Raw genomic sequence first — 144,179 nt, forward strand, 5'->3', positions numbered from 1 at the left:
CAGCGGCCCAGAAAATAAGGCCATGAAAATACCTGATAGTTATATAAAGGCATTGAAAATAAAGTTGCAAATAGAAGGTAGAACCAACATGTTTAACTTCCTGATAGATGCTGATAATAAAAGTTAAATCGATCTCATTAAACTTTAGCACAAGCTTAACATGGTTCTCTAGAATACAATCATCTCTCTGTTGTGTTTATTTACCAACCATTCAAAACAACAACTTCATCCTTTGTTATTACAAAAAAATAAATAATAATAATTCCCAACAGGGCTATATTTGGTCAAATTGACCACTTTAGTTGTTCTTTCACATTTTATATTGCTGGGACGTTCTCCCCAAAAAGGTAACAAAACAAGGGGTTGTAATTGTAAACAGAATAGCTGATTAAGCAAAAATAAAAGGCAACTAGGTAGGAAGCCAAAACGCATTCTCCACCTTTTCCTTGTCATAATAAATGTGGCTAAATGATTCAAAAATATTTTTTTACTTCATAAGGCCACACATAGAACTTGACCCCTGAGATTCCATTCCACAAAAACTCTTAAGTGTTAAACTAATCTGTTATGGGACAGATTTAAGGCTAAATGTACGGTATGATGCAATGAAACAATAACGTTGCTCTTCACATACTCAGTGAGAAAGCATCCCACTGGGCACACTATGTCATTTCAACGTGGATAATTGGGTAATATTTGGTTGAGACATTGATCAATGAGATTTCAACCTTTTATTCATCCACTCAAAACAAAGTCAGCCAGAAGTTTGTTGAATTCCCAATGTGTTATCACTATACTTTCAACCATGTAAAGAGCACAACCAAATACCAATGGAAAAACAATGTCCCATTTTTATTTAGTTGTTACACAAATGTCTATCAATGCGCTTTCAACCATTTATAAGCACAGCAATGTTCAAGTGGCAATACAATGTCAGATATTTTTTTTATTTATACAACCAAATAATGTGATATCATGGTGCTTCTTCTAATAGCAAAACCAAATGACCCGGCCATCCAGGATCTCTATACCAGGCGGTGTCAGAGGAAGGCCCTAAAAATTGTCACAGACTACAGTCACCCAAGTCATAGACTGTTCTCTCTGCTACCACATGGCAAGCGGTACCGATGCACCAAGTCTGGAACCAACAGGACCATGAACCCCCAAGACACAAGACTGCTAAATAGTTAGTTAAATAGTTAGTTAAATAGTTAGTTCAATAATTAGTTAAATAGTTAGTTAAATAGTTTGTTAAATAATTTGTTAAATAGTTAGTTAAATAGTTAGTTAAATAATTTGTTAAATTGTTAACCGAACCATCTGCATTGACCCTTTTTTGCACTAACTCTCTTGGACTGACTCTATGCTAAAAACACACTGGACTCTACCCACACATACACTGACACCCCAAGACACACACACACAAACACGCATACTGACATCACACACTCGCTCACAACATATGCTGCTGCTACTGTCTATTATCTATCCCGTTGTTTGGTCACTTTACCCCTACCTACAGTATACTGCTGTTACTGTCTATTGTCAATCCTTTACCCCTACCTACAGTATACTGCTGCTACTGTCTATTATTTATCATGTTGTCTAGTCACTTTACCCCTACCTACAGTATACTGCTGTTACTGTCTATTGTCGATCCTTTACCCCTACCTACAGTATACTGCTGTTACTGTCTATTATCTATCATGTTGTCTTGTCACTTTACCCCTACCTACAGTATACTGCTGCTACTGTCTATTATCTATCCTGTTGTCTAGTCACTTTACCACTACCTATATGTACATACAGTGGCAAGAAAAAGTATGTGAACCCTTTGGAATTACCTGGATTTCTGCATAAATTGGTCATCAAATTTGATCTGATCTTCATCTAAGTCACAACAATAGACAAACACAGTGTGCTTAAACTAATAACACACAAACTATTGTATTTTTCTTGACTATATTGAATACATCATTAAAACATTCACAGTGTATGTTGGGAAAAGTATGTGAACCCCTAGGCTAATGACCTCTCCAAAAGCTAATTGGAGTCAGGAGTCAGCTAATTTGGAGTCCAATCAATGAGACGAGATTGGAGATGTTGGTTAGAGCTGCCCTGCCCTATAAAAAACACTCAGAAAATTTGAGTTTTTTATTTGCAAGAAGCATTGCCTGATGTGAACCATGCCTCAAACAAAAGAGATCTCAGAAGACCTAAGATTAAGAATTGTTGACTTATATTTAGCTGGAAAGGGTTACAAAAGTATCTCTAAAAGCCTTGATGTTCATCAGTCCACGGTAAGACAAATGATCTATAAATGGAGAAAGTTCAGCACTGTTGCTACTCTCCCTAGGAGTGGCCGTACTGCAAAGATGACTGCAAGAGCACAGTGCAGAATGCTCATTGAGGTTAAGAAGAATCCTAGTGTCAGCTAACGACTTACAGAAATCTCTGGAACATGCTAACATCTCTGACGAGTCTACAATATGTAAAACACTAAACAAGAATGGTGTTCATGGGAGGACACCACGGAAGAAGACACTGCTGTCCAAAAAAACGTCTGAAGTTCGCAAAAGAGCACCTGGATGTTCCACAGCACTACTGGCAAAATATTCTGTGGACAGATGAAACTAAAGTTGAATTGTTTGGAAGAAACAGACAACAATATGTGTGGAGATAAAAAGGCACAGAACACCAACATCAAAACCTTATCCCAACTGTAAAGTATGGTGGAGGGAGCATCATGGTTTGGGTCTGCTTTGCTGCCTCAGGGCCTGGACAGCTTGCTATCATCGACGGGAAAATGAATTCCCAAGTTTATCAAGACATTTTGCAGGAGAATGTAAGGCTATCTGTCCGTGAATTGAAGCTCAACAGAAGTTGGGTAACGCAACAGGACAACGACCCAAAACAGCTGTACAGTGTTTTCCTCAGACACATTGGTGTGCCTGGCTACCGGGTTAAGTGGGCAGTGTGTCAAGAAGCAGTGCAGCTTGGCAAAGTCGTGTTTCGGGGGAAGCATGGCTCTCGACCTTCACCTCTTTCGAGTCCGTACGGGAGTTGCAGCAATGGGACAAGACTGTAACTACCAATTGGGAAAAAGGGGTAAGTACACAACAAATAGAACATATACAATGTATTTTCTAAAATAATTATAAAGGACATGGTGCAAAGTGATCAATAGCGTTTGAGATTCTGACAGATTTATTAAATTATTACAGCAAATGTGAAGATCTCCACAGACCTGCGACCTCTGCGACCTTTAATGTGCTCTCTATGATTACATAAAAATAAATGTATAGTTACAGAAACCTCAATGTGTCCATGGATGTGTTACTAATTTTATTGATGGTTGAAGATATCCCTCTAGTGGTGTGGGGGCTGTGCTTTGGCAAAGTGGGTGGGGTTATATCCTTCCTGTTTGGCCCTGTCCGGGGGTGTCCTCTGATGGGGCCACAGTGTCTCCTGACCCCTCCTGTCTCAGCCTCCATTATTTATGCTGCAGTAGTTTGTGTCGGGGGGCTAGGGTCAGTTTGTTATATCTGGAGTACTTCTCCTGTCCTATTCGGTGTCCTGTGTGCGTTCTCTAATTCTCTCCTTCTCTCTCTCTTCTCTTTCTCTCTCTCAGAGGACCTGAGCCCTAGGACCATGCCCCAGGACTACCTGACATGATTACTCCTTGCTGTCCCCAGTCCATCTGACCGTGCTGCTGCTCCAGTTCCAACTGTTCTGCCTTATTATTATACGACCATGCTGGTCATTTATGAACATTTGAACATCTTGGCCATGTTCTGTTATAATCTCCACCCGGCACAGCCAGAAGAGGACTGGCCACCCCACATAGCCTGGTTCCTCTCTAGGTTTCTTCCTAGGTTTTGGCCTTTCTAGGGAGTTTTTCCTAGCCACCGTGCTTCTACACCTGCATTGCTTGCTGTTTGGGGTTTTAGGCTGGGTTTCTGTACAGCACTTTGAGATATCAGCTGATGTACGAAGGGCTATATAAATACATTTGATTTGATTTTAAAGGTTGAATAAATACTGTTACATTAGTTTGTAAGGTTTGTATCCACTTTATTTCAAAAGTGATATTGAAATGCATTCGGTTGTCAACACAACCAAATGTCAACATTTAAAGGATGCTTGGGGATAGTTCCGTCTGTGCCATTGATTTGGCTGGCGTTTAATTCCAGTTTGTCTACAAATTAGGATTCACGTCTCCATCGCCACCAAAAATATCATTACATCGGAAATCCACCTGAGCTTGAAACCCTTGGCCTATAGTATTGTTTATTTTCAGTTCTGGATTGAATTCAAACAATTGTAATTGATGACTTTGCAACTAGGCCTAAATCGCATCAATGATGATCAATAAAGTATGGTCACATTTCCTTTGCTCTGTATATTCCTACCCTTTGGAATGAATTCGATATCAACAGTGAATCTATTCAGTTTTTAAGCGGAGATCTTTCAACAATTATTCACATGATAGCACATTGGTAATAGTCAGTGACAAATATCATAGCTGGGCTTGGTTAAAACCCTGGATGGGAGACCAAAGGATAGCTTTAGATACAGTTGAAGTCGGAAGTTTACATACACTTAGGTTGGAGTCATTAAAACTTGTTTTTCAACCACTCCACAAATATCTTGTTAACAAACTATAGTTTTGGCAAGTCGGTTAGGACATCTACTTTGTGCATGACACAAGTCGTTTCTCCAACAATTGTTTACAGACAGATTATTTCACTTATAATTCACTGTATCACAATTCCAGTGTGTCAGAAGTTTACATACACTAAGTTGACTGTGCCTTTAAACAGCTTGGAAAATTCCAGAAAATTGTCATGGCTTTAGAAGCTTCTGATAGGCTAATTGACATAATTTGAGTCAATTGGAGGTATACCTGTGGATGTATTTCAAGGCCTACCTTCAAACTCAGTGCCTCTTTGGCTGACATCATGGGGAAATCAGCCAAGACCTCAGAAAATAAAATTGTAGACCTCCACAAGTCTGGTTCATCCTTGGGAGCAATTTCCAAATGCCTGAAGGTACCAAGTTCACCTGTACAAACAATAGTACGCAAGTATAAACACCATGGGACCACGCAGCTGTCATACCTCCCAGGAAGGAGACGCGTTCTGTCTCCTAGAGATGAACGTACTTTGGTGCGAAAAGTGCAAATCAATCCCAGAACAACAGCTAAGGACCTTGTGAAGATGCTGGAAGAAACAGGTTCAAAAATATCTATTTCCACAAAACGAGTACTATCTCGACATAACTTGAAAGGCTGCTCACCAAGGAAGAAGCCACTGCTCCAAAACCGCCATGAAAAAGCCAGACTACGGTTTGCAACTGCACATGGGGACAAAGATCGTACTTTTTGGAGAAATGTCCTCTGGTCTGATGAAACAAATATGGAACTGTTTGGCCATAATGAACATCGTTATGTTCACAGGGTTCAATTCTTGGACCGACTCTCTTCTCTGTATACATCAATGAGGTCGCTCTTGCTGCTGGTGAGTCTCTGATCCACCTCCACGCAGACAACACCATTCTGTATACTTCTGGCCCTTCTTTGGACACTGTGTTAACTAACCTCCAGACGAGCTTCAATGCCATACAACTCTCCTTCCGTGGCCTCCAATTGCTCTTAAATACAAGTAAAACTAAATGCATGCTCCTCAACCGATCGCTACCTGCACCTACCCGCCTGTCCAACATCACTACTCTGGACGGCTCTGACTTAGAATACGTAGACAACTACAAATACTTAGGTGTCTGGTTAGACTGTAAACTCTCCTTCCAGACCCATATCAAACATCTCCAATCCAAAGTTAAATCTAGAATTGGCTTCCTATTTCGCAACAAAGCATCCTTCACTCATGCTGCCAAACATACCCTTGTAAAACTGACCATCCTACCAATCCTCAACTTTGGCGATGTCATTTACAAAATAGCCTCCAATACCCTACTCAACAAATTGGATGCAGTCTATCACAGTGCAATCCGTTTTGTCACCAAAGCCCCATATACTACCCACCATTGCGACCTGTACGCTCTCGTTGGCTGGCCCTCGCTTCATACTCGTCGCCAAACCCACTGGCTCCATGTCATCTACAAGACCCTGCTAGGTAAAGTCCCCCTTATCTCAGCTCGCTGGTCACCATAGCATCTCCCACCTGTAGCACACGCTCCAGCAGGTATATCTCTCTAGTCACCCCCAAAACCAATTCTTTCTTTGGCCGCCTCTCCTTCCAGTTCTCTGCTGAAACTCTGAAACTGGAAACACTTATTACTGCACCTGTACATAGCCCACCTATAATTTAGCCCAAACAACTACCTCTTTCCCTACTGTATTTAATTAATTTATTTATTTTGCTCCTTTGCACCCCATTATTTTTATTTCTACTTTGCACATTCTTCCACTGCAAATCTACAATTCCAGTGTTTTACTTGCTATATTGTATTTACTTTGCCACCATGGCCTTTTTTTGCCTTTACCTCCCTTATGTCACCTCATTTGCTCACATCGTATTTAGACTTGTTTATACTGTATTATTGACTGTATGTTTGTTTTACTCCATGTGTAACTCTGTGTCGTTGTATGTGTCGAACTGCTATGCTTTATCTTGGCCAGGTCGCAATTGTAAATGAGAACTTGTTCTCAACTTGCCTACCTGGTTAAATAAAGGTGTTCTCAACTTGCCTACCTGGTTAAATAAAGGTGTTCTCAACTTGCCTACCTGGTTAAATAAAGGTGTTCTCAACTTGCCTACCTGGTTAAATAAAGGTGTTCTCAACTTGCCTACCTGGTTAAATAAAGGTGTTCTCAACTAGCCTACCTGGTTAAATAAAGGTGTTCTCAACTGGCCTACCTGGTTAAATAAAGGTGTTCTCAACTAGTCTACCTGGTTAAATAAAGGTGTTCTCAACTTGCCTACCTGGTTAATTAAAGGTGAAATAAATAAATAAATAAAAATGTTTGGAGGTAAAAGGGGGATGCTTGCGAGCCGAAGAACACCATCCCAACCGTGAAGCACGGGGGTGGCAGCATCATGTTGTGGGGGTGCTTTGCTGCAGGAGGGACTGGTGCACTTCACAAAATAGATGGCATCATGAGGCATGGAAATTATGTGTATGTATTGAGCAACATCTCAAGACATCAGTCAGGAAGTTAAAGCTTGGTCGCAAATGGGTCTTCCAAATGCACATGACCCCAAGCATACTTCCAAAGTTGTAGCAAAATGGCTTAAGGACAAAGTCAAGGTATTGGAGTGGTCATCACAAAGCCCTGACCTCAATCCTATAGAAAATGTGTGGGCAGAACTGAAAAAGCATGTGCGAGCAAGGAGGCCTACAAACCTGACTCAGTTACACCAGCTCTGTCAGGAGGAATGGGCCAAAATTCACCCAACTCATTGTGGAAAGCTTGTGGAAGGCTTCCCGAAACATTTTACCCAAGTTTATCAATTTAAAGGTAATGCTACCAAATACTAATTGAGTTTTTGTAAACTTCTGACCAACTGGGATTGTGATGAAAGAGTTCAAGATTTGCAAAGATGTGTCTTAGAGAGAGTTGACTGAACTGCGTTAATCAAGCACCTCCACTATGCTATTTTGTTATAGAATAATAATATAGTAGACACTTTTAACGTTTTACCTACAGGTTCTCCCAGGAATCAAAAACACTATCCTGGCAAGAGCCACGCTCTACCAACTGAGCTACAGAGAACCATAGCTTTAAGAAGCCTCCCCACAGCTGGATTTTTCATGTTGGAAAGACACAGTACACACACAGCTCACACACTGTATACAAGACAGACAGACAGACCGTAAGATCAGTACTTTGACCCACTGTTCTTTGGCATCATATCAGAAAATGGAGACTGAAATGGACTAGTGTCCTCTCTCTTTCTGCAGGCAGACAGGTAGGCAGGCAGGCAGACAGACACTCTGTACACGTCTAACTGACTTGGCAGACATAGTCCCACTTTTCCCCTCCTAGCTCCAACCAAAATCAGCCTGTTGTTTATCTAAAAACTGTCACCAGGGAATGGATCTTGGCGAAGACGACCTCTCAGTCCAGATTTAGCCGGGACTGTTACCATGTACTGTATATTGGGTTTTTTGTGTTGTGGTTTTCATGCCCCTGAGCTTCCAACCTGCACACTGATTTTTATTTATCTGAATTGTTGTTTATCACTTTCTGTGGTGCAAATAAGTTCAACAAAACTAAACTACCACAGTGGTTACACAGGAAGATCTGTACCCCAGTCTAAATATTTAGTGGACGTTTCAAACAGACGGTGAATTAATTAGACGCTGGGTGGGTTACTATGAAAAGCAACTTGATTCAGTGGGAGCCAGGTGAGCTATGGCAGACTAACTACTGCAATCCACATGGTCCTTTTCTGAATTCTCAGAGCGGGATGGGACTCCTGTCAGATTTTTGGCATAAAACACAGCCAACCTTTTGTCTCAGTATGTTTCTCTCTCTTTCTGTCTCTTTAAATTAAGGATTGGGCCTTTTTACTGGTGCTTCTTTTACGATCCAGTGTCAAGGCCAGGAAACCACGGTAACTGACTGTGGAGCAGAAGAGATAACACAGAGAGGAGGAGAGAGAACACTGGGTTGAGGAGGAGGAGGGAGAGAGAGAGAGAGAACACCGGGTGGAGGAAGAGAGAGAGAGAAAGAAAAAACAGGTGGAGGAGGGGAGAGAGAGAGGACACCAGGTGGAGGAGAGAGAGAGAACACCAGGTGGAGGAGAGAGAGAGAACACCAGGTGGAGGGAGAGAACACCAGGTGGAGAGAGAGAGAGAACACCAGGTGGAGGAGAGAGAGAGAACACCAGGTGGAGAGAGAGAGAGAGAACACCAGGTGGAGGAGAGAGAGAGAACACCAGGTGGAGGAGAGAGAGAGAGAACACCAGGTGGAGGAGAGAGAGAGAACACCAGGTGGGGAGAGAGAGAGAACACCAGGTGGAGGAGAGAGAGAGAACACCAGGTGGAGGAGAGAGAACACCAAGTGGAGGAGAGAGAGAGAACACATCCAGGTGGAGAGAGAGAGGACTTGCACCAGACCACAGCACACCCAGCCACATCCACATCAGCCACATCCACACCCCCACCCCAATCAATCAACACCCCCCCACGTCAACCATGCCCACACCCCATTTAGGCCCCCTCAGATCAGACCTATGCCCCTCCTGCCCACCCCATGCACCCCACCCCCGCAAAGAGGGCCTCAACATGGAAGTCACACACACGCCCAGGCAGTGAGCGGGCAAACAGGCCCAACCCCCACTCTTACACTAGCCCAAGCCAATGGCATGTACCAGATGCTCAGCAGGCTCTGCTCACACTTACTGGTCTGAGGCCAAACCACACGACCAACAACATTGGACACTTTATGGAAAGCAAACCATTCACTATATCATCCTGGAATATCCAAGGCCTGAGGTCATCTGCCTTTGGCCTAAAGAGCAGGAACCCGGACTTCACCAAAGAAATAGGTAATACAGACATTGTCATCCTGCAAGAAACCTGGTATAGAGGAGACGGACCCACTGGTTGCCCTCTAGGTTACAGAGAGCTGGTAGTCCCATCCACCAAACTATCAGGTGTTTAACAGGGAAGGGACTCAGGGGGTATGCTAATTTGGTATAGAGCAGACCTAACTCACTCCATTAAATTAATCAAAACAGGAACATTTTACATTTGGCAAGAAATTCAAAAGGAAATGATCTTAACAGAGAAAAATGTCCTGTGTGCTACCTATATCCCCCCACTAGAATCCCCATACTTTAATGAAAACAGCTTCTCCATCCTGGAGGGGGAAATCAGTCATTTCCAGGCCCAGGGACATGTACTAGTCTGTGGCGACCTAAATGCCAGAACCGGACAAGAACCTGACACCCTCAGCTCACAGGGGGACAAACACCTGCCTGCAGGTGACAGACAGCATTCCCTCCCCCATATGCCCCCCTAGGCACAACTATGACAACATAACCAACAAAAACGGGTCACAACTCCTGCAGCTCTGTCGCACGCTGGGTATGTACATAGTCAATGGTAGGCTTCGAGGGGACTCCAATGGTACACCTATAGCTCATCTCTTGGCAGTAGTACTGTAGACTATTTTTTCACTGACCTCAACCCAGAGTCTCTCAGAGCGTTCATGGTCAGCCCACTGACACCCCTATCAGACCACAGCAAAATCACAGTCTACTTGAACAGAGCAATACTCAATCATGAGGCATCAAAGCCAAAGGAACTGAGTAATATTAAGAAATGCTATAGATGGAAGGAATGCAGTTTGGAAACATACCAAAAAACAATTAGGCAACAACAAATGCAATCCCTTTTAGACAATTTCCTGGGAAAAACGTTCCACTGAATAGTGAAGGTGTAACCTTGGCAGTAGAAAATCTTAACAGTATATTTGACCTCCCAGCTTCCCTATCAAATCTAAAAATCTCAAATAGAAAACCGAAGAAAATGAACAACAATGACAAATGGTTTGATGAAGAATGCAAAAATCTAAGAAAGAAATTGAGAAACCTGTCCAACCAAAAACATAGAGACCTACGTCTACGCCTTCACTATGGTGAATCACTAAAACAATACAGAAATACACAACGGAAAAAGAAGGAACAGGACGTCAATAAATTCATAAAAAATCCTACAATGTGATTTTCTGGAATTTCTCTTCTCATTTTGTCTGTCATAGTTGAAGTGTACCTATGATGAAAATTACAGGCCTCTCTCATCTTTTAAGTGGGAGAACATGCACAATTGGTGGCTGACTAAATACTTTTTTGACCCACTGTATCAATTGTACAAACAGACTGCTTTGTATACATTCAAATTGGTTGTGCGTGTGTGTGTTCCCATTGGAACAAGCTAGTTTGGGAGCGCCTCCGGTAGTAGTGTTAGCGTCAGAGCAATGAGTGATAAAATCCAGATTTAGTCCGTATGGCCAAACGGTACTATTTCTGTCGGTCAATATTAACTTCTAGAGCAGAGAGCCAGTAAGGTTAGAAATGAAGTATTTTGTCCGCATACTGCGCTAAACCAGTGTGGACTGACTACAGGCATATCCGTATTATGTACCATGTCGCTCCGGTCAACATAACGCTAGCAAAGTATGGCGAATAGTTTAATGTGAGACATCACTAGTAAACCCACCCTTTCCAGGGTAAAGGGGACCCTATTTTGTGCTTGGAAGTGACATTTCTGAACAAAGTAGGGTTAGCTTGCACGAGATGCTAAGCAAACAAAAGCGGGGGACATTTTTCACTTCCTGTGTTCCGTTTAAATTCCTCCGCACTTTGTACTTCCGATTGATTTCAGCATTCTGCATCACTGGTGGTGAAGAACCGCAAGTACATCTCTTAAAAGGAGTGGTGGAAATCCAAATGTGGATCACATTAAAATAATCCAGCAATCTCAATTGATTGGGTCTCATTCAATTTATTTATTTAAGTTGTCGGACATACCTTTCTAGGTTCTTCCAATTAAATGAGACACCTTAAACTTAGCAATAGTAACTTAGATGAACCAACTTCCCAGGTTAATTTAAAGTTTAATTCCCAGATAGCCTATCCAGGTATGATCTATCGACCCCTCCACCACTATCAACCCTCCACCACTATCAACCCTCCACCACTATCAACCCCTCCACCACTATCGACCCTCCACCACTATCGACCCTCCACCACTATCGACCCTCCACCACTATCGACCCTCCACCACTATCGACCCTCCACCACTATCGACCCTCCACCACTATCGACCCTCCACCACTATCGACCCCTCCACCACTATCGACCCCCCCACCACTATCGACCTCCCACCACTATCTACCCCCCACCACTATCGACCCTCCACCACTATCAACCCTCCACCACTATCAACCCCTCCACCACTATCAACCCTCCACCACTATCAACCCCTCCACCACTATCAACCCTCCACCACTATCAACCCCTCCACCACTATCAACCCCTCCACCACTATCAATCCCTCCACCACTATCAACCCCTCCACCACTATCAACCCTCCACCACTATCAACACCTCCACCACTATCAACCCTCCACCACTATCGACCCTCCACCACTATCAACACCTCCACCACTATCAACACCTCCACCACTATCCACCCCTCCAACACTATCGACCCCTCCACCACTATCCACCCCTCCACCACTATTGATCCCTCCACCACTATCCACCCCTCCACCACTATTGATCCCTCCACCACTATCCATCCCTCCACCACTATTGATCCCTCCACCACTATAGACCCCTCCACCACTATAGACCCCTCCACCACTATCCACCACCCCTCCACCACTATCGACCCCTCCACCACTATAGACCCCTCCACCACTATAGACCCCTCCACCACTATTGATCCCTCCACCACTATAGACCCCTCCACCACTATTGATCCCTCCACCACTATCGACCCCTCCACCACTATCGACCCCTCCACCAGTGTGGGTTTTGTCCTTGCAAGGTTGACCCCTCCACCCTCCACCAGTGTGTCTGGGAACTCTTTTTTTTATTCCATCACACAGCCTTCTTACTGTATAAGAAAGAATTACCATAACAGTGACTCACAAATATGTACAGTATGGTATGGGTTGGTACAGTGCCTTCAGAAAGTATTCGGCCCCCTTGACTTATTCCACATTTTGTTGTGTTACAACATGAATTCAAACGGATTCAACATATCTTTTCTCACCCATCTACACACAATAGCCCATAATGACAAAGTCATAATGTGTTTTTAGACATCTTTGCACATTTATTGAAAATTAAATACAGAACTATCTCATTCACATAAGTATCACACTTCTGAGTCAATACTTTGTAGAAGCAACTTTGGAAGCGATTACATCTGTGAGTCTTTCTGGGTAAAAGCCTCTAAGAGTTTTCCCACAACTGGATTGTGCAACATTTGCCCATTATTTTTTTCACAATTCTTTCAGATTGGTTGTTGATCATTTGCGCGACAACTATTTTCAAGTCTTGCAATAGATTATCAAGTAGATTTAAGTCAAAACTAACTGTAACTCAGCCACTCAGGATAATTCACTATCTTCTTGGTCACTCAGGATAATTCACTGTCTTCTTGGCCACTCAGGATAATTCACTATCTTCTTGGCCACTCAGGATAATTCACTATCTTCTTGGTAAGCAACTCCAGTGTAGATTTGTACTTGTGTTTTAGGTTATTGTTAATTCATCTCCCAGTGTCTGGTGAAAAGCAGACTGAACCAGGTTTTGCTCTAGATTTTTGCCTGTGCTTAGTTCCATTCCATTTTTTTATCCTAAAAAACTCCCAGTCATTAACGATTACAAGCATACCCATAACATGATGAAGCCACCACTATGCTTGAAAATATGAAGAGTAGTACTCAGTCATGTGTTGTATTTGCCCCAAACATACAGTGCCTTGCGAAAGTATTCGGCCCCCTTGAACTTTGCGACCTTTTGCCACATTTCAGGCTTCAAACATAAAGATATAAAACTGTATTTTTTGTGAAGAATCAACAACAAGTGGGACACAATCATGAAGTGGAACGACATTTATTGGATATTTCAAACTTTTTTAACAAATCAAAAACTGAAAAATTGGGCGTGCAAAATACTTTCGCAAGGCACTGTAACATTTTGTATTCAGGACAAAAAGTGAATTGCTTTGCCAATTTTTTTTGCAGTATTACTTTAGTGGCTTATGGCAAACAGGATGCATGTTTTGGAATATTCTGTTCAGGCTTCCTTCTTTTCACTTTGTCAATTAGGTTAATATTGTGGAGTAACTACAATGTTGTTGATCCATCCTCAGTTCTCCTATCACAGCCATTAAACTAACTGTTTTAAAGTCACCATTGGCCTCATGGTGAAATCCCTGAGAGGTTTACTTCCTCTCCGGCAACTGAGTCAGGAAGGACGCCTGTATCTTTGTAGTGACTGGGTGTATTGATACACCATCCAAAGTGGAATTAATAACGTCACCATGTTCAAATGGATATTCAGTGTCTGCTTTTTTAAATTTTCACCCCTCTACCAATAAGTGCCCTTCTTTGCGAGGCATTGGAAAACCTCCCTAAACCTCCCTGGTCTTTGTGGTTGAACCTGTTGAACCTGTGCTTGAAATGAATTTCTCGACTGAGGGACCTTACAGATAATTGTATGTGTGGAGTACAGAGATTAGGTAGTCATTCAAAAATCATGTTAAACACTATTATTGCACAGAAAGTTAGTCTACACAATTTATGTGACTTGTTAAGCACATTTTCGATCCTGTACGTATTTAGGCTTGCCATTACAAAGGGGTTGAATACTTATTGACTGAAGAAATTTCAGCTTTTCATTATTTATTAATTTGTAAAACATTCTTACAACAAAATTCCACTTTGACATTATGGGGTATTGTGTGTAGATCAGTAACACATCTCCATTTAATCCATTTTAGATTCAGGCTGTAACACAACAGAATGTGGAAAAAGTAAAGGAGTGTTAATACTTTCTGAAGGCACTGTACTAGCTTACTGACACACACACACACACACACACACACACACACGTACAGCGTGACAGTTGTAAAATCATACTGCAATTTTCCACTCATAAGTCTCTTGCACAGATGTATTCCTTTAGTCTCAGAATGTTCTGTCTTTCCCCAAGGAACACAATCTCCTGTTCTCTCTCTGTGTGTGTGTGACCATAATCACTACACCATCTCCTCCTCCATGAACATCCACTCCCTCTCACTCTCCTAATAAATTATTTTCTGATAGGTAAGTCCAGAACCACAGAGACAGACATTACGTTCTTGTTCCAGAACCACAGAGACAGACGTTACGTTCTTGTTCCAGAACCACAGAGACAGACGTTACGTTCTTGTTCCAGAACCACAGAGACAGACGTTACGTTCTTGTTCCAGAACCACAGAGACAGACGTTACGTTCTTGTTCCAGAACCACAGAGACAGACGTCACATTCTTGTTCCAGAACCACAGAGACAGACATTACATTCTTGTTCCAGAACCACAGAGACAGACGTTACATTCTTGTTCCAGAACCACAGAGACAGACATTACATTCTTGTTCCAGAACCACAGAGACAGACAGTACGTTCTTGTTCCAGAACCACAGAGACAGACATTACGTTCTTGTTCCAGAACCACAGAGACAGACATTACGTTCTTGTTCCAGAACCACAGAGACAGACATTATGTTTTTAGTCCAGAGCCACAGAGACAGACATTATGTTCTTCGTTGTCTGATGTCAACATCTCCCACGAGGACGAAGCCTGTGATCACACACAATATAATGAGAGCAGCACACACGCACACACACACGGTTAGCACTAGCAGTCTGCTAACTGGGTTTTGTTTGTCCTGGCAAGGTTGATATTAGCGTAGGATTTTGAATACCGAAACATTTTCCATTGGCTTAGATCAGTGTTTCTCAACCTTAAAATAAACTCTGACACTTTTACATCGATGGGAAAGTTTGAAATGCTGAATAATGTCAGTCACCCTTGTTGGGTTAATGAGATATGTTGAATAATGTCAGTCACCCTTGTCGGGTTAATGAGATATGTTGAATAATGTCAGTCACCCTTGTCGGGTTAATGAGATATGTTGAATAATGTCAGTCACCCTTGTCGGGTTAATGAGACATGTTGAATAATGTCAGTCACCCTTGTCGGGTTAATGAGATATGTTGAATAATGTCAGTCACCCTTGTCGGTTTAATGAGATATGTTGAATAATGTCAGTCACCCTTGTCGGGTTAATGAGATATGTTGAATAATGTCAGTCACCCTTGTCGGTTTAATGAGATATGTTGAATAATGTCAGTCACCCTTGTCGGTTTAATGAGATATGTTGAATAATGTCAGTCACCCTTGTTGGGTTAATGAGATATGTTGAATAATGTCAGTCACCCTTGTCGGCTTAATTAGATAATAAACAGAAAGACTGGCTTATCTTCATAAATGAGAACAAGGTTAACATTGCATTATGTTCAATGACTTATCACGGCAGTGTGAGGTCACGACAACAGAAATGATGTGGCTACCTGCCTGTCATCCTGTGTGGCTCTTTCCATCATCAGCAGAATGCCATGAGTCAGAGGGATCCACAGTCTCTCCATGTATGAGTAGTCTCCCTCCTCCACACAGAGAGAGAGAAAGAGACAGAGACAGAGAGAGAGACAGAGACAGAGAGAGAGACAGGGAAAGAGAGAAAGAGAGAAAGAGAGAGAGAAAGAGAGAGACCGAGTGAGAGAGAGAGAGACCGAGTGAGAGAGAGAGACAGAAAGACAGAGAGAAAGACAGAGAGAGAAACAGCGAGAGAAAGCGAGACAGAGAGACAGAAAGACAGAGAGAGAAAGAGAGAGAGACAGAGAGAAACACACAGAAATAAAAACCCATCAACTGAGATTGGAGTAGGAACTATATCATGAAGTATGAGTGAAATCATTTATAAAAATTGTATAAACGGTCAGGATGTAGGCCACGGTAATCTATGGCCAACATAACTGTCATACTCATACTTGTACCCGTGGGGGTACATAGACATTCCATAGGGGGTACTTAACCTTTCCATAGGGGGTACTTAACCTTTCCATAGGGGGTACTTAGCCTTTCCATCAGGGGTACTTAGCCTTTCCATCAGGGGTACTTAGCCTTTCCATCAGGGGTACTTAGCCTTTCCATAAGGGGAACTTAGCCTTTCCATAGGGGGAACTTAGCCTTTCCATAGGGGGAACTTAGCCTTTCCATAGGGGGAACTTAGCCTTTCCATAGGGGGAACTTAGCCTTTCCATAGGGGGAACTTAGCCTTTCCATAGGGGGAACTTGGCAAAACCCATTAGAACACAGGCCTACTGAGGGGGTATTTCTGGGGTACTCCGAACAGAGCAAAATGGGATTGGGGTACAGTTGAGAATCACTGTTTTAACCTTATCCTTACACTATTGCAACCAATGTCTCCTCCAGTATTACAGGTGCTGTGTGTGGAGGCTGAACACCCTCATATCTCCCAGTCGCTCCCATCCCTCTTCCTCACCTCCCACCTCCTGGTCCCTGCCATACAGGTGGGTGCTGCTTGCGGAGGCTGAACGCCCTCATATCTCCCAGTCGCTCCCATCCCTCTTCCTCACCTCCCACCTCCTGGTCCCTGTCATACAGGTGGGGGCTGCTTGCGGAGGCTGAACACCCTAATTTCTCCCAGTCGCTCCCATCCCTCTTCCTCGCCTCCCACCTCCTGGTCCCTGTCATACAGGTGGGGGCTGCTTGCGGAGGCTGAACGCCCTCTTATCTCCCAGGCTGAAGGAGGCGATTATGGGCTGGGTGACCAACGTGGCCTCGTCGTCACTGTGCCAGACTATGCTGTGCTTGCTGTTCCTGTACAGGTTACCAGTGATGGAAAAAGTACTCAATTGTCCTACTTGAGTAAAAGTAAAGGTACCTTCATAGAAAGCTACTCAAGTAAAAGTGAAAGTCACCCGGTAAAATCCTACTTGAGTAAAAGTCTAAAAGTATTTGGTTTTAAATATACTTAAGTATCAAAAGTAAATGGAATTGCTAAAATGTACTTAAGCATCAAAAAGTAAAAGTATAAATCATTTCAAATTCCTTATATTAAGCACACTTAGTTCTTTTGTTATGTCTTTGTTTTAGTATGGTCAGGGCTTGAGTTGGGTGGGTTGTCTATGTTCGTTTTTCTATGTTGTGTTTTGTGTTTGGCCTGGCATGGTTCTCAATCAGAGGCAGGTGTCGTTAGTTGTCTCTGATTGAGAATCATACTTAGGTAGCCTTTTCCCACCTGTGTTTCGTGGGTGATTGTTTTCTGTTATGTGTATGTCACCGTACAGAACTGTTTCGTTTCGTTCTCCTTTGTTATTTTGTTTAGTGTTCTCTGTTTAATAAATAATATGATAAACACTTACCACGCTGCGCTTTGGTCCGATCCTTGCTACTCCTCCTCAGACGAAGAGGAGGAAAGCCGTTACAGAATCACCCACCAAAAAAGGACCAAGCAGTGTGGTATCGGGCAGCAGCAAAAATCTCTGGACTCCTGGACATAGGAGATTTTAGACGGCAAGGGACCCTGGGCACAGGCTGGGGAATATCGCCGCCCCAGGGAAGAGCTGGAGGCAGCCAAAGCAGAGCGGCAGCATTTTGAGGAGTTGGCACGGCAGCGCAACAGAGACGAGAGGCAGCCACAAAAATGTATTGGGGGGCACACGGGGAGTGTGGCTAAGTCAGGAAGGAGACCTGAGCCAACTCCCCGTGCTTACCGTGGAGAGAGGTGGACCGGGCAGGCACTGTGTTATGCTGTGAGGCGCACGGTGTCCCCTGTGCGCAGGCATAGCCCTGTGCGTTACATCGCAGTGCCTCGCATCGGCCGGGCTAGAGTGGGCATAGAGCCAGGTGCCATGAAGCCGGCTCAGCGCATCTGGTCTCCAGTGCATCTCCTCGGGCCGGGGTACATGGCACCAGCCCTACGCACGGTGTCCCCGGTTCGCCAGCACAGCCCAGTGCGGTCTGTTCCACCTCGCCGCACTGGACTGGCTACGGGGAGTATCCAGCCAGGTAGGGTTGTGCAGGCTCGGTGCTCGAGACCTCCAGTGTGCCTCCACGATCCGGTCTATCCGGTGCCTCCTCCATGCACCAGACCTCCGGTGGCAGCCCCACACACCAGGCTGTCTCTCCGTCTCCTCCCTCCTCCCTGTCCTGAGCTGCCAGAGTCGCCCGTCTGTCCTGAGCTGCCAGAGTCACCCGTCTGTCCTGAGCTGCCAGAGTCGCCCGTCTGTCCTGAGCTGCCAGAGTCGCCCGTCTGTCCTGAGCTGCCAGAGTCGCCCGTCTGTCCTGAGCTGCCAGAGTCGCCCGTCTGTCCTGAGCTGCCAGAGTCGCCCGTCTGTCCTGAGCTGCCAGAGCCGCCCATCAGTCAGGAGCTGCCAGAGCCGCCCGCCAGTCAGGTGCTGCCAGAGCCGCCCGTCAGTCAGGAGCTGCCAGAGCCGCCCGTCAGTCAGGAGCTGCCAGAGCCGCCCGCCAGTCAGGAGCTGCCAGAGCCGCCCGTCAGTCAGGAGCTGCCAGAGCCATCTGTCAGCCAGGAGCTGCCAGAATCGCCCGTCACTCCGGCGCTGTCGGAGTCGCCCTTCACTCCGGTGCTGCCGGAATCTCCCGTCCATTCGGGACCCGTTGCTAGGGTCCCAAGTCCGAGGTTGGCGGCGAGGGTCGCCGCTCGAAAGGCGCCACGGAGGCGGGTTAAGAAGCGGGTAAAGACTGTGATGGAGTGGGGTCCACGTCCCGCGCCAGAGCCGCCACCGCGGACAGACACCCACCCAGACCCTCCACTATAGGTTTAGGTTTTGCAGCCGGAGTCCGCACCTTTGGGGGGGAGGTACTGTCACGTTCTGACCTTAGTTTTTTTGTTATGTCTTTGTTTTAGGTTGGTCAGGGCGTGAGTTGGGGTGGGTTGTCTATGTTCGTTTTTCTATGTTGTGTTTTGTGTTTGGCCTGGTATGGTTCTCAATCAGAGGCAGGTGTCGTTAGTTGTCTCTGATTGAGAATCATACTTAGGCAGCCTTTTCCCACCTGTGTTTGGTGGGTGATTATTTCCTGTTTTGTTGTTTGTGTCACCATTCAGGACTGTTTGGGTTTTCGTTTTCATTCACTTTATTATTTTTCTATTTTGTCGTGTTCAGTGATTATTAAAGTATCATGGACACTTACCACGCTGCGTATTGGTCCGATCCTTGCTACTCCTCCTCAGACGAAGAGGAGGAAATCCGTTACACAATTAAAAAAATTGACACGCTCCAACACTCATAATTTAAAAACAAAGCATTTGTGTTTAGTGAGTCCTCCAGATCAGAGGCAGTAGGGATGACCAGGGATGTCCTCTGTTTAGTGAGTCCTCCAGATCAGAGGCAGTAGGGATGACCAGGGATGTTCTCTTGATAAGTGTTTGAATTGGACCATTTTCCTGTCAAAATGTAACGAGTACTTTTGGGTGTCAAAGAAAATGTATGGAGTAAAAAGCATATTATTTTCTTTAGGAATGTAGTGAAGTAAAAGTACAGATACCCCCAAAAACGACTTAAGTAAAAAATACTTTAAAGTACTTTAGACCACTGTAGGTTACACAGCAGAGAATTGAAGCGGTGGTCGCTCGCCTTCTCTACGGCGGAGTGCAGGGTGACCAGCAACAGGTGCCACTGATGGAGGGAAGGATGGAGGTAGAGACAGAAGACAGGTGAATAGAGGGAGGTTATGTACTGTGGATAGATGGTTTTGAACTCATGTTAGATGTTTATATGTTTATATGCATTCAACACCATAGTACCATCCAAGCTCGTCATCAAGCTCGAGACCCTGGGTCTCGACCCCGCCCTGTGCAACTGGGTACTGGACTTCCTGATGGGCCGCCCCCAGGTGGTGAGGGTAGGCAACAACATCTCCACCCCGCTGATCCTCAACACTGGGGCCCCACAAGGGTGCGTTCTGAGCCCTCTCCTGTACTCCCTGTTCACCCACGACTGCGTGGCCACGCACGCCTCCAACTCAATCATCAAGTTTGCGGACGACACAACAGTGGTAGGCTTGATTACCAACAACGACAAGACGGCCTACAGGGAGGAGGTGAGGGCCCTCGGAGTGTGGTGTCAGGAAAATAACCTCACACTCAACGTCAACAAAACTAAGGAGATGATTGTGGACTTCAGGAAACAGCAGAGGGAACACCCCCTATCCACATCGATGGAACAGTAGTGGAGAGGGTAGCAAGTTTTAAGTTCCTCGGCATACACATCACAGACAAACTGAATTGGTCCACTCACACAGACAGCATCGTGAAGAAGGCGCAGCAGCGCCTCTTCAACCTCAGGAGGCTGAAGAAATTCGGCTTGTCACCAAAAGCACTCACAAACATCTACAGATGCACAATCGAGAGCATCCTGGCGGGCTGTATCACCGCCTGGTATGGCAACTGCTCCGCCCACAACCGTAAGGCTCTCCAGAGGGTAGTGAGGTCTGCACAACGCATCACCGGGGGCAAACTACCTGCCCTCCAGGACACCTAAACCACCCGATGTTACAGGAAGGCCATAAAGATCATCAAGGACATCAACCACCCGAGCCACTGCCTGTTCACCCCGCTATCATCCAGAAGGCGAGGTCAGTACAGGTGCATCAAAGCTGGGACCGAGAGACTGAAAAACAGCTTCTATCTCAAGGCCATCAGACTGTTAAACAGCCACCACTAACATTGAGTGGCTGCTGCCACACTGACACTGACACTGACTCAACTCCAGCCACTTTAATAATGGGAATTGATGCGAAATGATGTAAATATATCACTAGCCACTTTAAACAATGCTACCTTATATAATGTTACTTACCCTACATTATTCATCTCATATGCATACGTATATTCTGTACTCTATATCATCGACTGCATCCTTATGTAATACATGTATCACTAGCCACTTTAACTATGCCACTTTGTTTACATACTCATCTCATATGTATATACTGTACTCGATACCATCTACTGTATCTTGCCTATGCTGCTCTGTACCATCACTCATTCATATATCCTTATGTACATATTCTTTATCCCCTTACACTGTGTATAAGACAGTAGTTTTGGAATTGTTAGTTAGATTACTTGTTGGTTATTACTGCATTGTCGAACTAGAAGCACAAGCATTTCGCTACACTCGCATTAACATCTGCTAACCATGTGTATGTGACAAATAAAATTTGATTTGATTGTACTTTTTACCCCCCACTATGTTTACAGTATTATTGATAACTTAGCATTTGTCAGGGAGGTCGTAGGGTCAGGGTCAGTCTGTAGATCAGCTGTTGTGTTAGCAGTACTGGTGTACACATTGGCAGAGAAAAGGAGGAAAATATGGGAACAAGAAATGGGTAGAATGAGGGAGAGCGGAAGAAAGAGAATCTGGGAGAAGGGTGAGAGACAGATAAAGTGCTTTGTGGTTGAGACGCAGTGCTCATTCAATTCAGTTCAATTCAATTCAACTTTCCCCTCATGAGTCAGAGGTTCGTATATCAGACCTGTGCGTTGGTGTCCATAGTAGAGCGGGCGTACGTGTAAGGCACTTCTCCATACCAGCAGGGTAACCACCTTTAACACTTCTCTATACCAGCAGGGTAACCACCTTTAACACTTCTCTATACCAGCAGGGTAACCACCTTTAACACTTCTCTATACCAGCAGGGTAACCACCTTTAACACTTCTCTATACCAGCAGGGTAACCACCTTTAACACTTCTCTATACCAGCAGGTTAACCTGGGCTCCTCATAAGCCTCACCTGTAACACAGAAACAGTGCAGTCCCACTACAATAACCTGTTCTTGGATAGCCTAGTGATATAAGCACATCTTCTGAAGATACACAGGTGCACACATACCCACAACCACTTACGGTAGTACACAGTCACACACACACACACACATTGCACACGCACAGACACACACACAGCTGCTTCAATAGAGCTAGGCAGCCAGGGACAAGTACACAGTATTTATATTGCTACTGTACTGTATTTGGGTCAGGGGTATTTGACAAAGACGAGAGATTACGACAAGTTGGAGCTCTGGCAAGAATCAGAATAATATAGTCTAGTTATATAAAACCACCAACGTGTTTATTTTCAGGTCCCGATGACTTAACTGTAATGGTGATGTGTACTTGTAATATATTTAGTATTTATAGCTATATTTTGTTTTGCTTTTACTGTTGAAAAGCGATATCCCAAGTATAAATACAGCAAAGTACACACACTAACGTGAATTTTTTTTATAAATTGGGAGCAAAATATATATAGAGATTTTTTTACACAACTGCAAACTTCAAGGAGTTGGTCTGACAGGAATCCCTGATGGCATCGCCCCCCCCCCCACACACACACACAATAGAGAACAAAAAGTACAAAAATCATCATTATTGTCATCATCGTTATTAACATCCATATTTGGTAGTGTGTGGGCTGGGTAATGTGGTCAGTATGTGTGTGGGCTTTGTTTCACTCCAAGGGCGACACTTTCACGGTGCCATCAAAATGTTTCTACCAAATGTGGGAAACCTGCAACTCCAAGGTAATCTTTATAAAAAACCCTGCAACTCCAAGGTAATCTTTATAAAAAACCCTGCAACTCCAAGGTAATCTTTATAAAAAACCCTGCAACTCCAAGGTAATCTTTATAAAAAACCCTGCAACTCCAAGGTAATCTTTATAAAAAACCCTGCAACTCCAAGGTAATCTTTATAAAAAACCCTGCTTCATTTCTCCTTTCTATAGATGCAGGGCACTAATTAGATTTCTCAAAGAGCTCCATTTGGGCATTTTATTAAAGAAAACAATCCCTGAAGCCAAAATGTCATTCCACTGACCCCTGAGTTTAGACTTCACAGTACACACATCAGACCCAAAGCAAATATTTACACACAATTTCATTTATTACAGCTCAAAACAAAACCTTCAACTGTACCCATAAAAAGATGATATCGGGACAAAGTGTCAACAGAACTCTACTTAGTCATAGGCTCTCGTCCATATAGCACCCTATTCCCTTTACAATGAGCGCACTACTTTGGACCAGGACCAATGAGCTCTGGTCAAAAGTAGTGTACTTAATAGGGTGCAATTTGGAACACTATTTATAGTCTCGCTTGAGTAGGAAAAATTGAGTCAACACACAGCAAGGCTATATAGGTGTGTGTGTGTGCACATAGTGTGTGTGTGTGTGTGTGTGTGTGCACATAGTGTGTGTGTGCGTGTGAGTGTGCACATAGTGTATGCGTGTGTGTGCATGAACATGTGTGTGTGAGTGTGTGTGTGTGAGTGTGTGAACATAGTGTGTGTGTGTGTGAGCACAGTGTGTGTGTGTGTGTGTGTGTGTGCGTGTGAGAGTGTGCACATTGTGTATGTGTGTGCATACACATAGTGTGAGTGTGTGTGTGCACATAGTGTGTGTGTGTGTGTGTGCGTGCACATGTGTGTGTGTGTGTGTGTGCACATAGTGTGTGTGTGTGTGTGTGTGCACATGTGTGTGTGTGTGCACATAGTGTGTGTGTGTGTGTGTGTGTGTGTGCACATAGTGTGTGTGTGTGTGTGTGCACATAGTGTGTGTGTGTGTGTGCACATAGTGTGTGTGTGTGTGCACATAGTGTGTGTGTGTGTGTGTGTGTAGTGTGTGTGTGTGTGTGTGTGTGTGTGTGTGCACATAGTGTGTGTGAGTGTGTGTGTGTGTGTGCGTGCACATAGCGTGTGTGTGTGTGTGTGTGTGTGTGCGTGCACATAGCGTGTGTGTGTGTGTGTGTGTGTGCACTAGTTGTGCCCCTCCCCCATTGCCTCTAGATGTCTCATTTGACTCCATGTGAGGGGATGTGGCCTGGCGGCCATGTTTTTCCTGCAAATGTTTGTTTGGCCTTAATGCTTTTTAGTCATGAGCTCCTTCCTGTTGTTGTCCTCGCCCGTTCTCAGGTCTGTTTAATGCTGGTCCGACCAATCTGATTCCACCCTTCAAGATTGAATCAATCACGTGGACTGGGATATGTTCAGGATAGCCTCAGACAACAACATTGATGTATACGTTGAATCGGTGAGCGAGTTTATTAGCAAGTGCATCGGTAAGGTTGTACCCATGATGACTATTAAAACCTTCCCCAACCAGAAACCATGGATTGATGGCAGCATTCGCACAAAACTGGAAGCGCGAACCACTGCTTTTAATCATGGCAATGCGACCGGAAACATGACCGAATACAAACAGTGTAGCTATTCCCTCCGCAAAGCAATCAAACAAGCTAAGCGTCAGTATAGAGACAAAGTAGAGTCGCAATTCAACAGCGCAGACACGAGAAGGATGTGGCAGGGTCTACAGTCAATCACGAATTACAAAAATAGAAAACCAGCCCCGTCGCGGACACTGACGTCTTGCAAACTAAACACCTTCTTTGCTCGCTTTGAGGACAATACAGTGCCACTGACACGGCCCGCTACCAAAACCTGCGGGCTCTCCTTCACCGCAGCCAACATGAGTAAAACATTTAAACGTGTTAACCCTCGGAAGGCTGCAGGCCCAGAAGGCATCCCCAGCTGCGTCTTCAGAGCATGCGCAGACCAGCTGACTGCTGTGTTTACAGACATTTTCAATCAATCCTTATCCCAGTCTGTTGTTCCCACATGTTTCAAGAGGGCCGCCATTGTTCCTGTTCCCAAGAAAGATAAGGTAACTGAGCTAAACGACTATCGCCCCGTAGCACTCAATTCCGCCATGAAGTGCTTTGAGAGACTAGTCAAGGATCATATCTCCTTCACCCTACCTGTCACCCTAGACCCACTCCAATTTGCTTACCGCCCCAATAGGTCCACAGATTACGCAATCGCAATCACACTGCACACTGTCCTAACCCGTCTGGACAAGAGGAATACCTACGTAAGAATGCTGTTCATCGATTACAGCTCAGCATTTAACACCATAGTACCCTCCAAACTCGTCATTAAGCTCGTCATTAAACCCTGGGTCTCGACCCCGCCCTGTGCAACTGAATCCTGCACTTTCTGACAGGCCACCCCCAGGTGGTGAGGGTAGGAAACAACATCTCCACCCCGCCAATCCACAACACTGGGGCCCCACAAGGGTGCGTTCTCGGCCCTCTCCTGTGCTCCCTGTTCACCCATGACTGCGTGGCCATGCACGCCTCCAACTCAATCATCAAGTTTGCAGACGACACTACAGTGGTAGGCTTGATTACCAACAATGACGAGACGGCCTACAGGGAGGAGGTAAGGGCCCTCGGAGTGTGGTGTCAGGAAAATAACCTCAAACTCAATGTCAACAAAACAAAGGAGATGATAGTGGACTACAGAAAACAGCAAAAGGAGCACCCCCTGTCCACATCGACGGGACAGCAGTGGAGAAGGTGAAAAGTGTTAAGTTCCTCGGCGTACACATCACGGACAACATGAAATGGTCCACCCACACAGACAGTGGTGAAGAAGGCGCAACAGCGCCTCTTCAACCTCAGGAGGCTGAAGAAATGTGGCTTGTCACCGAAAACACTCACAAACTTTTACAGATGCACAATCAAGAGCATCCTGTTGGGCTGCATCACTGCCTGGTATGGCAACTGTTCCACCCACAACCGTAAGGCTCTCCAGAGGGTAGTAAAGGTCTGCACAACGCATCACCGGGGGCAAACTACCTGCCCTCCAGGACACCTACACCACCTGATGTCACAGGAAGACCAAAAAGATCATCAAGGACAACAACCACCCGAGCCACTGCCTGTTCACCACGCTATCATCCAGAAGGCGAGGTCAGTAAAGGTGCATCAATGCTGGGACCCGGAGACTGAAAAACTTATATCTCAAGGCCATCATAACATTGAGTGGCTGCTGCCAACATACTGACTCAAATCTCTGGCCACTTTAATAATAACAAATTGGGTGTAATAAATGTATCACCAGCCACTTTAAACAATGCCACTTTATATAATGTTTACATACCCTACATTACTCATCTCAGATGTACATACTGTACCCTATACCATCTACTGCAACTTGTCTATGCCGCGCGGCCATCGCTCATCCATCTATTTATATGTACATAATTCTTATTCATTCCTTTACACGTGTGTGTATAAGGTAGTTGTGAAATTGTTAGATTACTTGTCAGATATTACTGCACGGTCGGAACAAGAAGCATAAGCATTTCGCTACACTCACATTAACATCCGCTAACCAAGTGTATGTGACCAATAACATTTGATTTGATACGGTGTCTCTCTGAATGATGAAACGTGGATTGATCCAGATCCACTGAGAGAGACAGATGGGGAAATCTGATGCAACGTCATTTATGGCTGGGTTCCAATTAGACTTAAATGGTCTTTCCTTGTCTCTTTTCCTTCCGTGACCACTCGTTTGAGAACACCCGTCCAGATCGATAAAGGCTATCTATCTAGGTACAATGGCGGAAGTGGAACCCTATCTAGTCCTACCGTTTTGTGCTCACAAAGGGAAGGAAACAAATAAAGGTGGCTAGCTTCGGGAATAGGAAGGGTTATTCGAGATCGAATCCTGGGTCAGCCGTACAGGTATGGTCTCCATGACAATAACATTCCAATGCCAACATAGGAAGGGTTATTCGAGATCGAATCCTGGGTCAGCCGTACAGGTATGGTCTCCATGACAATAACAGTCCAATGCCAACATGGCACCCATTCCATAAACAGTTTGCTCACCTCTGTAGGCTATATGAATGGCTGCATGTTGTAACACTTAGAGGCATGACTATCATGACTGTTGATATACCCTGTCTGTAAGTTGGTCTTCTGAGACCAGGGCAGCTCTGCTAGCAGTTTACTGAAGGTCCAGTCAGCCTCCTCTGATGGTAGCAACCCAGGGATCAGCCTCAGTCTGGGGGGAGTGATCAGCCTCAGTCTGGGGGGAGTAGAGGATTGCAGTTTAAACGGGTAGAAGGCAGATCGTTGAAGGGGCAAGCAGTTTAAACGGGTAGAAGGCAGATCGTTGAAGGGGCAAGCAGTTTAAACGGGTAGAAGGCAGATCGTTGAAGGGGCAAGCAGTTTAAACGGGTAGAAGGCAGATCGTTGAAGGGGCAAGCAGTTTAAACAGGTAGAAGGCAGATCGTTGAAGGGGTAGAAGGCAGATCGTTGAAGGGGGTAGAAGGCAGATCGTTGAAGGGGAAAGCAGTTTAAATGGGTAGAAGGCAGATCGTTGAAGGGGAAAGCAGTTTAAACGGGTAGAAGGCAGATCGTTGAAGGGGAAAGCAGTTTAAACAGGTAGAAGGCAGATCGTTGAAGGGGTAGAAGGCAGATCGTTGAAGGGGGAATCAGTTTAAACGGGTAGAAGGCAGATCGTTGAAGGGTAAAGCAGTTTAAACAGGTAGAAGGCAGATCGTTGAAGGGTAAAGCAGTTTAAACAGGTAGAAGGCAGATCGTTGAAGGGTAAAGCAGTTTAAACAGGTAGAAGGCAGATCGTTGAAGGGTAAAGCAGTTTAAACAGGTAGAAGGCAGATCGTTGAAGGGGAAAGCAGTTTAAACGGGTAGAAGGCAGATCGTTGAAGGGGAAAGCAGTTTAAACGGGTAGAAGGCAGATCGTTGAAAGGGGGCAGAAGGCAGATCGTTGAAGGGGTAGAAGGCAGATCGTTGAAGGGGCAAGCAGTTTAAACGGGTAGAAGGCAGATCGTTGAAGGGGAAAGCAGTTTAAACGGGTAGAAGGCAGATCGTTGAAGGGGAAAGCAGTTTAAACGGGTAGAAGGCAGATCGTTGAAGGGGTAGAAGGCAGATCGTTGAAGGGGCAAGCAGTTTAAACGGGTAGAAGGCAGATCGTTGAAGGGGTAGAAGGCAGATCGTTGAAGGGTAAAGCAGTTTAAACAGGTAGAAGGCAGATCGTTGAAGGGGAAAGCAGTTTAAACGGGTAGAAGGCAGATCGTTGAAGGGGAAAGCAGTTTAAACAGGTAGAAGGCAGATCGTTGAAGGGTAAAGCAGTTTAAACGGGTAGAATGCAGATCGTTGAAGGGGGTAGAAGGCAGATCGTTGAAGGGGGTAGAAGGCAGATCGTTGAAGGGTAAAGCAGTTTAAACAGGTAGAAGGCAGATCGTTGAAGGGGAAAGCAGTTTAAACGGGTAGAATGCAGATCGTTGAAGGGTAAAGCAGTTTAAACAGGTAGAAGGCAGATCGTTGAAGGGTAAAGCAGTTTAAACGGGTAGAAGGCAGATCGTTGAAGGGGAAAGCAGTTTAAACGGGTAGAAGGCAGTGCGATCGTTGAAGGGGGTAGAAGGCAGATCGTTGAAGGGGGTAGAAGGCAGATCGTTGAAGGGGCAAGCAGTTTAAACGGGTAGAAGGCAGATCGTTGAAGGGGAAAGCAGTTTAAACGGGTAGAAGGCAGATCGTTGAAGGGGAAAGCAGTTTAAACGGGTAGAAGGCAGATCGTTGAAGGGGGTAGAAGGCAGATCGTTGAAGGGGCAAGCAGTTTAAACGGGTAGAAGGCAGATCGTTGAAGGGGGTAGAAGGCAGATCGTTGAAGGGTAAAGCAGTTTAAACAGGTAGAAGGCAGATCGTTGAAGGGGAAAGCAGTTTAAACGGGTAGAAGGCAGATCGTTGAAGGGTAAAGCAGTTTAAACAGGTAGAAGGCAGATCGTTGAAGGGTAAAGCAGTTTAAACGGGTAGAAGGCAGATCGTTGAAGGGTAAAGCAGTTTAAACAGGTAGAAGGCAGATCGTTGAAGGGGGTAGAAGGCAGATCGTTGAAGGGGGTAGAAGGCAGATTTGGATGTCATTTCTATTGGACCTCCTTATGCATTAGATTAGATTTTTCTTTTCAATTCCATTTAACAGATGCTTATCTCCAAAGCAAGGGCACGCATTTTGGTATTGTGATCAGATTTGGGCTCAATTTGGAATTTCTGAATCTAATTCAATTCAAACAATGAATTTGAATTAGCCACACCTCACAGGAAGCATAATTTGAATTGAAGGAAGTAGAATTTAATTTGAAGCAATTCAACTGAGTGGTGAAAAATGAAAGCCTCATTCATTTGACAAATCTTTTGTTAAAATGATATGCTACTTATTCATACAAAGAATACACATACAATTTCAAATATTAATTTGATAATAACTCAAAGATGTCACACAGTATTTTTCTTTGTCATGAGATGGGCCATTATTTGTCATGAAATAGCCATTACTAGCCAGGTACCACCCAGTTACTCAACCCTGCACCTTAGAGGCTGCAGCCCTATGTACATAGACATGGAATCACTGGTCACTTTAATAATGGAACACTAGACACTTTAATAATGTTTACATACTGCTTTACTCATTTCATATGTACAGTTGAAGTCGGAAGTTTACATACACTTAGGTTGCAGTCATTAAAACTTGTTTTTCAACCACTCCACAAATTTCCTGTTAACAAACTATAGTTTGGGCAAGTAGGTTAGGACATCTACTTCGTGCATGACAAAAGTCATTTTTCCAACAATTGTTTACAGGCAGATTATTTCACTTATAATTCACTGTATCACAATTCCAGTGTGTCAGAAGTTTACATACACTAAGTTGACTGTGCCTTTAAACAGCTTGGAAAATTCCAGAAAATTATGTCATGGCTTTAGAAGCTTCTGATAGGCTAATTGACATCATTTGAGTCAACTGGAGGTGTACCTGTGGATGTATTTCAAGGCCTTCAAACTCAGTGCCTCTTTCCTTGACATCATGGGAAAATGAAAAAAAATCAGCCAAGACCTCAGAAAATAGAATTGTAGACATCCACAAGTCTGGTTCATCCTTGGGAGCAATTTCCAAATGCCTGAAGGTACCAAGTTCACCTGTACAAACAATAGTACGCAAGTATAAACCCCATGGGACCACGCAGCTGTCATACCTCTCAGGAAGGAGACGCGTTCTGTCTCCTAGAGATGAACGTACTTTGGTGCGAAAAGTGCAAATCAATCCCAGAACAACAGCTAAGGACCTTGTGAAGATGCTGGAAGAAACAGTTAAAAAAATATCTATATCCACAATAAAACGAGTACTATCTTGACATAACCTGAAAGGCCGCTCAGCAAGGAAGAAGCCACTGCTCCAAAACCGCCATGAAAAAGCCTGACTACGGTTTGCAACTGCACATGGGGACAAAGATCGTACTTTTTGGAGAAATGTCCTCTGGTCTGATGAAACAAAAATAGAACTGTTTGGCCATTATGACCATCGTTATGTTTGGAGGAAAAAAGGGGAGGCTTGCAAGCCGAAGAACACCATCCCAACCATGAAGCACGGGGGTGGCAGCATCATGTTGTGGGGGTGATTTGCTGCAGGAGGGACTGGTGCACTTCACAAAATAGATGGAATCATGAGGCATGGAAATTATGTGTATGTATTGAGCAACATCTCAAGACATCAGTCAGGAAGTTAAAGCTTGGTCACAAATGGGTCTTCCAAATGGACAATGACCCCAAACATACTTCCAAAGTTGTGGCAAAATGGCTTAAGGACAATAGTCAAGGTATTGGAGTGGTAATCACAAAGCCCTGACCTCAATCCTACAGAAAATTTGTGGGCATCACTGAAAAAGCATGTGCGAGCAAGGAGGCCTACAAACCTGACTCAGTTACACCAGCTATGTCAGGAGGAATGGGCCAAAATTCACCCAACTCATTCTGGAAAGCTTGTGGAAGGCTACCTGAAACGTTTGACCCAAGTCAAACAATTTAAAGGCAATGCTACCAAATACAAATTGAATGTATATAAACTTCTGACCCCCTGGGAATGTGAATAAATAAATAAAAGCTTAACTAAATCATTCTCTATACTATTATTCTGATATTTCACATTATTAAAATGAAGTGGTGATCCTAACTGACCTAAGACAGGGAATTTTTACTAGGATTAAATGTCAGGAATTGTGAAATACTGAGTTAAATGTATTTGGCTAAGGTGTATGTAAACTTCCGACTTCACCTGTATATACTATCTATATTTTAGTTAATGCCACTCCGACGTTGCTCATCCTAATATTTATATAATTTTTTAAATTCCATTATTTTACTTTTAGATGTGTGTATTGTTAGATACTACTGCACTGTTGGAGCTAGAAACACAAGCATTTCGCTACACCGGGAATAACATCTGATAAATATGTGTAAGTGACCAATACAATTTGATTTGTATGTTAGATTCACTTCCATACTGCAGTGTTTGATCTAATGCATTCTGGGAAATGTACTTTTTCTGATATTTAAAAACATTAAGAGAATTATGAATTATTACAGACAACCCACAACATGATCTTAAAGTATTTCCAGACCACTATAATTATTTAAAATGTAGTTTTTTTTATTTGAGTTGTACACATAAAAATGTTTCAGCCTTATGCTACATATGATTGGTAACCATATGATGTCAAAATAAACATTACTATGGGGATGTGTAGAATAAATAATCCATTATAATTGTATTGAATTTCATTAAATTAAAATTCTACTTCCTTTATTTGAAGTTAAATTCAACTGGGGTGAGGCCAATTGAAACCCGAACGAACCCTGATTGTGACCCTTGTAGGAATTAAACCCAGGGCTCATTTCCACAAAGCATCTCTGAGTAGGAGTGCTGATCTAGCATCTGTCCTTATAATATTTTTCGTTATGATTTAAAAAGACAAACTGATTCTAGATCAGCATTCATCTGAGATGCTTTGTGGATATGGGCTCTGCAACACAGGACCACTCAGTTTACAACTCACCTGGACACTCCTGATGGGCCATGGCTGATCTTCTTGTGTAAAGAGTAGTTTTTTTAAACTTCCATTTGACATAGTAGTCAAACGATCAGTTAGTGATTTTTCATTTTGGATTGTTTTAATGATATGGGTGAGAAGAGAGTTGTTCGATCCCAGTAACTCACTCTATCACCTTCTCTGTAGGGATATCTCTAAATGGCTGAGCACTGGCGAGAGAAATAGAAGATCGGAGAGGAGAGAGAGAAAGACACCTTATACTCAAGAACTTCCTTCTTTTGGAAAACATCTATTACTAATAGGATTAAGTCAAATACTTCTTTATTTTTACCTTAGAAGGCTGTTGATTTTTATTTTATTTAATCTCACCTTTATTTAACCAGGTAGGCCAGTTGAGAACAAGTTCTCATTTACAACTGCGACCTGGCCAAGATAAAGCAAAGCAGTGCGACAAAAACAACAACACAGAGTTACACATGGGATAAACAAAAGAACAAATCTGTATACAGTGTGTGCAAATCAAGTAAGGAGGTAAGGCAATAAATACTGGCCAAGTAGTTACAATTTTGCAATTTACACTGGAGTGATACATGTGCAGACGAGGATGTGCAAGTAGAAATACTGGTGTGCAAAAGAACAGAAAAACGAAAACAAATATGGGGATGAGGTGTGTACATACCCCAGCTGCACAGTACTGTCTTTTATCGATGGCGGTTATGATATCGTTTTGGACCTTGAGCGCGGCTGAGGTGCACCCGTGACCAGCTCGGAAACCAGATTGCATAGCGGAGAAGGTACGGTGGGATTCTAAATGGTCAGTAATCTGTTTGTTCACTTGGCTTTCGAAGACTTTAGAAAGGCAAGGCAGGATGGATATAGGTCTGTAACAGTTTGGGTCTAGAGTGTCTCCCCCTTTGAAGAGAGGGATGACCACGGTCGCTTTCCAATCTTTAGGAATCTCAGACGATACGAAAGAGAGGTTGAACAGACTAGTAATAGGAGTTGCAACAATGACGGTGAATCATTTTAGGAAGAGAGGGTCCAGATTGTCTAGCCCAGCTGATTTGTAGGGATCCAGATTTTGCAGCGCTTTCAAAACATCAGCCATCTGGATTTGGGTGAGGGAGAAGTGGTGGGGGGGGGGTCTTGGGCCAGTCGCTGCGGGGGGTGCAGAGCTGTTGGCCGGGGTTGGGGAAGCCAGGTGGAAAGTGTGGCCAGCATAGAGAAATGCTTATTGAAATTCTCGATTATCGTGGATTTATCAGAGGTGACACTGTTTCCTAGTCTCAGTGTAGTAGGCAGCTGGGAGGAGGTACTCTTATTTTCCATGGACTTTACAGTCTCCCAAAAACCTTTTGGGACATTAGTGCTACAGGACGCAAATTTCTGTTTGAAAAATCTAGCCTTCGCTTTCCTAACTGACTGTGTGTATTGTTTCCTGACTTCCCTGAAAAGTTGCATATCGTGGGGACCATTCGATGCTAGTGCAGTACGCCACAGGATGTTTTTGTGCTGGTCAAGGGCAGTCAAGTCTGGAGTGAACCAAGGACTATATCTGTTCTTAGTTCTACATTTTTTGAAAGGAGCATACTTATTTAAGTTAGTGAGGAAAGCACTTTTAAAGAACAACCAGGCATCCTCTACTGACGGGATGAGGTCAATGTCCTTCCAGGATACCCGGGCCAGGTCAATTAGAAAGGCCTACTCGCATAAGTGTTTTAGGGAGCGTTTGACAGTGATGAGGGTGGTTGTTTGATCACGGACCCATAACGGACACAGGTAATGAGGCAGTGATCGCTGAGATCCTGGTTGAAAACAGCAGAGGTGTATTTAGAGGGCAAGTTGGTCACGATGATATCTATGATATCTAGGGTGCCCATGTTTACGGATTTGGGGTTGTACCTGGTAGGTTACTTGATCATTTGTGTGAGATTGTGGGCGTCTAGCTTAGATTGTAGGACGGCCGGGGTGTTAAGCATATCCCAATTTAGGTCACCTAGCAGTACGAACTCTGACGATAGATGGGGGGCAATCAATTCACATATGGTGTCCAGGGCCCAGCTGGGAGCTGAGTGGGGTCTATAGCTAGAGGCAAAAGTGAGAGACTTATTTCTGGAGAGATGGATCACAGACAGCAGAAGCTCTAACTTTTTTGGCATAGACCTGGATAGTATGACAGAACTCTGCCGGCTATCTCTGCAGTAGATTGCAATTCCGCCCCTTTTAGCAGTTCTGTCTTGACGGAAAATTATGTAATTGGGGATGGAAATGTCAGAATTTTTGGTGGCCTTCCTAAGCCAGGATTCAGACACGGCTAGGACATCAGGGTTGGTTAGAGGGTGCTAAAGTAGTGAATAAAGCAAACTTAGGGATGAGGCTTCTGATGTTAACATGCATGAAACCAAGGCTTTTACGGTTGCAGAAGTCAACAAATGAGAGCGCCTGGGGATATGCAGGGCCTGGGTTAATCTCCACATCACCCAAGGAACAGAGGAGTAGGATGAGGGTACGGCTAAAGGCTATAAGAACTGGTCGTCTTGTGCTTTGGGAACAGAGAATAAAAGGAGCAGATTTCTGGGCGTGGTAGGATAGATTCAGGGCATAGTGTAGAGACAAGGGTATGGTAGGGTGTGAGTACAGGGGGGGTAAACCTAGGCATTGAGTGACGATGAGAAAGGTTGATGCTAAAACATCTGCTGTTCCACTCCCCTCGCTGCAGGTGGTGGATTGGCACTTGGTTTCACAACACTGCTGGTGGGAACTGCTCCTACCAAAGAAAATGTATAATTATGCCTCCATATGACTATTTAAAAACAATCATATGACCATGGATAGAACTTCCATTAACAGTTGAAGAGTTGGGCTTGTATTCACAAAGTGTCTCAGAACAGAAGTGCTGATCTAGGATCTGCCCCCACCCTGTCAAAATAATAATATTAATTATGATTATTCTATTCTGAAAGGTAAAACTGATCCTAGAGCAGACTATTTGAAACATTTTGTGAATATGGGCCCTGGTTTAATTTAGTTAGTGTGGCAGGGACCTGTTGAACGTGTTTATTTGGGGCATTGGTTTGGCCCACGAACCCTGGAATGCTGACGTTTATCACCTCTGGTTGAGTATCACGATTAGAGGTCCCAAGAGGGTTGAAACCAGTCTGAAACAAGCAGTCACTTTTTAGCTTGCATATACCCCCACCCAGAGGTCAACTTTGGGTAACAACATCAAACTGCAAGTTCTCTGAAGCTAGCAAGCCGGTTGTATTTAAATGTATTTGGACAGACAAGAACACAGTTTAGAATAAAAATGCATTGTATAAATTGCATTATTTTATCAGCTACCTACAAGTTAACTAGCTAGGACTTAGTAGGAAAAAACAAATATTTTTTTTAACTAAAAATAGACCACAGCCTGTCGCTTCCAATGGGAACAAGCAAAGAGGTGGGCAGAGCAAAGCACAAGCTAGCGAGATCCTATTGGCGCGTTCTAATAAATATTTGCATATTTCAGTTAGGGAACGCCTACTCTGTGAAGCGCGTGTGCAATAATTCAATTTGCCTTAGCACTCCTAAACAACGCAATTAAAAAAAAAAAAACTTTGGCAAAGGGTAGAGTTTAAAAAAAAAAACGTTGTATAGTCTGTTCAGCACATATTCTAGTTTTGGGAACAGAACACTGTATTGAGATCAAATGTTTCATTGATGAGAATATGTGCAGAATTTCGGCCAAAATCCATCTCCTTCCATCTTCTCCCACTGTCCGCCAATGGGCTTCGTCGTGTAAACGCCAAGCGGATGCTTCACATTTACACGTCCAGTGAAATATCTGTCTCATTGTTATATCTGTGACACAAATAGCATGGTGGCTAGTTAGCATGTTTAGCTAGCTACTTAGCTACTAACTTACAGCTTGATTAATATGTATCACTCGATTCGAACATGGTCTATGAAGGTCTCCAAACATATTTTGGATAAATTAAATATAACTTCCTTGCTTGTTTGTTACTTACCAAATGTATTAGAGAAAAGTAAACGCTGGCTAGCTAAATAACAGCTCTGTCATGTGTGACTTGAAATAAGTCCCCCTGGAACATCAACTAAATTCATGGTTCCTATGTACTTATTTTGCAGTCCTCAACAGTCCAACAATTTTACAGTGTAGTCCCAAAATAATATTATCTATTTAAAGCCATAAATGTTATATCATATATAACAAATAGTCAGAATGTGACATTGTGAGGCTCTCTCGGTTTGGTTCATATGTCCATCAAATATGTCTCTATTCTGTCCACAGAGCTCAGGTATCACTGAGCTCTTTGACTTTGATGGGAGGTTACCAAGAACTGGATGGTCACTCTGACAGAGCTCTAGAGTTTCTCTGTGGAGATTGGAGAACCTTCCAGAAGGACAACCATCTCTGCAGCACTTCACCAATCAGGCCTTTGTCTTAGAGTGGCCAGACGGAAGCTACTCCTTAGTAAAAGGCATATAACAGCCCACTTGGAGTTTGCCAAAAGGCACCTAAAGACTGTGGGGATGTTTTTCAGTGGCAGGGACTGGGAGACTGGTCCAGAATGAGGCATAGATGAATGGAGCAAAGTACAGAGATCCTTGATGCTCAGGACCTCAGACTGGCGCAAAGGTTCACCTTCCACCAGGACAACTACCCTAAGCACACAGCCAAGACAACGCAAGAGTGGCTTCGGGACAAGCCTCAGAATGTCCTTGAGTGGCCCAGCCAGAGCCCGGACTTGAAGCTGATCAAACATCTCTGGAGAGACCTGAAAATAGCTGTGCAGCAACGCTTCACTTCTCATCCTTCAGCTCATTTTTCTTTATCAATAGTAATGTTTCCCTCTCCTCTCCTGTCTCATTCCCTCTCCTCTCCCCTCTCTCATTACCCTCGCCTCTTCCCTCTCCCTCATTCCCTCGCCTCTCCCTCTCTCATTTCCTCGCCTCGCCTCTTCCCTCTGTCATTACCTTCGCCTCGCCTCTCCCCTCTCTCATTCCCTCTCCTCTCCTCTCCCCTCTCTCATTCCCTCTCCTCTCCTCCTCCCCTCTCTCATTACCCTCGCCTCTTCCCTCTCCTCTCTCCTCACTCCTTCCCTTGCCTCGCCTCTTCCCGCTCCCTCATTCCCTCGCCTCTCCCCTCTCTCATTTCCTCGCCTCGCCTCTTCCCTCTGTCATTACCTCGCCTCGCCTCTTCCCTCTCTCATTCCCTCGCCTCGCCTCTCCCCTCTCTCATTTCCTCGCCTCGCCTCTTCCCTCTCTCATTTCCTCACCTCCCCTCTCTCATTCCCTCTCCTCTTCCCTCTATCATTCCCTCTCCTCTCCCCTCTCTCATTCCCTCTCCTCTCCCCTCTCTCATTCCCTTGCCTCGCCTCTTCCCTCTCCCCGCCTCTCCCCTCCCGCCTCTTCCCTCTCCCCTCTCCCCGCCTCTTCCCTTTCCCCTCTCCCCGCCTCCTCCCTTTCCCTCTCCCCGCCCTTCCCTTCCTCTCTCTCATTCCCTCGCCTCGCCTCTCCCCTCTCTCATTTCCTCGCCTCGCCTCTTCCCTCTCTCATTTCCTCACCTCGCCTCTCCCTGTCTCATTCCCTCTCCTCTTCCCTCTCTCATTCCCTCTCCTCTCCTCTCCCCTCTCTCATTCCCTCTCCTCTCCCCTCTCTCATTCCCTCTCCTCTCCCCTCTCTCATTCCCTCGCCTCTCCCTCTCCTCTCCCCTCTCTCATTTCCTCGCCTCTCATTCCCTCTTCCCTCTCCCATTCCCTCGCCTCTTCCCTCCCCTTTCGCCACTTCCCTCCCCCTCTCGCTCTCCTCTCTTTCCTCTCTTTCCCCACTCGCTCTCCTCTCTCCCCCTCTCCCTCTCTTTCCCCACTCGCTCTCCTCTCCCCCCTCAATTCAATTCAATTCAAGGGGCTTTATTGGCATGGGAAACATGTTAACATTGCCAAGCAAGTGAGGTAGATAATATACAAAAGTGAAATAAACAATAAAAATGAACAGTAAACATTACACATACAGAAGTTTCAAACGAATAAAGACATTACAAATGTAATATTATATGTATATATACAGTGTTGTAACGATATACAAATGGTTAAAGTACAAAAGGGAAAATAAATAATCATAACTATGGGTTGTATTTACAATGGTGTTTGTTCTTCACTGGTTGACCATTTTTTTTGTGTCAACAGGTCAGAAATCTTGCTGCTGTGATGGCACACTGTGGTATTTCACCCAGTAGATATGGGAGTTTTTCAAAATTGGGTTTGTTTTCGAATTCTTTGTGGATCTGTCACGTTCTGAACTTAGTTCTTTTGTTATGTGTTTGTTTTAGTTTGGTCAGGGCGTGAGTTGGGTGGGTTGTCTATGGTCCTTTTTCTATGTTGTGTTTTGTGTTTGGCCTGGTATGGTTCTCAATCAGAGGCAGGTGTCGTTAGTTGTCTCTGATTGAGAATCATACTTAGGTAGCCTTTTTCCACTTGTGTTTTATGGGTGATTATTTTCCCTTTCAGTGTTTGCACCATTCGGGAATGTTTCGGTTTTAATTTTGATTCTCTTGTTCTTTTGTATTTTGTATTCAGTCTCATTAAATTATACTATGGAAACATACCACGCTGCATTTTGTTCCTACTACTCTTCCTCTACTCCTCCTCCTTGTCTCTAATATGGTCATACATTGGGCAGGAGGTTAGGAAGTGCAGCTCAGTTTCCACCTCATTTTGTGGGCAGTGAGCACATAGCCTGTCTTCTCTTGAGAGCCAGGTCTGCCTACGGCGACTTTTCTCAATAGCAAGACTTTGCTCACTGAGTCTGTACATAGTTAAAGCTTTCCTTAAGTTTGGGTCAGTCACAGTGGCCAGGTATTCTGCCACTGTGTACTCTCTGTTTAGGGCCAAACAGCGTTCTAGTTTGCTCTGTTTTTTTGTTAATTCTTTCCAATGTGTCAAGTAATTATCTTTTTGTTTCCTCATCATTAGCGGGTATCGGCCTAATTCTGCTCTGCATGCATTATTTGGTGTTCTACGTTGTACACGGAGGATATTTTTACAGAATTCTGCAAAATTCTCTCTCCCTTCTCCTTCCCCCTCTTTCTCCTCTTCCACCCCCTCTCTCTCTTCTCCTTCCCCTCTCTTTCTCTCCTCTCTTCTCCCCCTCCCTCCTCTCTTCCACCCCCTCTCTCTTCTCGTTCCCCTCTCTTTCTCTCCTCTCTTGCCTCCCCTCCTCTCTCTTGCCCCCCCCTCCTCTCTCTTGCACCCCTTCCTCTCTCTTGCCCCCTCCTCTCTCTTGCCTCCCTCCCTCCTCTCTTGCCTCCCCTCCTCTCTTGCCCCCCCCCCCCCCCCTCTCTCTTGCCTCCCTTCCTGCCTCCCTCCCCTCTCTTGCCTCCCCTCTCTCTTGCCCCCTCCTCTCTCTTGCCTCCCCTCTCTCTTGCCTCCCTCCCTCCTCTCTTGCCTCCCCTCCTCCTCTCTTGCCTCCTCTCCTCTCTCTTGCCCCCCCCTCCTCTCTCTTGCCTCCCTCCCTCCCTCCCTCCCTCCTCTCTTGCCTCCCCTCCTCCTCTCTTGCCCCCCCTCCTCTCTCTTGCCTCCTCTTGCCCCCCCTCTCTCTTGCCTCCCTCCCTCCTCTCTTGCCTCCCCCCTCTCTCTGCCTTCCCTCCTCTCTTGCCTCCCCTCCTCTCTCTTGCCTGCCCCCTCCTCTCTCTTGCCTCCCTCCTCTCTCTTGCCTCCCCTCCCTCCTCTTGCCTCCCTCCCTCCTCTCTCTTGCCCCCCCCTCCTCTCTCTTGCCTCCCCTCCTCTCTCTTGTGCCCCCTCCTCTCTCTTGCCTCCCCCCTCCTCTCTCTTGCCTCCCCCCCCCGTGCCCCCTCTCTCTTGCCTCCCCCTCCCCCTCTCTCTTGCCTCCCCTCCTCTCTCTTGCCTCCCCTCTCTCTTGCTCTGATGTCTTTGTGCCAGGTTATGCGCTCTATCTTCCTCTAACCTCATCTTCCTCTCTTTTTTGTCAAGCTGTTCTCTTTGACTTTTATTCTGACATTGATTCGACTTTCTCTCCTCTGCTCCCTCTCCGTCTCAGCCTTTTCTCATTTTCCTCTATTTTTCACTTTCCTCAGATCATCTGGCCCTCTGCTTCTCTCTAATGCTCCTCCTCTAATTCATCCTCCTGTTCTCACTTCCCCCTGAGCCTCCAGACTTCTCTCTTTCTTTGACCTGAAGTCCAAAACTGACTTCCTCTCACCTGATGGGTTGAATGATGGAATTGATTAAACCCCATATTTCTGTCCATGGCCTAAACCAGTAACATAATAGCAGTATACTGTAGGCTGTCTACAATTATTAGTTATCAATGTTTTCCTTTGTCTGTATACTGCAATTTTTAGTTGCAAATGTGTACAAGATGAAATATAAGTAAATAAGTCTGCCTATAGGCCTACAAAAAAATATATAGAAAACAATAAAATATATTAAGGGTCCAGTCACCTCTTCTGTTGCTCCTGCAACACAGCAGCCATTTTGAGTCCAGTAGCTCTTCTCTCTGAGGTTGCTCCCTGATAAAGGAACTCCTGCCGCAGCTCACTGAAGCGGGCCTCAATGCAGGCCTGAATCAGTTTGTCCTACATCCTATGGAGCTGCTTAAGTATGAAAGCCATAGAGATCCAATTAAATTACTAGAGAAGCTATGTCATAAACCTTCAAAGTGCCATATTGGGGTGAAAATAGCAGCCATCTTGGTCAAAGAGAAATCCAGGAATGGTGTAGTTGGAATGAATGACAGTAGAGCTTTTACTGATGTGGGAAAATAAAAGTCAAGTGCCATGTGATGTATCAGAAAGTGTGTAATGTAATTATAGTCAACCTATTATCATATAATTCTAAATACAGTTTAAACAGCTTTTTCACCAATTTTCTGTATAAATAGACTCTAAAATATATGTAAACAGACCATAATTTATTTTTATTTTTTTGGGAAATCTGTGAGGGCTATTATATGATGCAATATCAGTACCTGCATTCATAACTTGTCGTATCATCAACTGATTTCAGCCTCTGTATAACTGTCGATTGATTTGATTGAAAAGATGCAGTCAATCAAATGTACTTATAAAGCCCTTCTTACATCAGCTGATGTCACAAAGTGCTGTACAGAAACCCAGCATAAAACCCCAAACAGCAAGCAATGCAGGTGTAGAAGCACGGTGGCTAGGAAAAACTCCCTAGAAAGGCCAAAAGCTAGGATGAAACCTAGAGAGGAACCAGGCTATGAGGTGTGGCCAGTCCTCCTCTGGCTGTGCCGTTCCAGCTTTTCAATGGATTGTTGGCAAATTCACAGTTCATTTGAAAAAGGAATGGAATCATTCCTCTAAAACTGGCTGGCAAGCTAGCTAACACACACACAGTGTAGATACTGTTTTAAAACAAGGAATGTGAAGAATGTATCTTATCACAGCACTGGCAAGCCTTGGTTGACCAACTCCCTGACTAACATGGCTGATCTTAGGACCTTCATAAGAAAGCTTGTGTTCATTCTAGTATTCAAATTCCTAATTCTATGATGAACACCTTGTTCTCCTCACTCATCCTGGATGGAGTGAACACAGGAGAACATACAGCAAACATTTATTCTCCACTAGAGAAATGAACAGTAGAATCATACATACAGGATCTGCTTACATACAGGACCCTAGCTTAGTTAGATTCCAAGCGTCATTGATAAAATCGCAGTTATATGAGCTTAAATGGGACAACTGAACATGTTATTTACCCGGGGTCGTGTTCAGCAGCATGTTATTTACCTGGGGTCGTGTTCAGCAGCATGTTATTTACCCGGGGTCGTGTTCAGCAGCATGTTATTTACCTGGGTCGTGTTCAGCAGCATGTTATTTACCTGGGTCGTGTTCAGCAGCATGTTATTTACCTGGGTCGTGTTCAGCAGCATGTTATTTACCTGGGGTCGTGTTCAGCAGCATGTTATTTACCCGGGGTCGTGTTCAGCAGCATGTTATTTACCCGGGGTCGTGTTCAGCAGCATGTTATTTACCCGGGGTCGTGTTCAGCAGCATGTTATTTACCTGGGTCGTATTCAGCAGCATGTTATTTACCTGGGTCGTGTTCAGCAGCATGTTATTTACCTGGGGTCGTGTTCAGCAGCATGTTATTTACCTGGGGTCGTGTTCAGCAGCATGTTATTTACCTGGGGTCGTGTTCAGCAGCATGTTATTTACCTGGGTCGTATTCAGCAGCATGTTATTTACCTGGGGTCGTGTTCAGCAGCATGTTATTTACCTGGGTCGTGTTCAGCAGCATGTTATTTACCTGGGGTCGTGTTCAGCAGCATGTTATTTACCTGGGGTCGTGTTCAGCAGCATGTTATTTACCTGGGTCGTGTTCAGCAGCATGTTATTTACCTGGGGTCGTGTTCAGCAGCATGTTATTTACCTGGGTCGTATTCAGCAGCATGTTATTTACCTGGGGTCGTGTTCAGCAGCATGTTATTTACCTGGGGTCGTGTTCAGCAGCATGTTATTTACCTGGGGTCGTGTTCAGCAGGATAAAAATAAATGAAAATTAGTCTCTCTTGGACAAGTTCAGGTTGCACCTGTCTGTTGCACGTGTTTTTCTTTTTTTTACAACTGAACATGACCCTGAATGGAAAAGGCTCAGACATTCCAGTGGACCATTAGTTGTACATTTACGTTTAGGCGAGGGGCTAAAGTCATGGCTACTAGGGTTGGGTTGGCGTTTAACCTAGAACTACATTGTTTTGAATAAATATATCATTTATTTTCTCTATAGAGCTTTGAAATAAGTAACGAAAAACACTATAAACCTATTATTATTATTATTGTTGTTCCCTCAGGAAACTGCCTTTATGACATCACATGCTATATGTTCTATTTAGAAAACTCAAATTGCCATGGTAGTCTGTTTCCATGTCATGACCCCTCTGTGACATCACCCACTGTTAGCAGTAGGCCTATGTTAACGGATATTTTTATCTCCTATTTAACCAATGGCATTATCATTCCAACCTACTATAAAACAGTGTAGTACAAATGTAGGCTACAATACATAGGCTATACATTATTGATCCTCACCCTGCCACCCAATCCTGCTTCTTCAAACTAAATGAGCTTTTACCAATTTTAGTAGCGTGCCTAACATACTTGGAAAACCTACTTTGAAATGTCTTCTACCCAGCAGCTGCTTTGAACTTGAAAAAAATCTAAATACAACATTTAAAGTGTTGGTCCCATGTTTCATGAGCTGAAATAAAAGATCCCAGAAATATTCTATATGAACAAAAAGCATCGCTCAGATTTTGTGCACAAATTTGTTTAGATCCCTTTAGTGAGCATTTCTCCTTTGCCAAGATAACCCATCCACCTGACATGTGTGGCATATCCAGAAGCTGATTAAAAAGCATGATTGTTACACAGGTGCACCTTGTGCTGGGGACAATAAATGGCCACTAAAATGTTCAGTTTTGTCACACAACATAATGCCACAGATGTCTTAAGTTGAGGGAGCACTCAATTGGCATGCTGACTGCAAGAATGTCTACCAGAGTGGTTGCCAGAGAATTGAATGTCAATTTCTCTACCATAAGCCACCTTCATCATTTTAGAGAATTTGGCAGTACGTCCAACCAGCCTCACAACCGCAAACCACGTGTAGATCTGTATTACCAGTCGTGTGAAATCCATAGATTAGGACCTAATGAATTTCTCAATCGAAGTATTTCCGCATAAGAAATCTTCAAAATTGTTGCATTAATATTTTTGTTCAGTAGAATAGGTGGAAAGCCATGTGAATGCTTTGAAATGTCTCCGATTAGACCTTCCAAGCTAAATCATTCAACCCAGTAAGATCTAGGTATTCCTCACACAACTAGACACAATGAAACATAAGCTCATATAATGTTAGTGGCAGGTGTTTCATTCAATGTGTCCCTTCTTTAACGTTAAAAAGTTATTTACAGCAAAAAGTTCAAACTCATATCAGTTTTATCCAATTATTTCATTTCCGTGTAAAGGTCTCAAATGAAACACAGTAAGAAGCAATAAAGTAAACTATTTAAATATCCAGAGAAGTAGCCACTTATCATTCGTCTTGATATAGTCGCTGGTCATTCCACATGCAGACAGCTGTTGCTTAGTCTCTGGTCATTCCGCATGCAGACAGCTGTTGCTTAGTCTCTGGTCATTCCACATGCAGACAGCTGTTGCTTAGTCTCTGGTCATTCCACATGCAGACAGCTGTTGCTTAGTCTCTGGTCATTCCGCATGCAGACAGCTGTTGCCTAGTCTCTGGTCATTCCGCATGCAGACAGCTGTTGCCTAGTCTCTGGTCATTCCACATGCAGACAGCTGTTGCTTAGTCTCTGGTCATTCCACATGCAGACAGCTGTTGCTTAGTCTCTGGTCAATTCCACATGCAGACAGCTGTTGCTTAGTCTCTAGTCATGCCGCATGCAGACAGCTGTTGCTTAGTCTCTGGTCATTCCACATGCAGACAGCTGTTGCTTAGTCTCTGGTCATTCCGCATGCAGACAGCTGTTGCTTAGTCTCTGGTCATTCCGCATGCAGACAGCTGTTGCCTAGTCTCTGGTCATTCCACATGCAGACAGCTGTTGCTTAGTCTCTGGTCATTCCACATGCAGACAGCTGTTGCTTAGTCTCTGGTCATTCCACATGCAGACAGCTGTTGCTTAGTCTCTGGTCATTCCACATGCAGACAGCTGTTGCTTAGTCTCTAGTCATGCCGCATGCAGACAGCTGTTGCTTAGTCTCTGGTCATTCCACATGCAGACAGCTGTTGGTTGTTGTTCTTGGAACTCTATGACAATGGTGGATTACTGGTTGTGACATCATAAAGTGATAAGAGAGAGTCTTGGCCCCAAAATCTTAGTAAAGATGGAGGCTGGGAGGGGGAACACATTGGTTGTGCCCCCAAACAGTACACTGTTTCCTATAGTACACTACTTTTGAGTAGTGCACTAAGGGAACAGGGTGCCATTTGGAATGAATCTTACCACAAAGGAACACCGGAGAACAGCATACGCCATGTTATTATAAACTTCTTCTTTTTTTTAAACACACAAGGAATATAAACTTAACATTTGAATCCCTTTTAAAACAGCATTGTACATGTTCATTAATAATATCCAGAAATCATACAAAAAGTTGGAGTGAAACTACAGAGCACATTGCACAGTATTTTTTAAAGTTATAAAATCATAGAAAAGTTCTGAATATTATACAGGTGCAAAGTAGCAGGAGTTCATGGCAATTCACTGCTCAACATCCCTGATCATGTAAAACTGGGGGAGTTTCACACGGAAAACTTTTCTAAAAAAGGCACCACGGTTAAAGTCTGAACAAGGCATACAGAGAGCCAAGGCCCTCACAGACCAAACCCCCATACAAACACAGTCAGAAAGAGTTGTGCTCGTTGTACAAAGAAGCAATCTTGCACAATATAATACATACAATCGTTGGTATCTGCAATACAATGTATGAGCTGTAAGCCAACAGCGTGTACGGTCAGCTTTTCAACTATTAGTGTCACTCGTCCAGATCTCCATACAAGGACTTCAATGTGCCAGAGTCCCTCTTGTTGGGCCAAAACCAACATGAACTGGATGAGAAAGAGAGAAAAGAATGTACTTTTGTTTCCCTCCATCAAATCCATAAAACAATCTTACAAGATTGTGGTTGGACAACTTAAAACCAGGAAACAAAACAAAGACAAAAAAACAACCACACACAAAAAAGCCAACAACGCAGCTCATGTCAAGACAAGACAAACGGAGGCTGGAGAGAGTTTCTTACATGGGCTAAGGTCTGAACCGTGTACAAGCCATCAACTGACTATCCGGGTTCTTGATTCCTCCCTCTGGAAGCTCATTGGAAGGGGTTCGAGGGGTGGGACCTTTGAGCCTGTCCTCCAATGAGCTTAGAGAGGTGTTAAGGAAATTAGGAATCAAGGACAGGAGGGATTAAGATTATCACTTGTACACTTTTCAGCCACAGCGTATAAACACAACTTCGTAAAGTGCCTGAAGATCTAGCTTGCTTTTACATACAAAAATATATTTGAGATTCTTATCACCAATTCATTTTTGATACATAGAAAAATAACTATTCCCTGTGCTGAGAACAAAGACCTTTTCCTTTCATTTATTTTGTTCCTGCCACTGTGGCCAGTTACCACTTCATTCAGAGAGACTTGCTAAAGTTACATCATTATGGACTCCGTGACACACAAAAATTCAACAACATTATCTAATGCAGCTTTGCCCAACCCTCTAATCAGGCTTCCCCGGACATTTCACATGCTTTTAACCCTAAAATGGCACACCTGACACCATTAGTCAACTAATGGAATCAGGTGTGCCAGTTTATGGCTAAAACGAAACAATGTGAAACGTCTGGGGGGCTGATCAAGACAGACAGTCCAGGGTAGTTGAATGGTAGTTCTATGGTCAGCTTCTAGTCTGCATTCGTTGCTATGGAGTTGGTTTTACTCGCTCTTCAGCAGGTCACTCTTTCCGTTGCTCTGGTTGGCCAGTTCCCTCAGCTTCCTCCTCTTCAGGTATCCGGTGCGTTGGGCTCGGTTCATCCTGGCCCCGAAGTAGATGACCAAGTTAATAGGCACCAGGACAGTGGTCAGCCAGCCCTGAAGACAACAGAGGACCAGGTTAATAGACACCAGGACAGTGGTCAGCCAGCCCTGAAGACAACAGAGGACCAGGTTAATAGACACCAGGACAGTGGTCAGCCAGCCCTGAAGACAACAGAGGACCAGGTTAATAGCCACCAGGACAGTGGTCAGCCAGCCATGAAGACAACAGAGGACCAGGTTAATAGCCACCAGGACAGTGGTCAGCCAGCCCTGAAGACAACAGAGGACCAGGTTAATAGACACCAGGACAGTGGTCAGCCAGCCCTGAAGACAACAGAGGACCAGGTTAATAGACACCAGGACAGTGGTCAGCCAGCCCTGAAGACAACAGAGGACCAGGTTAATAGCCACCAGGACAGTGGTCAGCCAGCCCTGAAGACAACAGAGGACCAGGTTAATAGACACCAGGACAGTGGTCAGCCAGCCCTGAAGACAACAGAGGACCAGGTTAATAGACACCAGGACAGTGGTCAGCCAGCCCTGAAGACAACAGAGGACCAGGTTAATAGCCACCAGGACAGTGGCAAGAGGTTAGTTAGCACTCAGTGTGGACATACTGTACAAAACATTAAGAACACCTGCTCTTTCCATGACAGACTGACCAGGTGAATCCGGATGAAAGTTATGATCCCTTGATGTCACCTCTTAAATCTTCAAAAATCAGTGTAGATGAAGGGGAGGAGACAGGTTAAAGAAAGATTGTTAAGTCTTGAGACATGGATTGTGTGTGTGTGCGCCATTCAGAGGGTGAATAGGCAAGACAAAAATATTTAAGGGTCTTTGAATGGGGTATGGTAGTAGGTGACAGGCACACCGGTTTGAGTCCAGAACTGCAACGCTGCTGAGTTTTTCACGCTCAGTTTCCGTGTGTATCAAGAATGGTCCACCACCCAAAGAACATCCAGCCAACTGTGTAAAGCATTGGAGTCAACATGGACCAGCCTCCCTGTGGAACGCTTTCAACACCTTGTAGAGTCCATGACTCAATGAATTGAGACTGAGGGCAAAAAGGTGGAGGTGCAACTCAATAGAAGGTGTTTAAAGTTTAGTACACTCAATGCATTCGGAAAGTATTCAGACCCCTTGACTTTTTCCACATTGTTACGTTACAGCCTTATTCTAAAATGGATTAAATAGTTCCCCACCCCCCCAATACCCCACAATGTCACAACTAAAAACAGGTTAGACAATTCTGCAAATGTATAATAAAAATAATAAAAAAGACATTTACATAATTATTCAGACCCTTGACTCAGTACTTTGTTGAAGCACCTTTGGCAGCAATTACAGCCTTGAGTCTTCTTGGGTAGGACACGACAAGCTTGGCACACCTGTACTTGGGGGGTTTCTCCCATTCTTCGCTGCAGATCCTCTCAAGCTCTGTCAGGTTGGATGGGGAGCGACACTGAGCAGCTATTTTCACATCTCTCCAGAGATGTTTGATTGGGTTCAAGTCCGGGCTCTGGCTGGGCCACTCAATGACGTTCAGATACTTGTCCCGAAGCCACTCCTGCGTCGTCTTGGCTGTGTGCCATTGTCTTGTTGGAAGGTGACCCTTCATCCCAGTCTGAGGTCCTGAGCGGTCTGGAGCATCAAGGATCTCTGTACTTTCTCCGGTCATCTTTGCCTCAATCCTGACTAGTCTCCCAGTCCCTGCCGCTGAATAACATACCCACAGCATAATGCTGCCACCCCCATGCTTCACCGTAGGGATGGTGCCAGGTTTCCTCCAGATTTGGCACTTGCCATTCAGTCCAAAGAGTTCAATCTTGGTTTCATTAGATAATCTTGTTTCTCATGGTCTGAGAGACCTTTAGGTGCCCTTTGGCAAACTCCAAGCGGGCTGTCATGGCCTTTTATTGAAGAGTGGCTTCTGTCTGGCCACTCTACGACAAAGGCCTGATTGGTGAAGTGCTGCAGAGATGGTTGTCCTTCTGAAAGTTTCTCCAATCTCCACAGAGGAACTCTGCAGCTCTGTCAGAGTGTCCATCAGGTTCATGGTCACCTCCCTGACCAATGCCCTTCCCTCCCAATTGCTCAGTTTGTCCGGGCGGCCAGCTCTAGGAAGAGTCTTGGTGCTTCCAAACTTCTTCAATTTAAGAATGGAGGCCACTGTGTTCTTGGGGACCTTCAATGCTGCAGATATATTTTGAAACCCTTCCTCAGATCTGTGCCTCGAAACAATCCTGTCTTGGAGCTCGATGGACAACTCCTTTGACCTCATAGCCTGGTTTTTGCTCTGACATGCACTGTCAACTGTGGGACCTTATATTGACAGGTGTGTGCCTTTCCAAATCATGTCCAATCAATTGAATTTACCACAGGCGGACTCCAATCATGTTGTAGAAACATCAAGGATGATCAATGAAAATAGGATGCACCTGAGCTCAATTTAAAGTCTCATAGCAAAGGGTCAGAATACTTATGTAAATAAGGTCTGGGTTTATTTTTTATAAATGTAAAAAAAAAAAGAAAAAAAGAAAGTCGCTCATTTTCACTTTGTCATTATGGGGTAGTGTGTGTGGATGAGAATAAAACATTAAATACATTTTAAAATAAGGCTACAACTGAACAAAATGTGGAAAAAGTCAAGGGGTGTGAATACTTCACGAATGCACTGTACACAGAGGGTGCATTCATTATTCAGTGACGTGAAACAAAATACTTCTACATGACAAACAGATCATATCAGCTCAGAACGTTCTGCACCAAACAGAAGAAAACGTACAGAAACTGGGAAGGACTACCTCGACTTGTCCAAAAATAAACTTTTTTTTTTGGTTTCAAAAACTTTAAAGAAAATAAAAAACTAAGGGAGATTTGGGGGGGGTCCGTACCATTACAGCGTGGGGGAAGTAGCCGTTGGTCTGGCCCTGCAGTCCGATGGTGTTCAGCTCCGCGGCCACATAGCGCTCAGGGGTAGGCTTGTCCAGGGTGGGCTTCTTGATACGGGTCATCTTGGTGACCACAAAGAAGGGCAGTACACTCTAGAAAACAATATATGCAAGAGAGAGAAAGTTTAGCTGAAAATTAAACGATGTATATACAGCAACAGTATCCACGTTAAAGACACGACTTGAGACCTGTTGAGTTAGTGTTTCCCAATCTGGGACCTGGGAACCCAAAGGGGTACACATTTAGAATAGTTGAATCAAGTGTATGAGATCTAAGGCAAAAACAAAACAACCGTTGGGTCCTCAGGACCAGGATTCGATTTGAGTTGTGGAACTGTAAGGTGTAGCCATAGCTAGCTTTGTAGAACTGTAAGGTGTAGCCATAGCTAGCTTTGTAGAACTGTAAGGTGTAGCCATAGCTAGCTTTGTAGAACTGTAAGGTGTAGCCATAGCTAGCTTTGTAGAACTGTAAGGTGTAGCCATAGCTAGCTTTGTAGAACTGTAAGGTGTAGCCATAGCTAGCTTTGTAGAACTGTAAGGTGTAGCCATAGCTAGCTTTGTAGAACTGTAAGGTGTAGCCATAGCTAGCTTTGTAGAACTGTAAGGTGTAGCCATAGCTAGCTTTGTAGAACTGTAAGGTGTAGCCATAGCTAGCTTTGTAGAACTGTAAGGTGTAGCCATAGCTAGCTTTGTGGAACTGTAAGGTGTAGCCTGTCGTGGAAATTTCCTCTATTTACCAAATCATGAGAGCAAACCACACACAAGTTAGAGTTTGTGATAACTAAGTCCATCTTTAATTATATGAGCTCTATCACAACCCTGTGACTCTCAGATCAATTCAGTGTCTATCAATGAATTCTCTGAGAGTCCCTTACACATTGCAACTGAGATCCTTTATAGCAACGACACACATAGCCAGACAGCATAGGCATAATTTATCGTTCAGCTTTGTCTCCTAAACTATGTTATTTTCTCAAACTCAGAACCATAAACCAATCCTCCATATCAACAGCCATATATCAAATCCATCCTGTAGTGTCTTAACACTTCGTACTTATTTATGTAATAAGAAAGACTGAATACAAGCAATTGAACTGGAGCTTCACATTTACTCAAACTAGTTAGTACCAGAATAACATAGAACAAAACTGCGCATGACCAAGGGTGCTCCATCCTTAAAGGGGACATCAGTAATTAACAGAACATAACATTCCTTCTCTTATACAATCAGAGTTACTTTTACCAAACCACAACTGAAACATTTCCCAGAACTTGTTGTAGTTATTTTGCATCTTTTAATTTGAACTTGAACAGTTCGTTTTTGTTTATAAGTCTAGTCTGTCTGGTGGACGGTGCCTTCGTTCTGGGTAGCGCCTCAGATTGTCTGGAGGCTCCTGAACATCCTCAGTGTGTGTCTGGTGGACGGTGCCTTCGTTCTGGGTAGCGCCTCAGATTGTCTGGAGGCTCCTGAACATCCTCAGTGTCTGTCTGGTGGACGGTGCCTTCGTTCTGGGTAGCGCCTCAGATTGTCTGGAGGCTCCTGAACATCCTCAGTGTGTGTCTGGTGGACGGTGCCTTCGTTCTGGGTAGCCCCTCTGATTGTCTGCAGGCTCCTGAACATCCTCAGTGTGTGTCTGGTGGACGGTGCCTTCGTTCTGGGTAGCCCCTCTGATTGTCTGCAGGCTCCTGAACATCCTCAGTGTGTGCTTGTTCCATTATAGCGTCTGCTATAGCAGCACCTTCATCAACACGTTCCCTTCTTTCAGCCTGGGGTCTCTTTACTGCCCCACCGTCCTCTACAGTTCCCTGTGTGTCACTCTCAGGATTTCTCTGTGCCTGTTCTCTCTACTGCCCCACCGTCCTCTACAGTTCCCTGTGTGTCACTCTCAGGAGCTCTCTGTGCCTGTTCTCTCCACTGCCCCACCGTCCTCTACAGTTCCCTGTGTGTCACTCTCAGGAGCTCTCTGTGCCTGTTCTCTCTACTGCCCCACCGTCCTCTACAGTTCCCTGTGTGTCACTCTCAGGAGCTCTCTGTGCCTGTTCTCTCTACTGCCCCACCGTCCTCTACAGTTCCCTGTGTGTCACTCTCAGGATCTCTCTGTGCCTGTTCTCTCTACTGCCCCACCGTCCTCTACAGTTCCCTGTGTGTCACTCTCAGGATCTCTCTGTACCTGTTCTCTCTACTGCCCCACCGTCCTCTACAGTTCCCTGTGTGTCACTCTCAGGATCTCTGTGCCTGTTCTCTCTACTGCCCCACCGTCCTCTACAGTTCCCTGTGTGTCACTCTCAGGATCTCTCTGTGCCTGTTCTCTCTACTGCCCCACCGTCCTCTACAGTTCCCTGTGTGTCACTCTCAGGATCTCTGTGCCTGTTCTCTCCACTGCCCCACCGTCCTCTACAGTTCCCTGTGTGTCACTCTCAGGATCTCTGTGCCTGTTCTCTCCACTGTTCCCCCCATCTCTCTGTGCCTGTTCTCTCTACTGCCCCACCGTCCTCTACAGTTCCCTGTGTGTCACTCTTCTCTGTGCCTGTTCTCTCACTGCCCCACCGTCCTCTACAGTTCCCTGTGTGTCTGAGCTCTCTGTGCCTGTTCTCTCTACTGCCCCACCGTCCTCTACAGTTCCCTGTGTGTCACTCTCAGGATCTCTGTGCCTGTTCTCTCTACTGCCCCACCGTCCTCTACAGTTCCCTGTGTGTCACTCTCAGGATCTCTGTGCCTGTTCTCTCTACTGCCCCACCGTCCTCTACAGTTCCCTGTGTGTCACTCTCAGGATCTCTGTGCCTGTTCTCTCCACTGCCCCACCGTCCTCTACAGTTCAGGATCCTGTGCCTGTTCTCTCTACTGTCCTCTCAGTTCCCTGTGTGTCACTCTCAGGATCTCTGTGCCTGTTCTCTCCACTGCCCCACCGTCCTCTACAGTTCCCTGTGTGTCACTCTCAGGGTCTCTGTGCTTGTTCTCTCCACTGCCCCACCGTCCTCTACAGTTCCCTGTGTGTCACTCTCAGGATCTCTCTGTGCCTGTTCTCTCCACTGCCCCACCGTCCTCTACAGTTCCCTGTGTGTCACTCTCAGGATCTCTGTGCCTGTTGTCTCTACTGCCCCACCGTCCTCTACAGTTCCCTGTGTGTCTCTCCCAGGATCTCTGTGCCTGTTGTCTCTACTGCCCCACCGTCCTCTACAGTTCCCTGTGTGTCTCTCCCAGGATCTCTGTGCCTGTTGTCTCTACTGCCCCACCGTCCTCTACAGTTCCCTGTGTGTCTCTCCCAGGATCTCTGTGCCTGTTCTCTCTACTGCCCCACCGTCCTCTACAGTTCCCTGTGTGTCACTCTCAGGATCTCTGTGCCTGTTGTCTCTACTGCCCCACCGTCCTCTACAGTTCCCTGTGTGTCTCTCCCAGGATCTCTGTGCCTGTGTCTCTACTGCCCCACCGTCCTCTACAGTTCCCTGTGTGTCACTCTCAGGATCTCTGTGCCTGTTCTCTCCACTGCCCCACCGTCCTCTACAGTTCCCTGTGTGTCACTCCCAGGATCTCTGTGCCTGTTCTCTCTACTGCCCCACCGTCCTCTACAGTTCCCTGTGTGTCACTCTCAGGATCTCTGTGCCTGTTCTCTCTACTGCCCCACCGTCCTCTACAGTTCCCTGTGTGTCACTCTCAGGATCTCTCTGTGCCTGTTCTCTCTACTGTGTCCTCTACAGTTCCCTGTGTCACTCTCAGGATCTCTCTGTACCTGTTCTCTCTACTGCCCCACCGTCCTCTACAGTTCCCTGTGTGACTCTCTCAGGATCTCTCTGTGCCTGTTGTCTCTACTGCCCCACCGTCCTCTACAGTTCCCTGTGTGTCACTCTCAGGATCTCTGTGCCTGTTGTCTCTACTGCCCCACCGTCCTCTACAGTTCCCTGTGTGTCACTCTCAGGATCTCTCTGTGCCTGTTCTCTCTACTGCCCCACCGTCCTCTACAGTTCCCTGTGTGTCTCTGGATCTCTGTGCCTGTTGTCTCTACTGCCCCACCGTCCTCTACAGTTCCCTGTGTGTCTCTCCCAGGATCTCTCTCTGTGCCTGTTGTCTCTACTGCCCCACCGTCCTCTACAGTTCCCTGTGTGTCAGTTCCCTCCCAGGATCTCTGTGCCTGTTCTCTCTACTGCCCCACCGTCCTCTACAGTTCCCTGTGTGTCACTCTCAGGATCTCTGTGCCTGTTGTCTCTACTGCCCCACCGTCCTCTACAGTTCCCTGTGTGTCTCTCCCAGGATCTCTGTGCCTGTTGTCTCTACTGCCCCACCGTCCTCTACAGTTCCCTGTGTGTCTCTCCCAGGATCTCTGTGCCTGTTGTCTCTACTGCCCCACCGTCCTCTACAGTTCCCTGTGTGTCACTCTCAGGATCTCTGTGCCTGTTGTCTCTACTGCCCCACCGTCCTCTACAGTTCCCTGTGTGTCACTCTCAGGATCTCTGTGCCTGTTCTCTCCACTGCCCCACCGTCCTCTACAGTTCCCTGTGTGTCACTCCCAGGATCTCTGTGCCTGTTCTCTCTACTGCCCCACCGTCCTCTACAGTTCCCTGTGTGTTCCCTGTGTGTCACTCTCAGGATCTCTGTGCCTGTTCTCTCTACTGCCCCACCGTCCTCTACAGTTCCAGGAGTTCCCTGTGTCTCTGTGTCACCTGTTCTCTCTACTGCCCCAGGATCTCTCAGGATCTCTGTGCCTGTTCTCTCTCTGTACCTGTTCTCTCTACTGCCCCACCGTCCTCTACAGTTCCCTGTGTGACTCTCTCAGGATCTCTGTGCCTGTTCTCTCTACTGCCCCACCGTCCTCTACAGTTCCCTGTGTGTCACTCTCAGGATCTCTCTGTGCCTGTTCTCTCTACTGCCCCACCGTCCTCTACAGTTCCCTGTGTGACTCTCTCAGGATCTCTGTGCCTGTTCTCTCTACTGCCCCACCGTCCTCTACAGTTCCCTGTGTGACTCTCTCAGGATCTCTCTGTGCCTGTTGTCTCTACTGCCCCACCGTCCTCTACAGTTCCCTGTGTGTGACTCTCAGGATCTCTCTGTGCCTGTTGTCTCTCGATTGTTGTGCTGTTTTCCGTTGAATGCATTTGGTTAATGTGACGCCGCCACATTATGTCTGGGCTCACTTGAACCTGGTAAGTTCTGGGTCCCGTTTGTGTGTGTACGGTCCCTCTTGTCCATTTCCCTCCTCTTCTGTAGTCTCGCACCATCACTTCCTGTCCTGTTTGGAGATGGCGCTCCCGGCCACCGGAGAGCATCTTGGCTTGTTTGTTCAGCACTTCATTACGCCTGTTTGGCTTCATGATGTCCAGCTGTGTGCGGAGAGGCCTCCCAAACATCAGTGCGGCTGGGCTTTCATTTGTCGTGGCATGTGGGGTGTTTCGGTAGGAGGCCAGGAACTTGGCCAGTTTTGTTTGCAAAGTCCCTTCGTCTTGTTTTGCTGCACGGAGTCCTTGCTTTAGGGTTTGCACAAAGCGTTCTGCCAACCCATTGGTGGCAGGGTGGTACGGAGCTGAGGTTGAGTGTTTGATTCCATTTACTGACATGAATCTTGTAAACTCGTCACTTACAAAAGCTTGTGCGTTGTCACTTACCAGCTGCAGTGGCAAACCGAAGCGTGCAAACGTTGTTCTGAGACACTATCGTCTGAGCTGAGGTGGAGGAGTCAGTGCAAAACACCTCTGGCCATTTGGAATGGGCATCAACTATAACCAGAAACATGTGCTTTTCAAAAGGACCAGCGTAGTCCACATGAATTCTCTGCCATGGCTCTGCGGGCCATTCCCATGGGTGGACTGGGACAGGAGCAGGCATGTGGAGGGTTTCCAAACATCCACTACAGTTCTTTGCCATATTTTCTATTTGTTGGTCCAGACCTGGCCACCAGAAGTGGCTCCTTGCGAGCAGCTTCATTTTGACAATTCCAACATGACCTTCATGTAGTTGCTGCAAGACTAGATGTTGGCATTTCTGGGGTATCATGACTCTCATTCCCCACATCAAACATCCTTGGTACGTTGTAATTTTGTTTCTCCGCTGGAAATACGGAGTCAGCTCCTTTCTGCCAGTAGCTGGCCATCCTGACATGGTGTAGGTGTACACTTTTGACAAGGTCACATCTTTCCTTGTCTCCTGTTTGTTAACTGTGCTTGTGACCGGTAGTGCCTCAAGCTGAGCGGTATGGAACATGTCCACTGCATCCACCCTCCTTTGTCTTTCTCTTGTACACAGCAGTCTGGATAATCCATCTGCATTTGTGTGGAGGGATGACGGCTTAAACTCAATGTCATACATATGACTGGCAAGGAACAGGGCGTATCGCTGTAACCTGGCTGCTGTCATCGTCGGAATGCCTTTCTTTGGACTGAAAATGGAAAGCAACGGCTGGTGATCTGTAACCAGTGTGAAACGCTGGCCATATAGGTATGGGTGGAATTTCTTGCCGCCCCACACTAGTGCCAGTGCTTCTTTGTCGATTTGTGAGTCGTTTTTCTCTGCATCATTCAATGTTCGTGACGCGAATGCAACTGGCCTCTCTGACCCATCTTTCAGTGTGTGTGAAAGGACGGCCCCTAAGCCATAAGGGGACGCATCACAAGCCAACTTCACTGGCATTTCAGGGTCGTAATGCATCAGGACCTGTTCAGATGTTATGAGCCGTTTTGCATCCAGAAATGCATTTTCACACTGCTCTGTCCACCGCCATGTCCTATTCTTTTCCAGGAGCTGATTTAGAGGCTGGAGTACTGCTGAAAGGTTTGGGAGGAATCTTCTGTAGTAATTGATCAGTCCCGTGAAAGATCTCACTTCTGTGATATTTTGTGGTCGTGGTGCCTGTACCACTGCCTCGATTTTGTCCTGTGTTTTGTGCAATCCATTGCAGTCAATCTCATGTCCACAGAAGACAATCTTGTCTTTGAAGAACTCACACTTCTGTAAGTTTGCCTGTAGACCATACTCTTTCAGTCTTTTCAGGACCTCTTCCAGGTTAGCCAGGTGCTCTTTGTCGGTACGTCCTGTTATGATCATGTCATCCAGGATACACTGGGTTCCTGGGATTCCTTGCAAAATCTGGTCAATAGTTTGTTGCCAAATGGCTGGGGCTGATGCAATGCCAAAAACCAGGCGGTTATACCTGTATAGACCTTTGTGTGTGTTTATTGTCAGGTACTGTTTGGAACTCTTCAACCGGTAGCTGCAGGTAAGCCTGTTTCAGATCGATTTTACTGAAGTGTTTCCCACCAGCTAGTGCAGCAAAGATGTCATCCAGACGTGGTAGGGGGTATTGGTCCACATGCAACATTGAATTCACAGTTACCTTGAAGTCCCCACACATTCTAACAGACCCGTCTTTCTTCACAATAGGAACTATGGGTGTGGCCCATTCGCTTCTGTCCACTTTCGTCAGGATCCCTGTATCCTGCAAGCGATCGATTTCCGCTTCCACCTTTGGTCTCAAGGAGTATGGAACAGATCTGGCTTTGCAGAATTTTGGGGTTGCATCATCTCTTAGTACAAGTTTTGCTGTGAAGCCTTTTACTGTTCCCATCTGATCACTGAAAACGGTGTTGTATTTCTTCCGCAAGTGTTCCAGTGTTTGGTCTGTGCCTTTCTCTTTGGACTGGAACGTGTGGAGCATTTTCAAGTCACACCAATTCAGCTTTATTTTTGAAAGCCATTCCCTGCCAAATAATGGGGGGCCAGTTCCAGGCACCACATACAGCTGTAACTGCTGTGTTTGCCCCCCATAATGCACTCTGACCTGCAACGCCCCCATTGGGCTCAATCTCTCTCCTGAGTATGTCTTCAGCAACACATGTGTTCTTCAGCTTGATAGCCTTAAAGTGCTCATTGTAGACAGTAGTGGAAATTATAGACACTGCAGATCCTGTGTCCAGCTCCATTTTGAGGGGTTTGCCTTCGATATCTGGTGTCACCCATATTATGCTACTGCTGGGAGAAGTCACGGTGTTTAACTCCATTGTACCAATTAATCGTTCATCTGAATCACTGCCACTGTTCTCTGCTAGTGCATTCACAGACCCTTTAATTTTCTCAGTTTTCCTGTTGTGACTGAATTTTGCTTTGCATGCTCTTTGAATGTGCCCCCTTCTACTGCATTTGTGACAAATTTCGTCTTTGAAACGGCAGTCCTCTGCTCTGTGACCATCTGTCACACCTGTTGCATTTTCCGACCACACGGGGGCGCTGTCGACTGTGTGAAAACTTGTGACAGGTCAGTACTTCTTTTACTTTGCAACTCAAATGCATCTTTAGTCGCGATTTCCATAGCCACAGCAATTTCAACAGCCTTTGCAAACGTGAGCTCTGATTCTGTGAGCAAACGTTTTTGAATGTGATCATGTTTCAGTCCACAAACAAATCTATCCCTTAATGTGTCATTTAGGTTCTCTCCCAACTGGCAATGTTCAGACAGTTTCTGCAACACTGCTACATATGTACTAACACCCTCCCCCTCATTCTGATCTCTCTTGTGGAAACGAAAACGTTCCGCGATGAGGAGTGGTTTAGGTGATAGGTGATTTTGCAATATCTCCACAATCTCTGTGAATGTTTTATTTGAGGGCTTCAGAGGGGCAGTCAGATCTCTTAGCAAACTATGTTTTTGGGCCAATTAAACTCAATGCTGGTACTCTTTTGTTATCAGCAATGTCGTTTGCAATGAAGTACTGTTCCAGTCATTTAATGTAAGTTGCCCAGTTTTCTTGCGTGTCATCAAACACATCTATTTTCCCGATGCTAGCCATTCTCTTTACCTCTGGCTCCACGGGTCTTTAATCTGCCGCCTCGTTCTCGTCAGCTCTCCCCTCGCCTTCACTGCTTGCTAGCTGTTGTGCTATAGGGTCAAAATCTTCCTCTCTTCCTACGAACTCCATCTGTATTCGTGATGCACACTGCAGGTAATCATCCTCGTCGCCATTGTAGTGTCTTAACACTTCGTACTTATTTATGTAATAAGAAAGACTCTGAATACAAGCAATTGAACTGGAGCTTCACATTTACTCAAACTAGTTAGTACCAGAATAACATAGAACAAAACTGCGCATGACCAAGGGTGCTCCATCCTTAAAGGGGACATCAGTAATTAACAGAACATAACACATCCTATCTTGACAAGATCAGAGACACATTGACTGGCACACAGACATTGTGGAGCCAAGAGATACACGCTTGACCTCTCCCCTCTCTCCGGCCCAAATAACTTAGTCTTGACAGAGAACAGATACTGCAACGCCGCCACAGTATTATACAAACACATTCTGATGAGAAGTAACTTAAACATATGATGAATATAAACCATCTTACCAACTAATTCTGATTATTCTCCAACAAGCCATAGCTAGCTTTGTAGAACTGTAAGGTGTAGCCATAGCTAGCTTTGTGGAACTGTAAGGTGTAGCCATAGCTAGCTTTGTGGAACTGTAAGGTGTAGCCATAGCTAGTTTGTGGAACTGACTGAGAATAAGTCCGACGGAAATAAGTAGCGAACAGGGTCATGTTTTGTATGCAAACGTTGCCGATAGAAATTCCATGAATAGAGCTGATCCCTTATCCTATTCTACCTGCTAGAGAGGCATGTTTGTTCTACATAACACAATTGTACCTGAACGTTGCCCAACGTGGTGTCCTGCTGAAAGTGGCCCAGGTAAACAGGAAGAATTCCTACCTGGACAATGATTCCCTTGGCCTTGTACTCCTCCTGAAGTCCACGAGAGAAGAAGTCCACAAAAGCCTAAAGGTACCAAGAGATGATATCATCATCATCATCATCATCATCATGTACTACTACAGACCTTCTACACCATCAAAAGGAACATGAAACGCAACATCCCAATTAGTATGTGATAAAATAAAAAGAATAAAGTATTTAAAAAAATAATTCAAATCAGTTAATGAACAGGTGCACTCACGAAGAATTCACAAAATGGGACAAACACCCAATTGAGACACTTACATGCAGAATTCTGCAAAAATATACTTTGTGTACAATGGAAAACCCCAAACGATGCAGAGCAGAATTAGGGCAATACCCGCTAGTTATCTACATCCAGAAGAGAGCTGTTCAATTCTACATCCACCTAAAAGAAAGTGATACACACATTCCACCACAAAATCCTCACCTACAGAGAGATGAACCTAGAGAAGAGTCCCCTCAGCCAGCTGGTTCTGGGGCTCTGTTCACAAACAGACCCCACAGAGTCCCAGGACCGAAACAAATTTAGACCAAACCAAATTTTGAGAAAGCAAAAATAACTATCAATACATTTTTTTTTAAAAGAGCAAATTGGAATGCTATCTGTCCCTAAACAGAGAGTACAGTGGCAGAATACCTGACCATAGACGGACCCCAAATTAAGAAAATCCTTGACTGTCTACAGACTGACCATAGCCTTGCTGTCTTCGAGAGCCACGTCTGCCTATGTGTCCACTGCCCACAAAATGAGGTACAAACTGAGCTACACCTCCTAACCTGCCAAATGTATGACCACAATAGAGACATATTTCCCCACAGAACACAAACCCATAAAGACTTTGAAAACAAATCAAAACATTGATAAAGTCCCATATCTGTTAGGCAAAATGTCAGTGTGACATCACAGTAGTAAGATTTGTGGCCCGTTGCCATGACAAGAGGCTAACCAGAGGAGCACAAACATTGTAAATACAACCAATATCTGTATTTATTTTCCCTTTCATACTTTAACACTGTACATGGCCAATAATATAGCATTTGAAATGTCTATATTCTTTTAAAACTGAGTGTAAATGTTTACTGATTGTTTATAATTTGCTTTGTAAACATACGTTTCCCCATGCTAATAAATCCCTTTGAATATGAGAGAGAGCGCCCCCTACTGAACTACAGCTGGAGAACCAAAAGGTTTCGCTATATGTAACAAATCCTACTATGGAACATTTTATAAACACGTGTTGTATCTGTCGGTCTGCGGGTGGTGCAGGTCTGTATATAGAGGTCTATGAGTGGCCCTTGCCTTGGAAGAGGAGTATACAGTGAGAAGTGGGACAGGGTACATGCCACTAGCAGAGGAGATGTTGAGGACCACACCTTTGGACCTGAAACACACAAAACAAAAAAAGGGGATGAGAGGACTTTCATCTTGTTCTGCTATGGCGCGCTGGAAGGTGGTCTGTTTGTCAGAGTACAAGTTCCACTGTAAACTGCCACACACAGTAATCAAAGTCACTGTGTGGGTTGCCATGGCAGTCGCTTGCTGACGTAGTTTGTGCCCCTGTTGCTGCAGTGATGTAGTGAAAATGGGGTTGGTTGGCCCCTCACCTTTCCATTGGCCCAGAGATCCCATGTGATTCGTCCGAGCCAATCCGAGGGCGCACTTTGTGTGAATTGAAAAACAGCTGGTCAGAATGGGGAACAAAGAAAGAGGGCTAGAAAGAAGGAGGGGAGGCGCAGTTGGGTGGTGGGGGAGCTGGGAGAAGGGGAAGGCGCAGCTGGGTGGTGGAGGAGCTGGGAGAAGGGGAAGGCGCAGCTGCAGCTGGGAGGAGGAGCTGTGTATTAGTGTATCCTCTGGATAACACCCTTGGTCTCCTGGTCTAAACATATCATGGTCCTTCTAATAGAGCACATTTAAGCTTTTCTGATGTAGGTTCCAGCATTGGAATAGCCTGAGTGCCACAGCCCGTTTCTGCCCTCTTACAAACTCTTTATGGAATTAGAGTGACAAGGAGTGGAATGATCACTCAGACTAGTACCCACACTAGCATTAGAGGGAGGTGGGTGAAAAATCAACCACTCAGGTTGACAAAGGATTTTATTTAGAATTTATAGTTTTATGGTGAAGCACCGCATTGTCATGACAAGAATTTGACTGAGACGTAAAACCCCATAAAGAACTGCTTCAGACTACCTAGTTTGGCGCTAAGGCAAATAAAAACTGAATGTACGTTTCTTTATGAAATGTGGCAACAGCACTTCTAAAAAAGAAAACCAACTCACCTCTGAACCATTCTGGGCAGGACAAGACGGGTCATCTGAAAAGGCAAAGGTCAACTCCTGAGCAACAGGTCAATGATCTGACAGAACAGGTCAGGAATCAGTGGCTGCAGCATATACAGCATATACAGCATATACACAGCATATATACAGCATATATACAGCATACATACAGCATATACACAGCATATACACAGCATATATACAGAATATACAGCATATACACAGCATACACAGTACCATACCAATAAAACACGTGGGACACTACAGATCACACTTTATGCAAATATCCCATTTCCAGACAAAATTGATTGGACAAGAAAGTTGTCTCTTAAAAAAAATATTTAAAAAAAAACAGTCATTTAAAGTCATACAGGACCAGCGATGAACTTTAGATCCCACGACAGATTTACCCCAGTTGCATTATGGGAGATGTATAGCACACTGGTACATTTCAGTCACATGAGAGGCAGGGCAAGAGAGAGAGAGAGGAAGGGTAAGAAAGGGTAGTCTATGGGTGAACAATGACAGTTGTGTAGTTCACCGATGCTCTGGGAACCTGCAGGTAGCACAGCAGCAACAGTGAAGGAGGAGAGGAAAGAATGGGTGGGTGAAGAGGACGAGAGAAAGATGGACGCCCGTCTACATGCCGTCCGTGCCAGTGATACCAGCGTGTCGTCAATACGTTGTCTTACCACTGAAAACCCTGAACTTTGCCTCAGAGACAAAGTGCACAGCGTCACTGATAAAAATAAAAAACACACTAGATGACACATCTATGGTATACATATACACTCATAGAACTGCTCCAGAAACAAGAGAACTTACCTGGCAAACAGAGGTCATGTTGACATTGATCATGTTGGTGATGAACTAGAATGTAGAAGAAAAACATTAGTTTAAGTGTAAAAACCTCTCAAACTTGAATAATTTCAAACGGTTTTCAAAGTGGTTCTGAAGAACCAAAACAGGTCCCAGTTGTATACTACGTTATTAACTATGCGTTACCAATTTTGCAAATGGTGTGATATGTTACGAATGTGTTGTGCTTAAGATCCCAGATTGCATCTTTAAATCATTCCGAACGCAAACAGTCTTAGTTTATTTTCTACAGCTAAAGTAACACTAGGAACCTTCTGGAACTCAACATACATTTTTTTATTTTTAAATACTCACGTTGTCCAGGTCAGGAATATGCAGGAAGTATTCAGGGTAGGGATAGGAGATTCCAACATTGTTCACTGTTGAATAATTGTTTTTATTTAAAAGCAGACGAGACCATAGTTATTGGCCATAAAGAAATTCAAAACTGCTGCTGTTACACTTGAAAGCCACCAGGGGGCAGCAGGACCTTATGAGAGCAAGGTGTTCATAAAAAGTGCACACAACCACACCTTAAACTGGAAGAGCAAGCCAAGCAGCACATGTACTTATGGGCTCTCACACAAAGAACAATGGTCTTGTCTGAGAGTGACAGTCACACAGCAAGAATGTGGACTGACGGAGAGTGACATCTGAAAACTAATCAACTCTGTAGGTACATCCTAAGGCATACTAGTAGGCGGTTCATTCTGAATGACCACACTGAGAGTAACACTTCTACTGTTTCAGATTTTTAGGGTGACAACTCCAGGACTGACTGCATCTTATTTGCTAAGGAGTCAAAGTACAGTCCATGGACCAGCGGCACGACCGGACAGTCAAATCAATTGTATTGGTCACATACACATGGTTAGCAGATGTTAATGGTCACATACACATGGTTAGCAGATGTTATTGGTCACATACACATGGTTAGCAGATGTTATTGGTCACATACACATGGTTAGCAGATGTTAATGGTCACATACACATGGTTAGCAGATGTTAATGGTCACATACTCATGGTTAGCAGATGTTATTGGTCACATACACATGGTTAGCAGATGTTATTGGTCACATACACATGGTTAGCAGATGTTAATGGTCACATACACATGGTTAGCAGATGTTAATGGTCACATGGTTAGCAGATGTTAATGGTCACATGGTTAGCAGATGTTATTGGTCACATACACATGGTTAGCAGATGTTATTGGTCACATACACATGGTTAGCAGATGTTAATGGTCACATACACATGGTTAGCAGATGTTAATGGTCACATACACATGGTTAGCAGATGTTAATGGTCACATACACATGGTTAGCAGATGTTATTGGTCACATACACATGGTTAGCAGATGTTATTGGTCACATACACATGGTTAGCAGATGTTAATGGTCACATACACATGGTTAGCAGATGTTATTGGTCACATACACATGGTTAGCAGATGTTAATGGTCACATACACATGGTTAGCAGATGTTATTGGTCACATACACATGGTTAGCAGATGTTAATGCGAGTGTAGCGAAATGCTTGTGCTTCTAGATCCGACAATGCAGTAATAACCAACGAGTAATCTAACAACTCCAAAACTACTACCTTATACACACACACACACGTGTAAGGGGATAAAGAATATGTACATAAAGATATATGAATGCGTGATGGTACAGAGCAGCATAAGCAAGATGCAGTAGATGTGTCGAGTACAGTATATAAATATGAGATGAGTAATGTAGGGTATGTAAACAAAGTGGCAGTTTAAAGTGGCTAGTGATACATGCATTACATAAAGATGCAGTAGATGATATAGAGTACAGTATATACATATATATGAGATGAGTAATGTAGGGTATGTAAACATTATATGAAGTAGCCGACAGTCAGCGGACCAGCGGCCCGACGGCCCTCGGACCAGCGGCCCGACGACCCTCGGACCAGCGGCACGACGGCCCGCGGACCAGCGGCACGACGGCCCGCGGACCAGCGGCACGACGGCCCGCGGACCAGCGGCACGACGGCCCGCGGACCAGCGGCACGACGGCCCGCGGACCAGCGGCACGACAGCCCTCGGACCAGCGGCACGACAGCCCTCGGACCAGCGGCACGACAGCCCCGGACCAGCGGACGACAGCCCTCGGACCAGCGGCACGACGGCCCTCGGACCAGCGGCACGACGGCCCCGGACCAGCGGCACGACGGCCCTCGGACCAGCGGCACGACGGCCCTCGGACCAGCGGCCCGACGACCCTCGGACCAGCGGCACGACGGCCCGCGGACCAGCGGCACGACGGCCCGCGGACCAGCGGCACGACAGCCTCGGACCAGCGGCACGACGGCCCTCGGACCAGCGGCCCGACAGCCCTCGGACCAGCGGCACGACAGCCCTCGGACCAGCGGCACGACAGCCCTCGGACCAGCGGCACGACGGCCCGCGGACCAGCGGCACGACGGCCCGCGGACCAGCGGCACGACGGCCCGCGGACCAGCGGCACGACGGCCCGCGGACCAGCGGCACGACAGCCCTCGGACCAGCGGCACGACAGCCCTCGGACCAGCGGCACGTGTTGTTAAACAAGTGTAAACATGCATGCCACCATAGTGTCAGTATGTGCAGCTGGGAAATGTTTTTTTTTAAATGTTTTAAACTGACACGTTTACCTCAGTACAATAAACAAAATGTTTTAAAAACTGACACGTTTACCTCAGTACAACAAACAAAATGTGCAATGTCAAAAGTGTGCGTGCGAGTCGTTTATCTGTGTGGATCATGAGACCGATGTCAGTATGTGGTTTGTGAGGATGTTTTGTGAAACAGATGAGAACGTGGTGTGTTGAGGTTGTGGTACACAGAGCGAGGCTGACCAGACAAAAGGAACACCTACCCAACACTCCGATCTCCAGGCCTGCCAGTCCAGCTTCGATCTTGGGGTAGATATCCGACAGACCAAAGTCCACAGCGATGGTCTTGGTCTCCACCTTGTATTGCTCCTCTAAACAAGAGGTAAACAGTTGATGTTAACGGTGGGACATTAATACAATATTCCATTAATGATGAGCAGTACATATTGGAGGAGAGATTTATATGGTTGTCTGGCTGTATTTCAATGCTTTCCTAATCAGTTATAGTTTTCGTGCAGACAGGAGGCAGCAAAGCTAACTTCGTGTTCTAATGTTATGTAGAGACAATTTGACAAAAAAAACACACAAAAAACACGCCCATCAAGTAGTCGCCACTTCCTATGGCCTACATACTCACTCATTCGTTATCATCAGTCAGCCCATTCACTGACTGCACTAAGCACGTTCCATGTCCCATCCAACAGGAGATCGATCCCTCTTTCAACATCAAAAATTCCATTGAATTTTTTTTTTTTTTAAAACAGTATGAAAATACACAACTTCACCGACTCAAACAAGAGTGGGCGATGTATACAAACCAAAAAAAAACATAAAACGCTCCTTTCCCTCTTCTCCTTTAACACTCTTGCCGCAATTAGAATGTAGAATACTCGTTTGTCTAATGTGCGCCCCGGTAAGATACGAGAGAGAAATTCAGGGGGATGTGCCAGTCACAGAGAGGGATATTTCTGAACACAGCCAGGAGTCACCACTGCTGGATAAGGGGTGACATTTTAGTACAAGCCTTGGACAGATACCTTACATGGCCAAAAGTATGTGGACACGTGCTCGTCGAACATCTCATTCAAAAATCATGGGCATTAATATGGAGTTGGTCCCTCCTCTGCTGCTGTAACAGCCTCCATTGTTCTGGGAAGGCGTTCCACTAGATGTTGGAATATTGCGGCGGGGACTCGTTTCCACTTCAGTCACAAGAGCATTAGTGAGGTCGGGAACTGATGTTGGGCGATTAGGCCTGGCTTGCAGGCGGCGTTCCAATTCATCCCAAAGGTGTTCGATGGGGTTGAGGTTAGAGCTCTGTGCAGGCCAGTCAAGTTCTTCCACACCGATCGACAAACCATTTCTGTATGGACCTTGCTTTGTGCAGAGGTATTGTCATGATTGTAACAGGAAAGGGCTGTCTAGAATGTCATTGTATGCTGTAGCGTTAAGATTTCCCTTCACTGGAACTAAGGTGCCCGAACCATGGAAAAACAGCCGCAGAACATTGTTCCTCCTCCACCAAACTTTACAGTTGGCACTATGCAGTCGGGAAGGTAGTGTTCTCCTGGCATCCGCTAAACCCAGATTAGTCTGTCAGACTGCCAGATGGTGAAGTGTGATTCATCTATCCAGAGAACGCGTTTCCACTGCTCCAGAGTCCAACGGCGGCGAGCTTTACACCAATTCCGCTTCGCATTGCACATGGTGATCTTAGGCTTTTGTGTGGCTGCTCAGCCATGGAAATCCATTTCATGAATCACCCGACGAACAATTATTGTGCCGATGTTGCTGCGAGGCAGTTTGGAACTTGGTAGTGAGTGTTGTAACCGAGGAGACAATTTTTTTACGCGCTACAGCACTCACCGGTGACGTTTGGTGAGCTTGTTTGGTCTATCACTTAGCAGGCTGAGCTGTTGTATCTCCTAGACATTCTCACTTCACAATAACAGCACTTACAGTTGACCGGGGAAGCTCTAGCAGGGCATCCTGATGGTGCCATGTTGAAAGTCACTGAACTCTTCAGTACGGGCCATTCCACTGCCGATGTTTGTGTATGGTGATTACATGGCTGTGTGCTCGATTCTATACATCTGTCAGCGATGGGTGTGGCTGAAACAGCTGAATCCACTCATTTGTAAGGGTGTCCACATACTTTTGGACATGTAGTGTACAACGCAGGCATGCCCACGCGGACATCTTCATCTTCCCACACACCGTGCCCTCAACCCGACAGGATTCCAGGCTTCCACAGACAGGATTCCAGGCTTCCAGGCTTCCACAGACAGGATTCCAAGCTTCCGCAGACAGGATTCCAGGCTTCCACAGACAGGAGTGTGTATCCCCATGTTATATACAGTTCCTGTAATGATGTACAGGCTAGCCTTTAGTAAAGGCTGGGGAAGCTTTTTAAACTGGTCCCCCCATCTTACACGTCAGCAGACCTGGTGCGCACACACACACTATACTCCAAATCAAATTTTCTTGGTTACATACACATGGTTAGCAGATGTTAATGCAAGTATAGTGAAATGCTTGTGCTTCTAGTTCAGACAGTGCAGTAATATTTAACAAACACACACACCTAAAGGGATGGAATAAGAATATGTACATATAAATATATGGATGACCGAGCAGCATAGGCAAGATGCAAAAGGAGATGGTAAAATACAGTATATACACATCTACATATATACACATGAGATGAGTAATGCAAGATATGTAAACATTATTAAAGCGACGTTATTAAAGTGACTATAGTGATCCACCCATTAGCATTGGGATGACTGCCAGACAGTTAGAAAGAGGTGTACACACACACCTCATACACACACAACACACACCATACACAACACACCTCATAGACACACACACACACACACACACACCTCATACACACTTACCAAGCTGCCTGGCGACGTCATCCAGCTTGTCCTGGGAGCGACTGATGAGCATCATGGCAAACCCTTTTCCAGCAAGCTGAGGGGCGAGAAGACGAGGTATACCTGAACACCACCCCTCCAGTATACCTGAACAACACCACCCCTGAACACAGTCACTCCAGTATACCTGAACACAGTCACTCCACCTGAACACAGTCACTCCAGTAACCTGAACACAGTCACTCCAGTATACCTGAACACAGTCACTCCAGTATACCTGAACACAGTCACTCCAGTATACCTGAACACAGTCACTGAACACCACTCCAGTATACCTGAACACAGTCACTGAACACCACCACTCCAGTATACCTGAACACAGTCACACCAGTTACTGAACACCACCACTCCAGTTACTGAAGACCATACTGAACTTGAATGGGAGACTCAATAGGGCTACACTGTTGCACGGGCCAACTACCACGTCTTGACAATAGAGAGAGACCTGTAGCACGGGCCGGCCAACTACCACGTCTTGACTGGGAGGGAGAGACCTGTTGCACGGGCCGACCAACTACCACGTCTTGACTGGGAGGGAGAGACCTGTTGCACGGGCCGACCAACTACCACGTCTTGACTGGGAGGGAGAGACCCGGGCCGACCAACTATCACGTCTTGACTGGGAGGGAGAGACCTGTTGCACGGGCCGACCAACTACCACGTCTTGACTGGGAGGGAGAGACCTGTAGCACGGGCCGACCAACTACCACGTCTTGACAGACCTAGCACGGGCCGGCCAACTACCATCTTGACTGGGAGGGAGAGACCTGTTGCACGGACCGACCAACTACCACGTCTTGACTGGGAGGGAGAGACCTGTTGCACGGGCCGACCAACTACCACGTCTTGACTGGGAGGGAGAGACCTGTTGCACGGGCCGACCAACTACCACGTCTTGACTGGGAGGGAGAGACCTGTTGAGACCAACTACCACGTCTTGACTGGGAGGGAGAGACCTGTTGCACGGGCCGACCAACTACCACGTCTTGACTGGGAGGGAGAGACCTGTTGCACGGGCCGACCAACTACCACGTCTTGACTGGGAGGGAGAGACCTGTTGCACGGGCCGACCAACTACCACGTCTTGACTGGGAGGGAGAGACCTGTTGCACGGGCCGACCAACTACCACGTCTTGACAATAGAGAGAGACCTGTAGCACGGGCCGACCAACTACCACGTCTTGACTGGGAGGGAGAGACCTGTTGCACGGGCCGACCAACTACCACGTCTTGACTGGGAGGGAGAGACCTGTTGCACGGGCCGACCAACTACCACGTCTTGACTGGGAGGGAGAGACCTGTTGCACGGGCCGACCAACTACCACGTCTTGACTGGGAGGGAGAGACCTGTTGCATGGGCCGACCAACTACTATGTCTGGGCTTTTACTACTACTCTAAAACACATGGCCCAATGACAAGGGTTCTCCAACTCAACATGGAACTGTGTGTGTGTGTGAGGAACTGAGTAGAAGCCTGGGAACCACTGCTCGTGTGTTTTTCTATGGAGGAAATTAAATAATGGGCCCATGCAGGAAACTCACCTTCTCTGCATAGACTTTCCCGATTCCGTCTGTGGCTCCCGTCACAACTGGAGATAAAAAAAGAGAAAATGGGGAGAAGTCAGTACAGAGAGGCAGGTACAGAGAGGCCGGTACAGAGAGGCCGGTAAAGAGAGGCCGGTACAGAGAGGCCGGTACAGGTTCTCATAACATTTCAGCCTGGTGCCAAATCACTATACACCACACTTCAAACTGTATGGACTGCTAACATATAGTGGGGAATATATGACATAACCAATATATTGGGGGTCTAACATACTGAACAAAAATCAACACCACATGCAACTATTGCTATGATTTTACTGACTTAAAGGTCATAATGATATCGGTCAAATGAACTGAATTAGTTAGGTCCTAATCTATGAATTTCACAAGACTGGGCAGGGGTGCAGCCATGGGTGGGCCTGGGAGGGCATAGGCCCACCCACTGGGGAGCCAGACCCAACCAGTCAGTTTTTCCCCACAAAAGGGCTTTATTACAGACAGAAATACTCCTTAGTTTCATCAGCCGTCCAGGTGGCTGGTCTCAGATGACCCCGTAGGTGAAGAAGCCGGATGTGGAGGTCCTGGGCTGGCATGGTTACATGTGGTCTGTGGTTGTGAGGCTGGTAGGACATACTACCAAATTCTCAAATTGTGTTGAGGCAGCTTATGGCAGAGAAATTAACATTCAATTCTCTGGCAACCGCTCTGGTGGACATTCCTGCAGTCAGCATGCCAATTGCACGCTCCCTTAAAAAGTTGAGACATCGGTGGCATTGTGTTGTGCAACAAAACGGCACATTTTAGTGGCCTTATTGTCTCCAGCACAAGGTGCACCTGGGTAATGATCATGCTGTTTAATCAGCTTCTTGATATGCCACACCTGTTAGGTGGATGGATTATCTTGGCAAAGGAGAAATGCTCACTAACAGGGATGGAAGCAAATTTGTTGCACAACATTTTAGAGAAATAAGCATATGGAAAATGTCTGAAATCTTTTATTTCAGCTCATGAAACATGAAACCAACATGTTATATTTTTGTTCAGTATACATTAACATGAAGTGTCCTCATGCAATTCCGGTCAAGGCTTTCAAAAGAAACTCATTGCAGAGAAAATTCCTTTGTCTTAGCTAAATTGTGATGTCATAATTTCTGGTCAGACTGCTTTTCGGATTATCAAAAACAGCAACAGTGGAGCAACAGTTTCCACAGCACTGGAGCCTTCACAGCACTGGAGCCTTCACAGCACTGGAGCCTTCACAGCACTGGAGCCTTCACAGCACTGGAGCCTTCACAGCACTGGAGCCTTCACAGGTGACTGGAGCCTTCACAGGTGACTGGAGCCTTCACAGGTGACTGGAGCCTTCACAGGTGACTGGAGCCTTCACAGGTGACTGGAGCCTTCACAGGTGACTGGAGCCTTCACAGGTGACTGGAGCCTTCACAGGTGACTGGAGCCTTCACAGGTGACTGGATGGCAATCGGTTCAAATAGAACATCTGTGTCAACAGCAAATCAGTCATGGAGACACACCCAACAACGTTATTAAATCCACATGACAACGCACAAACGTGGAACTGAAAGAAAATAAACTAGTATAAATTCTACAACGTTATCAATAAGCTACGCTGACTCATTTTAAAACGAGGCCTCTTGACAAATGGTCTTTACAGTTGGCTGAAGAGAAAGGTCTATTAAACAAGTGGTTATAACGAAGACTAAAGACAGCGGAGCCCAAGCAGGATAGATGGATGTACAAGGAGTCCGGACTGATGTTCTAGTGACAATCTCTGCTCTCCTTGTCAGGAGGGAGCACTGCTATTTTTAGACAGCTTCTGCCCTTCACCCCCTAGTCCCTGCCTGACTGATCAACACACACCTCTCGCTACCCAAAGCCATCAGATGCAGGATGTTCAGGGTGGGAAGTGGGTACCAATGCTTACAATCACCCCACCCCAAAACCATCATGCACCATGAGTAGCACTGTAGCAGAGGAACCAACCCACAGATGAAAGATTCATGCAGGCAGTAGCCATTATTATCTAGCACCGAGCTGGATGGGGGGGGGGTGATGACGAACAAGAAGCACAAGAGGGAGGGAGAGCAGAGATCCTAGGGGTGGCTAAAAATAGAAAGAGCAGAATAATGAGAAGAGGGAGAGGGAAAGTGAACAAAAAAAGGAGGGAGAGCGCAGCACAGAGTGAAAAGAGAAGCAGATTCCCTGGCCATCTTAAGAATTAAAGCACTCCTGGGCAGAACAGCATCAATGGGCAACTTGACTGCATCACATCAGGTTGACAAAAAAAAAGAGGGTATTCACAAGATGGAGAGGAGGAGGGTATTCACAAGATGGTGTTTCTTTCTCTAACTCCATGTTAACAGATCAGTCCATCCCTCTTACAGGAAAAACAGACCGAGTGAGAGAGAGAGAGAGTGAGAGAGAGAATTCAGGGCTCCCTGAAATGATGCAACGTATATTGATCCCATGTCTCAACGTATAGGGTGCAAATCAGTGTGTGTGGAATGATGTTACATTTCAGATGTACTTTTATCACCTAAAATGGTGGGCCGCGTTTGCCCCGGGTCCAATGGAGTAAAGGACTGCAACAAACTGGACAGTTTCATCTCAATCTCTTCCTTCAGAAGACGCAAATCATGGAAACTCTTACTGACAGTTGTGGCTGCTTTGCGCGATGTATTGTTGTCTCTATCTTCTTGCCCTTTGTGCTGTTGTCTGTGCCCAATAATGTTTGTACCCTGTGTTGCTACCGTGCTGTGTTGTCATGTGTTGCTACCGTGCTGTGTTGTCATGTGTTGCTACCATGCTGTGTTGTCATGTGTTGCTACCATGCTGTGTTGTCATCTTAGGTCTCTTTATGTTGTGTTGTCTCTTGTCGTGATGTTTGTTTAGTCCTATATTTTTCATTAAATTCATTTTGTATTTTTTATCCCAGTCCCCGTCCCTGCATGAGGCCTTTTGGTAGGCCATCATTTTAAATAAGAATTTGTAACTAGTTAAATAAAAAGATTAAATAAATGTCAAATATACCAAAGTAGCACACTAGAGGGAATAGGAGCCAGTTCAGATCCATTCATAGACTGCTAGAGGGAATAAGAGCCAGTTCAGATCCATTCATAGACTGCTAGAGGGAATAAGAGCCAGTTCAGATCCATTCATAGACTGCTAGAGGGAATAGGAGCCAGTTCAGATCCATTCATAGACTGCTAGAGGGAATAGGAGCCAGTTCAGATCCATTCATAGACTGCTAGAGGGAATAGGAGCCAGTTCAGATCCATTCATAGACTGCTAGAGGGAATAAGAGCCAGTTCAGATTCATTCATAGACTGCTAGAGGGAATAGGGGCCAGATCAGACCCATTTATAGACTGCTAGAGGGAATAGGGGCCAGTTCAGACCAATTCACAGACTGCTAGAGGGAATAGGGGCCAGTTCAGACCCATTCACAGACTGCTAGAGGGAATAGGGGCCAGTTCAGACCCATTCATAGACTGCCCCATTGTGTTGTACTCTTGTGAAATGGAATAAAACAATAGATGAAAAAGATGCTGGAAAATCATTCATTCAACAATTCCACTCATCGACCCAGAAAGGAACATTGTGTCCAAACTTCTCATTGGTAAAATTCAGTCACACACACACACACACACACACACACACACACACACACACACAAGGGCTACAAGAAGAATGGTTCATTCCCCTCACGTGAGGCGAGAGTTACGTCGGTGACAATCCTCACAGAAAGGGGCTACGCAAGCAGCCGTGAGTGATATCACAGCAGCTGACGCTTCTCTACTGGGAGGACAGAAACAATGACAACCCTGTGGGGGGAGGGGTTACTGTGTGTGGATCCATAGAGCCCTTTTTAAGTGTTGAATTGAAATGTAGAACGCCTCATTGGCACGAATGTTTCACTCCCATCTTATCTACCTTCAAGATACAGAAAATTATCCTAAATGCCATTTTGGCTCAATGATGCCCCGAGCGGGGAGGGCATCAGTTGCACTCAGCGCAGAGTGCTGCACATCACATAACAGAGGTAGCTGCTGTATATCGACGTTCCCCCCCTCGGCCGCACAGCGGAGCTGCCCCTGCCGCAACAAGCTGAGCTCTTCCCTCCACAGACCCCTTATGGCTACCAGGTCGCATCAAGCAACCTGGAAAACACATAGGGTCTCAGGAAACTGAAAACACATACTGTAGCCTGGAGCCTCATGCAACAGAGATTCTTTAGACCTTGTCAAGGAATTGACACTGAAAAGGAGGGGGGTAGAAAACAATATTGTGTCCTATCGTGTCTGCACTCAGCAATGCATTCTCCCTAACGGAAGACACATAGGAGCAGTGCAAGGATCCTTATTTTAGCCTCCTATTGCAGCACAGTTCATGGCTGTATACAATATAGCGCTGTAGCAAATTAAAAATGGGTACCAAACTACAAGTGGATCCCTGTCTCTGTGAGGAGAAGCGAGCCTCTCTCCTCTCATTACATAAACTGTCCCACCCCTCTTCCTCCAATCAACAATCCACCCCCTCCCGAGAGAGGAGTGTGTGGTGGGGATGGTGAGGGCTGCAGTAGAAGAGCCAACGTACCCTCCATCCACCACCACCCTCTCAGACACACGCTGCTTTAAATAGCAGGAGAAGAAGAAAGTCACATGGGCAAACAAACCAGAAGAAAAAAATACTGCAGAGCAAAATCTGAGAGAAAATACATCTTATTAAAGTCTACTTCAGAGCCACCCAGGACCAAAAATAGCATCTATATTTAGGTCACAAAAATATATAAAAATCAATAGTTTATTTTTCTTCACATCTCAACTTCTCTCTGGGGGGTGGGGGGTTGGAGAGGGGAAACTTTAGGGCAACTTGTTGCTTTCTAATCCCCCCCCCATTGATGCCTAGTTAGTGCATTGAAAGATAACTTATTAAAGATTGACATCACTAAATAGGATTTCATTTCAAATGATAACATACTGTAACTGAAATAAAAACAACCAGAACAGGCATTCCTTTAAGAATGGTGTAACTGATATATCAAAACAATCAGAACAGGCATTCCTTTAAGAATGGTGTAACTGATATATCAAAACAACCAGAACAGGCATTCCTTTAAGAATGGTGTAACTGTAGAGCTGATATATCAAAACAATCAGAACAGGCATTCCTTTAAGAATGGTGTAACTGATATATCAAAACAACCAGAACAGGCATTCCTTTAAGAATGGTGTAACTGATATATCAAAACAACCAGAACAGGCATTCCTTTAAGAATGGTGTAACTGATATATCAAAACAACCAGAACAGGCATTCCTTTAAGAATGGTGTAACTGATATATCAAAACAATCAGAACAGGCATTCCTTTAAGAATGGTGTAACTGATATATCAAAACAACCAGAACAGGCATTCCTTTAAGAATGGTGTAACTGATATATCAAAACAACCAGAACAGGCATTCCTTTAAGAATGGTGTAACTGATATATCAAAACAATCAGAACAGGCATTCCTTTAAGAATGGTGTAACTGATATATCAAAACAACCAGAACAGGCATTCCTTTAAGAATGGTGTAACTGTAGAGCTGATATATCAAAACAATCAGAACAGGCATTCCTTTAAGAATGGTGTAACTGTAGAGCTGATATATCAAAACAATCAGAACAGGCATTCCTTTAAGAATGGTGTAACTGTAGAGCTGATATATCAAAACAATCAGAACAGGCATTCCTTTAAGAATGGTGTAACTGTAGAGCTGATATATCAAAACAACCAGAACAGGCATTCCTTTAAGAATGGTGTAACTGTAGAGCTGATATATCAAAACAACCAGAACAGGCATTCCTTTAAGAATGGTGTAACTGTAGAGCTGATATATCAAAACAATCAGAACAGGCATTCCTTTAAGAATGGTGTAACTGTAGAGCTGATATATCAAAACAATCAGAACAGGCATTCCTTTAAGAATGGTGTAACTGTAGAGCTGATATATCAAAACAATCAGAACAGGCATTCCTTTAAGAATGGTGTAACTGTAGAGCTGATATATCAAAACAATCAGAACAGGCATTCCTTTAAGAATGATTTAACTGCAGATTCTTGAACACAATTCTAAATTAAAGCTACTTAAGGTCATTCAATGTGTTAAATATATAAAGCAACACATATTGGGCAGTCTTCTGCAGTGAATCGTATTCAGTTCACCCCCATTACAGAACAGTTACACTGCTAAGGTGGGATCTCCAAACAAAAAGACAATAGAAAAGAGTTAAGTTCAAACCATTCAGACTGACTAAAGAGAACAAGTGGACAGGAACAGCACCTTGTGGGATTATTTTTATCGTGGTGACAAAGTGTAGGTGACAGGGTGGGGGTGAAAAGGAGAGAGAAAGATGAAAAGGAAAGAAAGAGAGAATGATAAAAAAAAGATCAAAAGCAGGATGGAGAGATGAGAGATGCTGCTGGACAGAGAAGAGTCGAGGAGAGGGGTGCTGGTGGGGGGAGCTTAAAATGAGGAGCTGCAGCATTCTTTACCCGGAGCATGTTCGTCACATGAACTGCAACGCCGCTCTCACACTCTCTCTCTCTCTAGCACAACTCTTACACACACACCACTAGGGGGAAGCACATTCACAAGCATAGATGGAGCTGCAGACCAGTCCTGAGTGACAGACACACTGGGGATACATTTCATTCCCATATGTGCATGTTCCTTACAATGAATGAAACGCTGCTCTAACCCCTACCGGCGTCTCCCCCCACTACCGCCGTCTCCACACCCACCACCCACCACCCCCACTACCGCCGTCTCCACACCCACCACCCACTACTGCCGTCTCCACCCCCCACTACCGCCGTCTCCACCCCCCGGCATCTCCACACCCACCACCGGCATCTCCACACCCACCACCACTATCCCCTCCGGCATCTCCACACCCACCACCACTCCCCCCCGGCATCTCCACACCCACCACCACTACCCCCCGGCATCTCCACACCCACCACCACTACCAGCATCTCCACACCCACCACCACTATCCCCCCTCCGGCGTCTCCACACCCACCACCACTACCCCCTCCGGCATCTCCACACCCACCACCACTACCGGCGTCTCCACACCCACCACCACTATCCCCCCCTCCGGCGTCTCCACACCCACCACCACTATCCCCCCTCCGGCGTCTCCACACCCACCACCACCACTACCCCCCCCTCCGGCATCTCCACACCCACCACCACCACTCCCCCCTCCGTCTCCACACCCCCACCACCACTACCTCCCCCCCTCCGGCGTCTCCACACCCACCACCACTACCTCCCCCCTCTGGCGTCTCCACACCCACCACCACTCCCCCCCCTCCGGCGTCTCCACACCCACCACCACCACTCCCCCTTCCGGCGTCTCCACACCCACCACCACCACCACTACCCCCCCCCTCCGGCGTCTCCACACCCACCACCCCCACCTCCCCCTCCGGCGTCTCCACACCCACCACCACCACTACCCCCCCCTTCTGGCATCTCCACACCCACCACCACCACCTCCCCCCTTCTGGCGTCTCCACACCCACCACCACTCCCCCCTCCGGCATCTCCACCCCCACCACCACCACCACCACTACCCCCCACCCTCCGGCGTCTCCACACCCACCCCCCACCCTCCGGCATCTCCACACCCACCACCACTACCCCCCGGCATCTCCACACCCACCACCACTACCCCCCCCTCCGGCATCTCCACACCCACCACCACTACCCCCCCTCCGGCATCTCCACACCCACCACCACTGCCCCCTCCGGCATCTCCACACCCACCACCACTACTACCCCCCCCCGGCATCTCCACACCCACCACCACTATCCCCCCCCCCATCTCCACACCCACCACCACTACCCCCCCATCTCCACACCCACCACCACTACCCCCATCCCCATCTCCACACCCACCACCACTATCCCCCCCCATCTCCACACCCACCACCACTACCCCCCCCCCCATCTCCACACCCACCACCACTACCCCCCCCCCATCTCCACACCCACCACCACTACCCCCCCCCTCCGGCATCTCCACACCCACCACCACTACCGGCATCTCCACACCCACCACCACTACCCCCCCTCCGGCATCTCCACACCCACCACCACCACTACCCCCCCCTCCGGCATCTCCACACCCACCACCACTACCCCCCTCCGGCATCTCCACACCCACCACCACTACCCCCCCCATCTCCACACCCACCACCACTACCGGCATCTCCACACCCACCACCACTATCCCCCTCCGGCGTCTCCACACCCCCACCACCACCACTACTACCCCCCTCCGGCATCTCCACACCCACCACCCACCCCATCTCCACACCCACCCACCACCCTCCGGCATCTCCACACCCACCACCACTATCCCCTCCGGCATCTCCACACCCACCACCACCACTACCCCCCTCCGGCATCTCCACACCCACCACCACTACCCCCCCCCCTCCGGCATCTCCACACCCACCACCCCCCCCCCCCCGGCATCTCCACACCCACCACCACTCCCCCCCCTCCGGCGTCTCCACACCCACCACTACTACCCCCCCGGCATCTCCACACCCACCACCACTTACACCCCCCCATCTCCACACCCACCACCACTAACCCCCCCATCTCCACACCACCACCACCACCCCCCCTCCGGCAACTCCACACCCACCACCACTACCCCCCTCCGGCATCTCCACACCCACCACCACTACCCCCCCCGGCATCTCCACACCCACCACCACTACCGGCATCCCCACACCCACCACCACTACCCCCCCCCATCTCCACACCCACCACCACTACCCCCCCCATCTCCACACCCACCACCACTATTCCCCCCCATCTCCACACCCACCACCACTACCCCCCATCTCCACACCCACCACCACCCCCCCCCCCATCTCCACACCCACCACCACTCCCCCCAGGCATCTCCACACCCACCACCACCCCCCTCCCCCCCATCTCCACACCCACCACCACTACCCCCCCCATCTCCACACCCACCACCACATTCCCCCCCCCCATCTCCACACCCACCACCACTACCCCCCCCATCTCCACACCCACCACCACTACCCCCCCCGGCATCTCCACACCCACCACCACTACCCCCCCCCCCATCTCCACACCCACCACCACCCCCCCATCTCCACACCCACCACCACTACCCCCCATCTCCACACCCACCACCACTAGGCATCTCCACACCCACCACCACTACCCCCTCCCCCATCTCCACACCCACCACCACTATCCCCCCCCCCATCTCCACACACCACCACAGGCATCTCCACACCCACCACCACTATCCCCCCATCTCCACACCCACCACCACTACCCCCCATCTCCACACCCACCACCACTACACCCCCTCCGGCATCTCCACACCCACCACACACAGGCATCTCCACACCCACCACCACTATCCCCCCCCATCTCCACACCCACCACCACTACCGGCATCTCCACACCCACCACCACTACCCCCCTCCGGCATCTCCACACCCACCACAGGCACCCACCCACCACTGCCCCCCTCCGGCATCTCCACACCCACCACCACTACCCCCCTCCGGCATCTCCACACCCACCACCACTACTCCCCCCCATCTCCACCCACCACACCCCCCCCATCTCCACACCCACCACCACTGCCCCCCCATCTCCACACCCACCACCACACTACCCCCCCCACCGGCATCTCCACACCCACCACCACTACCCCCCCCATCTCCACACCCACCACCACTACTACCCCCCCCCCATCTCCACACCCACCACCACTACCCCCCCGGCATCTCCACACCCACCACCACTACCCCCCTCCGGCATCTCCACACCCACCACCACTACCCCCTCCGGCATCTCCACACCCACCACCACTACCCCCCTCCGGCATCTCCACACCCACCACCACTACCCCCATCTCCACACCCACCACCACTATCCCCCCCCATCTCCACACCCACCACCACTAACCCCCCCCATCTCCACACCCACCACCACACCCCCTCCGGCATCTCCACACCCACCACCACTACTACCCCCCCCATCTCCACACCCACCACCACCCCCCATCTCCACACCCACCACCCACTACCCCCCCCCCATCTCCACACCCACCACCACTACCCCCCTCCCTCCCATCTCCACACCCACCACCACTACCCCCCCCCCTCCGGCATCTCCACACCCACCCACCACTCCGGCATCTCCACACCCACCACCACTACCTCCCCCATCTCCACACCCACCACCACTACCCCCTCCGGCATCTCCACACCCACCACCACTGCCCCCCTCCCCATCTCCACACCCACCACCACTAACCCCCATCTCCACACCCACCACCACTACCCCCTCCGGCATCTCCACACCCACCACCACTGCCCCCCTCCCATCTCCACACCCACCACCACTACCCCCCCCCATCTCCACACCCACCACCACTACCCCCCCCATCTCCACACCCACCACCACTACCCCCATCTCCACCCCCACCACCACTACTACCCCCCTCCGGCATCTCCCACCCACCACCACTACCCCATGTCTCCACACCCACCACCACTACCCCCCATCTCCACACCCACCACCACTACCCCCCTCCGGCATCTCCACACCCACCACCACTACATCCCCCCCGGGCATCTCCCACCCACCACCACTCCCCCCGGCATCTCCACCCCCACCACCACTACCCCCTCCGGCATCTCCAGCTCCCACCACCACCACCCCCACCCCCGGTGTCTCCACACCCCCCTACTAGCATCTCCACACCCACCACCACTACTACCCCCTACTGGCATCTCCACCTCCCCACCCACATCTCCACCCCCTTGCAGCTCCAACCCCTCTCCACTAGCGTCTTCACTCCCCCCGCACCCCCACACACTCTACCGGCATCTTCATCCCCCCACTCTACCAGCAATATACCCCCAACCCCAGCATCTCCACCCAAACACACAACTAGCACTAGCACCCCCCCTCCTCCTTTGGCATGACAGCCCAGGTAGCCTGGTCCCAGGTCTGTTTGTTATTTAGACAATTGACCATAAGAGTTGGCAACATAGTCTGTTTTGAGAGTCTTGCTCAACCTGGCTGCAAGACCTGCGCTTCAGGGAGAGGAACTAGTTTACCCATACCCTGGCACATAGTCACCTCTACACCGACCTCACCCCCGCTACACATACTGAGGACTGTTATCATTGGAGGAGGCTGAGGGTTGGTTTCAGGGCGAGGCATATTCACATCACCACTTAAAGAAAAATTGCCAGGGTGGCATATAAGAAAAATGCCCCCCCCCCCCAAAAAAAACGAATTAAACCCTAATTATCAATCATATTAATGTCACCTGTTGTACAGTGAGGTAGGCTAGTGGCAGCCTGCCAAACCTCAATGTGTAACAATCAATGTGGAGATTGACTACATACCTATTATTAATGGTTACATACGAACGTCCACGCAACATGAGAATGATTTTTAATCTATGACAAGGCAATATTACAGAGCTAGAGCGCAGACCAACCCGAACCCCGAGGCATAGAAACCGAGAGTAGATCAAACTATGTCCTTATGCATTATATCAATGTGACACGTGTCCGATTCCTTAAACGCACATGGCATTCATTTTGTATCAAATTAAAATATAATTCCAAACCCAGACCTTTTTTTGTGTTTTTTTTGACAAACGTGCGTCATGATGCAGGGAAAGATGTGGCCGCTTTGCATATGTGAACGTCTAAGATAAAACCTATCCGGATGCTATGGAGTGCGCGCTGGGCCAATTGCGCAGCAAGGCGAAAACGCGCTTCTCCTCCAGACGCAGTAGTATTCTCGAAAGAGGAGACTGGATAACTGGGTCAAGCTAGGACAAAGCTATTCCAACGAGACTAGTCTCCGCATTATGCAAAGACACGATTCTTAAAATGTCTACACAGCGAAGACAAACTTCTAGATTACCAAACGGCGACAGAAAGCCCTAGTTTTAAACACACAAAAAAAAAATTGTAACAAAAAAACTGTCTGGATACGAATTAGACCAAATACAGTCAGAGGCAAAGAAACTAATAATCAAAGATCAATACATTTGATAACCCATTGCGTCAACAAAAAAACATGGTAACACTGTACGCATGACCAAATACATAAAACTGTTGAATAACCTAACGATGTCAACATTAGGATTCTATATTTATAGAATTGGGCAGGTTATTCCTACAGCAAGTGGATGGGCAATTGTTGCCCAGTGTGCCGCTGGATGAATGGTCACCCACAACACATGACAGATCTCTGAATGAGTGCACAACCTGCGCAAATTGGTTTGTGGTTCATCTGTACTGGACATCTTTGTCGATTCTAAAGGAGGGCAAAAAACAACGCTGGTTTGGGTTCTGGAACATCAGTCAGAGGTGCTGAAGTGCGGGTGTTGCGCACACACATTTAGCCAATAAGCATGATCTTGTTAACCAGTTAGTGCGTTTACTCGATAGCCCTGTTACACAACTCAACTTTCTAATGTCGCTGATACGTCAAAGATGAGAATATGTTTTTTGGGGGGAATTGCAAAGTTTCCCTGAAATATCCCAATGTTGACATTTTATTGTCGAGTTCAGGGCTTACTGAACAGCATTCGTGACTTGGGTTTTTTCGTAAGGAATTCGTGTGACCAACTCACCTGCCCATTTGCCCAATTTCGGAGAGAGCAACTGTCCATTTCCCAAGACCCAAATCCGAAAACCCTGGAGGAGTCGGTGGAGCACCCATAAAGACAGTGAGGCCACGGTGAATGTCCCGACCCAGAAGAGCGGCGTCTCGGTCATATGAAGCATGTGGTCCAACTTCAACGAATGCATGACAGCGGCTTTTCAGTGACTGTGTGGAGACCTCAAATTTAGGCAACGTGCTCTAATTTCAAGACACACGGTGAGTCCCTTTATAAGGTGGTTGTAGCGTCACACTCCCACAACTCCCCCAACACTCGTCTATCCAGATTTAAGCACACGCCTACCACCTACTCTACGGCTGCCTGCCAACCCACCTCCACTTCTGATTGGCTACAACAGCTGTCTACCAATAGAAACGGCCCACACATTGGTGAATTTACATGTCAATCACGAAGAGTCTATTTCCATTCATGCAATTTTGTGTATGAAGGAGGGGGGGTCACATGTAGGTCCTAGGTGAGGAGCGATTGGGCGCACATTACGGCAACTTCTTTTCCGAGCCTTTTATTGGCTCTAGTCGAACAGGTTTTTCAGTTTCAGTCAGGGTTATGAAACCCTCCAAATCCACGCGTTCAAAAAAACAACTGTCCACACCACTTTATGAATGGAAGGATGCTCCGATTGGTCGAACAATAATCTATCCACCAGCCTCCCAGAGAGCTTTTGGAAAGACGCCATTCGATAAAGAAATGTCTATCATTGGTATCAGCGCGCACCCTTCTGGACATGACTCATTCGCCTATTTTAAGCACCCTGGTACCATTATATTGATAATTACAACATGTGATAGGGTATGTGTAAGTAAGCATTTTAACTATTAGTCTAAACATATTGTTTACGAAGCATGTGACGAATACAATTGTATTTTATTTGACATTTCATAGTTAAAGCTTATAAGCACACGCGTGTTTTTTTTGCTTACATTTTATGAGAGCTAGAGGTGCGCGTGAACAAGAGCCCCCCCCCCCATAAAAACTACAAACCCCATCTGGCCGATTTCATTCTATTCCCATGTTTCGCGAGACTACTGTCTCGCCATAGTAAATCAAAGATGGTGGATGAATAAAGATGTCCCACTCCCACAACTGTGACAAAAAAATATCTAAGTTCCGGTCTGCTTAAGGGGTCTCTCATTAGCACCAATGCATTAGCAGCTGTGTCTGGTCTGCTCAGTTGAATATGAACCAGAGAAAATGAGAGAGTGAGATGTCTCGCTTCCTCTTCTGTCTCTTAGTAAAATTTCCAAACACGGAAGAGGAGGGGGAGATGTGTGATTACATAAACAGAGAGACAGTCAGTGAATTTCTAACATTTTATTCCGTTGCACTGTACATTTGTGAGCCACAATGACATCTCGAACATGATTATTGAGAGAATATGCGTCTCCTTTGCGCGATGTCACGACTGTGGAAAAATGTAGACTTGTTGTTGGGCATTTTGATGTACAGTGCGTCAGCCTGCAATCCAGACAGAGCGTCTCACAACAGTGTATCCTGGGATATTCTTGCCTGGAAGACACCCCGCTGTCGCCATAGTCTATTAGCTGTATGCCTGCACCGACATGTAAACTAAACATGAAATATGAACAAACCACAAATGCCTTAGAACATTTTACCAATGCAATGTGCTCAGCAAAATGTGCACAGTAGGAAAAAACGATTGACTTTTGACAAGTCATCATTCAACCATTTGCATTCTTTGACAGAAGTGAAGATCATTCGATATATACGTGATAGGTAGCGCCTACGTAATGGCTTGGATGAACTGGCGTTTCAGACGTTTATCTCACTTTTGTAACGTAGCCTATTTGGCATAGTAGCAAATTGACAGAATATTCTTACATTATTAATATATCTCTTCAGGTGATAGGATATTACTCAAACAGGGGTTATTCATTAAGAGGTAGCCTATTTTATGTATCATCCTGCTTAGATAGCTTATGACTTAACTTTACCAACTATAGTGCCATTTTATAAAGGTCCATCAGAATTCATCTCTAAATTAAAGACAGCAACAACAACAAAAATGTGGCAAAAACGTTTACAACCAATGAAAAGATATTTCAGCATTTGAGATCTTATGAGCGTGCATCAAAGGGACATGACTTACAGTCTATACCCATCAAATGAATACAACAATTCCACATGTAATTGTAAATTAGGATAGAAATACATTCAGCACTCTTCATATGTCACGTCCATCTGTTTTGTGAGTTACGTCAGTAGTAGTTATTCACACTGCTCTGAGCCCCCACCACGAACATCTGAAAAACAGTGATTATGCGTCAGCCCATAACATTAGCAATACACAATGACACCCCAGCCAAAAATAGATATATTTTTTTTAAAGGCCCAAAAATAAGACGTGAAAACAACAATTCATCATCCCGTTCACGCACAGATATTTCAGAATGATTTCATAACAATCACATCAATGCTGAAAATATCCAACACCTCGTCTCCAATGAAGAAGTAGTTATATAACTACTCACAACAACTTCCTCAATCTGTCATTATGATTTTCTGCCATGGTTTCAAATATGACAATGCACAATAAACAAAACAATTGTAAATAAATATTCTACACGACCGTGTCAGCTACTCAAACACCCAGCAGTTTATTGAGCAACAATTCCATACATCATGCCACGCAACAACATTTTCTCTTTTAGAGAATATACACATATATATATATATATATATATATATATATATATATATATATATATATATATATATATATATATATATATATATATATATATGTGTGTGTGTGGGTTTGCATTTTTGTTAATGGAATATCACGTGATGAATTCTAGACAGGTATGTATTCATAAAGACCTATACGCAGACACACCGATTATACATCAACAGAAATAGTGTCCCCGGTAACACATTAAAAATAAGGCATTTATTGACATTGCAACAGCCCATTTGATGGAAAATATAAAACACATTTCAGTGTTAGGAGTTCAAAGGACATCTGTATATTCTAGTGGTCTAATCCACACACACACACCCTTCCAGACACCCCTCTTACATACTGTATACTGACACACACACTCTTGAAACAGACAAACACACCATTTTATCTCTCTCTCTCTCACACACACATACACACACACACCCTTCCAGACACACCTCTTACATACTGTATACTGACACACACACTCTTGAAACAGACAAACACACCATTTTATCTCTCTCTCTCACACACACACACCCTTCCAGACACACCTCTTACATACTGTATACTGACACACACACTCTTGAAACAGACAAACACACCATTTTATCTCTCTCTCACACACACACACACCCTTCCAGACACCCCTCTTACATACTGTATACTGACACACACACTCTTGAAACAGACAAACACACCATTTTATCTCTCTCTCACATACACACACACACACACACACTCTTCCAGACACCCCTCTAACATACTGTATACTGACACACACACTCTTGAAACAGACAAACACACCATTTTATCTCTCTCACATACACACACACACACACACACACACACCCTTCCAGACACCCCTCTAACATACTGTATACTGACACACACACTCTTGAAACAGACAAACACACCATTTTATCTCTCTCTCGCACACACACACACACACACACACACACACACACCCTTCCAGACACCCCTCTTACATACTGTATACTGACACACACACTCTTGAAACAGACAAACACACCATTTTATCTCTCTCTCACACACACACACACACACACACACACACACACACACACACACACCCTTCCAGACACCCCTCTTACATACTGTATACTGACACACACACTCTTGAAACAGACAAACACACCATTTTATCTCTCTCACACCACACACACAATAATTTTTGGGAGTTCAAAGGCCGTCTGTATATTGTAGTGGTCTAATCCTGCATCATCTGTATAACTGGCTGTATGAACCGGCTACGAAACACTACTCTGCTGTCAGACAGTCCCTCTAGCTCTTCAATGTCTTCAATAAATAAATGTCCTGTAATATGTTTTAACTGTCCTGTCTTCTAGTTAGGCCAAGTAGTGTGTATTTTCAGTGCAATTTGTAATGATGTAAAATTAGGCTTTTTCTTCCATTTTTTTCTTTCAAGTCAACTGCATCCTATTTGACTTAAACACATTTCAGCGTCGTGTGCAGTTGGAATGGGACATACAACTCATTCAGAATTATAGAAAATATATGGACTCTCATCTTGACAATATTCTGAAACACCTGGGTGTTGCATACATTTCCCCTGAAACACACAGTTACTCCACTAGTATCATGTGGGCTGCTACACTTTCCCCTCTCTTTTGTCCAGTGCATATACATTTCCCCCCATTTCAAACAATCACCATGTGTATGTTTATCTCTGTTTAGTACTTAAAGTTCACATTTGACATTTGTAATAAAAATATACCAATCAATAAATTCTTTGATGTGTAAGTGTTTAAAATGGCCCCTTGAAGTCATACAAGAGAGCGCAACAGTTCAGCACCACCGTTCAGTGGACAGCGACACTCATCTAACAGCCCCCAGCTCGGCTGCTCATTGCGCTCCAATATTATGTCCTCTCAATATTAAAGCAATTGTTCATGATGTTTAGGGAACTTTTTCTCCACATACAAGGTATGTACAAATATGCATACAGCTGTGCGTACATTTTTCAAGCTCTTCCCTGCTGGCACATGCTGCATGTGCAACAAAATACAACGTGAATTTACAGACCGTGCATTTAAAAAAATCTGATAAATTCTAACCTGGTCACAATTCCACACTGAAACTGCCATATTAAGGCAACCTAATTGCTCTTATCTTTGACAACATTTGTAATACACGATATAATATCTGTGTAAGAGTAAAGAACAAATTACCCGTTTTCTTGACACATGTATGATTCTGTCACAGTACCACAGTTTTCAAATATACCATCAAACCGCCTGCTCCTTCACAAACGAGTAGAGCGTGTTCACACTGAGAAGAACAGCAATTACTTTACAGAGCCCAAGCACAGTCTTACCATGTTTGTATCAAGAATTTCAGTTCTAACTTCATCAAACACTCCCTAACAAAACTAACAAGCGATTTACTAATGTATTACTTTTAGGACACAGAACATAAGACATTTTGATAAGTAATTAACAGCTTTCTACTATTTAGAGAAATTACAGGACCGTGATAATATCTGATTAAATCAAATCAGTAGGCCACACAACGTCCTACTTATAGGCTACATGATTTTGCAAGCAAAAGAGTCTTAACTATATAATGCTAAAAATGTATTACATTTCTTAGGGGGGACATAAAATATTTTTCAATCAATATATTCATACACATCCTCTACACATATCTCTTTCTCTCTCACACACACATGCAAACACACACACACACGTGCAAACACACACACACACACACACACACACACACACACACACACACACACAAGCACTTCTCCTGTAATGCAAAGAATGATACATTTAATTTCATCCCCTCAATGCCATGTTTTTACCCACTGGGGAAAAGACTGGTTGAAACAACGTTGTTTCCACATCATTTCAATCAGAAAAATGTCATTTGATGACGCTGAATCAACATGGAAAACTGATTGGATTTGCAAAAAGTCCTCAATGTAAGGGAATGTTGTATTATTTTTTCACCTAAATCAAATGATATGTTGAATTTTAAATAATTTTACATTGAATTCACGTTAGTTGACAACTCAACCAAATGTAAATCCAAACTAGATGTTGAATTGACGTCTGTGTCCAGTGGGTAGGTACTTAGAATAACATATTCTATTTACTGTCTCTCTCCGTCTCTCACCCAACTGTCTCTCTCCATCTCTCACCCAACTGTCTCTCTCCATCTCTCACCCAACTGTCTCTCTCCATCTCTCACCCAACTGTCTCTCTCCCTCTCTCACCCAACTGTCTCTCTCCATCTCTCACCCAACTGTCTCTCTCCATCTCTCACCCAACTGACTCTCTCCATCTCTCACCCAACTGTCTCTCTCCATCTCTCACCCAACTGTCTCTCTCCATCTCTCACCCAACTGTCTCTCTCCATCTCTCTATCTCTCACCCAATTGTCTCTCTCCATCTCTCACCCAACTGTCTCTCTCCCTCTCTCACCCAACTGTCTCTCTCCATCTCTCACCCAACTGTCTCGCTTTATCTCTCACCCAACTGTCTCTCTCCATCTCTCACCCAACTGTCTCTCATCCAACTGTCTCTCTCCATCTCTCCATCTCTCACCCAACTGTCTCTCTCCATCTCTACTTTTCACACACCCTTCAAATACACTATTCTTACACACACACACACACACACACACACACACACACACACACACACACACACACACGCACACACACACACACACACACACACACACACACCCTTACTTATCTTTACATGTTGGAGTTGAAAATGCTCACCTCAACTAAGACAATCATTACCAGTACAACTATTGTAAACTTGAACCTACAATTTCTCAAAGTAAATCTTATAGCTTCAAGAACACTGACAATTCAAGAGCAAAATAAGGATTAAAGATCAGCTGCTAAAGATATTGAATGTGTGCTAACATGTCTCTTGGAACAAAGAAAAAACTATTTTCTCCTCTCACATTGAATTATCAATGGGATACTTTCGCAAATGGAACAGGAAGATACAAAGAGAATACTCATTGTCCTTTTTCTGTTCTAAGAGTACTCTTTGTCCTTTTTCTGTTCTAAGAATACTCTGTAATTTGTATATTCTAAGAATACTCTTTGTCCTTTTTCTGTTCTAAAAATACTCTGTAATTTGTATATTCTAAAAATACTCTTTGTTCTTTTTCTGTTCTAAGAATACTCTGTAATTTGTATATTCTAAGAATACTCTTTGTCCTTTTTCTGTTCCAAGAATACTCTGTAATTTGTATATTCTAAGAATACTCATTGTCTTTTTTCTGTTATAAGAATACTCTGTAATTTGTATATTCTAAGATTACTCATTGTAATTTTTCTGTTCTAAGAATACTCCGTAATTTGTATATTCTAAGAATACTCATTGTAATTTTTCTGGTCTAAGAATACTCTGTCATTTGTATTTTCTAAGAATACTCTGTAATGTTTATATTCAAAGAATACTCTGTATTTTTTCTGTTCTGAGAATACTCACTGTCATTTTTCCGTTCTAAAAATACTCTGTCATTGTTCTGTTCTAATCTCTTTATCAAGCTAGATACTAGTTTTAGAGGACAAGAGCTTTAAATCAATGATCAAAACAATATAATATGTTGAGAACAGAAGTATGTGCAGTTGTAAATGTGTGGCTTTATATGTGGATTTATATACAGTCATTGATATCAAACAAAGTTTTTGAAATATTGTCTGCTCACAAATACATGCATGATTTCCTTGGCTTGTTCTGAGTATCATCTCATAAATGGTATCTATAGCAGTAGGAAATTACCAAATCTGACACCAGAATGGCACCTACCCACGTCTGCCTGGTCTACATGAGACACCTTACTTTAACCATTGTTCATTTGAGTATTTTTCATGACAAAGCATGCTGGGTAAAATGCTCCTTTTTAAAGAAGCACACACTCAACAAGATACAGTGACAATGACTAACAAGACACAGTGACAATGACTAACAAAATACAGTGACAATGACTAACAAGATACAGAGACAATGACTAACAAGACACAGTGACAATGACTAACAAGATACAGTGACAATGACTAACAAGACACAGTGACAATGACTAACAAGATACAGTGACAATGACTAACAAGATACAGAGACAATGACTAACAAGATACAGTGACAATGACTAACAAGATACAGTGACAATGACTAACAAGATACAGTGACAATGACTAACAAGACACAGTGACAATAACTAACAAGATACCGTGACAATGACTAACAAGACACAGCGACAATGACTAACAAGATACAGTGACAATGACTAACAAGATACAGTGACAATGACTAACAAGATACAGAGACAATGACTAACAAGATACAGTGACAATGACTAACAAGACACAGTGACAATGACTAACAAGACACAGAGAGGATGATTAAGAGGACACAGAGAGGATGGAACCCTAAGCCTTGTTTCTATCCCTGACCTCTGGTACCGTAAATGTCAGAATAAGAGTGCTGATCTAGGATCAGCCACCCACCTGTCCATATAATCTTATCCATTGGGATCCAAAAGACAAAAATGAGCCTACAACAGCACTCCTAATATGATATGCATGATCTTGTTCCCCCTGACACTGAATACACTGTATTCATGGTTTTACTTCCAATGAAATGTTAAGTTCTGCTTGAGAGACTCTCCTCAGAAAACAGTGCGGTCGGCAGTATTGTCAGCCTTTGAGATTTGTTTCGGAACAGACTAGGACAAAATTTGTTTAATTTCGTTATGTATCTAGACACAATCTAGAACTCGCTCTTTTTTCCCTCCAAGTGTGTCTCTCTCTCTCTCTCCCCATCTCTCGCTCGCTCGCTCTCTCTCTTGCTCTCTCATAGTGCATGTGCCCCGCCCAAAATGGCCGTCATTCAGCGTACCTCCTCTCTGGTTGATACCTCCTGATACCTCCTGATCACTCCTCTCTGGTTGATACCTCCTGATACCTCCTGATAACTCCTCTCTGGTTGATACCTCCTGATAACTCCTGATACCTCCTGATACCTCCTCTCTGGTTGATACCTCCTGATACCTCCTCTCTGGTTGATACCTCCTGATTCCTCTTCTCTGGTTGATACCTCCTGATACCTCCTCTCTGGTTGATAACTTCTGATACCTCCTCTCTGGTTGATACCTCCTGATACCTCATGATAACTCCTGATACCTCCTGATAACTTCTGATACCTCCTGATAACTTCTGATACCTCCTCTCTGGTTGATACCTCCTGATATATCCTGATACCTCCTGATACCGCCTCTCTGGTTGATACCTCCTCTATTGAACTTCTGGATTCTTCTCCTTCTATTTGACCCCCCCCAGTTGTTTCGTACTCTTAGTCCATTTCTTTCCTCCATCTTCCTCTTCCTCTCCTCCTCTTCTCCTCTTCTTCTCCCAGGATGTACAAATCTCTCCGTTTCACCACTCACCCATTCACAACATCCTGCCTTTAATAAATCTCCTATGAAAACAAGAGAAATACACAGACGCTACGAGACTCTGTTCATAACAATGGGAGTAATGAAGACACAGACGCCATGAGACTCTGCTCATAACAATGGGAGTAATGAAGACACAGACGCTACGAGACTCTGTTCATAACAATGGGAGTAATGAAGACACAGACGTCATGAGACTCTGCTCATAACAATGGGAGTAATGAAGACACAGACTCATGAGACTCTGCTCATAACAATGGGAGTAATGAAGACACAGACGCTACGAGACTCTGTTCATAACAATGGGAGTAATGAAGACACAGACGTCATGAGCCTCTGCTCATAACAATGGGAGCAACACACTACTATTGCTATGAGGACAAAGTGACACACACTGTAAAACTCACATGTGCAGCAAATGATATTGTGTGCGCACACACAGACACAAACACACACACACACACACACACACACACACACACACACACACACACACGCATCTCGCCATTCAAGCAGTTTGGGTCTTTAAAATATACACAAACAGAGCATCCGATTTGTTAAACAATTTCTCCAAAACCATTTGGGCGTTGCTGGTTGTCTTAAAGCACTCTTACCATTAACAATTATATGAAAAATATTTTGGGAATCGGAGATACTTTAGTATAATTGGGATTTATGCCTGAAATGAAATGAAGTAAAATAGTACAGATAAGGAAAGAAACAACAGCATTTCGGTAGGCCTAAGGTTCCCCAGGTTCCCCAGGTTTCCCAGATACCCCAGTTGGAAGATTCTCTGAATCAGGAGGGAATAAGCAGGAAATCTAGAAAGTTACCGGAATTTTCCAACCCTAGGTAGGGCCCACACATGGTGTTGTCACACTCTGTTCACATTGCTTTATGAACTCTGCCATTGCACTGAGCTGAGCACATGCTACATGGGTGGACAGTAATTAACAGAGCACATGCTACATGGGTGGACAGTAATTAACAGAGCACATGCTACATGGGTGGACAGTAATTAACAGAGCACATGCTACATGGGTGGACAGTAATTAACAGAGCACATGCTACATGGGTGGACAGTAATTAACAGAGCACATGCTACATGGGTGGACAGTAATTAACAGAGCACATGCTACATGGGTGGACAGTAATTAACAGAGCACATGCTACATGGGTGGACAGTAATTAACAGAGCACATGCTACATGGGTGGACAGTAATTAACAGAGCACATGCTACATGGGTGGACAGTAATTAACAGAGCACATGCTAACCCGTTAGCTAACATTATTACGACACCAATAATCACAAGACATTGATGTCTTGATCACAAGATAACACTGTTGAAGGTAATATATTTCTTAAATAACACGAGGTGATACGCTAGCATATTTCAACAAGAAGGGCACTGTTGAAGTGGGTAACCCACAGCACAATATCAGGTGCAGTGAGATTGGATTAAAACGTCCTATATTAGTGACATACGTGGTATTTTATCACTTCTTTTTTTTAAACATACTATACTATCCTATGTCATTTTTCAAACCAAAGCAACAAGGCTTCAAGTTTCTCAAAAGTATTATTGAATGTTGCAGACACACTTACAACCCAGTGACTGCACAGACATTCTCTGTCATTTGTTTACGAGCGACCACATCAGTCTGGTGGAAACACACACACACACACACACACACACACACACACACACACACACACACACACACACACACACACACACACACACACACACACACACACACACACACACACACACAGGCACCACCGTTCATTAAAACTGTTTACAGCTCCAATTTACCTAAAAAAATAGACGTCTCCTTTTGTTTTTATACAAGCTGGTGTCCAGACACAGCATCCTGTCAGAATATTTCACGTCTCCGCTAAAAAGTACAACAACAACAACAACAAAAAACAGGACTTTTCTGAGGGTCCATTGACATTCATGGGATCTTGTTCTGTCTTTGACTAAAATCAAACTTAAAACCTGTAGCAATCTGTTATAGGCCTACAAAGTAACGATTTAGAATGTTTTAAATGCCTGAAAGTCTTTGGGAAAGTAACGTAACAGTTCAAATCGGTGAAAAACTGTGCACAAATTGGTAGATAAAGAAATGATTTGGAATGGGTCAAAAAGTTGAAATAGTTGAGTACACCATGTATCCCGAGGAACAGGTTCAACATCCTTTACATCTACTGTCTTTATTTGATTTCTTTACCTCTCTAAATCTAAATCTGCATTCGTCTCTATCTGTATTAGTCTGTATCCGTCGCTATCTGTATTTGTCTGTATTCGTCTCTATCTGTATTAGTCTGTATTCGTCTCTATCTGTATTAGTCTCTATCTGTATTAGTCTGTATTCGTCTCTATCTGTACTCATCTTTATCTGTAATAGTCTGTATTCGTCTCTATCTGTATTCATATTTATCTGTATTAGTCTCTATCTGTAATAGTCTGTATTCATCTGTATTAGTCTCTATCTGTAATAGTCTGCATTCATCTTTATCTGTATTCATCTTTATGTGTATTAGTCTCTATCTGTATTAGTCTGTATCCGTCTCCATCTGTAATAGTCTGTATTAGTCTCTAGCTGTATTAGTCTCTATCTGTAATAGTCCGTATTCGTCTCTATCTGTATTCATATTTATCTGTATTAGTCTCTATCTGTATTAGTCTGTATCCGTCTCCATCTGTAATAGCCTGTATTAGTCTCTAGCTGTATTAGTCTCTATCTGTAATAGTCTGTATTCGTCTCTATCTGTATTCATATTGATCTGTATTAGTCTCTATCTGTATAAGTCTGTATTAGCCTCTATCTGTATTAGTCTGTATTAGTATCTATCTGTATTAGTCTGTATTTGTCTCTATCTGTATTAGTCTGTATTAGCCTCTACCTGTATTAGTCTGTATTAGTCTCTATCTGTATTGGTCTGTATTTGTCTCTATCTGTATTAGTCTGTATTCATCTCTATCTCTATTCATCTTTACCTGTAATAGTCTGTATTAGTCTCTATCTGTATTAGTCTCTATGTGTAATAGTCTGTATTCGTCTCTATCTGTATTCATCTTTATCTGTATTAGTCTCTATCTGTAATAGTCTGTATTCATCTTTATCTGTATTAGTCTCTATCTGTAATAGTCTGTATTCGTCTCTATCTGTATTCATCTTTATCTGTATTAGTCTATATCTGTAATAGTCTGTATTCATCTTTATCTGTATTCATCTTTATGTGTATTAGTCTCTATCTGTATTAGTCTGTATCCGCCTCCATCTGTAATAGTCTGTATTAGTCTCTAGCTGTATTAGTCTCTATCTGTAATAGTCTGTATTTGTCTCTATCTGTATTCATATTGATCTGTATTAGTCTCTATCTGTATTAGTCTGTATTAGTCTCTATCTGTATTAGTCTGTATTTGTCTCTATCTGTATTAGTCTGTATTCATCTCTATCTCTACTCATCTTTATCTGTAATAGTCTGTATTAGTCTCTATCTGTATCCGTCTCTATCTGTAATAGTCTGTATTCCCTCTCTATCTGTATTCATCTTTATCTGTATTAGTCTCTATCTGTAATAGTCTGTATTCATCTCTATCTGTATTAGTCTCTATCTGTAATAGTCTGTATTCATATTTATATGTATTAGTCTCTATCTGTATTAGTCTGTATCCGTCTCCATCTGTAATAGTCTGTATTAGTCTCTAGCTGTATTAGTCTCTAGCTGTATTAGTCTCTATCTGTATTAGTCTTTGTTACTCTCTATATGTATTAGTCTCTATCTGTATTTGTCTATATCTGTATTAGTCTGTGTTACTCTCTATCTGTATTAGTCTGCATTCGTCTCTATCTGTATTAGTCTGTATTAGTCTCTATCTGTATTAGTCTGTATTAGTCTCTATCTGTATTAGTCTGTATTTGACTATATCTGTATTAGTCTGTGTTACTCTCTATCTGTATTCGTCTGTATTAGTCTCTATCTGTATTAGTATGTATTAGTCTCTATCTGTATTAGTATGTATTAGTCTCTATCTGTATTAGTCTGTATTAGTCTCTATCTGTATCAGTCTGTATTAGTCTCTATCTGTATTAGTCTATGTTACGCTCTATCTGTATTAGTCTCTATCTGTATTAGTCTGTATTAGTCCATATCTGTATTAGTCTGTATTAGTTCCATATCTGTATTAGTATGTATGTCTCTATCTGTATTAGTCCATATCTGTGTTAGTCCATATCTGTATTAGTATGCATGCCTCTATCTGTATTAGTCCATATCTGTGTTAGTATGTGTCTCTATCTGTATTAGTCTGTATTAATCTCTGTCTGTTTATTTTCATCTAATTTCTCTATTTTCATCTGGTTGCATCTTTGTATATGTTGGTTTGTAAAAACATAAATTTACTTGAAATTATGTTGATTCATTAGTGGTGGAATAATAAACTAACAATATACTGCTTTTACACACCTTCACACACACACACACACACACACACACACACACACACACACACACACACACACACACACACACACACACACACACACACACACACACACACACACACATCCAGGAGGAAGTAAGACTATGTGTATCCTGTATCACTCTTACTCCACCCATCATATTCTAGCTCTATATTACTTCACCTGCCCGGTTAATTCATTCTTCCTGTTGCTTCAACAGAATCTGTCAAAAACAATGAAACATAAAAATTGAGGTGTTTTTTTTGGTGGCGATAGAATAAGTAACAGTAAACTAACCACAGTTTGTTATCTTCAACTATTGACTAATGTCATGTTATGTAATGCTGTATCTACAGTCTATTGGAATTTATTTCCATTGTAACAATGTCGAGCAGCTAGCAGCAGAGAACGCTTGACCTTGATTTAATACAAAGATACAATGGAATGACGAATATTCTGACATCTCATTCTACATAATTTACACAGAATTCTGCAATTTTTAATTTTCTGTCAGAACAATTGTCTCAATAGAAATTTGATATATTGCTAATTTCAGCCTCAATGGTAAGTCATGAATTTGATCCCTTCTACTATTTAACAATTACAAATTTAATCTGAGCAAGTTTCTATTTATTGTATCCAATGAAATTATGTAGTAAGATAAAAATGTCTCAGTCCTTTAAACAAATAACTGTTTATTTTCATCTAACTTTTTCTATGACATATTTCCGAATAAGAGGAAACAGCTTATTGTTCATTTTCCATATCATACAATCTTGTTGTCTGAATTTATTGTAATGTAAAGACATATTGCCTCTCAAATGAGGCCACAAAACATTATTGTAATTACAACAAAACTCCTTTCTTCGTGTGATAAAAGTAAGTCAATTTTTTAAAATCTATTTTGGAAAATGAAAATATTATAATATTCACAACTCGAACAAATTACACATCTACAGTCTAAACAAACTTCTAAAAGTATATTCTGTTCATCACTAATATTGTTAAAAGTTGAAAAAACAAAAAGGTGATAAAACAATGTTGTTCTTTCATTTAAGAACTCTTTTAAATGCTGTTTTTCAGTACAGTCATCTTTTCAGAAAGATTAGTCTATAAGTTAGATATCATTTAGTGATTTTGTTTTGATAAACATTTATTTCCGCAGCAATGAGTACTTAACTATAATAAAATCATAATGAATAAATACATTAATCATACATTCTATTTTATTCTATTTGACAAATTCTGTGTGTTTGTGTGTGTGTGTGTTTGTGTGTGTGTGTGCGTGTGTGCGTGTGTGTCCAAGAGAGAGAAAGTGTGTTCTATAGAGTGAAAGTGTGTTCTATAGAGTGAAATTGTGTTCTATAGAGTGAAAGTGTGTTCTATAGAGTGTGTGTGTTCTATAGAGTGAAAGTGTGTTCTATAGAGTGAAAGTGTGTTCTATAGAGTGTGTGTGTTCTACAGAGTGAAAGTGTGTTCTATAGAGTGTGTGTGTTCTATAGAGTGAAAGTGTGTTCTATAGAGTGTGTGTGTTCTATAGAGTGTGTATGTTCTATAGAGAGAAAGTGTGTTCTATAGAGAGAAAGTGTGTTCTATAGAGTGAAAGTGTGTTCTATAGAGTGTGTGTGTGTTCTATAGGTCGAAAGTGTGTCCTATAGAGTGAAAGTGTGTTCTAAAGAGTGGGGTCAACGTGTGAACCTGAGAGTCGTCGTCATAAGTATGAAGTTTCAAATCAATTTAAACTACATGACCAAAAGTATGTGGACACCTGCTCGATGTCCAAAATCACCTGCTCGTTGTCCAACTCCATTAATCCCCCCCCCCTGCTGCCATAACAGCATCCACTCTTCTGGGAAGACTTTCCACTAGATGTTGGAACATTGCCGCGGGGACTTCAGCCACAAGAGCATTAGTGAGGTTGGGTACTGATGTTGGGCGATTAGGCCTGGCTCTCAGTCCACGTCCCAATTCATCCCAAACTTGTTCGATGGGGATCTTGACAAACTATTTCTGTATGGACCTCGCTTTGTGCACGGGGGCATTGTCATTCTGAAACAGGAAAGTGACTTCCCCAAACTGTTGCCACAAAGTTGGAAGCACAGAATTGTCTAAAATGTCATTTTATGCTGTAGCGTTAAGTATTCCGTTCACTGGAACTAAGGCACCTAGCCCGAACCATGAAAAACAGCCACAGACCATTATTCCTCATCCACCAAACTTTACAGTTGGTACTATGCATTCGGGCAGGTAGCATTCTCCTGGCATCCGCCAAACCCAGATTAGTTTGTCGGACAGTCAGATGGTAAAGCGTGATTTGTCATTCCAGAGAACACGTTTCCACTGCTCCAGAGTCCAATGGCGGCGAGCTTTACACCTCTCCAGTAGCCTGGCATTGCGCATGGTGATCTTAGGCTTGTGTGCGGCTGCTCGGCCATGGAAACTCATTTCATGAAGCTCCCAACTAACAATTTTTGTGCCGACGTTGCTTCCAGAGGAAGTTTGGAACTCGGTAGTGAGTGTTGCAACCGAGGACAGAGAATTTTCTCCACACTTCAGCACTGTGAGCTTGTGTGAACTATCACTTCGCGGCTGATCCGTTGTTGCTCCTAGACGTTTCCATTTCACAATAACAGCACTGACAGTTGACCGAGGAAACTCTAGCAGAGCATAAATTTGATAAACTGACTTGTTGGAAAGGTGGTATTCTATGACGGTGCCACGTTGAAAGTCACTGAGCTCTTCAGTAAGGCCATTCTACTGCCAATGTTTGTCTATGGAGATTGCATGGATGTGTGCTCGATGTTATACACCTGTCAGCAACGGTTGTGGCTGAAATAGACAAATTCATGGCATACTGGTGAATAATGAGGGCGCCGGAAAGGATGGCTGCCGTTTTACGCGCTTCTAACCAACTGTGCTATTTTTATATATTTTTTCACAATGTTTGCAACTTATGACTGAAAAAGAGCTTCTGGGCATCAGAACAGCAATTACTCACCTCAAACTTAACTTCCTGACTGATGTCTTGAGATGTTGCTTCAATATATCCACATAATTTTCCTGACTCATGATGCCATCTATTTTGTGAAGTGCACCAGTCCCTCCTGCAGCAAAGCACCCCCACAACATGATGCTGCCACCCCCCTGCTTCATGGTTGGGATGGTGTTCTTCGGCTTGCAAGCCTCCCCATTTTTTCTCCAAACATAACGATGGTCATTATGGCCAAACAGTTCTATTTTTGTTTCATCAGACCAGAGGATGTTTCTCCAAAAAGTACGATCTTTGTCCCCATGTGCAGTTGCAAACCGTAGTCTGGCTTTTTTATGGCGGTTTTGGAGCATTGGCTTCTTCCTTGCTGAGCGGCCTTTCAGGTTATGTCGATTTAGGACTTGTTTTACTGTGGATATAGATACTTTTGTACCTGTTTCCTCCAGCATCTTCACATGGTTCTTTGCTGTTGTTCTGGGATTGATTTTCACTTATCCCCCAAAAGTACGTTCATCTCTAGGAGACAGAACGCGTCTCCTTCCTGAGCAGTATGATGGCTGCGTGGTCCCATGGTGTTTATATTTGTGTACTATTGTTTGTACAGATGAACGTGATACCTTCAGGCATTTGGAAATTGCTCCCAAGGATGAACCAGACTTGTTGAGGTCTACAATTTCCTTTCTGAGGTCTTGGCTGATTTCTTTTGATTTTCCCATGATGTCAAGCAAAGAGGCACGGAGTTTGAAGGTAGGCCTTGAAATACATCCACAGGTACACCTCCAATTGACTCAAATGATGTCAATTAGTCTATCAGAAGCTTCTAAAACCATGACATCATTTTCTGGAATTTTCCAAGCTGTTTAAAGGCACAGTCAACTTAGTGTATGTACACTTCTGACCCACTGAAATTGTGATACAGTGAATTATAAGTGAAATAATCTGTCTGTAAACAATTGTTGGAAAAATGACTTGTGTCATGCACAAAGTAGATGTCCTAACCCGGGATGAGTGTTTCAAGTTCCTTGGTGTCAACATCACCAATGATCTATCATGGTCCAAACACACCAAGACAGTCGTGAAGAGGTCACAACAACACCTTTCCCCCCCAGGAGACGGAAAAGATTTGGCATGAGTCCCACGATCCTCAAAAGGTTCTACAGCTGCAAGGCAAGCGGTACCGGAGCACCAAGTCTAGATCCAAAGGGCTCCTTAATGGCTTCTAACCCAAAGCCACAATACTGCTGAACAATTAATCAAATGGCCACCATGACTAATTTACATCGACCCCCCCAACCCCTCCTTTACACTGCTGCTATTATGTGTTTAATACCTGCGCATTTCCTGAACTGCGTTGTTGGTTAAGGGTTTGTAATTAAGCATTTCACAGAAAGTTCTACACCTGTTTTATTCAGTGCATGTGAATAATACAATTTGATTAGATTTGAATTGTGTGTGCGAGCATGCATGTGTGTGTGAAAGTCAAGAGTTTGTGTGTGTGTGTGTGTGTGTGTGTGTGTGTGTGTGTGTGTGTGTGTGTGTGTGTGTGTGTGTGTGTGTGTGTGTGTGTGTGTGTGTGTGTGTGTGTGTGTGTGTGTGAGAGAGACTTGGTGATGTCAGAGCAACCACAACCACAGAGACAGCACGGACAATGTGTAAAGTGTGTGTGTGTGTGTCAGACACCAGGCTCATAACACAGTACTGTAACCAGCTCTAATTAGATAGAACACCAGGCTCATAACACAGTGCTGTAACCAGCTCTAATTAGATAGAACACCAGGCTCATAACACAGTGCTGTAACCAGCTCTAATGAGATAGAACACCAGGCTCATAACACAGTGCTGTAACCAGCTCTAATGAGATAGAACACCAGGCTCATAACACAGTACTGTAACCAGCTCTAATTAGATAGAACACCAGGCTCATAACACAGTACTGTAACCAGCTCTAATTAGATAGAACACCAGGCTCATAACACAGTGCTGTAACCAGCTCTAATGAGATAGAACACCAGGCTCATAACACAGTGCTGTAACCAGCTCGGATAAAATGAATCATAGAGGTGTACCACTAGCCTCCCAGTCGCTGCCCCTGAAAAACATCCCAACAGCATGATGCTGCCACAAGCATGCTTCACCATAGGAATGGTGTTGGCCAGGTGATGAGTGGTGCCTAGTTTCCTCCTGACGTGACGGTTGGCATTCAGGCCAAAGAGTTCAAACTTGGTTTCACCAGACCAGTGAATATTGTTTCTCATGGTCTGAGAGTCCTTTAGGTGCCTTTTGGCAAACTCCAAGCAGGCTGTCATGTGCTTTTTACTGAGGAGTGGCTTCCGTCTGGCCACTCTACCATAAAGGCCTGATTGGTGGAGTGCTGCAGAGATGGTTGTCCTTCTGGAAGGTTCTCCCATCTCCACAGAGGAACTCTGGAGCTCTGTCAGAGTGACCATCGGGTTCTTTGTCACCTCTCTGACCAAGGCCCTTCTCCCCCGATTGCTCAGTTTGGCCGGGCATCCAGCTCTAGGAAGTCTTGGTGGTTCCAAACTTTTTCCATTTAAGAAGGATGGAGGCCACTGTGTTCTTGGGGACCTTCAATGCTGCAGAAATGTGTTGGTACCCATCAAGTTGTAGAAACAGCTCAAGGATGATAAATAGGAACAGGATGCACCTGAGCTAAATTCTCAAGTCTCATAGCAAAACGTCTGAATACTAATGTAAATAAGGTATTTCTGATTTTATTTGTAAAAATTTGCATTAAAAAATCAAAAAAACTGTTTTCGCTTTGTAATTATGGGCTATTGTGTGTTGATTGATGAGGGGAAAAAAGATGTAATAAATTTTAGAATAAGGCTGTAATGTAGCAAAATATTGAAAAAGTGAAGGGGTCTGAATAGTTTCCAAATGCACTGTATGCATGGATAAGATGCATCTACGTGACATATTTAGTAGAGCAAAGTGTGTCATGGACAAGGTGTAGTGTGAAGTTAAGTGTCCTGTCATGATAACTAGTCACAAAATCTACAGTAGGATATGAGACATGACACTCCCAAGGTGTTCATCTGGGTAGTGTTTATTAGGGAACAGTACGGAAAATGTTTGGAAACTTTATGCAACGGAAAACAAAAAAAATGCGTTTGTTATTGGACAAATCCAGGGGTGTTATCCACTAGGAACCAAACGGAACCAACATTTTTCCAATAGAAACTGTAGTTTTCCTTGCAAAACAATTTCCGTTGCAAAACATTTTGCTACGGTGTATTACTAATGAATACACACCAGGTAGTACCTGCTGCGTTTCAGTACACTTTCTTCCATTTGGTGCCTAATGACCACAGCCAAGGTTCAGTGTAGCTTGGCCACATACAGGAAGGGAATGAGTCCTTTCATATCTAATCAATCAGGTGACAGTGTAACAGGGATAGTCTGGGCTGCCCGTGCTGTATTGTAAGAGTACAAGAAACAACCATTTGAACATAGTTGAATACTGGATAGCAGCCAGCCAACACAGTTGTACTACACAGGGTTGGAACCTACACTGTGGAATCATTTAAAGTACGTTAAGTTCCAAGGTATGGAACAGTAGAAATAAAATGACTTCTGTTTGGGCCTTTCAGGGCGGCAACATTTGAGGGAAAGTGCTTAATATAGTTGGACCCTTTGTAAGTATTTGAAATGTTGGAAGAGGAGGGACAGTAGGGCGTCATAGCGTCATTTAGGGAGTCATTCGATTTAGGACGTCACTCAGGACTCCCTCTTACAAGAGAAAAGAGAAAGAGGGGGAAGGTGTAAAATATATAGAGGGAATGACAGACAGAATGAGAAGGAGAAAGAAATGGGGAGAAAAGAACAAAAGACAGAGAAAGAAAAAATGAGAGACTGAAAGAGACTGAAAGTGAGAATGAGAGACTGAAAGAGACTGAAAGAGAGAATGAGAGACTGAAAGAGACTGAAAGAGAGAATGAGAGACTGAAAGAGAGTGAAAGAGAGAATGAGACAGTGACAAAGAATGAGAGAGAGCATGAGAGACTGAAAGAGACTGAAAGTGAAAATGAGAGACTGAAAGAGAGAATGAGAGACTGAAAGAGAGTGAAAGAGAGAATGAGACAGTGACAAAGAATGAGAGAGAGCATGAGAGACTGAAAGAGACTGAAAGTGAAAATGAGAGACTGAAAGAGACTGAAAGTAAAAATGAGAGACTGAATGAGAGTGAAAGTGAGAATGAGAGACTGAAAGAGAATGAGAGAGAGAATGAGAGACTGAAAGAGAGTGAAAGTGAGAATGAGAGACTGAAAGAGACTGAGAGAGAGAATGAGAGACTGAAAGAGACTGAGAGAGAGAATGAGAGACTGAAAGAGAGTGAAAGAGAGAATGAGACAGTGACAAAGAATGAGAGAGAGCATGAGAGACTGAAAGAGAGAATGAGAGACTGAAAGAAAGTAAAAGTGAGAATGAGAGACTGAAAGAGAGAATGATAGACTGAAAGAGAGTGAAAGTGAGAATGAGAGACTGAAAGAGAGAATGAGACGGTGAAAGAGAATGAGAGAGAGCATGAGAGACTGAAAGAGAGTGAGAGAGTGAATGAGACAGTGAAAAGAATGAGCGAGAGATTGAGACGGAAAGAGAGTGAGAGAGAATGAGACACGGAAAGAGTGAGAGAGAGAATGAGTGAGAGACTGAGAGAAAGAGAGAATGAGAGAGTGAAAGAGAGTGAGAGAGAGAACGAGACAGTGACAGAGAGTGAGAGAAAGAGAGAATGAGAGAGTGAGAGAGAGAACGAGACAGTGACAGAGAGTGAGAGAAAGAGAGAATGAGAGAGTGAGAGAGATAACGAGACAGTGACAGAGTGAGAGAGAGAACAAGACAGTGATGGAGAAAGAAAAGGTGAGAGTGAGAGAAAGAGAGGACAGATTGAGAATGACAGACAAAAAGAGAGGGAGGAAAGGGAGAAAGAAAGGGAGAGAAAACAGGGTGAGAAGTTACAGCAACACAAAGAGAAACAACTTGTAACCAGTTCTAATAAGATAGAACACCAGGCTCATAACACAGTACTGTAACCAGCTCTAATTAGATAGAACACCAGGCTCATAACACAGTACTGTAACCAGCTCTAATAAGATAGAACACCAGGCTCATAACACAGTACTGTAACCAGCTCTAGTTAGATAGAACACCAGGCTCATAACACAGTACTGTAACCAGCTCTAATTAGATAGAACACCAGGCTCATAACACAGTACTGTAACCAGCTCTAATAAGATAGAACACCAGGCTCATAACACAGTACTGTAACCAGCTCTAATTAGATAGAACACCAGGCTCATAACACAGTACTGTAACCAGCTCTAATTAGATAGAACACCAGGCTCATAACACAGTACTGTAACCAGCTCTAATAAGATAGAACACCAGGCTCATAACACAGTACTGTAACCAGCTCTAATTAGATAGAACACCAGGCTCATAACACAGTACTGTAACCAGCTCTAATAAGATAGAACACCAGGCTCATAACACAGTACTGTAACCAGCTCTAATTAGATAGAACACCAGGCTCATAACACAGTACTGTAACCAGCTCTAATTAGATAGAACACCAGGCTCATAACACAGTACTGTAACCAGCTCTAATTAGATAGAACACCAGGCTCATAACACAGTACTGTAACCAGCTCTAATTAGATAGAACACCAGGCTCATAACACAGTGCTGTAGGTTCATTAATGTATCAATATATACACCTGTTGTACAGTGAAAATAATCATACCGTTATCATGAGACGACTGTTATCATGAGACTGGCTGTTATCATAAGACTGGCTGATATCATGAGACTGGCTATAATCATGAGACTTGCTATTATCACGAGACTGACTGTTATCATGAGATGACTGTTATCATGAGACTGGCTGTTATCATGAGGCTGGCTATAATCATGAGACTGGCTATAATCATGAGACTCGCTGTAATCATGAGACTGGCTGTTATCATGAGACTGGCTATAATCATGAGACTGGCTATAATCATGAGACTGGCTGTAATCATGAGACTGGCTGTTATCATGAGACTGGCTATAATCATGAGACTGGCTATAATCATGAGACTGGCTGTTATCATGAGACTGGCTGTTATCCTAAAACTGGCTGTTATCATGAGACTGGCTATTATCACGAGACTGACTGTTATCATGATACTGACTGTTATCATAAGACTGGCTTTTATCATGAGACTGGCTATAATCATGAGACTGGCTGTTATCGTGAGACTGGCTTTAATCATGAGACTGGCTGTTATCATGAGACTGGCTATTATCATGAGATTGACTATAATCATGGGACTGGCTATAATCATGAGACTGGCTATTATCATGAGACTGGCTATAATCATGAGACTGGCTGTAATCATGAGACTGGCTGTTATGAGACTGGCTATAATCATGAGACTGGCTGTTATCATGAGATTGGCTATAATCATGAGACTAGCTGTTATCATGAGACTGGCTATTATCACGAGACTGACTGTTATTATGAGACTGGCTATTATCACGAGACTGACTGTTATCATAAGACTGGCTTTTATCATGAGACTGGCTATAATCATGAGACTGACTGTTATCATGAGACTGACTGTTATCGTAAGACTGGCTTTTATCATGAGACTGGCTATAATCATGAGACTGGCTATAATCATGAGACTGGCTGTTATCATGAGACTGGCTATAATCATGAGACTGACTGTTATCATGAGACTGACTGTTATCGTAAGACTGGCTTTTATCATGAGACTGGCTATAATCATGAGACTGACTGTTATCATGAGACTGACTGTTATCGTAAGACTGGCTTTTATCATGAGACTGGCTATAATCATGAGACTGGCTATAATCATGAGACTGGCTGTTATCATGAGACTGGCTATCAGCTCAGCATAAGACAGACATGAATTAGGCCATGAGCTTCTGATTAGATGCCCATTGTGACTCTCCAGAGAACAAACACCGTGCAGTGCCATCGGAAAGTACTCAGACCCCTCGACTTTTCCCACATTTTATTACGTTACAGCCTTATTCTAAAATGTATTAAATTATTAAAAAACATCCTCAGTAATCTACACACAATACCCCATAGGAGTCAGTTTAGAAGGCGACAGTCCGGTTCATGCCAGGGCGACAGGTGAGGTGAGTAGAATGGGCCCACTGAAGAACTTCAGAGCGAACTGAATCTGGAACAAACAGTGTCTTTCTAGGACCGTTACCTGGGTTAGGCTTGTTCTGCTGAGCCTGGCGAAAAAGGACTCGATCTCCCAGGTGACAGCGGGCAACGATGCAGGTGGATGGCATAATGGTCTCTGTGTCGGAACCTGTGTTGTCGGCGGTGAACTGAAGGGAGAGGGCGTCAGACTTGTTATTCTTAGATCAGAGGCGATAAGTGAGTGTGAAGTTGAATATTCCAAAGAACATGGCCCACCTGGTCTGCCAGGAGTTCAGACGTCTGGATGTAGGATGGTCCTTCCACATGAATGAAGGGGAGAACCGAGCCCTCCGAAAAAGTGACCCCACGCTTCAAGAGCCAGCTTCACAGCCAGGAGTTCCCGGTTACCTATGACAACATTTATTTCTGCAGGTGAGAGCTTGTTGGACAAGAAAGCACATGGGTGGAGCTTCACATCAGAGGGGGAACGTTGAGACAGAACAGCACCTACCCCGGTGTCAAAGGCGTCCACATCGACGACGAACTGGAGTTCTGGGTCTGGCTAGGTGAGGATCAGAGCGGAAGTGAAGCGCCTCTTCAGTCCCCGGGAAGGCTGCCACTGCCTCAGGGGACCAGTGGAACGGAGGTGGAGGTGAGAGGGGCAGCCAAATGGCTGTAGTCGTGGATGAAACGTCTGTAAAAATTGGCGAAACGCTGTACCTGCTTCAGATTCGAGGGCACAGGCGACTGCCCTGGCATTGGCAGGGTCCGTCCGTAACTGTCCTTGTGAAATGATGTAACACATAGACAAAAAATTGTCTAATCACATCCCTCAGAATGTCATTAACCAGGCTCTGCAAAACAGCAGGAGCATTAGTGAGACCAAACGGCATGGCCAAATACTCAGTGTCCAAGTGGTGTGTTCAATGCCATTTTCTACTCATCCCCCTCTCTGACACAGACAAGGTGGTAGGCATTCCGGAGGTCCAGTTTAGTGAACACCGTGGCACTATGGAGGGGGGCAAAAGCAGAACTGATGAGTGGCAAGGGGTACTTGTAACTAACAGTGATACTATTCAGCCAACGGAAGTCTATGGACGGCTCAGTGACCCATCTTTTTTTTGACAAAGAAAAAACCAGCCCCTCCCAGAGAGAAAGTAGGCCAGAAATGTTCTGCAGCCAGGGAATCATGGATGCACTCCTCCATAGTCTCCTGCTCGGGTCGAGAGAGGTTAAACAACCGGCTACAGGGGAGAGGAGCTTCAGGCTAGAGGTCAATAGCGCAGTCATACGGCCGATGAGGCGGCAGAGAGCCAGGGTGTGGTGCTTGCTGAACACAAGAGCTAGATCGTGATACTCTGGAGGAACTGATGACAGGTCCGGAGGTTCTGGAATGGACTGGGGCACAGACAAGGCATGGGGAAGGGCAGAATGTAGACAATTAGAGTGACAAAATGTACTCCAAGTGGTGACCTTTCCAGAGGGCTAGTCAATCTGTGGGTTGTGCAGATTGAACCAAGGATGGCCAAGAACCAGGGGAGATCTAGGGCAGTCGATTATGTGGAGACTGATCCTTTCCTGGTGATTCCCAGAGAGACGCAGGATGACCGGCACGGTTCTCTCACTGACATGAGCGAGGAGCTGTCCATTGAGAGCGTTGGCATCGATGGGTGAATCGAGTGGAACAGTGTCCAGACCCAACTGGGTAACAACACCTCGGTCCAGGAAACTCTCGTCGGCACCCAAGTCGATGAGGGCAGGTAGAGAAAAATCCTGGCTTTGCCATACAAGAGTGCCGTCTAGCAAGGGTGTGGAGGAAGATGGACCGGCGCTTGACTCAACAGTATATCCCCCACAGCCATGGCCCAAGAAAGCGCTGCTCCACAGAGGCTGCCAATCACGAAGGAATCTTGGCCCGTTTGCTAGTTATAAGCGTAGGGCTGTTGCTCGTATACCAGCGAACATTGTAACAAAAAGGCTCTGCAAGCTCAGAGGTTGCCGTCGTAACGCTCGGGGGCCGGAAGGAATGGCTCACAGAGCAGAGGAGGCGAACTAGGGGCTGGTTGTGAGCTCTGGGCAAAGGGTCGGCCCTGTAGGTCAGACAGGCTCTGTGAAAACTCCTTGATATGCTCCAGAAGGGTTTTCAGGTCTTGGTCATGTTGCTCGAGCAGGGAGTCTTGACCGGCGAGGGTTTGGTGGAGTGGATCTGTCTGCTGGGTTCATGTCTTTAGCCAGATCGTACTGTCGCGCGGAGCGGAACAGGTGAACCCAAGAGCAGACTCAGACGAGGAGACTGGGTTGAGGTAACCAAGGTATTTATTGAAACACGGGGGGAAGATTGAGTGCAGGCCAGGGGAAGCTCGGGCGGGTTGCTGGAAACCAGGTGCGGAGGCTGAGGCGGTAGCGAGAGGTGTGGGGACAGGGTAAGCAGATCCGGAGGGGAATCTAAGGGAGTGTAGAGTGGGGAATCCAGGACAGAGTAGCAGGACTGACGAGAAGTCAGACTGGAGACAGGGACCAGAGTCAGAGCTGAGTGGAAAACAGCGTTGAGCAAGGGAAAACAGGTACAACAGGAACAAACGGCTAGAACCATGGACTGACTGGACAGAGATTATGATCTGGCAGTGTGGTAGTGGCAGGACTGAGTATTCGAAGAGGTCTTGATTATGGAACAGGTTGCAGCTGGTGGGAATCTGCTCTGACTCCAGCACACCTGTCTCCGCCCACACACACACACACACACAGAGAGAGAGGGAGAGGGAGTGAGCACTAGGGGAGTGGTGGCAGATCAAGGAGACACCGGATGAGCACTAGAGGGTGTGGCAGGAGCAGATGTGACAGTACTACAATATTTAATGATTGTACGAACAACTACACAGTGAAACTACTTGTATCTTGTGTGTGGGTGATCTAAATGAATGTTCCTATGGTATTTCATGATAAATTAGTTATTTGAACCAATGATTCTGCAAGTGCAAGGTTTCTTTGAAGATATGAATGTACAATGCAATGTTTTAAACATTGGACAGCTGTGTTACAAGTGAGGACTGTTTTGAGTTTTCAAATCAAATCAAATCAAATTTTATTTGTCACATACACATGGTTAGCAGATGTTAATGCGAGTGTAGCGAAATGCTTGTTTTGCGCCTAGAGTTTTGAAAAATGACCACAAGGTTCTGAAATTAGTGCCAAAGTGACTGTAAAAAACTGTAAGTAGCTGGTCCTTTTCAGTTCGTTGAGAAATCATTGAAAATAAAATACTAAATTATTTAATTGGAATTTAAGGTTACTTTCTGAATTGACTGATTTCAATTGTGTGTGTGTGTGTGTGTGTGTGTGTGTGTGTGTGTGTGTGTGTGTGTGTGTGTGTGTGTGTGTGTGTGTGTGTGTGTGTGTGTGTGTGTGTGTGTGTGTGTGTGTGTGTGTGTGTGTGTGTGTGTGTGTGTGTGTGTGTGTGTGTGTGTGTGTGTGTGTGTGTGTGTGTGTGTGTGTGTGTGTGTGTGTGTCCACCAGCCTTATGTTCGTATATGAGCAGAACACTTTTCCCTTAAAAATAAACAAAGATATTTGAAATGAGAGAAAAAAGCTTTGTGATGATATGAGTCACGACAGAAGTGAATGATGACGTTCTTCCATTCAAGAAAATAGTCCCCGTTCTTATCTCTGTTTAGACGGCCAGACAGTCCCCTTACCCCTTTAGGCATACAAATCAGGCATCTTGAGGACATAAACAGGAATTTCTAGATGTTGAGTCCTATACAGTTGTATATAGAAAGTGGTCCTTTATGTCCTAGATAGAAAATGCTACAGTACATGAACTGATTCAAGAACATTTTTAGAAATGTTTTTTTTTCTACATGTTCTGGTTTATTGTGGTAAAGGTAAAAAAAAAACTACGGAGGCATATTTTTTGTGAGTGAAGTTTTGTAAAGGTTTGTATATTGTGCTCATTACATATTTCACCTTTGGTTGGCCATGATAATCTCACTTTCACAATGAATGCACTGAATCAGTGACAGAGGTTGAACGTTCTAAATATCCTTGAAATAATTCATACTTTTTCGTAATGATGTAGAGTAGGTAGTAAAACAGAAGGCACAGTTCAGCCTGACTGTTTTCTAAAACCATACAGTGCATTCAGAAAGTAATCACATATATTTTTTATTTTATTATTTAACTGGGCAAGTCAGTTACGAACAAATTCTTATTTACAATGAAGGCCTACCGGGGAGCAGTGGGTTAACTGCCTTGATCAGGGGTAGAACGACAGATTTTGTCAGCTCAGGGATTCAATCCAACAACCTTTCGGTTACTGATCCAAAACTCTAACCACGAGGCTACCTGGCTTACCTGCTGCCCCAGTTTAAAACAGATCAAATGTCAATGTTGTGTCACTGGCCTTTGACCCCATAATGTCAAAGTGGAATTATGTTTTTAGAAATGTTTACAAATGAATAAAAAATTATAAACTGAAATGTCTTGAGTCAATATCTATTCAACCCCTATGTTATAGCAAGCCTAAATAAGTTCAGGAGTAGACAATTGCTTAACAAATTTCATAAGTTGCATGTACTCACTCTGTGTGCAATAATAGTGTTTAAGATGATTTTTGAATGACTACCTCATCTCTGTACCTCACACATACAATTATCTGTAAGGTCCCTCAGTCGAGCAGTAAATTTCAAACACAGATTCAACCACAAAGACCAGGGTGGTTTTCCAATGCCTTGCAAAGAAGGGCACCTATTGGTAGATGGGTAAAAAAAATATCCCTTACACGTTGGATTGTATATCAACACACCCAGTCACTACAAAGACACTACAAAGATACAGGCATCCTTCCTGACTCAGTTGCCAGAGAGGAAGGAAACCACTCATGGATTTCGCCAAGAGTTCAATGGGGACTTTAAAACAGTTAGTTTAATTGCTGTGATAGGAGAAAACTGAGGATGGATCAACAATATTGTAGTTACTCCATAATACTAACCTAATTGACAGAATGAAAATAAGGAAGCCTATACAGAATACAAATATTCCAAAACATGCATCCTGTTTGCAATAAAGTAAGACTGCAAAAAATGTGGCAAAGCAAATAACTTTATGTCCTGAATACAAAGCGTTATGTTTGGGGCAAATCCAACACAACATATCACTGAGTACCACTCTTCATATTGTCAAGCACTGTGGTGGCTGCATCTAATGGAATAGAGTACAATCAACATCCTAAAATAAATTCTGGTTCAGTCAGCTTTCCAACAAACACTGGGAGACAAATTCACCTTTCAGCAGGACAATAACCTAAAACGCAAGAGCAAATAAACACTGGAGTTGCATACCAAGACGGCATTGAATGTTCCTAAGTGTCTTAGTTACAGTTTTGACTTAAATCATCTTGAAAATCTATGGCAAGACTTGAAAATGGCTGTCTAGCAATTATCAACAACCAACTTGACAAGAATAATGGGCAAATATTGTACAATCCAGGTGTGCAAAACTCTTAGAGTCTTACCCAGAACTACTCACAGATGTAATCATGGCCAAAGGTGCTTCTAACATGTACAGACTCAGGGGTGTGAATACTTATGTAAATGAGATATTTCCAGATTTTCCTTTTCAATACATTTGCTACAATTTCTAAAAACATGTTTTCACTTTGTCATTATGTAGATAGGTGAGAGATGGGTGAGATATATATATTTTTAATCCATTTTGAATTTACGCGCTACATGTTTACATACTAGTCATTTACCAGACGCTCTTATCCAGAGCAGCCTTACAGGCTGTAACACAACTAAATGTGGCATAAGTCAAGGGGTATGAACACTTTCTGAAGGCACAGTACATATTGTTTCCTATTTCCCAAAACCATACATGCTGTTTCCTAAAACCATACATACTGTTTCCTAAAACCATACATACTGTTTCCTAAAACCATACATACTGTTTCCTAAAACCATACATACTGTTTCCTAAAACCATACATACTGTTTCCTAAAACCATACATACTGTTTCCTAAAACCATACATACTGTTTCCTGTTTCCTAAAACCATGCATACTATATCCTGTTTCCTAAAGCCATACATACTGTTTCCTGTTTCCTAAAACCATACATACTGTTTCCTTAAACTACACATATCTCACAGAGGCAATAGAAAATGCACCCAGAATGAGAAATACTGTACACTGTAACAAATTGCTGTAAAAAAAGGAGCAATATTTTATGCAGGCTCAATGGTGTTCCACCACACTTCTGTAAAATTGCCGTATATTTACAGCAGCATACTGTGAATTATGGTGCATTGTGGGAAAATGCTGTGTGCGGCATTGTAAAAGGCTATATTTGTTGCACCCGTTAGTGAGAATGCTGTGCCCCACAGAATACATTACCATACTTTTTTTGTTTATATATATTTGTCCTGTAAATGTACAGTATTTGGCTACTGCTCTGGCAGTAATTTACTGCAATTAATTACCACCCCACAGAATACAGTGCCATACTGTATTTTTGGAATCTGAAAAAACTTTTCCTGTAAATCTACAGTAATTTGCTGGCTACTGTGCTGCCTGTCATTTACTGTAATTCAGTACTACCCCCATAGAATACAGTAAACTCCTGTAATTTTGGAGCGCCAAAAACCTTTTGTGGGTGCATGGTATTGTCGTGGCTCATTAACACATTGTGAGGCATGCCTTGTAAAATGCTCTACTGGTTATATTAGGTGACATGTGGTAGTGGTTCCCTAACAATTAAATGTATATACAGAACAGATCAGAGTGGCAGCAAGTCTTTGAGTTTTTAGCCATGTCCTTTTGATCTTTTCGGATGCTTTTGTTTAGGCCTCTAGACGTGTAGGTGATACAAATGCCAAATATTCTGAAATATACTGTAATATACAAATAGCTGGCAGCCAACCTGCTTGCACTAGTCCTATGTAATTACAGTGAAATACCAACATGACTTCAGTAGCATTTACTTTAAATGAGTGTCGTAAGCTAATTTTACCATATTGTACTATGTCATTGCCCAGCATTTTACAGTACCTTACAGGAAGCTGGTGGCAAGTTGCTGTAAATTTTACAGTAATGTAATTTACACTAGCCAGAGACAGGAAAAGAAACATACAAAAGGTATTTAGTTACAAATACAAGTCATTTTGAAGACCATTGTATGTTCAACGACAACAACATTCCCAGTAGTGGTCACAGAAACGTTTTACTTGCTGTGACTGTGAAATGTGTGTTTTTTATCAACCTGAATGCACTGACTGTAAGTCGCTCTGTACAAGAGCATCTGCTAAATGACCAAAACATTTAAATGTGAAAAATTAAACTGTTACAAAATAGGCTACATGAATTGTAGTTCAGGCCAGTTAAATATAAATTACAAACTAGTTATTGAAAGTATCCTGCAAACAGTTTACTAACCACGGTGCTTAAGACCTACATCAAATACATGTGACAGAAATACTGCCGTTGTTGGCATTAGTTACCGGCACTGTACACCTGCAACAGTTTTACTAACCACTGTGCTTCCAGTAAATGCACTGTAAATTCTAGAAATACAGCATGTTACTGTAATCAGGTGTTCTAGTAATATGCTGTAGATTTGTGTTACATTTAAGGTCCTGTAAATCTACAGTAATTTACTGGCTTTTTGTGCTGCCAGTAATTGACTGTAAAAATGACAGGAAATGTTTTACAGTGTAGTCATAAAAATCACACTATTACCCTGTATATTATGAAGGACACCTTGAAAAGCCATGTCCAGAGAGACACAGGTTATACCACTAATTCACAGCATCCCAGACCTAAACTTGACTAGTTTTAGTAAACAATCCCAGCTCGAATAATTTGTCATGTGACGTCACGGCTCTGCTCATCCCTCATTAGCCCTCCTTCCACTGCTTATTTCCGGGTTATTCACTAATTGCAGAAAATATGACATAATAGGTCTATGAACGTTGTTTGGTACTAGCTCAGAGATATAGATTTCGTTTCCATGATTTATAACACAATAGTAACACATTAACCACCAAAACATCTTTCAGAATCTGTGTTGTTGTTTTTGTCGCACTGCTTAACTTTATCTTGGCCAGGTCGCAGTTGTAAATGAGAACTTGTTCTCAACTGGCCTACCTGGTTAAATAAAGTTTAAATAAATACAAAATGACAGACAGGCCCGTTTGTTAACTACACTATATGTATGCCTACACCAGACGTTCTCACTCGCTATCACAGATCAGTAAAATAAGGCATAGCCTAGACACCCTTCACGCACATGCACTGATGACACCATGAGCTTAAATATACACATGGAAGGTGTCAAACCTCGACAAAGAACAATTGTATTTGTTGTATTTAGGTATCTTAAATCTAAAAAGTTATTCATGTTTAATGACATTACGTGTCCATAGTCTATATTTATAACAAAGGACTGCGATGATTTACAATTGTTTAACATTCATTGACGGTCAACTTCTGTTCACGTGATAATGCCCCGACAAAATGCTATTTCAAAGGGAAGTGATTTTCTGATGTCATCGTTCTAGTGGCCTCTGTCATAGCCTCTGTTAACACTCTCGGGTTAGCTGTTACCTTGCGCTTAACACGAGAACAGACAAAGAGGTGGTGATTTTCGTGGTCCAGGGGTGATAGGCCTATAGGCTGGCTACCTTTCTCAATGGAGACGATGAAATCCCAAGAGAGTCGACGTTTCTGGCCAGGATGTAACATGGCGTAGCCCTTCTTCGTCAAGTTAGCCTCTCACCTACAGAAAACGGAAAAACAGTCGTATCATCAGTTCTGTTAGATTGATAGAGCATTGTCATTGAAATATAAAACAACTGAGTGGAAGAGGGTAGTCCCGTGCGCACAAATACAGAGGCTTTGATGTGGAGATTGCATGAAGGCCATACGTCAACAATGCACATGCAGTGAAACGTCTTAAATTCACACTAATTTAGTGACTGCTTCGAGAGATTCTAAAACAGGTAAACGTTGCCTTGGCTGTTTCCTACATATAGCTCAAATCTTTTCCGAGACAGTTGAACAATTATTAGAGAATACAGATATGCCTAGTTAGGCCTTGGCTACTCAATGCATCGTTGTCTATCCATATTGCTCCACGCAGACAAACTACAAAACATGACGTTTATATTTTAGCCAATGATATTGGCATTTAATGCATACAGTGGCGTTCAAATACCAAAATAGTAATTAGGAAGTATGTAGGCTACCTATCCTAAATGCACATTACAACAACTATACAACACCGTGCAAAACAGTGGTTGTGTGTCCAATAAGAGACAACCAACTCTGGTTTGATCAAGGTTGGTTCAAAGCAAGAAGTTGACTTTTATCTCGCAAAATCTCCACGGTTAAGTGTAAACTATTGTTTTATCTCAGTAGGACAATCTCCACTGTCAAGTGTAAACTACTGTATGCTCTTTATATGCGTACACTACTGTCTCAAATACTTTTCACCATAAGAAAACAAACCTATGCCAAGCGCTAGCCAAATAAAGGCTCGTGCATGGGTGGCATGAAGCCCCATTTATGTTTATTTAGTGACTAACTTGAGCTGCAGATTGACAGAGTGTGACGGCACTGAAATAGGGACGAGGAAGAACAGAGTGTCGTCAGATTGGTGAGCATGTGACACTGTCCATGGTGCTGAACGGGAGTGCCACTGGTGCGTTCGTTGTTTCTTTCTCATAATAAATAGGAAAACAACCTTTGACCTCTCGGGATAATTCCCACATCTTATACATTATAAAGTTACACTCGAAGCTTCAGTTGAGTTTGTATGCATGTTGTTACAAGTCTTGTCATTTGACGAGGCCAATGATATGTGGTGTCATTCACCGCAGACTAGAAGTAGGCCTATTGATATGAGTTCTGGATGTCTTGCAATGCCATTACATCATTCTTATAAATAGCCGACACTTGACTGTACGGATTAGTAGCAAACTATTTTGAATGAAACAAGTAAATACTATTCCCACATTCATATAATTGCCCCTGAAACGGTTGAGCTGAGGCATAATGGTCGGGGAAACCCTGGACTCAGGGAGAATAGAGTATAATAAATCTTCCGGTGTATGCTTTTTAACTTTGTTTTTCGGGTGTAAATTGAGTTGTGTCATTATAGCAGTATTTTACTCTATCGAACTGGACAAGGAGTAAAAAACTGCGAGTTTTGTTTTCATGGTTTTGCGCATGTGCACAAGTGTGATGCACGGGAAAGATGCTCCATGTCGTTGGAAGTCAATTTGAGGAATGTGTCGGAGTTTGTCAACTGATCAATCAATTCAAATTGGGCTTCCACGTTAACTTATATGGCCCACAGATGTAAGGATGTGCTCCATGCTTTAGGCTTGATGAAAGGGGCAGCGGCGGGCGATGCTCGAGGGGCAATAGGCTACATATCAAAACATTGGTGGGGAAACACGTGTGTGTGTGTGTGTGCGTGCGTGCGTGCGTGTGTGTGTGTGTGTGTGTGTGTGTGTGTGTGTGTGTGTGTGTGTGTGTGTGTGTGTGTGTGTGTGTGTGTGTGTGTGAAAGAACGGCTCTTTCTCTCTCTCTCTCTCACACACACACACACACACACACTCTCTCTCTCTCTCTCGCTGCACGGTCACTATTGTGAGGCAGCAATAGTATAGTTAATAGTGCACTATAATGAATAGGGTATCATTCGGGATGCCGCAGCCTGATTTCTCAGCAGGGCGTTCTGCGTACCGCTGAGGGGACTATAGTATGTACTGATGGTGTGGATCTGGGGGGTGTGGTGCTATGAACTGATTGACATCACATTACTCCAAGTTGAGTCAAAAACATTTTCAGAAACTCTGGAGCTGAGAAATATTTTAAGTATCCCCGGGTTGGGAGGCACACCGAAGTTTGGAAATGGGACCTTAGGCTAACGATAAAAACAAATAACAAACCAAGTGCAATTAACACGTAACAATTATATAAAGTAGGCCCAATAACAATGATAACAATAATCCGAATAAAAATAAGTATGAACATAACATGAACAATAATTATAGCAACAAAAAAAATGATCATGTGAAAAAGCAAGAGGGGGGAAAAAAGAGACTAAAAATAGATTTTGTTGAAAAAAAATTCACGAAGCGTGCTTGCAAGACGTCTTGCGATGTGACTCGGCGAATGCGCCCTCCGCCAATGCTTTTTGGGGTAAGGGCTTCCCAGCTTGATAGTTATGTACAGCAAGCCCAGACCGCAAAAAGATTCGCGAAGGACAGATCAGATCGGCTTCTGTCTCTACATCCTGTCGAGAGTCCGTGAGTCTTAAACAAGCGACATCAAAAAAGGTCGCTTCCTCGCTTATCTCCCGTCCCGGATTGGGTGCATCCAGCCATCAGCAACCCTAGGCAACTGTGTGACTCCAACTGAATCACACACTATGAGGCGAGGCGGGAAGGGGGGGGGGGGTTGTTCCAAGCGAAGCTACATCAAAATGCCAACGCTACTGCATTCTACCGCTGTCCATGGTCCTGAATCTCATTCCTTCTCCGTAGTTTCATTTCTCCCACTTCTCCCTTATTCTCTCTTCTCACCCCCAGTCCCTCTCTCTCTCGAATATCATTTGGTCCAAATGCACAAATGTTGAAGCCAGTTTGGTCGTTTAGGCGCTGAGTATCAGAAGGAGCACTGTTTTTTGTTTTTATTTTCTCTCTCTCTCTCTCTCTCTCTCTCTCTCTCTCTCTCTCTCTCTCCCTCTCTCTCTCTCTCTATATATATATATTCCCCTCGTTCGTGATGTCGCCTAGTGGAGAACTAGCTCGCTGTAGCCGCTCGAGCGGTCTGTGTAAGGAGGGAGCAAGAAGTAATCTGCTCGCAATAAATAGAGAGCAGTGAGGGATCTTATTGGAGCAAACGAAAACTCGTCATCGACCAATCGGTGTCTCGCTCATATAGGGACCCCCCTTTTTAAAAAAAAAAGAAAAAAAGAAAAAGAAAGGGGAAACCAAATTGTGTCCTAGCTGGTGAAAGTGACTTGATAAATGCGACCGAATAAGGTTTTTTATTCAAAGAACATCTGGGTGGATTTTATATATCCATTGATCGATTGATCGATTGATTCTCGATTCGTGCATGGATTGCATCTTACCTACGGCTAATGCGAGTTGGCATACACAAATCAGATCACAATGAATTCTATCCGGTTTAAAATGATGGAAAAATAAATCACAACAGGTTAGCTATTAAAATCCTTACTGCATCCCAAGTGACAACCCTTCATATGTTAATACAATTGCATGCATATAGACTAGACACGAACCATTTTGAAACGCTCATATGAATGTGGCGCCACAGAACGCATGTGAACCAGGCGTGGGAAAGCGCTGCAGCGCCCTCCACGCGATGACAACAACACGACAAGCATCTGAAGTGATTCTATTGTATGACCAGCGAGGGTTCACTGGATGGTACCACTGATAGTGAGGACACGGGGGTCTCCCAAAACACACTTGCTGTCAGTACCACATGTTAAAGATTCAGAATTATAGCAAGTGCTATCCAGAATGACAATGAAGTCTCCAACACAGAAGGAGAAGAAGAAGAAGCGTCGGAACAAAACACCAGAATGATAATAATAATAGGTCAGTAATAACAACAGTCACCTAGCCCAATTCTTAAACTCTGCCCACACTAATGGTTAAACAATCTTTAATGGACTTAATACATTTAGATAAATCGGGAAAGTTACAGAATAGCAAAACTCTACTTACCCTTGAAGTTATTTTCTCACAGTCCCATGTCTCTATGTTTTTAGACCCCATCAATTTGTTTTTGTTTTTTTAATCACAAGAGCCCCTGTGTACTTGTTCCTCTTGGAACAGGGAAAGTTACTGTACCGAGTAGGAGGCTGGGTCACGATCTATGTATGGATCTTCCCTCCCCAATGTGTGTCTCGTTTTATCACAAACCAAGACCCCCCTCCTTCCCTCCATCTCCTCTTCCTCCCCACCGCCCCACTATCCCTGAAACTCTCTTCTCCTGCATCAAGTTGGTGCCACGATTAGTAAAGCATGCAGGGTACAGGAACGAGGTAGTATTCAGGGGGACATCAATGAAAATGTATCAAAAACGTTGCCCAGTCCCTGCTGGGTATTTTTAATGGGTGCTATTTTCATTTGCGACCGTCTGTCCAGTCAGTCACGATTCTCTCCCTCCGTCTGCACTGCACAGTGACTGCCTCTCCTGACGCAGCCAACGCGCACATTACTCAGTTTAGCTGTCACGACTCGAGAATCCGTGGTTTCCACTGAAATTACACGGCCCGAAATGTAATTATTGAAGGAAGGAGATGTGTCTCTATATCTGGTGCTGACTTTGGATAAAGGATGAGTAAATGCGAAGGTTTTTTGAAAGGTGGAAGTAATATAACAGGTGAATGGTTACACACTCTATCACAACACGAGCCAGTCATTGACGATGTATTTTTCCAAGATATGACACTGTAGATGTCGTGTACTGCAAACTCTTCTCCCGCGGCGAAAATAATGCTATATATAGGCTATCGGACAAAAGTCGTGCGAGGACTGTAGCTATGAGTGTGTGAGCATGATTATTGTGTGACGTGAACGAAACTGCAGGCAGATACGAGCGTTGGTTGAACTCGATTCAATATTTTGACATGCGACACATTGCTTAGGCTACTTTAATCTATGGGCCCTACATCGTTGCTAAATTGGCTGTGATTGCTTCGACACTTTCATAATTGTATGGGTGACTCCTTGCCCATTTGGCAGCCCAATTGGCAGCCCAATATCTTGTTGTCAACCCATCAATATCAACCCCCCTCTTTACCACATCTACAGTATAACGCTAAGTTACTGTGGAGAGAAGTCTGACCAAAACAGGAATTTGGCGGTACGGTCTATGGCCCTCAAATCACGACCTCTAGAATCGCTCCCTAATTCAAATAAAAAACGAGGTTCGTCTTCACTTTGTCATAAAGTCATGCATATGGGATTGAAAAGCAGCATTGCAAACGGAAGAATATTTTTTCAATGAAACGTGGATGGTGACGATCACATTGTTTAAGAATGAAGAAACAAATGTTTTGGGGATGCTTCAGAAGATGGGTATACGGTCATATCATACGGTATAGCCTATAGGTAGCTTGATACACTGAAGATGGCAATGCATGACGTGTGCAGAAGGGTAATCCAAGTCTACCCGCCTCTCACCTCCCTGTTTAAGCCCTACACATTATCTGTTTAAACTGTTCAAACGACGCTGGCGGGAAGAAGACTCCCCTATGTTACTCTATGATATGTAGCAATAGTTAGGCAACATGTAAGCTAATTACAACAACAACAAAACACTGTAACTGTAATCCGTTACGTTACCAGCAAAAAAAAAATATTGCAATCAGATTACAGATACTTTGAAAAACATGGATTATTTTTAAATTCAGAAAGGATGTTTGCGGAAAAATACATGACACCTTTCTGTTTTGCTCAAAGACATTCAATTCAGCATTCAAAAAAGACGCAAGTTTGTTCCACCTGAGCTAGTCTGACCACAAGTCAGAGAACACACACCAAATACGTTTGATGGATCCTTGTTGTTTTCTTCTAATGCCTGTTAAAGGGAAAGTAATAAAAGTAAAAGTAATCAGATTACGTTCCCGAGTTTGGGGAATCCCAAAATTACATTACTGATTACAATGTTGGATAGGTGACGAGTAACTGTAACGGATTACACTTAGAAAGTAACCTACCCAACCCAGTATATAGCCTATGTTACGCTCTGCTGCTACAGTCTACCTGCTACTGGCGAACTCATTCAAAGCTAACGACAATCGGGAGTTTCATGTAGGCTATTGATCCTGAGGGAAAGGACTCAGCCTCCGATCAGGCTCCGCGAAAGAGCAAACGTTTTCATTCATTGAAATACCATTGGTTTCGTTTCCGAACACGCGCGCCTAAGGTTTGGTGATGTACGGAACCCCCCTGGTGCCATTCGATGTTATTTTCAGCACCATTACTGTTGGACAGCTCTGGGTTTCCCCAAGTCGGTACAACGTTTCAGGCTGCAGCTCCCACTTTTCATCGTTGCTCGTCTCCTTTCTTCCTCTCCTCCGCCTTCTCCTCCTCCTCCATTCCTGTCTTTATGCATCCTCTTAAAAAAAGGGGGAAATTAGCGCAGATTAGGCTCATCAGAGAAGGATTTTCCCTCGCAAGCTTATGTTTTTTTGGCGGGAGGAAAGAGATGTGAAAAGAGACGCAACAGCGCCAACAACAGACAAAGGAGATTGAACTTGCTATTTTGCCAGTGGGGTGATTCCCTTTCCTGCAGAGAAAGGCTGCATGGTTTCATTTGAATGTTGTCAAAACCGATAAAAATAAGACCAAGAATTATAGTCTTTTTCGGTTACTCCATTGTGAGCTAAATGGGATGGGAAGCACGACAAGACTCAACAGACAAGCAACAGAGCAAAAATGACAAACTGAGAAAGTACATTGAATTAAAAACATCGCACATTCAAAGTCTCACTTACCATATAGCAGGGGCCAGGGGCCACTTGCAGAACCGAGGGAATGAGAAGGAAAAAACACATTTACAATTCATTCATAAACATGCTCTACTGACACATGGAATAACACATTGGGTATAAACAAATATTCAGTCCATGCTTCATAAATAGCCTTAATATGGCACGTCCAAGTTTTCTCAGGATCGGCTTCCTTTTTATACAAGTGAGACCCTCTGTCTATTTCTGGCGCGCGATCAAACCATGGTGCTATTTTTAGGTCGCAGTAAGTCGGGAAAAAAACACTCACAAAGGCATCGCTCAGGAACGTTACGTGGAGCGCATGTAATGAAGGCTACATACATTTTCATCTACCAACTCTGCACAAGAGCTGCCTCTCCGTATCGCTCTCATTCGTACTTGTCGTATATTATTGTTATTATGTATATTTGATTTCGCGTGCTCTCGCTCAGCTCTTCTGGCGCCTTCTCGCGCCTGTCTCCATGCAACTTTCGCTGAAGAATTCACTACACAGCAGTTGGTTGATTTGCAATTCAGAAAATAGGCCTATACATAAGAAATATATCAGGTCCCTTCACATAACATGGATAACCCCACGTTATCCCGGTGGTTTAGGCTTTTTATCGGAAAAAAATAAGCTTGCTGACGAAAAAAGAAAAAAGCCCTATTTTTTTTTGTGGAGGGGCTGCGTCAGTTACTAGGCATTGACGTCACGTTTAGATTCTCCCCACTTTACAGCCTATAGCGCCTGATTAAAGACGCCGCCTCGACATTTGCTGTCTGTCCATCTTTTAATTTGCTTTGGAAATAAAATGGTTGGATAATATTAAGGGTGGAGAGGCTAGAAACGGCCATGTAGCCTATGCGTCTCATATAGCGCTATAGTACGAATTAACAATTTTCTCCATCTCCCCCGCCCCTGTGTCTCCAAGCGCTTTTCTCGTCCAATGGATTGGTATGAACTGTAGTCTTGAGGCTTGGTTCCCATCCGTGTATTTGCTAGGCAAACATTCTATCTGAGCTGGTGACAATAACAATGCAATCTCTATACGCTCGCTGCCCGTACCCACGCGCTAGACTCGCTCACCAGCGGAATCGACTCACAGTGAGAGCAAAACTGTCAGAGCAAGTACAAGCGCACCAACACGCCAGATACAACCTGTGCACACACCCTAGCTCTAAATAGTCTTTCTCGTATCCTTAACTCCCTCCCCAATCTCCATCCCCCTACTCTCCTTTCCCGGGTTCACCCTGACCTCTTGCCAACATGCACCAGCGTGAAAAGTCACGAGATACCGGTGTGTGTGTGTGTGTGTGTGTGTGCAAAAAGTCATCTCAGAGGGAAAAAAAGGTTGCGTCCGTCGCAGTGGTTGATGCTATTTATAATGCGTATTGACTTGTATTATGATGAATAGTACACTGTATTTCCGCTGTCTGCTGCAGCTTCCACTCTGCAGCGGAGAGCAAGTTGGGGCAGCTCCTGACACTAAGGGCGGGGTGGAAGTGAACTGGGGCTTTTAGAAAGCTATAGAAGTTCCATTCATAACTAGATATTGACAGAAACCGTAGGATCGTAAACGTTGGGGCACCTCCTGTTTTGCTCCCTATAAACTGTTGAAAAGCCTTGGATACTACTTTTTTTATTTTTTATTTTTTATACATTTTAGTCATTTAGCTGACGCTCTTGTCCAGAGCTTACAGGACCAGTTCATGTAGTCAATTCTGGGATTCTAACCAACGACCTTTAGGTTACTGGTCCAACGCTTTTAACCGCTAGGCTACCTACTACAACACTACTCTAGCACCATTTGTATTGTTGCTTGAGGTTACCCCTTGCCTTCTTCCCTCATCTCTTCCATCCCTCACCTCCCTCTCTCCACCCACCTACCCGCCCACACCCTTCTCTCTCTCTCTCTACTCTCTCTCTCTCTTTCTCTCTCTCTCTACTCTCTCTCTCTCTACTCTCTCTCTCTCTACTCTCTCTATTCTCTCTCCCTCTCTCTCTCTCTCTCTCTACTCTCTCTCTCTCTCTCTCTCTCTCTCTCTCTCTCTCTGCTCTCTCTCTCTGCTCTCTCTACTCTCTCTCTACTCTCTCTCTACTCTCTCTCTCTCTCTCTCTCTCTCTCTCTCTCTCTCTCTCTCTCTCTCTCTCTCTCTCTCTCTCTCTCATCCACCTTTGCTGCAGCTGCAATCTTTCAATCAGTGAACCAGCAACAAATATCAATGAGCGGGACTATCAGTGAAGAGCACCAAGATCGCCGCACGGTGTCGCCACATTCAGCCCGAGTTCTCTCCCTCCAATCCCCCCTGGAGCATCGTCTTCCACTGCTTTCAATGGAGCTTTCTCTCGGATTAATGAAAATATCAGCTGGAGCATTTGTTTTAACGAGCTAGTGTCTCCCCGACTCGAACATAACTACATAAGGCGTGCCCTGAAAACGACCTACGTTTCCAATGGTAGGCTAAAAAGAACCTGGAGGGTAAAAGTAGATGCAGGCTAGCGCCTCCGTTTAGATACTGTACTCTTTGAATAATGTACAGTGCATCGGAAATTACTCTAAAAATATTAGATCAATGCGCCAGCCCAGATGTAAAGCCAAACTGGTTGCCATAGCATAAACTATTTTATTCCTTTGCCTAGCCTATATAATGTCCTTGTTTTTATGTTGAGAAGTATATTTTACTTCAAATGTTGAAAACGCCCTCCCAGATATTTCAATATCACGTTTTATATCCGCCATCTTCCTGAAGTTATCAGAACTCAATGGTGATGTAAAGTTCAGAAGGGGGCAAATAAAAAGCACTGCGTAAAAAAAACGTGGTGAGATTGGCAGCACAGTGGCGCTGTCCATGGTGCTGAAAAGTTACGAGGGGCGCAGTAGAATATTGCCCGACCGTGGTTAGATTAGCCGCAAGGTGACGCTGTCCATGGTGCTGAGACGTTAATAGACGCAAAATGTATGCTTACTTATCTCATGCGAGTCCATAAAAACGAGTAGACCTATAGCCTATAGTGACCAATTGCAACGTGGTTGTTTATTTTGTCGTCATAACAACACCCATACAGTGCCTTTAGGACACGCATACAGCCTAGCGAAATAATTGCACTTGAAGACCTAATGTCACACGCTATGACAAGGGAAAAAGGGTCACCAAAACTACGAAACTACGAAGGTAGGCTAAACGTTCAAATAACTCAGTCGATGTCATTCGGATGACGTACATCAGCGGAATATACAAGAAGTTCTCGCTGACGCAAGTCCCACATGAACACATTATCAAAGTGTAACAGTGTAGCCTACAAAAAAAGTGCTTACCTCTTAGCTCGTGAATCAATGTTACAGCTTTGTCTATTACGCGCCATGTGCGGAGCTGCCATGGACAGCTATAGGCTATGTGCCATCCATGCTCTCTCTCTCTCTCTCTCTCTCTCTCTCTCTCTCTCTCTCTCTCTCTCTCTCTCTATATATATATATATATATATATATATATATATATATATATATATATATATATATATATCCCTACCCCCTCCCTCTCCCTCTCCCTCTCCCTCTCTCTCTCTCTCTCTCTCTATATATATATATATATATATATATCTCCCTACCCCCCCCTCTCTCTCTCTCTCTCTATATATATATATATATATATATATATATATATATATATATATATATATATATATATATATATATATATATATATATATATATATATATATATATATATATATATATATATCTCCCTACCCCCCCCCTCCCTCTCCTTCTCTCTCTCTCTCTCTCTCTCTCTCTCTCTCTCTCAGAGAGCTGTTACTAGGCATCCCAGCAGAGTACCGGGCTAAGCGACGGAACCCCAGCACGTGAATACGCCTACGCATTAGCGAAGCCCGCACTGTCTACAACTCCCTGTGTTTATTGTTGGATCTCTCCCAAATTGCAGGACTAACAGTTACTCTAACCAAATAATATGCACCGTTCATATAGCCACAGTGTTATTTGTCATTGCCTAAATTATAACAATAACGATTGTACATATGCATGTGTTCAGATGCCTCGGACATTAGGGTAATGGGCTAAAATATCTGTCATGTTTCGGTCCTAAGGCTACATAAAATAGCATGCTTCAAGATTATGCTGAACTAAAGTTTTATCATGTCTGCCTACCCTGATTGCCAGGGTTGAAAGAGACAACTTGTGGCACCTCTGGAGAAGTCATGATTCCCGCTGGCACAAAAGAAAGCACTTACCTGTCTAAGAAGTCTTGTCTGGCTGTGCTCGAGTAGCCTACAAAAGGGATTCGTCTTAAATTAGATGCTTTTTGAGACCAAGAAAGATAAATAACTCTAGGAGCCAAAGTGGAACAGTATGCACCTCTTGCGTCAGGACGGACGGAGGGGGTCACGCCGTGCTCGTCGTTTCAGTTCTCTCTGGGGGGAACATTATTGGTGTGGTTCCTACGATGCGCACCGCGACATATGTGAATGACTTGGAGATGGGGGAAGTAGGAAAGTGTGAATGAACCGTGTGCCGTGATATTGTGAAGCAGAGCGAGACAGGGACTTGTCCCGCTCCATTCATAGAGTGTCAGACGACCAGCTCTTCACACAGCGAGGATGCAACGGGATCTCCAACAATAACAATTTATTAAAAGCACGAGCGTTTTGTGTGTAGTGAATATTATCAATAGGCAGTCCTTCTTACAATGAGTAGGCTATACCGTGTGCAAACGAACAGTCTTAACGCGGAGACTCGTTCCCGGGCATTGAGGAGTTCGCGCGCAGCCACAGGCACACGGCTATTCTCAGCCCGCCAGTCCATTTCACCCGTGTGCTATTGACCTGCATTGACGTCATTGCGTCATTAGGTATCCCTTAGAAACACAGACTTTCTAAAATAGTATCAAATTAATTCAACCGGAGAGGGTGGGGCGAAATGGGTGGGTATGGGTGATAGAGAGAGAAAGGGGGTAAATGTTGGGAGGGCAACATTGGAACGATAGAACATCCCCCTAAACCAGACCATTCTAATACTACCAGACGCCCTGCTTTGAAAATAGAGGTCCGGAGCTTCCTGGTTTTCTGTTCAACCTGATAATTAATTAGAGGGGAACAATGAAAAAACACAGTGTAACTGGCTTCGAGGTCCAGAGTAGAGTTTGAGGGGTTTCTGTGTGTGGAGCTGTGGAAGAGCGAAAATATGAAAAATAAATGACTTCGATCAGACTAAAGGAAGCTCTCTCTCTCTCTCCTCTCTCTCTCTCTTTCTCTCTCTCTATCTCATCTCTCTCTCTCCTCTCCCCCCTCTCTCTCTCTCCTGGTCTAAAAATAGCGCACATCTCCAGCTGACTGGAGAGAGTATGTTGAAAAACCTCCGCATTTAACCCTTCTTTCTGCAAGGCTACACAGACCCAGAACAGTGCAATTGCCACATACAGAACAAGAACAAGAAGCCTCAGAGACTGACATGCTACAGGCTGCTGCCTTTACGAGAGCTAATTTGGGTGTTACATTACCTTAACGTTTAGTAGGACAGCCTTTGTTGATGGGCTGTAAAATCGAAAACAAACTACCGAATTAATTCACATAAAGCTTTTCATTGAGATTATATACATTATAGATATAACTGCTGCCAATTATTCGCCAACAGGTGTCATTGTGTTGTTCACTCTCAGATAATGTGGGTGAGGCAGAGTCTTGTACTTGGTCACGAATCATAATCTCAGCCAGACTGCTGTTTATACCTGGAAAGCGTAGAAATCGGACAAAGATTCTGTCTTAGTTTGCCCTAAGGTTGCACAATTTCGACAACTTCCCCAAAATCCCATGCAAAACCTGGGAATTTTGCGAAAGTTAATGGATTTTGCAACCCCTTATGGAAAAACAATATGATTTCACATGTGCAAAATCACATCATTTCACGTGTAGCATTTGCACGTGTGAAACCACATGTTTTTGGAACACTCCGTGTGATGTGGATTTTCACATGTGAAATCAGGCGTTTTTGAAACACTTCACACCCGGTGCCCTTAAAACAAAAATGAGTCTCTATGACACACACAGCACTTCTAGCAAAGCGTTTTCAATGTACATATTTAATCCACTTTGACATATACGACTATATTATGAGTTTATTTATACAGTCATTATTATTCAAACGTTTCCTTACCTGGGATTTTAACTGACAACCTTTTGTGTCACCGCATTCCACCACGTCTGTGTCAATAGCTGATTTCGCCAATATTCCCACACTTTGGATTTTTGCGCTCAGGAAAAAATACTATATTTATAATAATGATTCCGGGGTAATATTAAATAAGATAATATAACATACCAGCATTAGACAACTATACAGAAAAGCCTGAAATTGCTGAAATAATTCAATTAAATCAATGATGAAGGAATAGCACAAATGTATATGAGAATGTTACAGACTTTATGGTTCAGCAAAAAATGTCAGTGTTCCGCAAATCCAGAGGTTGGGATTTGGAATCCCAGGATGGGCCATACTTCAGCTGAACAGTGTAAACGCATTCTATGTGAAGTTTCAAGAACACCATTTTTTACATGTGAAGTATTCCAAAAACACATGTTCACATGTGAAATGTCACATGATGTATTCAAAAAACACGTTTTCACATGAATTTACATGTGAAATGTCACATGTGTAGTGGTCCAAAAATACAGAAATGTCACAAGAAGTCTTCCAAAAACATGTTTTCACATGAATTTACATTTATTTCAAGTGTTCAAAAACACATTTTTTTCACATAGTATGAAATCGTGATTTTCCACATGTAAAATCATGTGGTTCAAAACGTGACAACATAAAACTACACTGTTAGCCATTGCTTTTAATTTGGCAGATTAAAAAAAAAATGTACAGTATGTTTCTACAGTAATAGTGTTTCGCTATATATTTACTGTGAATAGCAATGCACTTGGGTACTTTTTTGCCCATCCTGCAGATGAACTTTGCACGCCTCACTTGCAATTGCATTTAAACTTACAGGATACTTGTTTAGATGCACTTATGGCAAAAACTGATTTTTTAAATCCTGTAATTTTAAAGTAAGTTATTGGCTACTGAGTTGCAGTGAAAAGAGTGGAAACAACTATTCATGTATTTCTACAACTGAACTGTATGTTTACGGTAAATATACTGTACAACAACAAACTGTATTCAGGAAGTACACAGAAATTCAAATTATTTTCAATACTGGAAAATGTGGAATTGGCTACATCTACTGCCTCTATTATGTTATGGCAGACCAGCTAGATCTAATGTCTCTACTATTGTATGACATACCAGCTAGATCTATTCTCTATTATATTACGACATACCAGCTAGAGCTACTTTCTCTATTATATTAAGACAGACCAGCTAGATCTACTGTCTCAATCATTTTCCAATATTGAAAATAATTTGAATTTCTGTGTACTTCCTGAATACAGTTTGTTGTTGTACAGTATATTTACCGTAAACATAGAGTTCACTTGTAGAAATACATGAATAGTTGTTTCCACAGTATGTACAGTATGTACAACAACAAACTGTTTTCAGGAAGTACACAGAAATTCAAATTGTTTTCAATACTGAAAAATGTGGAATTGGGTGCACTTTCTGAATTGACTGGAAGTTAAATGGAATTGACCTTCAACAACAATTAGCACACTTGGGAGGCAACCACATGTAGGATTTGAACTCACAACCTCTTGGATTCCAGAACCCTGGATTTCCTGCTATATTATTTCCTGCTTAATGTTTATGGACAGAATACAACAGAGTAGGTTAACTTGGATGACATTCCCTCTCATGGGACACCAAAAAAGCCACACCTCAAATAAGCCACTCCTGCAATCTTCTGATAGGCTGACGCTGCTACAGTATGCTGCCAATCAGCAAGTGATGTGCATGTTGTCAACAAAACGTCAGTGAAGACACAGTAGGTTACTGTCACGGATTGCTAGTGTCAGGCAACGTTTTGCCAGTAAGTTGTTTTGACCTTTAACCTGTTATGTTAATAAGTAGTTTCCAGTAAAAAATGACAAATTCTGGAAAATGGACAATAACCTCTTTACAGTGCAGCTCATTACCGACCCATTCTCTTGCAGAATAGTGTCAAAGGAGTTGCTCAGCTTGCATTGGCATAAACATTAAGAAACTGACTGTTAGAACTGTTAAGGCTCCATGGATTGATGAGGAATTAAAAAACTGTATGCTTGAAAGCGATGGGGCAAAAGGAGTGGCTAATAAGTCTGGCTGTACATCTGACTGGCTGACTTACTGCAAATTGAGAAATTATGTGACTCAACTCAACAAAAAGAAGAAGAGACTGTATTATGAAACCAATTGCAATGATATAAAGAATGATGGAAAAACACTTTGGAGTAATTTAAATGATGGGCAGAAAGACAAATTCAACTCCATCTTTCATCGAATCAGATGGCTTATTCATCACGAAACCATTTGATGTTGGCAATTATTTTCATGATTATTTCATTGGCAAAGTGGGCAAACTTAGGCAGGAAATGCCAACAATGAACAGTGAGCGATTATATTCATGCATAAAAAACTAATAATGAAAGAAAAGCATTGCAAGTTTGAATTTTGTCAAGTTAGTGTGGGAGAGGTGAAAAATTATTGTTATTGATCAATAATGACAAACCTCCTGGCATTGACAATTTAGATGGAAAGTTACTGAGGATGGTAGCTGACTCTATAGCCACTCCTATCTGTCATATCTTTAATCTGAGCCTAGAGGAAAGTCTTTGTCCTCAGGCCTGGAGGGAAGCCAAAGTAATTCCACTACCCAAGAGTGGTAAAGCGGCCTTTACTGGTTCTAACAGCAGACCTATCTGTTGGCGCAATTATTAGAAAATGGAAGAAATTCAAGATGACGGTCAATCACCCTCGGTCTGGGGCTCCATGCAAGATCTCACCTCGTGGGGCATCAATGATCATGAGGAAGGTGAGGGATCAGCCCAGAACCACATGGCAGGACCTGGTCAATGACCTGAAGAGAGCTGGGACCACAGTCTCAAAGAAAACCATTAGTAACACACTACGCCGTCATGGATTAAAATCCTGCAGCGCACACAAGGTCCCCCTGCTCAAGCCAGCGCATGTCCAGGCCTGTCTGAAGTTTGCCAATGGCCACCTGGATGATCCAGAGGAGGAATGGGAGAAGGTGGTCTAATGAGACAAAAATAGAGCTTTTTGGTCTAAACTCCACTCGCCATGTTTGGAGGAAGAAGAAGGATGAGTACAACCCCAAGAACACCATCACATCCATGAAGCATGGAGGTGGAAACATCATTCTTTGGGGATGCTTTTCTGCAAAGGGGACAGGACGACTCCACCGTATTGAGGGGAGGATGGAGGAGATCACGAGATCTTGGCCAACAACCTCCTTCCCTCAGTAAGAGCATTGAAGATGGGTCGTGGCTGGGTCTTCCAGCATGACAATGACCCGAAACACACAGCCAGGGCAACTAAGGAGTGGCTCCGTAAGAAGCATCTCAAGGTCCTGGAGTGGCCTAGCCAGTCTCCAGACCTGAACCCAATAGAAAATCTTTGGAGGGAGCTGAAAGTCCGTATTGCCCAGCGACAGCCCCGAAACCTGAAGGATCTGGAGAAGGCCTGTATGGAGGAGTGGGCCAAAATCCCTGCTGCAAATTAATTACTTAAAAATCATACAATGTAATTTTCTGGATTTTTGTTTTAGATTCCGTCTCTCACAGTTGAAGTGTACCTATGATAAAAATGACAGACCTCTACATGCTTTGTAAGTAGGAAAAGCTGCAAAATCGGCAGTGTATCAAATACTTGTTCTCCCCACTGTATACAGCTACACCTCCCCCATAAGCATTCCTGTCTCTTCTATAGATGTTATATCCTTGTATTGCTACTGCTGCATCATCAAATGAATTATCTAAGTGAGTCTCAGAAATGGCTAATATATGAATGTTATCTGATGTAGCAAGTTATTGATTTCATGAACCTTATTTCTTAGGCTAAATATACACTGCTCAAAAAAATAAAGGGAACACTAAAATAACACATCCTAGATCTGAATGAATGAAATATTCTTATTAAATACTTTTTTCTTTACATAGTTGAATGTGCTGACAACAAAATCACACAAAAATTATCAATGGAAATCAAATTTATCAACCCGTGGAGGACTGGATTTGGAGTCACACTCAAAATTAAAGTGGAAAACCACACTACAGGCTGATCCAACTTTGATGTAATGTCCTTAAAACAAATCAAAATGAGGCTCAGTAGTGTGTGTGGCCTCCACGTGCCTGTATGACCTCCCTACAATGCCTGGGCATGCTCCTGATGAGGTGGCGGATGGTCTCCTGAGGGATCTCCTCCCAGACTTGGACTAAAGCATCCGCCAACTCCTGGACAGCCTGTGGTGCAATTTCCGCGTTGGTAGATGGAGCGAGACATGATGTCCCAGATGTGCTCAATTGGATTCAGGTCTGGGGAACGGGCGGGCCAGTCCATAGCATCAATACCTTCCTCTTGCAGGAACTGCTGACACACTCCAGCCACATGAGGTCTAGCATTGTCTTGCATTAGGAGGAACCCAGGGCCAACCGCACCAGCATATGGTCTCACAAGGGGTCTGAGGATCTCATCTCGGTACCTAATGGCAGTCAGGCTACCTCTGGCGAGCACATGGAGGGTTGTGCGGCCCCCCAAAGAAATACCACCCCACACCATGACTGACCCATCGCCAAACCGGTCATGCTGGAGGATGTTGCAGGCAGCAGAACGTTCTCCACGGCGTCTCCAGACTGTCACGTCTGTCACATGTGCTCAGTGTGAACCTGCTTTCATCTGTTAAGAGCACAGGGCGCCAGTGGCGAATTTGCCAATCGTGGTGTTCTCTGGCAAATGCCAAACTTCCTGCACGGTGTTGGGCTGTAAGCACAACCCTCACCTGTGGACGTCGGGCCCTCATACCTCCCTCATGGAGTCTGTTTCTGACCGTTTGAGCAGACACATGCACATTTGTGGCCTGCTGGAGGTCATTTTGCAGGGCTCTGGCAGTGCTCCTCCTGCTCCTCCTTGCACAAAGGCGGAGGTAGCGGTCCTGCTGCTGGGTTGAGCCACTTGTGTGTGTTGTAGACTCCGTCTCATGCTACCACTAGAGTGAAAGCACCGCCAGCATTCAAAAGTGACCAAAACATCAGCCAGGAAGCATAGGAACTGAGAAGTGGTCTGTGGTTATCACCTGCAGAACCACTCCTTTATTGGGGGGTTCTTGCTAATTGCCTATAATTTCCACCTGTTGTCTATTCCATTTGCACAACAGCATGTGAAATGTATTGTCAATCAGTGTTGCTTCCTAAGTGGACAGTTTGATTTCATAGAAGTGTGATTGACTTGGAGTTACATTGTGTTGTTTAAGTGTTCCCTTTATTTTTTTGAGCAGTGTATTAGTATGGGCTATTTTCAGCCTTTTCCTATATTATTTTCTATATTATAGACATAATATGGAAAAGAGCAAACAAAGCAAGAGGAAACATATACATTCAGCAGTCCATTAATCAGTTGGTGTGTGTGTGTGTGTGTGACTCTTGCTTCTCTTGGTCTGAGAGTCCTTTATGTGCCTTTTGAGAAACAAGATTCCCTGGTCTGATGAAACCAAGATTGAACTCTTTGTCCTGAATACCAAACGTCACATTTGGAGGAAATCTGGCACCATCCCTACGGTGAAGCAAGGTGGTGGCAGCATCATGCATAGGGATGTTTTTCAGCGTCAGGGACTTGGAGACTAGTCAGGATCGAGAGAAAGATGAACGGAACAAAGTACAGACAGATCCTTGGTGAAAACCTGCTCCAGTCTTTGAATGTCCTTGAGTGGCCCAGCCAGAGCCCAGACTTGAACCCGATTTAACCTCTTTGGAGAGACCTGAAAATAGCTGTGCAGCGACGCTCCCCATACAACCTGACAGAGCTTGAGAAGATCTGCAGAGAAGAATGTGAGAAACTCCCCAAATACAGGTGTGCCAAGCTTGTAGAGTCATAACCAAGAAGACTCGAGTATGTAATCGCTGCCAAAGGTGCTTCAACAAAGTACTGAATAAAGGGTCTGAATACTTATGTTGTTTTATTTTTTATAAATTAGCAAACATTTCTAAAAACCTGTTTTTGCTTCGTCATTATTGTGTGTAGATTGATGAGTAAAACATGTATTTTAATAAATGTAATACATTTTAGAATAAGGCTGTAACATAACAAAATATGGAAATTGAATACTTTCCCGAAGGCACTGTAGTTATTTTTTTTTAAACTAGGCAAGTCAGTTAAGAACAAATTCTTATTTACAATGACGGCCTGAAAGTGTGTTAGTAACATACATGTTCCAAGCAACAATCATAAACTTGGTGGCACTGCGGAAATATTGATGGACTCCCAATCAGGAGGTTGCAAGTTCAAATGATTATTGTATACTCTACGTCAAGTGTCCTTGAGAACTGCTAGCTTTATGTTGATGCAATGTCGGTGGTGATTATTGTACAATTATTTACTTGATTGTGGGTGGCTTTTAGCAAAGTGCAGAAATGCATTCTAGCCCATAAGTCTGTATCTCTTTTACTCTCACATATCTGGTGGTGTAGCTGCCCTGCAGCAGGACATAACAAGTTTGGTTCACAACACAAAATATTTAACAGTAATTGAAATCAGAATAAATCTTTTTTTTTTTTTAAATAACACTTTTAAGTTGTTGTATATTAGTTACTTTATTTTTACTGCAACTTAAGGCAAAGTGAAAAAAATATATTCTTGGCAAGAAATATATAGCCAATCTCTGTTATGTCCATAGACCTGGAGGCTCGGCAGGAACTTCAGGTAGCTAGTAACCAAGATGTAGTGAGTTCAAATCCTGAGGTTCAGTCCCAAGTAATCAGCATACTGTCATTTAACATAAAAAATACAGTAACCCGTTACAAATGTCACAAATTTTCACTGCATCTAGACAAAAACCTCTAGGCGACCATGACACAACTTTCTGAGAACGTCCCTGGAGCAAATCAGGAACTAGAATGAAACCTGAAGGGGACCAATGATACAACATTCTGAGAACTTCCCTGGAACAAACCAGGAACTAGAATGAAACCTGAAGGGGACCAATGACACAACATTCTGAGAACTTCCCTGGAACAAACCAGGAACTAGAATGAAACCTGAAGGGGACCAATGACACAACATTCTGAGAACTTCCCTGGAACAAACCAGGAACTAGAATGAAACCTGAAGGGGACCAATGACACAACATTCTGAGAACTTCCCTGGAACAAACCAGGACCTAGAATGAAACCTGAAGGGGACCAATGACACAACATTCTGAGAACTTCCCTGGAACAAACCAGGAACTAGAATGAAACCTGAAGGGGACCAATGACACAACATTCTGAGAACTTCCCTGGAACAAACCAGGAACTAGAATGAAACCTGAAGGGGACCAATGACACAACATTCTGAGAACTTCCCTGGAACAAACCAGGAACTAGAATGAAACCTGAAGGGGACCAATGACACAACATTCTGAGAACTTCCCTGGAACAAACCAGGAAATAGAATGAAACCTGAAGGGGACCAATGACACAACATTCTGAGAATGTCCCTGGAACAAACCAGGAACTAGAATGAAACCTGAAGGGGACCAATGACACAACGTTCTGAGAACTTCCCTGGAACAAACCTTGGAACTAGAATGAAACATGGGGACCATGAATGTTTAAAAGGAATTAATGTAATTTAAAGTAAAGTATTCTAAATGACGTTTAACCTCTCGGCTTTTGCACGTGCTCAAATGATGTCACATGAAATTTCATGGTATCACATATTGAAATGTTGCGTCCCTATGTTGTAAAACAAAATTCACATGAGATCAGGTTATCACATACAGTGCCTTGCGAAAGTATTCGGCCCCCTTGAACTTTGTGACCTTTTGACACATTTCAGGCTTCAAACATAAAGATTATAAAACTGTATTTTTTTTGTGAAGAATCAACAACAAGTGGGACACAATCATGAAGTGGAACGACATTTATTGGATATTTCAAACTTTTTTAACAAATCAAAAACTGAAAAATTGGGCATGCAAAATTATTCAGCCCCTTTACTTTCAGTGCAGCAAACTCTCTCCAGAAGTTCAGTGAGGATCTCTGAATGATCCAATGTTGACCTAAATGACTAATGATGATAAATACAATCCACCTGTGTGTAATCAAGTCTCCGTATAAATGCACCTGCACTGTGATAGTCTCAGAGGTCCGTTAAAAGCGCAGAGAGCATCATGAAGAACAAGGAACACACCAGGCAGGTCCGAGATACTGTTGTGAAGAAGTTTAAAGCCGGATTTGGATACAAAAAGATTTCCCAAGCTTTAAACATCCCAAGGAGCACTGTGCAAGCGATAATATTGAAATGGAAGGAGTATCAGACCACTGCAAATCTACCAAGACCTGGCCGTCCCTCTAAACTTTCAGCTCATACAAGGAGAAGACTGATCAGAGATGCAGCCAAGAGGCCCATGATCACTCTGGATGAACTGCAGAGATCTACAGCTGAGATGGGAGACTCTGTCCATAGGACAACAATCAGTCATATATTGCACAAATCTGGCCTTTATGGAAGAGTGGCAAGAAGGAAGCCATTTCTTAAAGATATCCATAAAAAGTGTCGTTTAAAGTTTGCCACAAGCCACCTGGGAGACACACCAAACGTGGAAGAAGGTGCTCTGGTCAGATGAAACCAAAATTGAACTTTTTGGCAACAATGCAAAACGTTATGTTTGGCGTAAAAGCAACACAGCTCATCACGCTGTACACACCATCCCCACTGTCAAACATGGTGGTGGCAGCATCATGGTTTGGGCCTGCTTTTCTTCAGTAGGGACAGGGAAGATGGTTAAAATTGATGGGAAGATGGATGGGGCCAAATACAGGACCATTCTGGAAGAAAACCTGATGGAGTCTGCAAAAGACCTGAGACTGGGACGGAGATTTGTCTTCCAACAAGACAATGATCCAAAACATAAAGCAAAATCTACAATGGAATGGTTCAAAAATAAACATATCCAGGTGTTAGAATGGCCAAGTCAAAGTCCAGACCTGAATCCAATCGAGAATCTGTGGAAAGAACTGAAAACTGCTGTTCACAAATGCTCTCCATCCAACCTCACTGAGCTCGAGCTGTTTTGCAAGGAGGAATGGGAAAAATTTCAGTCTCTCGATGTGCAAAACTGATAGAGACATACCCCAAGCGACTTACAGCTGTAATCGCAGCAAAAGGTGGCGCTACAAAGTATTAACTTAAGGGGGCTGAATAATTTTGCATGCCCAATTTTTCAGTTTTTGATTTGTTAAAAAAGTTTGAAATATCCAATAAATGTCGTTCCACTTCATGATTGTGTCCCACTTGTTGTTGATTCTTCACAAAAAAAATACAGTTTTATAATCTTTATGTTTGAAGCCTGAAATGTGTCAAAAGGTCACAAAGTTCAAGGGGGCCGAATACTTTCGCAAGGCACTGTATGTTCAAATGTTGTCATGTGTACTTTCATGTCACATTTATTTCCCATTCATTTCACATGAGATCATGTTCTCACATTTTGTCACATGTTATCACATTAACATCACATTAAATCACATTATCACATGTGAAATTCATGTGGTTTTTCCATAAGGAACCCTAATTTGCCCTGAATTTGGTAAACCCTGGCCTACTGCACGAGGGCAAACGTAAGATATTGAGGTGGCGCCATTGAAACGTGAGGAAGCGCCATAGAAACGCGAGGTGGCGCCATAGAAACGTGAGGTGGCGCCATAGAAACGTGAGGTGGCGCTGTCCATGATGCTGGAAATGGCTGCCAATGCTAGGCTCCTATGCGTGTTGAGGCACACGGTAAACCCCCAGTCCAATAGACTGCTTGTCACGGCTCCTCCCGAAGGTGGCTCCCCTTCCCGTTCGGGTGGTGCTCGGCGGTCGTTGTCACCGGCCTACTAGCTGCCACTGATTTTTCCTCCCCCTCCTTGTCTGTTTATTAGTTACTGACTCTACTCCACTGACTCTACTCCAGCCACTTTAATCATGGGAAATGATGTAAATATATCACTAGCCACTTTAAACAATGCTACCTTATATAATGTTACTTACCCTACATTGTTCATCTCATATGCATACGTTGATACTGTACTCTATATCATCGACTGCATCCTTATGTAATACATGTATCACTAGCCACTTTAACTATGCCACTTGGTTTACATACTTATCTCATATGTATATACTGTACTCGATATCATCTACTGTATCTTGCCTATGCTGCTCGGTACCATCACTCATTCATATATCCTTATGTACATATTCTTTATCCCCTTACACTGTGTATGACAGTAGTTTTTTGGAATTGTTAGTTAGATTACTTGCTCGTTATTACTGCATTGTCGGGACTAGAAGCACAAGCATTTCGCTACACTCGCATTAACATCTGCTAACCATGTGTATGTGACAAATAAAATTTGATTTGATTTGATTTATACCTGTTCGTTAATTAGGTTTATTAGTTGGGTTTTATTAGCCAGCCGGCCCGCCTGCTGGGTGGGCGGGATTGTTTATTGTGTACACGCATGTATGTCACGGTTGTTCGTGTCCGTGAGTTGTTTTTGGGACTGTTTGGTTCCCCTGTGTTTTGGGGCATTTGTTTTGAGTGGCGTCTGTTTTTACCTGGTTGGTGTATAAAGAAGTAGCCTACTCTGAAGTCTCTGTCTCCTGCGTCTGACTCCTTCCTCCACTACACCCCGGGCACTACACTGCTCCACCGTATGTCATACCATCACTTTAATACATAGCCTTTGACCACACGATAAAATAAAAAAAACGCAAAATAATTAGGATCTAACCAAACTACAAATAGACCTAAATGGTATTTGGCAAAAGCATTCACGTTAGAAAGTCACAGCTTGTGTCCTAAATTGAAGCCTATTCCCTATTGGGGGCACTACTTTTGACCAGAGCCCTATAGAACCCTATAGAACCCTATATAGAGCACTACTTTTGACCAGAGCCCTATAGAACCCTATAGAACCCTATATAGAGCACTACTTTTGACCAGAGCCCTATAGAACCCTATAGAACCCTATATAGGGCACTACTTTTGACCAGAGCCCTATAGAACCCTATAGAACCCTATATAGAGCACTTCTTTTGACCAGAGCCTGGTCTAACTTAGTGCATAAATATATGGAATAGGATGCTATTTTGGATGCACTCATACACCTCACCTCAGGAGTGTCTCCAAACACACCACTGGTACTTTGTTTTGTTGGGCCCTGCTGAGAATAGTAAAAAGACTTCACCACAATGGAACCATGACTAATAACCTTTGCCGAGAGTTGAGAGAAACACATATTGCAGACAGTAAGCGTCACCCTTTACACATGACCTGTAGAAGACATTTCTCGGAGTTGCTAAGAGAATCGTTCAAGATATTAAAGTCTCAATAGGCTATAGCCTATGGGTTACTCTAGCATTATGTCTGAGGGGAAAGGCTATGCGAATGACGCGGACACTTTATTGTTCTGAAAAGTTAAGAGGGAAGAGTAGGCTAGGTGTGCTTCAATGGAATATGATAGCGCCATGACTTAAATGGCGACTGAACTTCCTGATTTGGACACGTTTAATATTTGTTTCATTAAGAAATGCTAGTGGCCATAACTGAATCCAAACGTGAGTTTGTTTCTGGGTGTGGTTTGATGTGGGTGTCTATTGTGTGTGTTCGCAGGTTGGAAGAGTTAGACAAACTTTTACGCCAAGTAACTTCAGCCAGTTAGTGTGCAACCGTGACAAAATTGGTTTGACTTTGGATAGTCTATCTCAGGGGCTAGTTAGGGACTGTCAATATAACAACACAATCTCACACTCAATTCATTCAAATATGTACAAAAGGTATCTTTGTGTGGCTTAATTAGAGTGAAAATACAACACATTTTTGTGCGACTTCATTCATTGGAAAATAACTTTTTGGGGGGCAGACTTTGGAACAATCTTTTGAACGTTGTTAGAGCAATGCATGATGGGCAATGGTGTTCTACACTGCCTTTTTTGTGTGTGTCCCACATTTATTTATATATATATAAAAAAACACGTTAACAACCCAATATTGTTAATCAACCAGGTTGTCACCGAAATAATTGTAATAATAGTATCCTTATGTTGTTGTATTTTTAATTAATGCCAATACTGTTTTCTGTGCTTGTTTACACTTAATACTTTGGTATATTGGTGCACTTGTAGTCAGAAATGCCCTTTATTCGTGTATGCAACACCAGGTCTAAATGATTTTCTTCATAACACATTTCATATTTCGTGGAGCCTACATTAACAATTTCTTTCATATTGCATTGTATCCAAGGCTATGTCGAATTTTATGAGGGTTGCCAGATTGGAGATGAAAAAATATATATATTTTTTGGGGTATCGATTAAGGTATTTGATTGGGGAATGGGGATAACTTTTTATGATCAAATCAAATCAAATGTATTTATAAAGCCCTTCGTACATCAGCTGATATCTCAAAGTGAAACCCAGCCTAAAACGCCAAACAGCAAGCAATGCAGGTGTAGAAGCACGGTGGCTAGGAAAAACTCCCTAAAAGGGCCAAAACCTAGGAAGAAACCTAGAGAGGAACCAGGCTATGTGGGGTGGCCAGTCCTCTTCTGGCTGTGCCGGGTGGAGATTATAACAGAACATGGCCAAGATGTTCAAATGTTCATAAATGACCAGCATGGTCAAATAATAATAAGGCAGAACAGTTGAAACTGGAGCAGCAGCACGGCCAGGTGGACTGGGGACAGCAAGGAGTCATCATGTCAGGTAGTCCTGGGGCATGGTCCTAGGGCTCAGGTCCTCCGAGAGAGAGAAAGAAAGAGAGAAAGAGAGAATTAGAGAGAGCACATGTGGGGTGGCCAGTCCTCTTCTGGCTGTGCCGGGTGGAGATTATAACAGAACATGGCCAAGATGTTCAAATGTTCATAAATGACCAGCATGGTCGAATAATAATAAGGCAGAACAAAAAGGTGAAGCTCTATGTAAATAAATGGTGAGAAATGCTCCATTTGAAGCCATTTGTTTGAAGCCACACAGCCCTATCATAATGATACAAGTTATATCACCTTAAAAGGTATCATGGCTCAGGACAAGACCCAGATGCAGACAGATTGAAGTAACAAAAGTTTATTATAAAAACAGGGAGCAGGCAAACAACAGGTCAAGGGCATGCAGAGATCAGTAATCCAGCGCACTGTCACAAGGTACAGAACGGCAGGCAGGCTCAGGGTCAGGGCAGGCAGAATGGTAAAAAACAGAAAAACTGGACAACAGGGACTAGAGAAAAGTACGGGAAAAAACGCTGGTAGGCTTGACAAGACAAGACAAACTGGCAACAGACAAACAGAGAACACAGGTATGAATACACTGGGGATAATGGGGAAGATAGACAACACCTGGTAGGGGGGTTTAGACAAGCACAAAGACAGGTGACAGATAAGGGTGTGACAAAAAGGGTTTATTTAGAACCTCTGGTGTTTAACATGTTGGGCTAAGTAGTATAGGAGAGTCTGACATATAACCTCTATCTTGTGTTCAGTCTTCACCAGAGAAAACCAAGAGAGGCCTAGCTTTGTCCTTCATGCCTGGAAAAGGCCTTGATTCTAGGCCGTAGAAAATCCTCCATCCATCACATTAGATCAGAACTGGATGGATTCAACAGTGATTCATATTATTGGTATGGATCCTATAAAAAGGATAGTTGTGTTTGGCTGCATGATTTGTCTACCCATATGATGTGGATCATTGTCAGGTTATTAGATACAGTGCCTTGCGAAAGTATTCGGCCCCCTTGAACTTTTCGACCTTTTGCCACATTTCAGGCTTCAAACATAAAGATATAAAACTGTATTTTTTTGTGAAGAATCAACAACAAGTGGGACACAATCATGAAGTGGAATGACATTTATTGGATATTTCAATTTTTTTTAACAAATCAAAAACTGAAAAATTGGGCGTGCAAAATTATTCAGCCCCCTTAAGTTAATACTTTGTAGCGCCACCTTTTGCTGCGATTACAGCTGTAAGTAGCGGAAGAAAGTAAAAGCTGCAACAGGGACTCTAACCAGGGCTCATACATGGCAACGTGAGCTCACATGGCAGTTGTCATGAAAACCGAGTAGGCCTCTGGGCAGAGGCAGTAGGGCTACAATGCTGGCATATGCCTTGTCACAATAGCCTAAGTATATAACATGATTGACATGACCGTATTAATCATCATGAAACAACCTTGGAAAAGCCATGAGTGTAAGACAACATAGTTCATTATTTTACATGAACCTGTTTAACTGCATTGAAATGTCTTAATTGATCGTAGTCCAGACTCGTAATAGATATGTCATAATTGATCGTAGTCCAGACTCGTTATAGATATGTCTTAATTGATCATATTCCAGACTCGTTATAGATATGTCTTAATTGATCATAGTCCAGACTCGTTATAGATATGTCTTAATTGATCATAGTCCAGACTCGTAATAGATATGTCATAATTGATCGTAGTCCAGACTCGTTATAGATATGTCTTAATTGATCATATTCCAGACTCGTTATAGATATGTCTTAATTGATCATAGTCCAGACTCGTAATAGATATGTCATAATTGATCGTAGTCCAGACTCATTATAGATATGTCTTAATTGATCATAGTCCAGACTCGTTATAGATATGTCTTAATTGACCATAGTCAGACTCGTTATAGATATGTCTTAATTGATCATAGTCAGACTCGTTGTAGATATGTCTTAATTGACCATAGTCAGACTCATTATAGATATGTCTTAATTGATCATAGTCAGACTCGTTATAGATATGTCTTAATTGATCATAGTCCAGACTCGTTGTAGATATGTCATAATTGATCGTAGTCCAGACTCGTTATAGATATGTCTTAATTGATCATAGTCCAGACTCGTTATAGATATGTCTTAATTGACCATAGTCAGACTCGTTATAGATATGTCTTAATTGACCATAGTCGGACTCGTTATAGATATGTCTTAATTGATCATAGTCAGACTCGTTATAGATATGTCTTAATTGATCATAGTCAGACTCGTTATAGATATGTCTTAATTGATCAGAGTCCAGACTCGTAATAGATATGTCATAATTGATCGTAGTCCAGACTCGTTATAGATATGTCTTAATTGATCATAGTCCAGACTCGTTATAGATATGTCTTAATTGATCATAGTCCAGACTTGTAATAGATATGTCTTAATTGATCATAGTCAGACTCGTTATAGATGTGTCTTAATTGATCATAGTCAGACTCGTTATAGATATGTCTTAATTGATCATAGTCCAGACTCGTTATAGAGATGTCTTAATTGATCATAGTCCAGACTCGTTATAGATATGTCTTAATTGATCATAGTCAGACTCGTTATAGATATGTCTTAATTGATCATAGTCCAGACTTGTTATAGATATGTCATAATTGATCATAGTCCAGACTCGTAATAGATATGTCTTAATTGATCATAGTCAGACTCGTTATAGATATGTCTTAATTGATCATAGTCAGACTCGTTATAGATATGTCTTAATTGATCATAGTCCAGACTCGTTATAGATATGTCTTAATTGATCGTAGTCCAGACTCGTTATAGATATGTCATAATTGATCATAGTCCAGACTCGTTATAGATATGTCTTAATTGATCATAGTCCAGACTCGTAATAGATATGTCATAATTGATCGTAGTCCAGACTCGTTATAGATATGTCTTAATTGATCATAGTCAGACTCGTTATAGATATGTCTTAATTGATCATAGTCCAGACTCGTTATAGATATGTCTTAATTGATCATAGTCCAGACTCGTAATAGATATGTCCTAATTGATCATAGTCAGACTCGTTATAGATATGTCTTAATTGATCATAGTCCAGACTCATTATAGATATGTCATAATTGATCATAGTCAGACTCGTTATAGATATGTCTTAATTGATCATAGTCAGACTCGTTATATATATGTCTTAATTGATCATAGTCAGACTCGTTATAGATATGTCTTAATTGATCATAGTCAGACTCGTTATAGATATGTCATA

At 44.0% G+C, this 144,179-nt stretch overlaps 2 protein-coding genes and 1 long non-coding RNA gene across 3 annotated transcripts; all 3 read right to left on the reverse strand.

Moving 5' to 3' along the window:
- Positions 1-17,304: 17,304 nt before the first annotated feature.
- Positions 17,305-34,211, reverse strand: LOC112221459 (alpha-ketoglutarate-dependent dioxygenase alkB homolog 3-like). The gene is made up of 7 exons (XM_042327705.1): positions 34,182-34,211; positions 32,338-32,366; positions 27,394-27,491; positions 22,343-22,385; positions 22,118-22,187; positions 20,171-20,253; positions 17,305-17,434 (listed from the first exon to the last, which is right to left on the reverse strand). The coding sequence occupies exons 1-7, from the start codon at positions 34,209-34,211 to the stop codon at positions 17,305-17,307; spliced, it is 483 nt and encodes a 160-aa protein (XP_042183639.1).
- Positions 34,212-46,754: 12,543 nt separating this feature from the next.
- LOC112221313 (very-long-chain 3-oxoacyl-CoA reductase-A-like) lies at positions 46,755-82,897 on the reverse strand. The gene is made up of 11 exons (XM_042327114.1): positions 82,604-82,897; positions 69,865-69,911; positions 68,284-68,359; positions 65,644-65,751; positions 63,064-63,128; positions 62,716-62,760; positions 61,891-61,925; positions 60,911-60,992; positions 59,584-59,649; positions 49,838-49,987; positions 46,755-46,994 (listed from the first exon to the last, which is right to left on the reverse strand). The coding sequence occupies exons 1-11, from the start codon at positions 82,779-82,781 to the stop codon at positions 46,839-46,841; spliced, it is 1,008 nt and encodes a 335-aa protein (XP_042183048.1). The 5' UTR covers positions 82,782-82,897; the 3' UTR covers positions 46,755-46,838.
- A 1,053-nt stretch (positions 82,898-83,950) lies between these two features.
- On the reverse strand, positions 83,951-115,206 carry LOC112222198. The gene is made up of 2 exons (XR_002949122.2): positions 115,123-115,206; positions 83,951-84,915 (listed from the first exon to the last, which is right to left on the reverse strand). It is a non-coding gene; the product is annotated as an uncharacterized LOC112222198 (long non-coding RNA).
- Between the last annotated feature and the right edge of the window lie 28,973 nt (positions 115,207-144,179).

This window comes from Oncorhynchus tshawytscha, linkage group LG01, assembly GCF_018296145.1.
Source record: "Oncorhynchus tshawytscha isolate Ot180627B linkage group LG01, Otsh_v2.0, whole genome shotgun sequence".
Taxonomy (NCBI): domain Eukaryota; kingdom Metazoa; phylum Chordata; class Actinopteri; order Salmoniformes; family Salmonidae; genus Oncorhynchus; species Oncorhynchus tshawytscha.

Bases quoted from the DNA above. Each gene is read 5' to 3' on its own strand.
- LOC112221459 (XM_042327705.1), bottom strand. From the start codon at position 34,211: ATGGGCACCCTAGATATCATAGATATCATC. The intron at 27,492-32,337 runs GTGAGTTGTAAA...CACTCCCCCCAG, and splicing joins GGCCCATCAGGAGTGTCCAG to ACTGAGGCTGATCCCTGGGT. The intron at 17,435-20,170 runs GTGGTCTAAAGT...TAACCTGTACAG, and splicing joins TCTCTGCTGTGTAACCTACA to GAACAGCAAGCACAGCATAG.
- LOC112221313 (XM_042327114.1), bottom strand. From the start codon at position 82,781: ATGCATTCGTTGAAGTTGGACCACATGCTTCATATGACCGAGACGCCG. The intron at 69,912-82,603 runs GTGAGTTGGTCA...TTTTATCTCCAG, and splicing joins GAAATTGGGCAAATGGGCAG to TTGTGACGGGAGCCACAGAC. The intron at 49,988-59,583 runs GTAGGAATTCTT...ATTGTTTTCTAG, and splicing joins CCAAGGGAATCATTGTCCAG to AGTGTACTGCCCTTCTTTGT.